This window comes from Ixodes scapularis, unplaced genomic scaffold (assembly GCF_016920785.2).
Source record: "Ixodes scapularis isolate PalLabHiFi unplaced genomic scaffold, ASM1692078v2 PGA_scaffold9__187_contigs__length_104089568, whole genome shotgun sequence".
Lineage (NCBI taxonomy): Eukaryota > Metazoa > Arthropoda > Arachnida > Ixodida > Ixodidae > Ixodes > Ixodes scapularis.
In genome coordinates, this window is record NW_024609884.1 from 506,265 (window position 1) to 650,443 (window position 144,179).

Sequence of the window (144,179 nt, forward strand, 5' to 3'; positions counted from 1 at the left end):
AGGCCAAACTGAGTATGGAAATAGAGGAGGTGGAGCGGGAACTGAGGGAGATGGAGGCTCGGTGGGCGCGGAAGGGAGCTGGCGAAGACGAACTGCAGAGGAAAGAGAGGGGGACAGCGGCAGACAAGAGTGGGCAGGCAGCCAGGGTAGAGGGATTCTCATACAGTGCGGCTCTGCAGCGACCGAGTACAGAAGGAGATGGGGTTCCAGGGAACGCTCGACCGGCAGAGAAAGGAAAGGCGGCTGGAGCGGGGGGCAGGTGATCGTGGTGGGCAGCTCCAATGTGGCCAGGTGCAGGGAGGGGATAGGGAGCAAGGTGGAGGACGACGAGAGGGTGGAAGTGGTGACCCGCCCGGGAAAGAGAATGAAGGAGGTAATAGAAAGTGCAGTGGCTATACTGCAAGAAAATAAGGCGGCAGAGAGCCTAGTCATGGTGCACGCGGGGCTAAACGATGTGCTGAACAGGAAAGGAGGGGATCTGGGCGCGCAGATTAGGGAGGGAGTCCGGCAACTCAGAAAGGTGAAAGAGAACGTGCACATCGTGCTGTGCACCATCCCAGAGGTTAGGGGGCAGACCGTACAGACAGAAAGGGAGGTAAGAGAAGCCAATAATGTGATTGAGGCACTAAGATTCCAACACAGATACGAGGTCATGGACATCAACAGGGAGGTCCGCCAAAGGAGTCCGGTCCCCACTTTCCAAAGGGACGGGATCCATTATGGCGAGCTCACAGGAAGACGGGTGGGACGAAGAATGGGCTGCAGGGCAAGGGCTTTTTTGGGAGCCTGCGAAGTCCGGGAGAAGAGAGGGATCCGGATTTAGAGCTGGGAGGTGGGGACAGGGAGGGCAGGAGGAGGCCTCGCAGGAATAGAAAAAAGAGGAAGAAACAGCTTAATATTGGTTTTATAAACATGCAGGGAGGTAGAAAGAGACTAAAATGGGAAGAGCTTGAGAAGCAGCTGGTGGCGGAAAATTTTCAGGTGTATGGATTGGCGGAGACCCACCTTAGGGATATGGAGGAGCCACCATACATAGCGGATTATTTTTGGTTGGGATGCAACAGGAGTAGCGGAGAACGAAAGGGAGGAGGGATAGGAGTATTGATCAAAGGCCAAGACTGGGAGAGGGTGAATGAGGGATGCAGGGAACACCTATGGTTGATAGGACGGATTACGGATTTGCACACACTACTGGGATTTGTCTACTTGAAAACGGGAAGGGATTCAAAAGAAGAAAATGCACAGCACTTGTCATGCATAGCGAGGGATGTCAGAGAAATTGGTTTAAATAGGGAAATAATTATCATGGGAGATATGAATGCCCATTTAGAAGATTTTGATGGGCACACTGACACAACAGGGAAAATGTTGCAAGAATTCTGCGATGCTCTGGATCTAGTACTAGTTAATGCTCAAGTAAAATGCGATGGAAAAATCACGTGGGAGAGAAACGCTTCTCACTCAACAATAGACTATTGCCTCATGTCCCCAAAGCTGTATAACAGGCTAGGGAGTATGGAAATAGACGAAGAAGGTATAAAAAGCTTAGGGAGTGACCACAGAAGAATCAAAATCAAATTTGGTGCATCGGTAACAGAGCTAAAAATTCAGGAACGGGAAGGTAAATCGACTCTAAACGAAGATCAGTTACAAGAAGTATCCAAAAATATTGAGAGCATAGTATCCAACCAACCGGAAAGAGAGTGGTCATATGAGGATTTAGTGGGCATTTTTAAGACTGAGTTGGAAAAGTACCGAGGTAAGCGAGGAGGAAAGAGAAGGAAAAATCACAAACCTAAAATCTGGTGGGATAAAGAGGTTAAGGCAGCCATATCACAACGTCAAGAGGCATCTCGAGAACATAGGTGGGCAAAGAAAAGGGGAGCAACCCCGGACGAAGTAGCAGCGAAATGGGAAAATTTTCTGAATAGAAAAAGGGAGGCATCAGCTCTCATAAAGACCAAAATTGGCAGCGCAGGGGTTCAGTGGATGATGGAGATAAATCAGAACGACAGAAATGCAGCAAAAAGATTTTGGGAGCACATTAAGGCACAGGGAAAAAAGACGGAGTCGTGCCAGCACTCACTCACCACGCAGGAGGGGATAAAGGTTGAAGGGAAAGAAGCTCGAGAATACATCAGGAGGACAATTGAAGAAGCTTTTTCGGAGTTGGAACCAAATGGAAAACTGGAGAACACCAATCACAGTAACGTGCAGGAGGAAGAGGGAGCCAAAACAATGGGAACTACTATAGGAGAATGGGACAGAGCGGAAAGTAAGATTCCAGCAGGAACAGCAACAGGTCCAGATGACATTCCAATCAGACTAATAAAGGCCCTAGGTAAAGCAAGCAAATTAAAGCTAAAACAGGTGATAGACCAAATAATTAAAGGGGGGGACGTACCCAATGATTGGAAACTAAGCAAGATGAGACTAATATATAAAGGTCAAGGTAATAAAGATAGTATTAAATCATATCGCCCAATAACAGTAACTTCGGTCATATACAGGCTAGCTATGCAGATAGTGAAGAGAAGAATGGAAGAGTGGGCAGAAAGCACGCAGATTCTGGGTGAGCTCCAAAATGGTTTCCGAAGGGATAGAAGGCTTGAAGATAATTTATTTATAGCCACCCAGTGCATAGAAATTGCAGCGACAAACCATAGACCATTATGGGCAGCATTTTTAGATATCAAAGGGGCATACGACAATGTGAGTCAGGAAAAACTCTGGGAACTGCTGAGGAGGTATGAGCTAGATGCACATTTGATTAGATTCTTGCAAGAAGTGTATACAAATAATGAGGTGGTTATAAAGTGGGAGGCAGAAACTACAAGACCAGCAGCAATAAAAAGAGGGCTTAGACAGGGTTGTCCCCTGTCACCACTGCTCTTCATGGTATACCTAAGCGAATTGGAAAACAGGTTAGAGCAGAGCAACTTGGGATTCGATCTGACGTATATGGAGGGAGGGAGCGAAGTAAACCAAGTCATACCTGGACTGATGTATGCAGACGACATTGTACTTATAGCAGATAGCCGGGAAATGTTGGACAAACTAATTGGGATATGTGGAGGAGAGGGCGACAAGCTTGGTCTAAATTTCAGTAGAGAAAAATCTGGAGTGATGGTTTTTAATGACGAAAAGGGGGAGCCGCTGAAAATTCAGAACTTTGAAATAGACTATGTAGATAAGTACAAATATCTGGGGGTCTGGGTGAAACAGCGAAAGAAATATTTAGAGGAACATGAGGAAAATGTAATAAAAAAGGGGAAAAGAAATTCGGCTATTATGAAGCATAGAGCACTGTGGAATTATAATAGATATGAAGTAGTTCGAGGCATTTGGAAAGGAGTCATGGTGCCAGGTTTGTCGTTTGGTAATGCAGTGCTGTGCATGCAATCAGAGGTTCAGACAGGATTGGAGGTCAGACAGAAGTGTAGGCAGGTTGGCACTGGGGGCGCATGAGAACACGCCAAATGAAGGGGTACAAGGGGACATGGGATGGTCGTCTTTTGAGAGTAGAGAGGCAATCAGCAAATTGAAATTTGATCAAAGATTAACAAAAATGGAGGACGTACGATGGGCGAGGAAGGTGTACAAGTATTTATACATGAAGAGTTTGAATACAAAATGGACGAACCGAACGAGAAAACTAAAATTTAAATATCTGTCATCTAGGGAGGAGACTGAGCGGAACACAACGATAAAAAAGGGCGTAAAAGAAGCCGAAAGGAAAATGTGGAGTGGTAGGATGCAAGGAAAATCAGCTTTAGCAATTTACAGGTCACATAAGCAGGAAATAAGAAAAGAACAGGTTTTTGATAATTCACGGGGTAGTTCCCTACTATTTGAGGCTAGAACGGGGGTTTTAAGAACCAAAACGTATAGGGCTAAATTCGAAAAAATGGATACATTATGTGCCATTTGCCAAAATGAGAACGAAACAATGGAACATCTTGTTTTAGAATGTACGAGGCTTCGCCCTGCTCTCCTGGAGGGGTCGGTGGATTTGGCGGGGGCGCTCGGTTTTGCGGACGAGGATGGAGGAATGGAGAAAAAAAGGGTTACCATCACAAAAAGGAGATTGGAAAACTGGTGGATACAGTCTAGGGAAAATGAAACAAGGACGAACAATTAGCACAGCTGGGGGTCAGGAGGGACAGAGGAATATTGGGACTCCCTCCCGCGTGGCTCCGGCCCAAAGTCCCACACCTGTCCCCCAGTGGGTGTGGTTTAAGGAGGAACACCGACGAGGTTGACCAGAGGAAAATTGGCGACTCCCTCGCCCGGGGGAGGAGGCGGGGGGCGGTGTTTAATTTTTTTTTGCCCGATCCCCCAAAGGTCTTCCTGGGAAGTACTCTACCCGCCCGGTGATAGTTGCAGAGAGGTAAAGGGAAAACAAATTTCTTAATTAAAAATTTTAAGGCTAGGTGGCGCAAGCTACCGCCCGATATAAAGGGAACAGCCAATATCCATCCATCCATCCATCCAAACCGCACGGTTCTGACTCGGAAAGCGTGCCGGAAACAGCAAAAACGTCAACGAAACAACAAAAACTTACGAAAATTTCGTTTCGTGAATACGAATTTGTTCTCAAGTTTTGTCTTACGCATATTTTTGGCGTAAGATCGTTTTGTGAACCTGGCCTCTGCACTTTCGGAAGTCGCGGGAAAGGTAAGACAGACGCAGACGACGTTGCAAAGGAGCAGACGACGCTCAGATAGGGGGTCGCCATCAGCCAATCGGGGCTCGGCGTTCTGACGTCACCGCTACCCCCTGCGCAAGAAGCAGACGAACTTGCCCTCCGCATAGGAAGTTGCACTATGGTGCCTGGGACGCGTCTCCGACTGGTGTGTTTACCGCGGCCAAAAAAGTGCCGCGACTTCCGCCTGATGACGTCATAAAAGTGTCATGCTGTCGCCGGTCGCGACCCTGGCGGCGTTCCAACAGTTGTGGTAAATGTAGCAGACGCCTGTTCTGCTACAGGTCGCTTTTCACTGTGACAGTTCACGGAAGCTGGAGCAGCCGGAAGTTGGGACGCCTAAAGCGACGCCGTGACGACAGCGACACTCGCGTTCGCCCGTGCTTTTCGCCAGCATTTCAACGGCCAACCGCCAGGATCGCGACAGGCAACAGCATGACACTCGCGTCATTTGTTGCCACCTTGGGACCACTTTTGATGCATGGGCGGGATAGGGCGCTAAACACACCAGTCGAAGACGCGATCGAGGCACCATAGTTGCACTCCTCTGGGCATACTGGGCGAGTTACAGAACGGGTTTCAGAAACAAAGAAGGTCGGAGGACAATATATTTTTTCTAACACAGTGTATCGAAATAGTGCAAAAAGAAAACAAACAGCTCTGGCTGGCATTTCTGAATATCAAGGGTGCCTATGGCAATGTGAACCAAAGGAACCTGTAGGAGATAGTGGAGAGCTTAAAGGGACCATGAAATGACCTTTTTACTTTTTCCAGATAACTTTTACATTAAACCGTCAATGTTCACTGAATGCCGAACAGGCATCCGTTTTCGTCTCGGTTTATTAACTTCTACACAAAAAAATATTGAAATATCGACTTTTTCATTCTCTCCAACTGACCGCAAAAGAAGCCGTGACGTACACCGTTTCCGGAACCGGAAGTTCTCTCGGCAGTAGGAGAATGGGAATGGGCGCGTTAAGTTAGTGAGCTCCGGACTCCGGACATCTGCGCTCGAGCGCGCGGGTTTGGAGCGTAGGTTAAGGTGTATCCACACGACGGACCAAATTGCTCTTTTGGTCCGCGGGCCGCGCATCACGTGATCTTACGTCACCGGTTTTTGAGGTCCGCCGGCGGTCCGCGGCCCACGCTTGTGAGAAATGCCAATCGACTTTTCTCGCCCGGACCTTGGCGGCGGACCGCGGCGTTTATAGTATAATTGAAGCGCTAAGTCTGGCAACAAGCTGACTTTTCTTGTTTGAATTGGAATCCAAATCCAAAGTCGTGTTCTTTTGGCGCCAATTGTGGAAGACGAAGTAGACGAACCATTTGTTTTGCGACGATGCAACGTTTTACTTCATCGCGCTCATGGATCAACTCCCCGCTCCGTGGGACAATAGTCACGACGACTACCCAAATAATCATCTAAAGATGTCCCCATGCCTTTTTCGGTTCACTTAAGTCGTCCTCGTCCTCAACATTCAACGCCAGGGCCGCCGCGGCCAAACGTCTCTTTCGTTCAACCTCCATCTTGGCTCCTTAGAAATAGCCTCAAAGCAGCTCGCTGCATGCGTTTGGCGGAGCTGTGAGGTCGAGGGTTAGACCGGCCCGTTCGCTCTGTCGTCTGCTCTTTTGGTCCGCCGTGTGGATGCTCATCGCAGCCGGGCGGCCCGCGGGCCGTGCATCACGTGATCAATCGGTCCGCGGCCCGGTCCGTCGTGTGGATACACCTTTAACGGCGCACTTTAGTACCGAGGCGCCATCTGACGCCTATTTTTTTAACGTTTCCGGTTCCGGCTTTCTGGCGCGCGTAAACACGGCTCCCGTCTCGTCGAAACTGCAATATATCGAAACGTCGAAGAAGTGTTTCTTCGACGACGAGTTCGATGGAATAAGTGCGCAGAGAGGGCGGCAATAGCAAGAGCTTGTATTTGTGCTGCACGCTGTTGGTGCGGCGATTAAAGGTACGCCGAACGCCCCCTGAATTACCAAAAGCCTTAAAGAATGACGGCTGAATGGCCGAATTCATTGGCTCGCCTGATCGTGAAATTGCGGTAAGGTACATGAAAAACTTCGACAAGCATTTGAAGGATGTATTTGGTTGGTTGGTTGGAAAATGTCTTTATTATATTTATAAAAAGGTGATTTACGCTCGCCGATCTTGACTTAAGTCATCTTCTTTGAGCGGATGAGTTTATGTTATGATTTTTTTTTTTAGATGAATTGTGTGAGTTTGGCTTCCTTCACGTATGTGAGGAGGGAATCGAGGGTTGCCTTGCGATGCTCAGGGGATCCAGTGGGCAGGACCCATTCTTCAAGGCTATTCGGTCGCATTTGGTGTGGCAATGCCTCTAGGGCTTTCCGTCTCATCTCTTCAGTGCGGGGACAGTCCCAGAAGACGTGGGTCTCCGAGGCGGTCTCCTCGCAGTATTCACAAAGGCTCTCGTTCCTGGGTTGGGTCGAGGGTCCTGCTTGTGAGTCCTGAAGTTCTGCATCGTGCTGTTTTGTTGATAATCTGCTTTTCTTGAAAAGGGCTGTGCGTTTAGGAACCATTGCTGTATGTGTGCGTAATCTTCTAATGCATATTTTCTCCCAACGGGTGTAGTTATCCGCTGGGAGGGGATGCGGGTCTTCTCGGAGCAGGCTCCCGAGCCGCTCGCGGCGTGCCTGGCGTTCGACAGCCTTGAGTGCCAAGGGGTCGACTTCTTCTTCTCCTTCCGGTTGGATTGGAGATCCAGTGTTAAATTTTTGTACGTCGTCGAAGTCAGTGCCAAGGCCGGGTAATTGATGAGGAGGGAAAGAGACCCGTGCGGCAGCGTCCGCGGCGTCGTTCCCGGGTATTTCCTGGTGTCCCGGGATCCACCTTATGGTTACGCGTTTTCCTTCGCTTCTGTATATGCGTGCAATTGCTTTGACGGTTTGCACCGTCTTACTTCTGCTCGAGGGGTTACGATACTCCTCGAAAGCTTTCTTGGCGTCTGTGTAAATGTAGATTTTCTTGCTTGGGCTAAAAGCTGCGGTTTCGATGGCCAGCTGGATGGCCATTAATTCCGCTTGTTTTACCCCCGTTCTTGGTTTTAGCGTTCTTGTGACCGTGAATTGGTCCCTGAATCTGTGTGCTGCAATGGCGACTTGAGATTGTACTTTTGATGCATCGGTATAGTATATATCTGTCTCAGGGTCTTCAAGTAATTTTTGGAGGTCACAGTTGTGTTTCTTAGCTGCTGTTTTTCTTCTCCCCATTTGCTCTTTGCTTAGGTTTTGTGGTAAAGGCTTCGTGTCCACGACTGTCTCATCCTCCCACGGTGGCGGGGGGATCGAGATAGGTGTGTCCGGGCACTCAATGTCTAATTTCATCAGGATGTTCCTGCCAGCTGTAGTCTTTTGCAGCCTAAGTACTTGGCTTATTTTATCTTCTTGAGCAATATCTCTGAGACAGTTCATTCCGGCGATTGTTTCCAGTTCTTCTATCTTGGTGCATTTCGGTAACCCGGTGACGACTCTCATCGCCATACGGTTAAGTACCTCTAGACCCTTTCGTTGCTCATTGTTGAGGCGAAGGTAATTAATTCCGTAGGTGGTTTTGGATATTAACAGGGCTCTGACAAGTTTTTTTAGTGTCTGTTCTTGCGCTCCCCATGACTTGCTCGTAACAAATTTGATTTTCCCCAGTGTAGCTTTCCAGTGGTTCTTAATTCCACGATACCATTTGCTTGCTCTGCCATCCTCTTGAAAGGTTACTCCCAGAATTTTGACAGAGTCGGTTCTTTGTATGGGGGTGCCGTTGACATTTAGATGAATTCTGTCGCAGGTTCCGTTCTCTTTCCTGCCTCTCTTATTTGCTACGGTAACACAGTTTGTCTTGTCTGGGGAGAGCCTCATTCCCACCCTTTGTAGGAAAGAGTGGATAGTGTCCAGGCCCTCTTGCAGTATCTCTTTTTGTTCTTCTACGTCTCGTTCATTCGACCAGATAGTAATGTCGTCTGCATATATTGAATGACCCAGTCCTTCAACCTTCTCTAGTGCGAAGGCTAAATCTGCCATTACCATGTTAAAAAGCATTGGTGATAAGACCGCTCCTTGTGGTACTCCGATTACGTTCTCCTTCTTTGGTCCATGTTCTTCCCCGACTACGACTTCGTACGTCCGGCCTTCTAAGAACGACTTTATAAAACCTAGACAGCGGCCTCTAAGGCCCCGGTTGATGGCGCCTTGGACCACTGCATCGTGAGGTACGGTATCGAATGCCTTTTTTATATCGACTGCAACTATTGTCCTTGGGTACATGTTCGGGGGTCTTGCCAGTATGTCCTTATGTATTAGGGCGATACTGTCGACGGTTGCAAGGCCAGGGCGGAACCCCGTTTGTACCGAGGAAAAGGCCGGTTCTTCGCCGTCTGCTTGTTTCTTGTATTCTAGCTGCCAGGTTATCCTAGCCAGGATCATACGTTCGGTTATCTTACACAAATTAGAAGTGAGGGATATCGGTCGCAGGTTCTGAATCGAATCGGTTGGCTTGCCTGGTTTGGGGATAGGTATCACGGTGGAGTGTTTCCACCCCGCCGGTATCCTCCCGGTCTCCCATACTTCGTTGATGTACCGAAGCAGTTGCTCTTTTCCCACTTCAGGTAAGTTGCGTAAGGCAGCAACCGTGATATGGTCAGGGCCAGGTGTAGAGTTCTTGGCTGTGTGCAATGCTTCTAGTAGTTCTCCCATGTTGAATGGAGCATCCATGTCCATCTTATCATGATACTCCGGTCTTTCTGCAGGGACGTCTTTGGGATTTTGCGGTTGTGGGAAGAAATAATCGCTCGCTATTTCAGCTAGCTTGCGATCGGATATGCCCAATTTGAGTGCGAGGTTTTGGGCGGTGCATTTGGCTTTTTTCTTGCCCGTAAAGGCGCGAAAAGTCCGCCACATCTTCGTTGCTCCCCCCTTGGTATTAAAGCCGTCACAGTGTTTGCGCCACCGAGATCTCTTGAGCTGGATGGTGTATCTCTTGGCTTTCGCCGTCGCCGCGTTGAATTTAATTCGGAATCTCCAGTCTTTTTTGTTCTTTCTGTAGCGTTGTTGGGCTTGAAGACGACTGGCCCAGAGGTTAAGCAGGTGAAGGTCTGGGTCAGGGTCGTCTGATTTAACTTGATAAATTTCGGTGGCACTTCGGAGGGCTTCCGTGATTCGGAGGCCTAGCTCGCTGTCGTTCGCGAGATCACAAAATGCTTTGCGGAACTTGTCCCATTTGATGAATTTTGACTGTCTCCTGGCGTCTGAGTGTCGTTCCGCCGTCAGTTCAATCTGGATGGGGAGATGGTCGCTGCCCATACTGTCGGGTAGGACGGTCCACCGCGCCCTGACGTTACTTGAAGCCCAAGTGAGGTCTGGTGAGGTGTCACTCTGTCTTGATGTTTGTCCGATGCGAGTGGGTATATGCGGGTTGTTGAGAAGTCTCAGAGTAGCGGTTTTTGCCTGTTCTGCTATGTTTTTCCTCTTAAGTTGTTATTTCGATAACCCCACATAGTGTTCTTGGCATTGAAATCACCTGCCACGATGATTTCCTCATCACATTTTCGTTCTTTGATTAAGGTTTGTAGCCAATTCATACTTTCGTCTTCCTTCTTCTGTGGTCTCATGTAGACCGAGGCTAGTATGAGTTTTCCCTTGGCAGTGTGTAACCGCGCTGCTACAATTTCTTGGTGTTCGTCACAAATATCCGTCGTGTCGATGTGCGAGTGTGGGATACTGTCCCTAACTAGAAGAGCAGTTGTCCCGTTAGGACTGTGTAGTCCGTTCTGTTGATTCAGGATTGTCGGTATCTGGTATGCTTTGTACCCAGTAATGTTGATGTTCTGAGTATTTACTTCTTGTAGTAATAGGGCCAGAGGAGCGTTCTTACCCGCTCCTTCGATTCTTAGTTTGAGTTCAGCTGTTTTGGAACGGATGCCGTTGCAGTTCCACTGAAGGATCCACGGAGGCCTTCGTTTCTTGTTGTAGCTGTTGCCTTTCGCATAGTTATGCTCTGGCATTGAAAGCCTTGATGAGTCCCGTCATACCTTTGAATAGGTCGGTAATCTTTGCGTTCATTTCTGTCATCTTGTCTTCAAGAGATCGTAGTTTTTCATCTATTCGTTCTCTTTCTGCCTTGATGATGTGTGAAAAAGGGTCGTTCCCTTTTATTGGAGGTAAACTTTTGCCTCCTGCCGAAGTACCGGCCACTAACATTGTCCACGGCTTGCCCGACGCCCCGGGCGTTATCGTGTCGGCATCACTAGTGTTTGGTAGCAGAGGCCAGGAGTATTCATCTTTGCTAAACTGTTCGATTCCGTGTTTTGTTTGTGACTTTTTCGTTCGCTGGAGGTTTTTGCCGGGAGGCGGAATTGCTCGTTTCGGGCATTTCTTGTCCATCGCAGTGTGAGGACCTTTGCAGTTGTAGCATTCCGGCGGCATTCCGCAGTTATCGCCTTCTTTGTGTGCCCTTCCACATTCTCCGCAGCGGCGGATTTTGCTGGGGCAAATGTCAGCTTTGTGCCCGATCGCGTGGCAATTTAGGCACACCATCGGTCTTGGTCTGTACTCGTAGACCTTGCAGGTTACTCCGCAGTATCTGATGTACTGCGGTCTTGTGTTACCTTCGAACGTGAGGATGGCTGTGGACCTCATGGGTCCCACAATATGTACTCCCAGAATGTTATGAGTTCTGCATTCGAGCTCCGGAAGAATAGTCTCGTTGGTGTCATCTTTTGCGTATCTAAAGTATGCGACCCCTTTACATTGGTTGGGGGGTTGTGCTTGCAGTGCCTGCACCTTCAGGGCTCCGTCTGGAGTGCCGATTTCGGTGATCTGTGTAAGTCGTTCTACCGCCTCTTTGTCTTTAGTGACGAGCGCGATAATGTTGGCTTTTTCATTGTATTTGATAGCTATGTTGTTCCACGATGTCACGCCCGTCGAGTGGGCTGCGGCTTTAATATGCTTCGGTAAGAAGTCTTTTACGTCACGTTTGCAGGTGGGTCTTATAAGGACTGCTTGTGACATCGTCTTTTGAGTCACGTTTGCAGGTGCGTCTTTGGAGCCCGCCGTAATGTCGGTTCTTTCTGTTTCCTGCTCTTCTTGAAGCAGGTCTTGAGAAAGCACACTGGTGGCTTTTCGCTTCTTTCTTTTCGACGCCAGCTGTGAGCTGCCTTCATCTCCTTGGGTATTCAAAGACGATTCAGAACTCTGTGTTGCCATCGCCACGTCATCAGTTTCTTTTAGTGTAGGCACACTCGCCATTTGCGTCGCTGTGTTAGGATCAATTAAAGACAGTTCTGCTGGTTGGTCTCCAGAAGATTTCTTTTGTAGAAAATGTTCTATTTCAGTCTTGTGTTCGGCGAATTTGCGCAGCGTTTCCAGGTCGATGGCTTGAAGTAGTTGCACAGCCATTGTGATGGTCGGGAGGTTGCTCATGCATTCCTTAATGCTCGCGGCGTGGTTGAGACATTCAATAAGGTATTGTGCGTTTTCGTGACTGACCTTAAGGAAGTCCACCTTGTCTCCGGGTATATGCCGATAGCAGTCGGTGCCTGTTGCGATCCTAGCGAGTTCGTCGTCGTCGCCATTCTCTTTGTCCATTTCCATTGAGTAAATGTGGTCCGGGAGTCTTGGGTCTCTCCTGGTGTTCCTTTCTCTATTTGAGTTCACGGGGTGGGCGGTGGTGTAGGTGGTGATGGCAGTATCATTTGTTTCCTGAAGCTTGTGGTCCGTTTCTGGTGGGCATGCCGTGACGGCCTTGCCGGCCGCCACAAAATTCTTCGTCAGGCTTAGCAGGTGGGAGCAGGAGCTTTGCGTGCACACGTCTGCTTACTCCGAGAGCTTCCTCCTCTTCTCAAGGATGTATGCATACCTTTCTACACCAGCACTATGCTTTTTTTATTTTCCACGATGACGGAACGATTGCACGAGCTGCCAAGCGATCGCCGTCGAAGTATCCACGCATCCAAGCAGGCGCGACTTGCGCGTCCGAGGGAGTCCCGAAAGGCTTCAGCGCAAGCACGAACGACGCCGAGAGCTCCGAGCACTGCATGGCAGCGCAGAACGAGCAGCTCCTACCCACGACCGGGCCTACCTCGGTGCCGTTCCTGGCTAGGCCGGAGCCTTTGGGCCGCGGGGTTCAGTTGGTGCGGTCGCGGTCCGCGAGGTTTGGCGAGGCGAGCGCGATGGCATCCTCGGAGCGTTCGGAAGCGAACTCGCTCGCCAAGGATTGCGCACACCCGACGCCTCTGGTCCAGAGTGTCCCGGCGGCCCGGCGGCGTATTTCCAAAACGCTTGGGGTTTCGATGTTTCTTCCGTCTCGTGCGAGACCACCGCGTGAAACCACCTCGAGTAACCGCGAGACTGGCCGCGAGAGCGGAAACGTCGTCATTACACCGGAAACCAACCTGTTCGAGCTCTCGCGCACCATCTCCGACTAGAGCACTATATAGCTCCTACGGAGCAGAGTACCGCAATCCTTTGAACTCCGTGTTTTGCCGACAACATGGCCGACAGAGCGGCTCGGCGCGAGTCACGTGGTACTCAGGGTTCCAGGAAGCGGCCCGCCCTATGGGAGAATACATGGAGATCGACATAACATGGCTGATTAAAAAACTAACGGCGAGTTCACATTTTTCAAAACTAGCGTGTCTTGAACTTAGTAAAGCGCTAAACACTTTATCAAAGTTTTAATAATATCGGATGCGTGTGCAAATTTTGAGAAGGCAATTTCCAAGGCAATGGCGTTTGAAGCAGACGATTTTTGCTCGCAGCGGAGATGGGCTTTTCGGGTTGGCCGGAGCGGGTCACGTGAATGGTGTGACGTCGCCGTGTCGTCTGCTGCATGATGCCGCTCAGGCAATTTTTTAAAAAAAGTTACGTCCTTGTATGGCACAAAACTTATCGCATATTATTCTAAAATGTTTCATTATTATGTCAAAAATGATTTACATTCCGCACATCCCCACAAAATTGAAGAAACGACGATTTTCTCACGTTCTCCATGCATTTCTGACCGCAGTTGGAACCTCCGGGCGTTCGCCGCTAGTCGCCGAGAGACGGCGTTCTAGATTGCGCTACTCTGCTCCGAAGGAGCTATATAGTGCTCTATCTCCGACGACGGAGCTCGCGGAGCGCGCTCCGCCACCGTGCACCGGAAGTGAGACGATGTCGTTTAGTTTAGCTCGAGCGCACTCTGACCGCTGGAGCGGCAACGAGTTGGCGAGTTAGCGAGTTAGCGGCAACGAGTTAGCGGCAACGAGTTGGGGTGCGCCGGTAGGTTTTACTGCGCTGATGTCACCGACGCATTTCCTGAATCGGCGCCTCTCATCGCCGCATCGCAGCTGAGCGAAATTCAATGAGATATGTTGCGCTACAGCGACAGCATGGGACTAGTCCCATACGGCGGTATGCCTGTTGGGAAGTGCAGCGAGTCTTCCGGTGAAGACTCCAGAAGTCAACCACCCCGTCATTGTTGGCAGAAGGGCCGGCCCGTGTCAGTCGTTTGCAAAGCGACGTAGATGGCGTTTTTCGCGGCCTCGGAGATGCAGGAGCGAGCCGACGTTAAAAAAGATACGTTTGAACATACGAGTGTCAGCAAGAGCCACGTAAATACCTGTTTACACTCGGAGCGGACGCGCGCGCTTGATGGAAGTCTTGTATTCGCGCTGTTGGTAAGCGCTTCGGGACCGTTCTTTTACGATTGCAACTCGATACTGACGCGACACTCGGCAAAGAAAGGTTGGACCGGGGTTGTACGTATACCTCCCACGAACTGTTATAGCTCGACAGTGACGTGCAGTCTGTCAGAATAAAAATGGCATACCAATAACAAAGTGTACATACCGTGTTACGAAGGTAATCCATACGGCGTTTATTTCAGCTCTATATCACACAAAACAAGAAGATAGAATCGACGAGAGTCCCTTTTCGACGAGTGTTCGTCAACACTGCCTCGGAAAACAAGGGGAAGAGATTGACCTCACCTCTTAATCTAGAATTGAGGTCAGTGATCAAACTATAATACGGGAAGGGTCCACAAGGGTCGCGCGGGCATATTCCATTTAGCACGCCAGCCGATCGTAGGCAGACGGTCTTGCGACGAAGCAACGCAGCGCCGAGTCGGAATGCCTGCTAGGCCTATACGCTTCGTCGGAGTCGGTGGATCCAGCGTTCTTGTTCGTCGTGGTCTGTTTTAAGTACTGTTTTCTTGCTGCTTGAAGTCGGCACGCGCGGGAAGAACACGTAGAAAAATAAACGTTCAGTCAGTCAGAGTTTTGAGAGGAAGGAAAACAAAGAAATAAATGTTCGTCAGGGTTGCCAGGTGTCTAAACTGCAACCCGCCAAACTTCTACGAGATATAGCCCAAAAATAGCCAAATGTCAATCCAAAAAAATAGCCCAAAAATAGCAAAAAAAAACAAAAAAAACTGATCATTTGAAACGTTTATTTTGAACACGAAAGACACATAATACATTTTTATCCTTCAAATAGAAATATTCACACATCACTATTTCGCAGAGCCAATAGCAGAGCATGGGTACATTACTGAAGTATTGAAACATGTGAGAAAAACCTCTGAGGGAACAAAGTCCTTACAGCACTGCTCTTGGCCGAGGGTTTCCTTAGACATCCTGTTTTTGCAAGTCCGTCTTTTTGAGGGTGACTTGGCTGAACACACGTTTTACTGCAGCGTTGGACAGTGGCAACGTAAGCAGAAATACAGCCAGTTTCGATAGCAATGGAAACATGCACGATCCAGCACTCTTTGTGGCTTCTTTCACATTCCTCCAGAATTTCGTGACAGAGTCGTCACGAAAGACACGAAGCCTACATTGTAGAAGGATATACTCTGACTCTATAGCGGAAATAATGAACACCGTGTTGTGAGATCTGCAATGGTGCCGAAATTCCCAAGAAATGGCGTCCTTTACCCGTTCGGCGAACTTCCTGAAATGCTCGTACAAGCGCATGACATCATACCTTCCACTGTATTAATGGGACGCTTATTATCGGGGCATGGTGACCAGAATGACGTCACGGGAAAACTATGCAGAATTAAACACAAAGTATAGGTGCACGCCAATAAAAAGACAACCTAAAGAACGCGGAGAACAGGTGCTGTTAAGGCCGCAAGGAATCGCGCCGTCACTTGTTGAGATGCAGGAATAACAGCATACGCTTGCATTCGGACAAGATTCGGAGGTAAACAATTGCACAAGGTGCAAAAAAAAAGCAGTCGAATTTGTTTGCTGTCACATACTTATCAGGGTTAAGAGAAGCGCCAAATGTTTTCGCAACTTACTCTAACAAATACATTTGAACCTAAAAATCCAAGTGCTTTCAGGCATTTTAGTTCCAGCACCGGTCAGAAATTGCCCAATGCACAGGTCAGAAATAGCCCAATACACAGGTTAGAAATAGCCCAATGCACAGGTCAGAAATAGCCCAATACTAGCCAAATAGCCAACTACCATTTTTTCCCGCCAACTGCAAATAAAACGAGCCCAATTTGGGTATTTATAGACCGTTTTACTGAAAGAGGGCGAGAGAGAAAAGGGGAAAGGGCTGTCGGCGCTTTCCCCCTTTCTGATTGTGTAGAAAGAGTGAAAGTCCCGGATGAGAGGCTTCGCCGGTGTTGGGTGTCTGCTGTGCCCCAACTTCGTTCGCGCTTTCTTTCCTGTTTTAGACTCGCAAACTTAATTAGAGCCAGAGGCTTCGATGGCAACAGTCCCCCGGTCATCGGGACACCATTGCTGGGTCATAGGGTGCAGGAATAAAAACAGAAAGCATAGAATACTGTCCGAGGACCTATGTAGCTTGCAAGGAATCCGGCAAGGCAAGAGCGGCTCCAGTGTCTTTGAGCTCCATCGCTTTCCACATGACCCCTGTCTCCGGCGGCAGTGGATTGCGTCCGTAAACCGAAAAGGCGCTTCCTCAACGCCACCCTCTCGACTTCGCTCGGAACATTTCGTGAATGGAGCGCGCACCAAACGCTGTACCGCCGATGAACATGGGGTACGCTCGCAATGTGCGTGCGAGTTTTCTCATGATAACTGATGTTTCAGCTCGTAAAATTTTGTAACTGAATTTATCTTAGTAGTGATAATTTGCAGTGGTGACTGACTCGATTTTATCATCTACAACACTTAGTTGAAGGCTCATTTCCGCCCCCGGGTGAGGCTGGAAATTGTTGAAAACGTATTTCTATTGTTTTTTGTTTTTGTCTTTTTTTTAATCGCGATCTTCTGCGCGATACCAGGGAGCCGGCAAAAGCGTCCTTGGAGTGCCGCTAATGGGTTGTTTCCGTTGACTAAGGCGCTTTGAGGCGCTTGATAGTCGCTGCAGGGAACGTCTCGTGCGTTGCGATCTGCGTTTTCGAGCCCAGTGTGCGCGTTTCTTTGTTTGAGTCATGGCATCCGCCAGTATGGCGACGAGGGGGAACAGCGGCAGCGAACGTGCCAGCTATAGACCTTTGCAAAAAGAGCACTCTGGCCGCCGCCATTTTGCGAATCGAGCGACCCCTATCAGCCAGAACCCGCCTGAGCTGTGGAAGCCCGGTCAGCGTGACTCCCCACCTGCATTTTGCATTCGGAGTTCGGCGGCTTTTCTTGGAAGTTTTTGCTTTATTCGCCTGTTTAGGATGCTTACCCTTTTTGTGTTATCTTCCACTGTGAGAACCAGGGAATACCAGGGCTCGTGGCCCGCTCGGCCTTCGCAGGAAACGAACCAAGAGAGCGAACGTCAAGCAGCCCGCGACGCAGGCAGGTCGACGTGCTTGGAGGATTATTTCCGTCGAGATAATCTCCCAAAAGCCTTCCAGGCTGTGTTCCGGGTCTTCGCAAAAAGTAGCTGATAGGGTCGGGTCCGGGGTGTGACGACGGAATAAGCACGTTCGTTCATTTGCTATGAAGCTGTGCAAAAAAAGGGGGCTCCCTTCCACATGTTCCCGAAAACACGCCGGATTCCGTCCGGTCGTCGTGAAGTGACTATCGTCGACACTGTATATTGGATATGCTGTGTTATTTGAGACCTTTCTCAAATCCTGTTCGGATAACGCGGCACCGTGGGGTACGTACAATATATTTTTTGCTCGATTGATGAGACTCATTGAATTTTATGTTGTGGGCCGAGAATATCCATGCAGTACGGATATCCTGTGTGGTCAAATATTTTGACCTTTATAGATTGACACGGCTGAGTGTACGGTGCCGTAAAACGACGAACATAAAATGAAACAAACATTCCAGTTGCATTTGTTCTGTCGCTCACGGACTCACCAAAACAGCTTTCATTTTTTTTATTTTGTTCCTAAAAATAGAGCGCTGCTTTCTTAAAGACCTCTATAAGTTATGTTCGCCACAGAACACAAGATAAAAAAGAAAACGCGGCAATTCAGCCCCATTAGCGTCCGGAATTGCGCCTACGCAGGCTGCCAGAGCCCACTGACGAGAAGCTCCACAGCTCAGCGCAGTCGGGCAACACTGACGTGCACTCTCAAAACCAGGGACACGCGCTGTAAATCGCTTCGTTCGAGACTGCCGCTGGAAAGGTCTATAGAAATTGGAGGTGAGTACCCAAAATATGGCATCAAATAGTAAGATAATTCGTGGCTGCTTCGAGGCTTTCTGCGGTTCGATAAACGTACATCTGGAGCGTCTTCGTCGTTCATTCACAAGGAAATATAAGAACAGGGACACGAAGATAAAAACAGCAGAGCAAGACGTTCTGTAGCAGCTCCGGGCGTTTACAAAGTTAATTGAGTTTCCCGTTTCGTGTATAACTTGTTGATTACAACTAAAAGCGGCTACGTTGAAATAGGCCCATTGCAAGCAAAAATGTATAAATGGTTCATCATTTCCAGTCATGCGGAAAGCAATGGAGCTTAAAAACATTCCAGCCGTACTTGCCTTGCCGGATTCCATGCAAGCTACATAGGTCCTCGGACAGTATTCGACGCTTTCTGTCGTTATTCATGCACCCTGTCACCCAGCAATGTTGTCCCGATGACGGGGGGACTGTCGCCATCGAAGACCACGGCTCTAATTAGGTTTGGGAGTTCGAAACGTAGAAAAAAGCGCGAACGAAGTTGGGGCACTGCAGACGCCCAACACCGGCTAGGCCTCTCATCCAGGACTTCCACTCTTTCTACACAATCAGAAAGGAGGAAAACGCCGGTAGCCCTTTCCCCTTTTCTCTCTCGCTCTCAAAATGGCGCTACCCACGATAAAACGGTCTATAGCCCAACCTGGCAACCCTGATGTTCGTCGGTCGCCGTCACCCAAGTAACTGTCGGCCCTGCCCTACTGCGCACGCGCAGTAGTTGCTTCGTTTACCACACGATAGATGGCGCTTGGCTCTCAGCATTATCAAATTTGGCAATTTTCGCCACACATCTCTAATTATGCTACAAAATGTGGATCTGAATATTATTTAACAAAACTTTTAGGAAACATTCGCCGGCTATTTATTGTTTACGATCGCGGTGCTGGTGAGGTAGGCTCTTACCCAATAGGCGACCTGGATTTGGCTGACGTGCTCCATTTCCGCGGATGCATCGTAGTGTACAGGCGAAGGAAGGAAGGCGCAAAAGAGTCCAGTTTTCTTTTAAAAGTTCTATAGCAAATAATTTTTTTTGGCTCCCTATTTTTGTGTTTTTGTGTTTCTTTTCACACCTTTTACGACGTGCGGTGGATGAAACTCGATTTTAAAATCATTTCATGGTCCCTTTAAACCTCGATAAAGGACTAACAGCAATATTAAGGAACATTTAATATGATAATAAGGTGATTATAACATGGGAAGGAAAGACAATGAGGAAAATAGAGATAAGACGAGGCCTTAGGCAGGGGTGCCCGTTATCACCTTTGCCGTTAGTGTTGTATCTGAGAGGATTGGAGGATAGTGCAAGTTTCACTTTTTTTTATTTGTGAAGCCTAAAAATTACAAAATTATTCCACTTTGCTGCAGTATCGCGATAGTATTTCAGAAATGCACTGTGTATCAATAGTTTTACATCGCGATACATTTCTTTTATGTATTCTTGGTATCGCGATATAATGTAGGGACCGTGTTTCATTCTTATCGTGGAGTAGTTAACCTCCTCACAGAAAGTCAAGTTTCACCTGGGATGTTTTGTCTCTGACCTTCCGGCCTTCCCCAGTTTCCTGACGAAGGCCGGGCTTTGGCCGAAACGTCGAAGAATAAATCGTCCGTTGTTGTTTTCACCAAGGGTTCTCTCTTCTCAGTTTATTTATATATATCTATATATCTATATATATATCTTTTTTTGTGTGTTGCATGTTCCGACTTCAGCTGGATCCAGCTGCAACTTGGACCAAGTGCAATAGACCCTTTTCGAAATTCAGTCTGGCCACGTTGATCACTATCATCATCTGTGGAACATCTGTGCCATACCAATGGCGGCCTTCTAGTGATTGATAAAGGAAGACGTTGAAGATGCTCCTAAGCGGATGATCCAAGGCCTGCACATTCGGGGGTCAGTACGACACGTGTAGGAATGGAACACAAGAGCTACGTAAGCGCTTATTTCTAATAACTTAGATTCAGTCAATCTGTGAGCGGCACACAATCGGCTTTAAAGCACTTTGGTGTATGGAGTTTTCTCGAGGCATCCGAGTGGGTTTGAGCTTTGTTCTGAATGCAGGTTCTTGGTCACCATCGAACTGAAAGTGATCGAGAAAAAACTCACACTGAACAATTCCTTGCGTGCCGTTGACTTGCGAAAGCGACGGTGCCGATACAACTTCATTTCCGCCACTGATATGGCAAAACCTAAACTGCTTTGCGAACCACTAGATGGCACTGAATTTCGGAAAGGGTCTATTGGTCCCTGTTGCAACTGGGATCCAACTGATTCCAGTTCAGCTGGTTTAGTGCCCACATTCCCAGTTGCAACTGGGAGTTGTCCAATAACCCACTTGAACGGGGACCATTTGGATCCCAGTTGAAACTTTTTACCTGGGATGACGAGGTTATTTTTAATCAAGTGGTTTGAGATCTATGTACAGGGTGTCACAAAAGAAAATTTACACAGTCTTTTTTACCGCAAAAATAAACTAGGCATCGCCGAACGCTTATTCTCCGCCCAAAGGTAGAGCTAGAGGTCACAACAAGATGCCAAAGTTTCAGTCCGATCCGATAACTTAATCAAAAGTTATAAGTGATTTTCTGAAAATTTCAGTGGGAAAATAGAGCCCATTTTCACCCGTTTTCGGTTTCTTGTGCCATAGAGCCCCATGTATTTGAAAACTCCGTCGGCCGCCATTTTCCCATTGAAATTTTTAGAAAATCACATAACTTTTGATTAAGTTATCGGATCGGGCTGAAACTTTGGCATCTGGTTGTGACCTTTAGCGCTATCTTTGGGCGAAGAATGAGCGTTCGGCGATGCCTAGTTTATTTTTGCGGTAAGAAAGACCGTGTAAATTGTCTTTTGTGACACCCAGTATATCACGGTGTTAGAGAATTACATGAATGACGAGGACGGGACGACAACTGGGATCCAACCGATTCGATGCACAGCGAAACCCGTTTAGAAAGAACCCACGTCCAGCGAATTGTTGTCAACATCGAACTCGCAGAAAATTTAAATAAAAATGCATGTAAAACATACTTTTTTAACGAACGATATATTGGTTATATCGAGCTTTTTCCCCCAGCGAAGGCTTGCGATTCCCACTAGTTGCAAACAAAAGCAAGCGAAGAGAAGAGACTCGGAAGGAGAGATCAGCTAAGAAAAAAAAACAAAAAAAAACTGCATGTATGCAAAAAAAAAAAAAAAGCTTTCCAGCGCGTTGTTACACGGCAGAAGTGAAGAGATGAGAAAGAAAGAGAAGGCTCTCGCCTTACAACGAATGCATCGTGGACGTTGGTTGTAAATTGTTTTTGCTATATCAAACTACTTGCTATATCGAACTGATTGTAGCGTTTCCTGCTGTTCGTTATTAACGGGTTTGACTGTACGTCATTTATGTAATTCTCTAACATTAACTTTACCAGCACGCTTCATCTCCACAAGTATGTACAGTTGTTTTCAAAATATTAGAGCCCACGTGGCCGGAACGGTTCAAGATTCAGTGCAGTTTCACGTGCATTTGATGATGAAACCCAGCGGATCCGCTTCGCGGTTGCGGTTCGAACGCCACGCTGCATGGGAGCAAGCCCGCTCCGGCCACGCGCGGTGGGCTCTAATCTTTTGAAAAAGACTGTACACATTTAGATTTCCTGTCTATTTTTTTTTTTAACTTTTAAGCGAGAGATGTATCGGCCATGAAGCTAGCCAATCATGCACGATCAGTAAGGAGATGACAAAATATTGGGTGTCAAGTCATAAGGCTCGATCTAAAATGGACCGTAAAAATCGACCCCTGCACGAAGCGATCTAAACTTTTCGTCAAAGTTGTATTTCACAGGTTCGTTTTTTTTTTTTCTTGTAAAATTAGAAAGCGTAGCTCCCTTCGTGTAAAAAAATAGGGCCAAAAAACTTGCGAGGGTCAATGGCGGGCGACGATGCAGACGACCTCAGTCGAGCGACAGGGTGCCTAATCTGGCTATTAATAGCATAATGTGGCAACACTGGCTACGAGCCACCGCAGCTTATCCAAGGCCGCTAGTGGGGTACATGGACTTGGAAAGGGTATGGTATGTTCACACAGCTGGAATGGCTGGGATAGCTTATAGCGTCCGCTACAGTCAAACTAGCGAGCAACACCGTACATTGTCAAAGTGCTACCAGTCAGTCATGTGATGTGATTGACTAGTAGCAGTAGACTACCTATCGGGATGGAATTTTAAGCAAAAGGCACTTTTCTAGACTAGCATCGACACGTTTGTGACAGCCCAATTTCTTTGGTTATTATTTGATGGTTGATCTCTGCCCTGATTGGCTGCTGCCACCTCAGATAGGAATACGTATTTCAAATACTTTGTGTATTTTTCATTTGTATTTAATTACAAATTGGGTAATGTATTTGACGTGTGTATTTAAATACTAAAACGTAGGTATTTCAAAACACAATTGTAATTAAATACAATTTTGTGGGCGAAAATACATCCCTCGAATTTATTGTCACTGTCCAGAGCAGGAAGAAAACCATGTTCTGCACCGAATGCAGTGTATCTCAATCAAGCACAAGTGTTTAGTGACTTTGTGATTACGGTGCTAGTCCAGGGCAAGAATAGTGACGAAATCGACGTTCACAGGCAGACTGACTAAATGAGTGCCTGTGACAACTTGTAAGGCTTTCCAGCCCGATTTCCATCCATATTTTTGCCTGGAACATTCTAAATGCGCGGGTTATCCAGATTTTCGTAACTGGAGCGAGTTGCAACAATAAAAAATTCTCCAGCTAGTGCTGTACGTCTTGGTCGTCTCGGTTCTTTGTTGGTCTATACCAAAATCTAATCGACAAAAAAAGCTGCGTGAAGCTCTGTACTTTTTTCACCTATTACGTTCAAGCTGATTGCATTCTTTTTTTGTGATTATATTCCTATTACGTAACTAGAGCCTCGCACACTAACTCCAGAGCGCGCGATGCAAAATTAAAATGAAATACCCAGAAACCTGTCGCAGTTGCCCTGAAGTCGCTGATGCAAATTTTGAGGAATGTATTTGGAAAAGTATTTGGAGGAGACCAAATACATTTGGTTGTATTTGTATCTTGCACTTAAATGCTTTTCTGGAAATGTAATTAGATTTGTAATTAAATACATTTTTGATGAAGTATTTTGTATTTGTATTTCGATACATATTTACATGTATTTTGCCCATCCCTGCCATTAGAAAGTGTGCCCCCAGTTCAAGCAACAATATCTGTGCATGTATGCTGGGATTGAGGTGGCTGACAATGAACACAAGGAGCCCAAATGAGGAACACTATGAGAAAAACCAGTTCTCTGAACTGCGCAATACTGCTAGGAAACAAGAACCAGTAAAAAGAGGTCTTTTTATTTTTACCACCTCCAACAGGAGGCTTTCTGCCATCTACAAGTCACTGTACCAAACAACCACAACTACAGCAGGCAGCAGATTCATATCTCTCTCCAGACAGAGAGAGACTTGCTTAGCGAAAGGAGCTTTCAAACTGCAGAAAGAGGCACACTTAAACTGAGAACACCATAGCATTGAACTGGGAATGTCTCGCCAAGAGTCAAATAGGTTCAAGAACTGATAAATATCGGACTTGCTCACGCCCTCAACTTTCAGAGCAAGTCAAAAATAAAAGGGCCACCTTCTCTCCATAAACATACAACACAAAACATATGCAATCCTACAAGACATACACAGTCAAGGTAGCCTAACCTCGACACCCCACCGAAAATGTGGCAATAAGTTAACACAAAAAGAGCCCTCTCTTACATGTTTTGGCGACTATCTGATGATGATGATGAGAACAGAATGACACACTGACAATTTGCCTGTAGGTACCAAGCAACCATTTCTTCAAGTTATGCCACAAAGATGTTGGCTTCTGTCTAGCCACCATTGCAATGACGAACCATGAGGGGCAATAGTCGGTACTGGCAAGGAGCTGTCCAGACAAGCTGGGCATAAAAAAAGGTAACCCTTCCGAGACATGCATGCACAAAGACAGTCATTCGAATCGGAAGCAATGTTGAGTCTAGGGCTTGGGCGAGAACTGGCACCAAGTGTAGCCGTACTCATTCGAACACAAGACATTTGGCCAGAAGCATACACCACACATCACTCCCACACGAATAAAAAAAAGACCCACTCCTCTCGCACATTACAGAGTATGGCATTCCGCTCCAAGCTGGATTCCAACTGGATCCAGCTGGATCCAGTTGGAATCCAGCTGGACCGCCTCATTTCCAGTTCCATAATCCAGCTGGAAGTGGACTGATTTTCGCCTGGAAGCCGGCAAGCCAATCAAGCGCTCCCGTTTTTTCCCCCCGACACACAAAGTTGACACAACAACCGAGAAGAAAACCAAATCCCTCTTTTAAATGGAATGATCCCGCATTCCTGCAAACACACAAAAGGGCAATCTTTGGATAGCACTCCCACAAGGAGAGGAGATGTCTTCGATCAACCAATGACTAGCAAGAAAAAGAGAGTGGTCGAGTGTGTTGTCCCACAAAAGAATTGCCCTCAGCGCCACCTTCAGGAGTTCCGCAGCCTTGCCTGGAGGTTGGCGTGCGGTCGATATGAAGGCGTCAAGGGATGCCACAATGCAGGATATGTCTGGTACGCTGAACATGCAAACAGAACCTGGCAAGTGCTCACCCCACGGGCGTCCAGACAAGAGGAGGCCACAAAGCCAGTGGTTTTTAGCGGCAGCAGAGTGAGAGATGAAGTTCGAGTGGCTGGCAGGCGACATGGCACTGTACAACAGCGAGGCCACACCAGCTGGTAACGGTGAGCTAGGCCCAAGGGACACTGGGGCAAACAAACACGGGGGGGGGGGGGGGGCTCAAGCTAGCTTTTAGCAAACAAATCAATACTAGATCTGCCTGCCAGCGATGTCTCTGTACAGGCTTTTACAAACATCCTCACCTCTGGAAGCAGATTATGCCAAATATCCGCACATTGTACTAACTAGCAACCTCGAGCAAAGCGACGTCTCTCTCGCAACCTCAGGAAGTGGTTGCAGAGTAGAGCAGGCATTGAAGGAGCTATTTGGTTACACTGACTCGACCTACACCGGGGCTAGACCTACGAAGACACCGAGAGGCGTAATACTAGGACCAGGAGACGGCGCAAGAAACCCCTCTTCCAATGAGCTCCCAACCCACCCTCGGCAACTGCTCGTGCCAAACACGGGCACCAATGTTGACTTTTGTGTGCACGAATGCTAAAAAGTCTCCCGTCAGCTGCATCCTATCTCTAATGCCAGTAGCTACCTTTAATTGCTAAGAGCGTTTTCAGGTGACCAATCAAGCTCAAAGATCCTTTTTACAAAAGCTAGAAAACAAACCCAATTTCCCTTCCAAGGCCCAACTGGTCAACATTTGCCCCCTCAGATGTGCCAGATGAAAACCACGAGGTAGCGTCACAGCAGGCGTGGCATCGAGCGGTCACTCTGCGACGCCACCCTCTTGAGGGCCGTGCCCCGTCGGATCTGGTCCAGCAGCGACTCGCGGCACGCAGTCAGGTCCACCGAACCACGGCCTGCCAGCCAGCTCTGCACCCTCGATGCACGGTCAGCATCCGTCGACTTGCGCCGGTTTCCAAGCTCCGTCTGCAGAGATCCACGACGTGGAGACTGGCCCGATGCCCCCCCGCCGCTGCGTTGCTCTGCCAGCCGCGCATTCAACGTGTTGAGGAACTGGCGCCGCTCCACGGAGGCGGTGCCCCTCTTCTCGGCACAGGGGCCCACCGAGCGGCTGCGGCGTGCCTCGGCAGGCTCAGGCCCCGCCCGCTGCTCCTTCTTGAGCAGCGTCTGCTCCAGGTCCGTGGCCCCCCGAGGCCCACGCTGGGCACCCTCCTGCAGCGATCGCCCGGCCACACCAGCCTGGGGATGCCCGGCTGCCCTCATCGACAACTTGGCATTCAGACTCTGGATCAGGGCGTCTCGTTCGCTGTAGCCAATCGTGTGGGCACGCAGCAGCTTCTTCTCCGCCTGCCGACCACCATCACCGTCATGTGGGTCACAATGTGCAAATGGCCTTGCCACCAGAGTTCAAACCCGGCCCAGATTACGGAACTGGAAATGAGGCAGTCCAGCTGGATTCCAGCTGGGTCCAGCTGGATCCACCTCGACTGCCTCATTTCCAGTTCCATAATCTAGCTGGAAGTGGACTGATTTTTGCCTGGGCCTGAAAGCTGCCAAGCAGTTCACGTTGGCTCCATGCGAGCAACAAAACAAGACCAAAAACAAAACCCGGCAGATGTGGCACCACCGATCATTGCACTCCCGAGAGATGACAATTCCGCTCGGAAAGCGGAAAAAAAGAGGAAAATGGCGCCGAGTACTTTACTTCCCAGAAGGTGGAAACTTGTTTTGTTTTTTATTTAGCTGACAGACCCTGTACAACCTTTCCATTTTTTCACGATAGTACTATAATCAAAATAGGTACTTTGGGATATCAATTTTTCTTCTTCAGGAAACTAATCCTTTTTGGTATCATCTAGGACAGGGGTTTCAAACTTATTTGAGTGTGGGGTCGAGGTAGCCCACCCCGGATAGGCTGAGGGCCAACATAAGTCTGAAGGAAGGAGAGGGGGTTGAAAAGATTTCAAAGAGAAGGGATGCACAGTTTTGCCGATGAGAGCTTTAGATTTGATTTGTTTCTATGACTACTTTGGGCCCTGACCTGATGTGACAACAAGAATTAAATAGACACCGCCCCACTAACGTACTGGCATTTTTAAAAGAGAGCAAGCACACTGTCCTTCAAGTTGCTCAATTCACTCAGGACTTAAGCAAGCTGACAACAAGCCTCCGAAAAAAAGCGGACGTTTCGGAAGATGGGAAAATTTAAGAATGTCGGATGTGCAACGTCTAGCGTGATAGTTCTGTTTTTAGTTTTTTTACAGATACATGAAAACCGCGAAATAACGCTAATTAAAAAGCAATATTATTTCGTTTTGGCACAAACTACCTGTGAGCCGAAAACAGGATTGTTGGAATTGCGAGGAGTGCTTTAAAGTAATTGTCAGTCAATGATTCAACTACCTCAATGCATCACTGGAAAGGTCAAATCAAAATCACATTATCCAGAATGTACCTCATCATTGGTCACTTGCGCAGTGAACTGAGGTAAATTACTCATTGACATTCTGTTCTTGAGGCAGAAATTATTGAAGAGAATCACACTCCCGAAGGCTCACAAACGCACAGTTTACCGTGTTGCCTATTTCACACCTCGCCGTAACCGCTGGTTGTACTTCACTGCACGACGGTAACCGTACGACCGCACGGCGTCCATTTGCAATCCATGGCCCCGTAACGTTCCTGCGCGTGCACAGGCATTTGCCGAATCTTTGCCAAACTTTCCTTTGAAAGTTCGGCATGGGCCGAACTTTGCCGAACCTGAAGTTCGACAGATTCGGACCATCGCTACTATTTTCTTACTGCTGCAGCACTAATACGCCCTAGAACGATGATCCTACTCTCATTGGAAAGAGCATTTCTTTACAGTTTCAGTACACTAACCACCTTTGTTCGAAAGTAAACACCATTTGGGTAAGAACACCAGAACCAAGCTTTCACGAGGAGGAAGCTGCTACGCACATGAATCGAAAAGCCCGCCCTGATCAAACAGAAAACTGAAACTAGAACCGACATTCGTTTATAGAAAGTAACGTGGGTTTGTCCGCTTTGTTTTTCGACAATGCTCGACCACCATTGCTGACGCCGGAATTTGAACTGCCGATCTGGTCCCGTCAAACGTATGTCAATGGCAGCAAACGCTCATTAATTCGGAGGGAACGCAGTGCACTACGGTTAATTCGGACGAATTCGGCAGGTGGCGCTAGCTACCGTCCGTTCCAAAGGGTATGACCGCCATCCATCCGAGGTGCACACGTGGTTTTTCCGGTTTTCCCATGGTTCTTCGCTCTTCCGGTTCTCCGTGTTTCGCACCGGTTTTGCTCTGGATTGCTGTGCTTCGGCGCGTTAATCTCCTGGCAGCGGCACAAGCATAGCTGCAACGGAAAAAGGGTGGCGCAAGCGACCGACAACCGGAATGGCAAAATCGCGACACGCTTGCCTATGTTCCCGAGCGTGCCGACAGCGAGAGTGACAGTCACCTTTTATGCCTCAACGCGGGGATCCGCCATTTTAACGGCTATCTTATCCCCCAATTTTTTGCCGGCCACCCAAGCGTTGAAAAATGCAACGTGACTGGCACTCTCGCTATCGGCGCACTCGGGAAAAAATAGCGCTGGGTGTCGCGATTCTGCCGCTCCGATTACTGGTCAGTTGTGCTACTCGTTTTCCGTTGCAGCTGTACTAGGCTAAGAATTCAGCGACGAAAGTGGAAATACTGAGGGCCTTGAAGGACGCCGTCTCTCGATGAGCGACGGAAAGTTACGACGTCGAGAGAAGCAGTTTGGCCCCGTAAGTGAAAATTGAGGCCGATATCCTATGGGCTTTCGAGAGCGAGAAGTTCAAAGCGAAAAGAAAGCGGCCTTGGAAGGTGGAACTAGAAGAGGCCTTGCTGCGCTATATTGTCAGCCCATGGGATGCGTCGCTCTGACAGTGCGAGCGCGATGGAGCGCTCGACCGCGCGGAGGAAAGTTGCTGTCTCCGCCCAAGTGTCGTGCAGAAAGCGGGCGATAAGAACAGATTTCTTCTCAAAATAAAGGTATGTCACAGGGAAACGTTTTCGCAGTTTTCTGTGTCCTTTGGATGTTTCGACTTTCGAACATTTTTGCCAATCCCATGAGATCCGAATCAACGAGGTTTTACTGTATTGCAAGCCTATCCGATCCCTCGCTCGTTTCACAATAAAAAATCTATCATTTCCATGAATTTCCAAATTTATTCTTTGTCAGGAATGTTTTTGAACTGAAATTTAATGGGAGGAACGTAGCTAGATTTTTATTTTTTCCATTTAAATGAAGTTCATATTGCCAAAAAAGTATGCTTTTGATGAGGAGAAAATGCACCATTATGGTGGAATGCTTTTCAAAATGATATTCTGCATAGAACAAGCAGAGATTTCAGGGTAAAAAATAGATAGTTGCGCCCCCATATATGTTCTAGTTAAGAATGAAGCTTAGGAATGCTCAATAATTTTGCAGCAATTTTATGTGACAGATTTCCCAAGTGAGGCGACTTCCATCAATAGCTCTATTCGCGACTCCAGCGACCTATAGGGGGCGCCACCACCAAACAAACATGGCGGCTGGGTCCAGGTTTGCGTCTTCTCGGCAGAGCCGCCTGAACGGGTGGCGCATTCAATTTAACAGATTTCCTTTTGTTTAATGCCCAACTTTATAGGTATTTGAACTGCGACTCTTAAGTGCAGCCGCTGCACACAAACTTGCAGAGCATAGTTTTGTTTTCCCGGTGTTTTTTTTCAGGGGTGAGACAGGTGAAACAGGTTTTGGAGCAATTTTCGGAGCAGAAAAAAAATCTGAATTTTGGAGCAGCTTAGAAGCACAAAATTCTCGTTTTGGAGCAGCGGTTTATGCAATTCGGAGCAATTTCGAAGCAGAAAAGTCTACAGTTTGCATCAGATTAGGAGCAGAAAATGTTAGAGCAGCCTATCAGCAATTTAAAATCATGAAAAATCTGATTTCATCACATGAATCTGATTTTTCTTTTTTAATCGTCATTTTTTCCCACCCTGGTTCTAATGTCATCAGCGCCCATACGCACCAAGATAAAAAGGCACACGCGAGTCCAAAGCGCAAAGCTGAGGACAAGTAACACAGGCTTGTTGCAAAGTCAGGAGGGCACCAGGTACCTCAAGCTTATACGAACTGGTGCCAAAGTGCAATTGTAGTGCAAAACTTTTTAAAGCGGCGATTCGAGAGCATGAAACAGGGAAGCAGGGTTTACTACGACCAGACGTTGATCAGACGCTCCTAGAAAGCACGGGCAGATAGAAAGAACTCCACACGAAAGGGAGTCGCAAGATTCTGAGCAGCACATGCACGCTAATTACGGGCGTGTGACCGATTCATTCGATTGTTCACGCACTGGAAGCACGAGTGGGGTAACCCAAAGTACTTACGGCGACGGCCATTTTGACAAGAAGATTACGGACACGAATGACACAATAGAGGCCTTCAATGGCACTTTTAAGAAAAGTTTTACTCTCAAAACGACAGAAATACTTAGGTTTCTTGATGGCCTGTGCGTCGTACCTCCCGCGGTCAGACAGCGAGACCGCATGACAACGCACCGGTAGCATGCAGTCACAAATGACACCGTAAAGTGCATCGAGTAGTAGGAAAATCGGAGAAAAGAGTATGTGTCATAGGTATAGAAGGGTACTACAGCTGAAATCTTCGAATCCGGAGGTTGCTTGCACCACCCTGTACCCATGCCATGTATTCTACTACGACAAGATTGAATGTTGCCAACCAAGCTCTCGTTTCCCGCTAAATCTAACGTCGCCGCAATCTTTTTTTTTTTCTTTAGTTATTTTTGGCGCAGTGTGGCGCAATTTCGACCGATTTCGCGTTTTTGGCGCAACTAGGCGCAGAACATTGGGTTTGTACCAAAACGGCGCAATTGGCACAGATGTCACACCCCTGTTTTTCGTTCTTTTCATGTCAAACTTTCGTTTCAGAGATTTCATTCAAAACAACGTAAAAACGGGTCCATATGCACAGCCTCTTCCTCATGAAAGCGTTCAAATTGTTGTACAGTCGCCGACCGATTTTTCGGACTTCGCAGGGACCGAAAAAATTTCTGAATAATAGAGGAGTCCGAAAAATCAGCAGATTTGCCTTCATTATGTCGAAGAGGGCTTAGAAAGGCCGCAACTAGTGCCTTGCTTCAGGTTATGCGCCCCAGGCGAAAGTCGGTCCACTTCCAGCTGGATTATGAAACTGGAAATGAGACACTCCAGTTGGATTCCAGTTGAATTCCAGCTGGATCCAGTTGGATTCCAGCTGGGTCCAGTTGGATTCCAGCTGGATCCAGCTGGATTCACGCTGGATCCAGCTGGATTCACGCTGGGTCCAGTTGGATTCCAGCTGGGTCCAGTTGGATTCCAGCTGGGTCCAGTTGGATTCCAGCTGGGTCCAGTTGGATTCCAGCTGGTTCCAGCTGAATTCAGCTGGACTGCCTAATTTCCAACTCCATAATCCAGCTGGAAGTGGACTGATTTTCGCCTGAGCGCCTGCGCGCCTTGTTTCAGGTTACGCCTCCGTTTGCGTTCGGCAACTTTCTGTTAGCTTGAAAATCGCTGCCTTCTTTTCTAGTGTTATGGTAGAGTGCTTTCTGCTCTTCTTAGGCCCGCTTCAGACGGAGCAATTTCACCCAGCAATTTGACGTCGCAACACCAGCAACACCGGCCGCCCGCGTTCACACGCAGCAACCGAATTGCTCCGACTTGCCATCATCATCATTAACTTTGATTCTTCTTTCACTATTTAGACGCCCAACTACGCGCTAAAAACACGTTCTTATGTCTTTGAATGGCGTCGAGAATACTAAGTCATTTTTCTGAAACTGTTTATTTCCGAAAACGATCCATTCCAAACCAGAACTAAGTCTTTAGCTGTCATCATCACCACCACAGGGGTGTCACGTGAAAATATTGCGTCTCCGATTGGCTGCAGCCGCTTCAACCATCTTCGAATTGCTCCGAGTTGCTCGCTTGTTCGAGCCGGACACGATCTCAGCAATTCGCGTCGATCTAGGGAAAGCTAGGGAACAACCCGCCAGCAACCTCAAAATTGCTGGAAAAGTTGCCCCGTCTGAAGCGGGCCTTAGCGACACATCGTGGCGGCAGAAGAACGAATGGGGCAATGGTGTCCAAGCTAGCATTGTCCGAAATCACGATTCAACGAGACGAGATCGAGAGGAGGGGCACAAGTCCACAACTGCAATGGCGAATGAACAAAGCAAAATGGCGACAACAATGATGATGATAATGACGCGCAGCTAGACAAAAAAAAAAAGACGTACATCGTCACCTAGCGGTAGGACTTGGCAGTACTCAAGTAGCGCCGCCAAACCGAGCCAATCCATGTGCAGCCAATACAAAATCTAAATTGGCCGCTTCGTGGTGGTGTTTGCCCCCGCTGATCGCTTGCGATTATTTTGTCCGAAAAATCCGACTTTTGGATTTCCAGCTGTCCGAAACAGCGGTCGTGAATACGCGCCGTTTCCCCCCCTATCGGGTAGGTCACGGTTCCTCCTTCAGGTAAGAAATATCGAACAAGTCCGAATTATCGGCGTCCCAAAACTCGGTCGGCGACTGTACAGGTGTTTAAAGGGATACTGAAGCGAAACTTGAAATTCACCTATTATGGTCAGAAATAGGTCTAATATGATCAATGATATCCGTAAATCATAATCGCGCATTTGTATTTTGAAGGGATGGCTATATTTTTCACCCTGGGGGGCCCGATTGGGCGCGCGCTCGAAAAGCAGCCATCGGAGAGCGCGATGCGTCTTGGGATATTGGGCGCATTCGTGACGTCACTTGTGCCAGACTGGAAAGGCTACGGAGTGGATGTTATGGTTAGGAGCGTTGCCACTTGGTGGCGCGTCGACGATTTATGACCTGTGACAACGTGGCCGTTTGAGATGTGCAAGGGCTGCGCGCACGCTGCACCACCGTGAGTCGGCAACCACGGCACCACTGACAAAACCAGCTCTGAGGCCGGATTCTCAAAGCGAACTTACGACGAAAAATGTGCGTACGACAAATGTGAGAGAAAACCCGTATCCTCTAAACGAAATTGTCGTAACTAGGACTCTCATTGATTCTATCTCCTTGTTTTGTGTGATATAGAGGTCAAATAAACGCCATACGGATTACCTTCGCAACACGGTATGTACATTTTGTTATTAGTATGCCATTTTTATTCTGACACGACGCTACGTCAGCTACGCGATGTCGGTCCAACCTTCTTTGCCGAGTGTCATGTCAGTATTGAGTTGCCATCGTAAAAGATCGGTCCAGAAGCGCTTACCGAAACCCGGTCTAACAGAGCGAATCCAGCACTTCGATCAAACGCGCGTGTCCGCTCCGAGTGTGAACAGGTATTTGCGTGGCTCTTGCTGACACTCTCGTAATTCAAACATATCTTTTTTAACGTCGGCTCGCAACTCGCAGCAACTAATACCGGCCGTGCCAGAAGCATGCTCGGGTCGTGTCGTGCAAAGAGCAGCAACGAGAATGAGCTCGCTGTGGCCAACTATGCTTTGGCTTTCTCCGCCAAGGCTTTGCAAACGCGTTCAGGCCTAGGCTAATTGTGCCGGCATGCCGTATTGCCGCAGAACGGCGCTGCTCCTATGCCACAAGTGATGTCACGAGAACTATCCCATCATCCACCAGATGTGAACATGAAATCGTTTAATTAGGTTTAAAATTAGTTCTCCTGTGTTTTACAGCGCGATATTGATATTTCCGAGGTGGTGCCTGTCCCTAGCCCATATTTATGCAGAAAGATCGGTGCTAAAATTTCGATTGATGAAAGCTGGGAAGCAAAAAATAAATCAAAACGAAAGGCAAATGAACTGAGACAAGTATAAACTGTGAATACGTTAAAAGAGCAGAGTTACTTTTCATGCGAAAATGTATCGCCAAGATGAGATCACTATCGCACATGTCATTTCTAGCGCCTGAGACATGGGGACCGGAACTTGTAGTCGGTTGCCTGCAGGTTGCATGAAATTAATTCCATCTAAATGTCAATTAAATTGATGAACAATGCTCAACAGGTATCGAATCAAGGAGGTCTGGAGGCTCGTTCACACACTTGCGAGTCCTTAGAACCGGGTGCCTTGAAACCCCTTAAATTCTCTTAGGACTAAAGAGAACACATTGGCACGCTGGCGCCATCTATGCAGTGACCCTGGAACTGCATTTCACTGGAGCGAAGGTTTTGCAGGATTTCTGAGGTCAAATGTGCGTAGTACCTACGAGAAATGGTCGTTTATATCGCTGGCAAAAGTTTTTCCAGCCTACAAAGTAAGGATGATGCGCGAGAGAAAGAAAATGTGTGGGACAGCCAAGTTTCCACTGCTACGCAGTAGATGGCGCCAGTGTGTCTTCTCTTAGTAAGAGATTTTAAGAGGTTCCAAGGTCTTAAGAAGTTGCAAGTGTGTGAATGGGCCTTAATTTACGGGGCAACAAACACGCGGCATGTCCTACCTACGTCGTGTCCATTGCAACTTTTTTGCTTATTTCACTTCTGGGTGAAGTCGCAACCAACGTCAGTGGCGCACACACCGCCGCTCCTTCCGTCAGACGCAACAGAGCCCGCGAGGCAGACACTTCCTCTACGCACATCGTGTGAGAGATGGTGCAACTGTTTGTACTAGACGCGCGTGCCACATAAGTGACAATGAGCAGCCATCATTGCCTGCAGCAGTCTCCGTTTTAGAGCGCAGCTCTTAGGGGCTCGTTCCCGGCTTGAGCGGCGTCGCCGTCGGCGTAACCAAGGTCACCCCAAGGTCACGTGGCCCCAAGGTCACGTGACCTTGGGGTGTCACGTGACCTTGGGGTCACGTGACACCCCCGCCGAGGTCACGTGACCTCCCCGATGACGTCATCGTCGCTGATGACGTAACCGGCATCCGCATCGTCACTGATGACCTCACCGGCATCCGCATCGTCATCATCACTGATGACGTCATCAGTGACGTCACTGATGACATCATCGGCATCGTCACGTGACCCCCTAAGGTCACGTGACCCCCCCAGGTCATTTCACCCCCCCAGTACCCTTCCCTCCTCAAGAGCTGCGCTCTAATTCGGTGTTACAGGGAGTTGTAAACGGCTTTCATTTTTTTGATCATGATGAAAGCAAGATTGGGCAAGAAGTATTTCGCCTCGGGCGAAACAAATTAAGACAAGCGAGCTTCGTTTTCTCATTTCGACGAACAATCCCTCACTTTTGTTTTCCCCAAGGTCCAAGATGCACTTGCACTCACCTGGCGGCCTGGCTGACCGGAGGGCTGCTCGGGCAGGGGCGGAGGGTCCGGGAAGTCCGGGGGCTCCCCCTCCGCTACGTCCGCCACCGGCGGGTCCGGAAGGAGCAGGTCCGGGCCCTCTTCCGGGCGGCAGGCCGGCAGCGAGAAGCGTAGCCCCGCCTGCTCCAGCGGCTTCGAGAAGCGGGCATTCAGTGCCTGGATCAGTTTGGCCCTGCTCGATGCGTCGTCCGCTGCCCGGTCGCCGCCGTTGTGGTCCACCCGATCCGGGGCGATCCGCGGATGCTGTGGCGAGGCCACTGACGGTCCCTGGTTGCTTGAGATGGACGGAGTGCGGCGGATCGGCGGAGGAGGTGGTGGCAGCTGCGAGCTCCGTCGGACGCTGGATTTGGCCGGCAGCGTTGACGAGCCGGACAAGCCTGCGCGGACGAGCGGTGGTTTAGACCACGGTATTCCAACTCTGATGTTGGTCCGTGACTAGAGTATCAGAAAGACATCCCCAGAGCAGGGAAACAAGACCCAAACACGGCTCAATCTTATTTTCATAGAAAAGTGCCGAAATGCCACAGAGAAGGAAAGCAATCGCCCCCTTTCCTCAACTATTACGGCTAGACGGAACACAAAAGAAGACTCTTTCCTCATCTATTACGGCTAGACGGAACACAAAAGAAGACTTCCTCCCAACCGGATCCACAGTGGATCCCTTGTGTTCCGAGTGAGCTAAGCAATCACCCTCTTTCCTCAACTATTACGGCTAGACGGAACACAAAAGAAGACTTCCTCCCAACCGGATCCACAGTGGATCCTTTGCATTCCGAGTGAGCTAAGCCATCACCCTCTTTCCTCAACTATTACGGCTAGACGGAACACAAAAGAAGACTCCCTCCCAACTGGATCCACAGTGGATCCTTTGTGTTTTGAGTGAACCTAAGCAATCACCCTCTTTCCTCAACTATTACGGCTAGACGGAACGCAAAAGAAGACTCCCTCCCAACTGGATCCACAGTGGATCCTTTTTGTTCCGAGTGAGCTAAGCAATCACCCTCTCTCCTCAACTATTACGGCTAGACGGAACACAAAAGAAGACTCCCTCCCAACTGGATCCACAGTGAATCCTTTGTGTTCCGAGTGAGCTAAGCCATCACCCTCTTTCCTCAACTATTACGGCTAGACGAAACACAAACGAAGACTTCCTCCCAACCGGATCCACAGTGGATCCTTTGTGTTCCGAGTGAGCTAAGCAATCACCCTCTTTCCTCAACTATTACGGCTAGACGGAACGCAAAAGAAGACTCCCTCCCAACTGGAACCACAGTGGATCCTTTGTGTTCCGAGCGAGCTAAGCAATCACCCTCTTTCCTCAACTATTACGGCTAGACGGAACACAAAAGAAGACTCCCTCCCAACTGGATCCACAGTGGATCCTTTGTGTTCCGAGTGAACCTAAGCAATCACCCTCTTTCCTCAACTATTACGGCTAGACGGAACACAAAAGAAGACTTCCTCCCAACCGGATCTACAGTGGAGGATGGCTTCTTCCTTTGTGTTCCGAGTGGGCTGCTGTTCAAGGACCGGCTCTACTGCGCATTCTCACATTGCCACGACCGGCCGTCCCCAACCCGTCCGTGGCCGTGCAAGCAGTGCTGCCAGGACGCGGGACTCCCGTCTTGTTCGGAAGCTCTTGAGAGCCACCGCCGCTAAACCCCTCCCACGAGCCCGAGCAGTAAAGAGGACCTTCGTATCGAGTAGATGCGCTGCTTGGAGAGTACGTCTTGTAGGACTCGTGCATCCGGAGTATGTCTGCATCCTCCGCTCGCGCTGCATTGCAGGCCTCCATGTTTCTCTGGCACAGACAAAAAAAAGATTGATCTCGTCAACATGGCCCCCAGAGATTCCACTTGAACAACTCTCACAGTACTGGGAGTTTGGTAAGAGTATGGTGGCTTAAAGGGGGTAGTGTGGTTATCGCGTAGCCTCCACCATGCATCGGGAACGGCCACTCCTTGGAAGTGGCCATTCCCAGGTGGCGCTTCGATCCGCAGCTCCGTTGGGTGCCTCCATCGGCCGGCATACAGAGGCACCCTAACACGCTTCATAACTAATATAAATACATAAAAAACAATTACTTGTTTTCAGTGAACTTCCAACGACATGATTTGTGTTCGAAGGGGAATAAAAAATGTGAAACTAGCAGACGACAGTGTAGTCGACAGCTGCGAATCGGCCGGAGCTGGCCGGAGCCAAGCTGACCAAGCGGCCAAGCCGGAACGACGGTGCTGCAAGCGCCAGTGCCACCCGCGGCCGTCTTCCAACGCTGTGCCGCTTCTCCGGTTTCGTACGTTACACTACCTCATGTAAACCACTGTAGTAAGAGTGAACACTGGAAGACCTTAAATAACCCCTTAACTCTATTTCTAAATGGGGTGCAGAAATACTTCTATCAACCAAAGCCACCCACAAGAAGCCCGAAATTACACGTACGTCCCGAGCCGAAAAGGGGCATGCCCGTCCCTCGGGCAGGGGGACACGCAGTGCAAGGAAGCCAAAGGAGAGGCACCTAGAGGCGTCCGACAAGAGACGCTGGGCCAATCAAATGCTTCGAAACGACGCGCACTTCAATGTACAGTGCCCACTTGTCTACGGAGTGCTCAACTGCTGGCATTCGCAGTAACTAATCTACAGGGTGAAACAAGGAGATGCCAGGCTCTTTAAATCGACCGGAAAATTTGGTTTCTTAACCTATTGCGCTACGACTTTGTGCAGCGTTGCCCACAGATGGTGCATTTTTCTTTTGTAAAATTTGCAAAGAGCAAACTTACCCGAGGAAAAAGTAAGAAAGAAAAAGCCTTAGCTCCTATGGAAATGCAGCGACGCCACCGGCCTGCAAACAACACGGCGCCGTTTCGCACGGGAGACAAGAGATGGCGCAACAAACGCCGCCAACGAATGAGCATACGGTGCCGAGAGCCGGCCTTTTTAGCAAAACAATCTTTTCGACTCAAAAGCGGCACGCAATCCGCAAGCGGCGACAGTCGCAGAAACAAAAAAGACAGGCGCGGTAACAGCAAGGAACTGCAGTTCCTTGTCTGATAAGGGCCGGCTGTCGGCGTCGTATGCTCGTTCGTTGGCGGCAGTTGGCGTTGCGACCGCTTGCGCCATCTCTTGTCTCCTGTGCGAAACAGCACCGTGCTGTTTGCAGACCGGTGGCGTCGCTGCGTTTCCATAGGAGCTAAGCCTTTTTCTTTCTTTACTTTTTCCTCAGGTAAGTTCGCTCTTTGCAAATTTTACAAAAAAAATGCACCATCTGTGGGCAACGCTGCACAAAGTCGTAGCGCGATAGGTTAAGAAACCGAATTTTCCAGTCGATTTAAAGAGCCTGCCATCTCCTTGAATCACCTTGTAGTCCCGTGGGGCAACGTCCCACGGGACTACAGAGCAGCAGGCAGGACACCCCGCCCGAAGGGTGTCCTGCCTGCTGCTCCAATCGGGGCGCCCAACGTGGGATATTGCTATCACGCTCTTCGTAAGTATCATAGAGGCCTATGAATAGAAAACAAAAATAAAGCAAAAAATTGCAATGCTGTGCTTTTGAAATTCGTCGTAACTCTTATCAAGCCGGCAGGACACCCCTCGAACGGACTGTTCCATGTTGCCGCACGTGACAACCGTAGAGTTCCAAAAGAATGCCCACCCAAAATGGTGAATGGTGAAGAACATGAGGTGGGCTACCTTTGGGGATGCGACAGCAAAACTTCATCAAAAATTGATGATAAACACCCTGGCACCGGCTACAAACCACGTGACGCGGGAACTGACACCGCAGGTCGCGGACACTGCAAATTCGCGTTTTACGACGCGATAAACACGTGGGAATCTGCCACGAACTCCCGTTTCACGGGAAAGAATACCGCAGGTTACAGACGCGGCAGATTCAAGTTTCATGGTGCAATAAACACGCGGGAACCCGCCACAGATCTGCGTGTTGCGGGAACCGACGTCGCGCGTGCACATCGCGGACAAAAACATGGGAATCCGCTACAAACTCCCATGTTACGGGAACAAATACTGCAGATTGCGGATGCAGCGAGATCGTATTTCACGAAGCAACATACAAGTGGGAAAAACTCGCATGTTACGGGAGCCGGCATCGCGCGCGAAAATCGCAGACGAAAACGCGGGAACCCTCTACGAACTTCCTTGTCAGACGTGCCGGTACAGCGAATTGCGAAGTTGATGCGATTCCAGTCGAAGGGAATCGGGTGGGCGATGTTTCGGAATTTTCATGCTACAGGTATTTAGCCAAAAAAAGTGAAAGCCGTTTACAACTCCCTGTAACGCCGAACTGGAGCGCAGCTCTTGAGGAGGAGAGGAGGGAAGAATACTGAGGGGAGGGTAGACCCCTCCTTCTCCTCCTCCTCATCCCCTCATTCTTGAATACGCTCCGGGGGGGTGGGGTGTTACGTGACTTTGGGAGGGTGGTCACGTGGCCTCGGGGTGAAATTGGGGGGTCACATGACCTTGGGCTTGGTTTACAATGCCAAGTTCTCTTTCTGCCACATCACAGGAAACAACTCAGATACAACTCAGATGACAGACCGCCGCCACAACCAATGCACAGGAAAGTGACCTTGCAGGAGGTCAGCTCACTGGAGAGTCAGGAATGGAGACATACCGTGCAGAATGACTCGCTAAAGGGGCTAGCGAAGGTCATGCGCTCGAGAAATGCAGGACGCGCATCACCAAACACAGAGTGGCCGAAGTGGCAACTGCCCGGAAGCCCGGCCACAACACATCAACGAGAACTGTCCCACAAGTGCACCAAACTGGAAATGCTGCTGCAGCTGATCCTCGACCACCTTGAGAGCACGATCACCTGGAGAGCACTATCACCCACACATGCAGTCTCCTCCCCCTGGGAATCTCGTCGAATTTCATACTCTGTCCAACTGGGCAAATCTTGACCCAATAGACCATTTGCGATGTCCCCCAGGTGCCCCGGCCCGCGCTAAAAGAATCATGGGAACGGTGTTCCTTCAGTCCCTTAGTGATCGGTAATTTTGATGCCATTCTTTGTTACACAGGTTTTGAGCGTAATTTGGAGTCACCCTGAACAAGCGCCTGATATACCCCGATGACCTGTCATGTCACTTTTAAAATTTCTCCTTAATGTAAGCGTTTTTGATACTGTGCATGCTGTCCACCCTTCAACCTGGATGGGCTGCAGAAATCTCTTACATTATTATCATGCTGATATTAAGTTAGAGACGTTAAAAATGCTATAAACAGCCCCGCGGACTCCGAGCTAAATCCTGGTTTTTGTTGTTGTGAATCATTGGCGTTTTAAGCGATTCCTGCTCAAACAACAATCACGAGAATGATAATATTAAGAGATTTCTGCGGCTCACCCAGGTTGAAAGGTGGATCGCATGCGCAGTATCAGAAATGCTGACGTTGACGAGCAACTTTAAAAGTGATATGACAGGTCCTTGGGGTATATCAGGTGCGTGTTCAGCGCGACCTCGAATTACGCTAAAAAAACTGTGTAACCCTGGAGTTGGTCAAAAATTAGCGATCACTAGGGAGCTGGAGGAACACCATTCCCATGATTCCTTGAGTGCAGGCCGGGGCGCTTGGGAATATTGCAAATGGTCTATTGTCTTGCCAGCTAAAGTCAAATTTGGGGGTTTTACGTGCCAAACCAACGACGGGCATCTGGCACGCCGGCCAGCGGAGGACTGAGGATTAATTTGGACCACCTGGGGATCTCTTGACGTGCAACCGAAAGCTCGGTTACACGGCGCCTCCTCCGCAATAAGCCTCCATCGGATTGCGGTGCACCTCGGCAGGGATTCGAACCCGCCACATGGGGATCCGTAGGCCAGTGCTCTCGCCTCGGAGCCACCGAGGCGGCTTCGTCTTTGTCTTGCCAGCTGGCTAGAGAGCTGGCTGGCAGGCCAGTCGGATGGGTCGAGCAAACAAGCAGTGCAAATGAGCTCATGCAGAAAAAAAAAAGTCTAAAATGTAGGAAAGAAAATACTGTAAACAACTTAAATTTCGCGGGCGGCTCAAATTTTCGCGAATCGAGTCAAAGCTGAAAATTTGAAATTATTCGCGGGTTCCAATTTTCGCGAATCGTGTAGTTTTCGTAGCGTTCACGTATCGCCCGAAATTGTTCGCGGGACGCATCTTTCGCCAATTTTTTGCAATTCGTGAAATTCACAAAAATTTAGTCGTTTACAGTACGTAGAATAGTGTTGCCAAATTTTAAAGGGACACAACAGCATTTCCAGTATTGGGAAGTACTTTTTTTTATGCATATTGTACTTAAAGTACTACTTCAAGTAGGTTTAGAAAGCATGTACTTTAGTTGAAGTACATTCCCCAAATTTGGTCTCGTTAAATTGGTATCACAAAATGATGCTCTGTGAACTCTGCAGAAATACTGGAAGTAAGCAGACGACGCATGGCAAAGCATTGGAGGGCTCAAGACTGATACAAATAAGCGCCCAATAAGCTTATTGTGCGAAACAGTTTGTCAGCGGGTGTAGAACAACCGTTTCTGCGAACATTTGACATTGTCCAATGTTCCCCTCCATTTCCAAAAATACCCGACGCACCCCCAGTACCGCCGGGGTCAAAGGGAGAATTAAAGATTGTGTCAAAAAAGTACTTGTACTTTACCTTGAAAGTACACTATATTTATAGCATTCTACTTTAAGGACATTGTGCCCGGTGTACTTACTCCTTCACATGATGTACATAACCTCTCATTTACTTTGAACTTGAAGTACTTTTTAGATGTACTCCTCTACTCAACACTGACCATTTTCAATATTTTGAAATCCACTTAAACACACAACAGTATCTTCTTTATAACTATTTACCTATAAAAAAACCAAAAACAGTCAAAGAAGTTCTAGAGTCTAAAATGTCTGTTTCTATAAAAAAAAAAGAAAAAAGTATGATCCTGTTGGAGTTGTTTAGGTACTTTGAGCTTTCCATCCCTTTGTAAAAGGAGCTTGGAGCAAACTTTCAGGGCACAGCCAAAGTGAGGGAGGGGGCAGTTCAGTCAAGGTTCAAGGTTCAGTCGAAGTGAGGGGCAGTTCAGTCAAGGGTCAAGTCAAGGTTCAAGGCCCCCAACTGAGCAGGGCGCTCAGCTAGAACCTTGGCACACTCACCGTCCGACTGTCCTGGCTGACTGGGCCAGAGTTTGGCCAGCCTGGGGGGGCCATGACATCTCCCACATTGGCGTAGATGGGCAGGACTGCACAATGAGATTGCATTAACGGACACAATGCATTTTCCTCGGAGCGTACGTCCACCACACTCGAGCAACGTCAGCGGTTTCAGAAGGGCCAAAGCATAAAGCTCCGTTCTACAGGGTGAAACAAGGAGATGCCAGGCTCTTTAAATCGACCGGAAAATTCGGTTTCCTAACCTATCACGCTACGACTTTGTGCAGCGTTGCCCACAGATGGTGCACTTTTTTTGTAAAATTTGCAAAGACCGAACTTACCTGAGGAAAAAGTAAAGAAAGAAAAGGGCTTAGCTCCTATGGAAACGCAGCGACGGCACCAGTCTTCAAACAACACGGCGCCGTTTCAAGAGATGGCGCAACAAACGCCGCCAACAAACGAGCATACGGCGCCGAGAGCAGGCCTTTTTAGCATTCTTTTCGACTCAAAAGCGGCGCGCGTTCCGCAGGCGGCGACAGTCGCAGAAACAAAAACAGGCGCGGTATCAACAAGGAACTGCAGTTGCTTGTCTGCTAAAGGCGCCGGCTCTCGGCGTCGTCTGCTCGTTCGTTGGCGGCAGTTGGCGTCGCGACCGCTTGCGCCATCTCTTGTCCCCCGTGCGAAACGGCGCCGTGTTGCTTGCAGACCGGTGGCGTCGCTGCGTTTCCATAGGAGCTAAGCCTCTTTCTTTCTTTACTTTTTCCTCAGCTAAGTTCGCTCTTTGCAAATTTTACAAAAAAAAAATGCACCATCTGTGGGCAACGCTGCACAAAGTCGTAGCGCGATAGGTTAAGAAACCGAATTTTCCGGTCGATTTAAAGAGCCTGCCGTCTCCTTGTTTCACCCTGCATAGCTGTTCCTAGAAGTTAGTCTCCCTCCAGAGGGCAAATTAACTTGAGAAAGAATCCCAAAACATTTAGTGAAAGAAAGATGTACAATCAATTACGGACCTCTACGCTCGATTTACTTCGCTCCTATGCATGAAGTGGTATACAAAGAATGTGTGCAGTATTTTGTGCAGTCGCTTATCTGCTTACCCACACTCCTGCAGCTCTTTCAAGCCTCCCAGTGATGTCTAATCACGCCACATGGTGCTGGAATATTGCATTTAAGGCCCGTTCACACTCTTGCGACCGAGTACGACTGAGAGAGACGAGATCTCTTAAAACTTCTTAAATGTATTTTGAATGAGGGAACACACTGGCATTCTGGCGCCATCTATGCGGTAGCCCTGGAACTACATTTCACAAGAGCGAAGGTTTTGCGGGATTTCCGAGGTCAAATGTGCGTAATACCCACAGAAAGGCTCGTTTATAACATTGACAAAAGTTTTTCGAGCCAAGAAAGAGAGGATAATGTGCGAGAAATAAAAAAAAAATATATGCCGGACCGCCGAGTTTACACTGCTTCCCAATAGATGGCGCCAGTGTGTTCTCTGGTTTAAGAAGTTTTAAGGAACCCAGGTTTAAGAGGTCGCAAGAGTGTGAACGGGCCTTTACGCGAATGTAGGTCGACCCTTTTTTAAAATTTTTGAAAATCTGAAGTGGGGGGGGGGGGGTCGACTTATGATCGAACCAAAGCATTCCACCGTCGGCAAAAACGAAACGATCGCAATGTCATCAACTAACTCGGCTTCAATGTTGCTCAGCTTCTTAATGCCCGCGTCCCACTAGAGCGACAGACAGAGACAAAAGACAGCGACAAGCCTCAAACCCATGCAGCATGCTCGTGATGGCACCTTTGGCAGGCGTTTAGTCATTCGGTGCTCGCGAAGTAAGCACGAGCGATTGCAAGCCTGCCAAAGATACCCTCGCGTGCATGATGCTCGTGTTTGAGCATAGCCTCCGTTACTCTACAAAGCGTCTCAAAACGCGAAGGACTCTGGTTTGAGGCTTGTCTTTGTCTTCTGTTTCTGTATGTCGCTCTAGTGGGACACGGGTATAAGAGTTCAGCAGGCTATACACTATTCTTTGCGCTCATTTTACAAATTAATGATTTTTTTTTATTTGCACAAACGGGTGCTATTGATAGCGATTCGCAAATTAACCGCGCACGGCGCACCCGACTCTCGAGGGGTGCCAGCACTTCTTGTAAGAGCCACTCCGGAGGCCGCTGGAACAGCCTCGCTACCCGCAGCTTCTCTTCGCAGTTTTTGCGCGATTCGCGGTCGCACGTCGTTTGATCGAGTGTCGAGATTGTGCTGGAGCGCTAACTATGTTTATTTTTTATTGAAACGCTTGATCCGGGCCATTTAGGTTTTCGGTGCTCGTTTATGGCCGTTCTTCGCTCGGAAGCAACCAACAAGTGCGCTGGTGGACGCAGGTTCGACCCGACGGAGCGGGCGATGCTCCAGTGGAGTGGAGTCTCCAATGGCGCGGGATCTTTATTTGTGCCGACAAGCAGCTTTCAGGCCAAAGTCTAGATAGGTGGGGGATGCCTTTCGGAGTTGGAGGTCAGGCTTGCAACGTACGCCACAGTCAGTGGCGTACCAAATTGTTTTTGATTGGGGGGGGGGGCAAACCACACCCCAGACCCCCCCCCCCCCTAGGGCCGGGGGTAGTGCCCTTGGTATCCCTTGGGCACCGCCAGCCAGTACTTGCCCTGCCCAGTGGCGGCCGTTTCAAGGGGGGGCAAAACACACGCCTTGCCCCCCCAATCTAAAAACTGTGGGGGGGGGGGGGCAAGCGCACCCCTTGCCCCCCCCCCCCCCCCCCCCCCCGGTTGGTACGCCCATGGCCGCAGTCCCTACCCGGGACGTCCAACGCGATCGCCGAGCAAGCAGGGAAGACGCGGTTGATCCTGTCGTTTGCGAAGTGCGAGATTTCGTTGGACGACTCCGACGACGTGCTTCGAGAACCTGGCAGCGATTACGACGGGACTGACATCACCAGTGCGGACGAGTCGTAGTCCAGTTGCGGACGGAGTGAGAAAGACAGTGAGCAGCTTCAGTTGTCCCGCCTGCGGCGTGAACTTCCTAGTTTCGACAACGCCTGAGCATCTCATGCACCTCGCGCCTGCATGCGCAGCAAAAGCATGCCAGAAGGCATCGATCGCGTGAAGCTTGGCTTTCGAAACAGATGCATTGCCGTTCTCCTCACGTGTTCGCAGTAAAATGCGCATCTAAAGATATTTTTCTTTTGCTGATGTGCAATGTGGGGAAGTCGACTCGTGTAAATATAGCTGCACTTGGTGTAGTACAGCAATTCCTTGGCCCAGCGGTCGAGTGTAGGGCTCGTTAAAGTGGTACTCCGGCCAGTTTTCGAGCTACCTCAACTGACTATATTTTCTGACTCCCCAGCCTTTACCCTTTCTGGTATGCTATTTAGTACCGCGAAATTCATAATAGTTATTGCGAAATCGGCAAATAAAAATGATGCAAAAGCTAACATTCAAATATACCTGCACTTTTCAGTGCCGTGACGTCAGTGGAGGGCAAGCTTGCCAGTCGAGCGAGCAGTCTAAAAAAAAGAATATGCCAATCATTTGTTCAGTGCTGGACCGCGGGGACCGGAGCGAGCCTCCAAAGCATTCATTTGACATCATGAAACTGCTTCGAATCAGTTGGGAACAAAATCTACAGTCCAAAGAGTGAACCCCTGCACTTCCACTGACGTCACTCTTTCGTTGTTGCCAGTAGAGACTTAGTTTGAAAAACACGGTGAGGACCAAAATTGTGAATTCAATAACTTTGTGAAAAAAAAAGTGAAAGCCGTTTACAAATCCCTGTAACGCCGAATTGGAGCGCAGCTCTTGAGGAGGAGTAGGGAAGGGTACTGAGGGGGGTCACGTCACCTGCGGGTAGTCACGTGACCCCCGGGGGTCACATGATCTCGGGGGAGGGGGGGGTCACGTGACCTCGGGGGGGGGGGGGGGGGGGGGGTCATTTGACCCCCCCCCCCGGTTACGCCGACGCCGCTCAGGCTGGAAACGGGCCCCTAAGAGCTGCGCTCTAAAAAACTATTTCGACCTAAGATTTGGGACACTATTTTCGGCCATGTTGTTTGGCGAGTTTAGCAAAATTTCAAGCAAATCGGGGACCATGAAGAAATGGGCGGAGTACCCGTTGATCCTTTCGTCTCCTCTTAGTTGGTCCGCTCCCAGCCGGCCGAGCCCTTCCAGATACGGAAAGCAGGAGCTGGAAAAGCCTCACCTTGGCACGCCAGGGGTTCGTGAAACTCGGGCAGCGTGGGCACCCTGGGAGGCTGCACGGGCTTGAGGGCTGCAGGCCTCTCGGGCAGGGAAGGCACGGCAGAAGTGGTCCTGATCCACCAACAAAGCCCTTCTCAGCACTCCAGACGAGCACACCGCACTCCAGGCGAAAATCAGTCCACTTCCAGCTGGATTATGGAACTGGAAAAAAGGCGGTCCAGCTGGATTCCAGCTGGACCCAGCTGGAATCCAGCTGGACCGCCTCATTTCCAGTTATAAGGCGGTCCAGCTGGACCCAGCTGAAATCCAGCTGGACCGCCTCATTTCCAGTTCCATAATCCAGCTGGAAGTGGACTGATTTTCTCCTGAGATGGCTCACCAAGGCCTGTCTTCAGGCCAGTTGCACAAAAGAAATGCCCTCGACAGCTTCTTCCATTGCAAGACACTGACGTAAAATACACCTCACCAAGTGGGTTGTGGGAGCATCGACTGTGAAACCTCGTTATTTATTTCCCCTTTAAGTTTATTATGCTCAAAGATGTTTGTTGCAACGTGTAGTAGGAGGGGAATCAAAATGAATACACTGGCAACACAAAAAAAACTAAGTTTGAATCACAAACTTAAAACAGACTATACTGTACAGAATCCAGCTCGAGGGGGACGGAGGTATAATTTCCCTACCCCACTCTGTGTGTATCCATGATGATGTGTAGACGGCAACATGCTCGTGGCTATAGTGCAGTGGCAATGCACCAACAGCCGATGGTAGACAGTGAAAATCACAAACGTTTAAAGAGCCGCATTTCTGGCACACACGTGACATTTACGAGGGGAGAGTACAAAATTTCTCCCCGGGGCCCGAGGTACGACCAACTATCGTAAAATCCCACAAGTACATACCCCCAAAATGAAGAGAGAAATGGTGAAAAATATCGGGTGCCCACCTTTGGGAATGCGACCGCAAAATTTAATCAAAAAATCAAGTTCATTTAAGCCATCGTGTAAAGTGTGTCAAAGCAACAGCAGCTAGGTGCTATTATTTTGATGTCGTCGTTTCCACCCAAGTAGCACACCAGAGGAATGCCTGACTTGGCCCAAGTTTGGCAATCCTAGGGGTCTACTACAGTTTTGCTCCAAGGAGCTATAGTGCCAAAGTAATTTGGCTTTTCTCTGGTTCACAACATCCAAGCCAAAGTGACATACTTCAGACGAATTAAGGGGGAAGGCTGGTCTTTAACTTTGTGTTTTTTATCTTTCATTTATCGTGCTGAAACTTAGTATACTCATGTATTTCTCAGTGGTGATTTCAAATACGCAATTAGTTTTCAGGTAGCTCTACTAGATCTTGAGTTATCAATAAATTAGTCATTTTAATTAGGTCCTCTTTGCGGGTCGTTAGCGTAAAATTGTACAGAATATATCGGTAATATTTATAGAATTGCACTCATCAGGACATGTTTTGTGCGGTGATGCTATTTTTGTTGCTTTATAGCTCATACAATAATTTTAATTTAGTCTCAAAAAGATGTAGCCTCCCCTTTTGTGCAACTTGATTGCAAATGTTTTTTACCAATGTAATATCATTATATCAGGCTTAAAATAGCATCACCGCACAAAACATGTCTTGGTGAATGCAATTCTATAAAAATTTGTTATATTCTGAAGAATTTTATGGTAACGGCCCGTAAGGAGGACCTAATTGAAATGAAAAATTTATTATTAATCAAGGATCTAGTAAAGCTATCTGAAACATAATCGTATATTTGAAATCACCACTGAGAAATACATCAGTATACTAATTTCAGCACGATAAATGAGAAATAAAAAACGAAATGTTAAGAACCAGCCTCACCCCATAAAGGCCCGTTCACACGTTTGCGTTTCACTACGACCGGTTTTAATATGAAAGCACTCCTGGAGCGGAGTTGGCGGCATAGAGGGGCCGTCGCAAAAGGCAATAAAAATGCCTGACGGGGCGTCAACCACCTACCCCACACACAAAGGCAGTGTAAGGAAAACTTGCAAACGCAAGCAACTATATGAAAAACATGAGCATAACAATGCATACGGGATAGCACTGCATAAAAGTCAAGAAAATAAGAAATAACATGCCATGATAAAAAAAAAGGCATAAAACATGACACAGCACACATAATGGCACTCCAAAGAGGAACAAAAACTGACAAAGGGGTCACTCCTGATATGACAGAAAGCACATATTTATTTTTAAAGCCTGAATTGATGTACTGTCTTCGATTATAGCCATCAGATCAGGATGGTCATTTAGAAGGATGGGTATTTGGTTAGATAGTTTCTGGTTGCCATAGTTTGTGCATACCTTTTCTCTTGTCTAGTTTGGGGATCTAAGATGGTAAGTATGTTCTCTCCAAAGGTACCGTTGAAAAAAGGCTGTTCGTTAGGACTTTATTTGATTATAAGTTTTTAATGGCCATTTCTCTCTTATAACGTTTTGAAATGTTAATTACTGGTGCTTTCTGAAAAGCGGAGCAGTACGACTTCTGTACGGTGCATTTTCTATTAAATGCAAGACTTGCTTTTGCACTGTGTATAGACGCTTTCAGCGAGTCAGTTACTCGAGCTGCCACCAGTCGGCGCGCCCTTCGCGCGCTTTCCGGGCCGCCATAGCCGACCTTCAGTTTCTCGCCGTTGCTCCGTGTTGTGTGCTGCACAGGCCACTACCAGAGCTTCGTTTTCGTCTTCTTTTACGTTCCGCGTTGAAATCTTGTATTTTCTTTAGGTCCTTTCGATATTTAGGACTCTCATTTAATCATTTGATATTCATATTTCGACATAGCTCTTGTATTTTCTTATTTATGGAATGGAATCGGACAGCGAATGGGTCGACGATACAAGATTATGACGCTTCAATGACCATGTAAGTTCATCCCATTCTTACGTTTTTGTCGCTTATCAAGGGCAGTCAACACTATTGCGACATATGCAAAGTGCAACTGATGCAGTAAGGCTATCACAGTCGTGCTTCTCGCTGCATGTGCGCGCTCGTTTCCGTAAAGCCGACTCGGATGTAAGCGATTTAGCGTGTGACGAAACGAGCGACGGAGATTTCTCACTGTCGCCCGTCGCATCGCTCGGTTTTGGGATTTCTAGAAAATGTCGCTCACCGTCTTGGTCGCTTGCTCCGTCACTTCCATGCGGTTTGCCTCGTCGCGGGAGTGACTGAGCGACAGCGAAGCGCGTCGCCGTCGCTTATCTGGTCGCTCGCCAAATCGCTTACATGCGGTTTATACTCAATTAATTTACAGGCACACAGCATTGAACCATTGGCGCCTCGATATTAAGTATAAACCGCATGCAAGCGATTCGGCGAGCAACGAGACAAGCGCCGGTGATCCGCTTCGCTGTCGCTCGGGCAGTCGCGCGACGAGATAAACCGCATGGAAGCGACGGGAGCAAGCGACCGAGACGGTGAGCGACGTTTTCTAGAAACTAAAAAAAACCGAGCGATGAAACAGGCGACAGTGAGAAATCTTCGTTGCTGACTCTCGTCGTTGTCGCCTCCGCTCGTCTCGTCGCACGCTAAATCGCTTACATGCGGGTCGGCTTTACGGAAACGAGCGCGCACATGCAGTGAGAAGCTCGACTGGATAGCCTTACTGCTTCTGTTGAAATTTGCCTATGTCGCAATGGTGTTGACTGCCCTTTATTAGCGACAAAAACGTTAGAATGGGATGAACTTCATGGTCTCTGAAGCCATAATCTTGTATTGTCGATAAATTCGCTGTCAGATTCCATTTCATAAATAAGAAAATACAAGAGTTATGTTGATATATAGATATCGAATGATTAAATGAGAGCCCGAAATATCGGAAAGACCTAAAGAAAACAAACGATTTCAATGCGGAACGTAAAAGAACGCGAAAACGAAGCTCCGCTAGTGGCCGGTGCAGCACGCAACGCGGAGGAACGGCGGGAAACCGAAGGGCGGCTATGGCGGCAGGGTCACGTGACGTCAAGATGGCGGCGCCCATGAAATGTTGCCTGAAAGCGTCTATAGGCTGTCTATATTTGTTTTTCTTGTTGTTCCCCAAACAAGTAGGCAGTAGTTAAAATGATAACGAACCAATGTGTAGTATAACCGTTTCTTTATTCGACGTGGTAATGAACGTCCAACTTTACGGATAATACCAAAGGAGCGCGAGATCTCGGATCTTAGTTTGTCTACACGAAAAACCCAACCTAATGTTCCGACGATGTCCCCCTCCCCGACAATTTCAGGTTGGCAGACACCCCCCAAACTTGCGCACAACAAGATCACCCCTTTCTCAAACACAGCCCATTTCCAAAGTGGTGCAAGCCCGAGTAAACATCAGTCCACTTCCAGCTGGATTATGGAACTGGAAATGAGGCAGTCCAGCTGGATACCAGCTGGGTCCAGCTGGATTCCAGCTGGGTCTAGCTGGACCCAGCTGGACCCAGCTGGACTGTGGTGCAAGGAAAGAAGAGAGACTCCTCTGAACCGCTCTACTCGACCCCGAACGACGTGCTTCAAACGCTGCCTTCAGACGCCGCGAGGTTTCAAGGGTGGCTCACCGGAGCGGGACCGGGGGGCGGGGCCCTCGGGTGGGCGGAGCCTCGTCGCCTTCCGAGGTTGAGGTGAGCGTGTCGGCGCTGCCGCTGTGGTTCGACCCGCTCTGCAGGTCCCCCTCGAGCGGCTGGAACGTCTCTGCTGTGAGCAGAGGTCTCGCCTGGTGGCCCGCCCGCTCGTACGCTGCACCCATTTAAAAGTAGCGCTAAAGACGAGGACAAGTAGAAGACACGGACAGGCGCTGACTCGCAACTGATATTTAGTGAAGAGTAAAAGGAAGATGAGGCAGAAGTGCCAGAACATATACGAAATAGGAAAGAAGACTAACCAAAACGAAAGAAAGCAACAATTATTTTTGACTTCAAAATTAGGAAATAAGAAAAAAAGTACGCTAAAAATTTAAAAAATTTTCACAAAAAAATCCAAATGAAAACCTAGTCCAATTAAATGAAAGAAAGAAAAAGAAACAGAAAGAAGAGGACTCTGAAAATTAATCTAGTTAAAATACGAAATAAGAAAGAAGACTAACCAAGACGAAAGAAAGCAACAGTTATTTTTGACTTCAAAATTAGGAAATAAGAAAAAAAGTACACTAAAAATTTAAAAAAAATTCACAAAAAAATTCAAATGGAAACCTAGTCCAATTAAATGAAAGAAAAAGAAAGAGAAAGAAGAGGACTCTGAAAATTAACCTAGTTAAAATACGAAATAAGAAAGAAGACTAACCAAAACGAAAGAAGGCAACAGTTATTTTTGACTTCAAAATTAGGAAATAAGAAGAAAAGTACGCTAAAAATTAAAAAAATTTTCACTAAAAAATCTAAATAAAAACCTAGTTCAATTAAATGAAAAAAAAAGAAAAAGAAAGAAGAGGACTGAAAATCAATCTAGTTAAACGAAGTTCTCACACAAAATATTGCAAGTACAGTAAAACCTCGTTACAACAAAGTTGAAGGAGCGGTTGTAATTATTTCGTTATAACCATTAGTTTGTTATAGCCCATGTCCATTTCTTCCCACTATTAGCAAGCAAGGGGAATTATGATTGCTTTGTTATATCCATTAGTTTGTTATATCCCGTTTTGTTATAACGAGGTTTTACTGTAGTGCAATTCCCTCGCCGATAAGGCTACCGACGGTGCACTGCTGCACGTGTCCCCTTTAGCTGCTATGACTTGCACCTCATACATTTCTCTTGTTCTTTGGTCACTGAACTTCCTTAGAATTTTTGTTCGATGCAATAGGGGAGTACACTTGCAATCTCGTACGTGTAGAGCAAGATGTCCCGCCAGTGAAGACTTAAGAGACAGTGCATGCTCTCGCAATCTCATGTTCACACACACGTACACCTTCCCACACGAGAACAAAATCTCGTATACTACGCCTCTAAGGCAGTTCACAAACTTATTAACATGCTTGACATCGCATTTGTCCTGTTTTTCGTGTTGAGAGTTGTGTGCACGCTTGTGCACGCAAGTGCTGGGACAACAGTCGGCACCAGGAGCCGCTCTGAGCTCAAACACGCAATGTAGCAAACCCATCCGCTTTCTGATGGGGACGCGCCAAAGATTATCACTGAACCCATTGGATGTTATTAGTGTGCACGCTTGAGCACACAAGTGCTGGGACAACAGTCGGCACGAGGAGCCGCTCGTAGCTCAAACACGCAATGTAGCAAACCCATCCGCTTTCTGATGGGGACACGCCAAAGATTATCACTGAACCCATTGGATGTTATTAGTGTGCACGCTTGTGCACACAAGTGCTGGGACAACAGTCGGCACGAGGAGCCGCTCGTAGCTCAAACACACAATGTAGCAAACCCATCCGCTTTCTAAAGGGGCCAGAGATTATCACTGAACCCATTGGATGTTATTAGATAAATTCAATTGAATCGTAAGAGATCCGTCTGTCTGGGAAGTCTGCCACGTTTGGAGGGTCTGTGCAGTCGGCACAACTCTACAGCCCACTGGCACCAACTCGCACTCTCTCTCGGCATCTCACTCTTTTTCATTTCCCTTCCACATTTGAACACGTGATCGAGAAAACGTCTAAGCTCGCTTCATCGGGGAGTTCCGATGCCTCTGACATCCACTGCAGCAGCTGAAACAGTCATTGTCATCCAGAGATGTTTTAGGTTGGTCCTTCTGGCCATTGGCAACCAGCTCCATAGACAATGAAGACATTGCCGTGGACCGACTCGCCATCGCCCGCGACGATCTCACCATTGACACATTAAAGGGCAACACCGGTCAGTATTTTAGGGGCGAAGCTCCTTAGGGTCTAGCCTTGTCCGTCCGGCGTCCGTGCTCACATCGATTGCACTGCCTCCGGGATCGGCCCACTTTTAAAAAAAAAGCGTACGCCCGCACGGGGGTTCGAACTCAGGACCACTTGCTTACGAGGCAGACGTTTTAAACACTACGCTACACTCCAATGCTGCATGTAGCTGCTCAACGTCTATACAGGAGAGGGCGCTGCGGTCAAATACGTATATAATCGCGTTAAACTTTGCATGCATTGGCTCAACGTTTATAGACGAGAGGGCGCTGCGGTCTAATGCTCAAATGCGTAGAAACCACGTTCCATACCACACATTCTCTTTCTGACATGGACCGTTGACTTAAGCGGCGGAGATGAGTTCCCACGGCTTCTAGCGGATCCAAGCTGATCTGCAAGAAGAACCACTGGTTCTGCATTTCACCGACCATAAAGCAGTAATAATGAAAGTCGAAACACAACCCGGAACTCAGCACTACCTTAAGCAATAAAAAAAATCACCACCATCAGCACTACCTATGAACAATAAATTCAGTATCATCCGCACCACCAGAGCTTCGCCCCAATCAACATCATTCACCACGTGGAGATGTGGCCTCTTTTTTAAATCTGGGATTAAGACTTTTTTCAGCTATATCGGTGTCCCTCCATTACAAAATTTTTTTTTTCAATATTGCACATAGTTTTATGAATATTGCGGCTCGAAGTTTGGTTTCGGGCACCTACGGCAAAACCCAAAACTATCTGCTAGAGAGGGATGGCAACACTGATCATGAGCTGTGCGGCCGCGACGTGACGTCACGACGGTGCCGCAATGCGCGGTACAACGTGCGGAATCAACCACAGCACCATCATGACCCGACGGTAATGCCGCAGTACGCGTCGCCCAGTGTTACTCGACTAAAAGCTAACCCACTCGCCATCTGCTAAAGAGCGCGTGGTCGCATCTTTAAGGGGGGACACTACCCAAAAAAGTGAATTTTTGAACCAGTTGTCTCATTTAAATATTTACAGGGCTTGTTTCTGTTGATGTTGAGAACATTTCTGCCAAATTTTGTTAACCTGGGTGAAGTAAAAAAAAATTGCAAATGTTTAAAGATGAAAGTGGGCGAGTCTGTGCAGGAAAGCTATCGTTTTGAAAATACCTATAAATATGTCGTTTTCATGTGATATATTGCTTTAGGACAGTTCAGAGCAGATAGCTATGGAGCTATATTTCTATATTATACCATCTTTCATGACAAAAATGCTGCATAAACTCAAACACTGTTTTTTTAGATTTCCATTCTTTGTCCAAAATTTTCATTCTTGAGCATGAAAAATGACAAAAATAAAAAATACAAGCTCATAGCTATCTTCCCCTTTAAATTTCACTCTAGAAGAACTCATAAAAATGAATCCAAGTTACGTAATAACAAAATGATAGTTTTGCTAAAGTGAAATTTATGCCAAAAAGTGGAACGGAGAAAAATGTGTTCAAAGTGTTCCAACCCCTGCCTTTTCTTTAGCATCGGAGGACCGAAAATAATTTATAAAAAATTAACTATCCAGTGTAAACTGATGAAACTTTCTGGGAATACTCCCTAGGTGTTGGTGGATGTAAATATGACATTTTTTAAAATCAACTTTTTTTGCCGAAATTGTTTTTTTCTGGATAGTGTCCCCCCTTAAAATCAGTTTTAGTGGAATATGCGGCTTCACTTTTACATAATATCTCGAGCCACTAAAGCGACACCAGTCGTTTATTTTGGTCTCGTTTTCAACCGGAGTTTCAATCGTTTCAACTGGCACTAGTGACGTTGCGCGACGCTTCCAACTGCTTTCGCGTTGGGAGCTACGCCAGCACTCTCACATTGACAGCCAACTTCTGCGACCGGAGAGGAAACCAACGTGTATGCACCCAACAAGAAAGTTGCATCATGGCGAATTCGGGTGGTCAATCACCGGCAAGACCGAGCTGGCAACACCAGAAACGCGCCGGCGGCACACCATCTGACCCTCAGCACCCAACAAGAAACAAACGCCAGACGGTGGCAGTTTACTTTCGCCACTTGCCCGCAAGACAACACTCCGGAGGCTGTCCTCCGTTTTCCTTGTGGTATTGTCCTAACGGCTTGGATTGACTCGAGTATTGGCTGCTGATCAGCGACTTCGAATCAGTTACGATCTTTCCCCAATTTTTTTTCTCGCCAACCTCCTCTCCCATTTCGGAGGTGACGACACCGGATAGTGTTTAACAACCGGCCGTTCGGAGCTCGGGCGGAAAAAAGCGGTGGAAAGTTGATGGTGCTTGCCCAAAAACTAGCGCACTATATAGTTCCTTCGGAGCAGAGTACCGCAATCTAGAACGCCATTTCTCGGCGACTAGCGGAGAACTTCTGGAGGTTCCAACTCCGGTCAGAAATGCACGGGGAATGTGGGAAAATCGCTGTTTCTTCAATATTGTGAAGGTGTACAGAACGACAATAGTTTTTGACATAATAATGGAACATTTTAGTATAATTTACGCTAAGTTCCGTGCCACGTAAGGACCTAACTTTTTTTTAGTTCAATAGTTTTTAGTTCAATATTTTTGTTTCCTACTACTGAAACCGAGGTATACAGCCTAATACACAAACTTAAGAATAACAGTGCTTGTGGTGAAGATGGTATAAAATCCCAGCCTATAAAATCAGTTGCTCACTTAATTAGTGGGCCAATCTCACATATATGTAATCTAATTCTGAGTACCGGCATATTTCCCGATAAATTAAAGATAGCAAGAGTGTCGGTGATTCACAAAGGAGGTGATAAAAATGACCTAAATAACTACAGACCAATCTCCGTTCTTCCCATTTTTTCCAAACTCATAGAAGGAGCCATTAATGCACGACTAATAAATTTTTTTAAACAAAATAATGTTATAGCTGAGCAACAGTACGGCTTTCAGAAGCAAAAATCGTCTGAATTGGCGCTGCTAAACATCAAAAATAAAATAATTGACAATTTCGAGCAGAAGTTATATACAGTAGGAGTGTTTCTTGACTTCAAAAAGGCGTTTGATTCAATCAAGCATCATATTCTTTTCGGAAAATTGTCCAAATATGGAATTAGGGGAATCTCACTTAGTTTAATAAAAAGCTATTTATCAAATCGTTCACAATATACAGACATAAATCACGCGAGGTCAAATATGGGTAAAATAGAATACGGTGTCCCACAAGGGTCCATTCTTGGCCCTCTCTTATTTTTAATCTACATAAATGACATTATAAGAATACCTCAAACACCAGATATAATTTTATATGCTGATGACACAAACATATTTTTTTCTGGAAGAAGCCTAGAAGTACTTGAGCACGAAACGAACGCATGGCTTGAAAATTTATCATCGTGGCTTAGAGCAAACCAAATTCAATTAAACACGAAAAAAACAAAGTATATTATATTTCGACCACGAAATAAATGTATTCAGCAGGAGATTCAAATTCTATTTCAAAGCGAAATCATTGAGCGTGTTATATCACATAGGTTCTTGGGTGTTATGTTTCATGAAACTCTAAATTGGTCTTTCCATGTGCAGAGAATAAGAACGGAAATCTCACGCTCTATCGGGATTATCTATAGACTTAAAAATGTGCTGCCTCACTGGGTAAAAAAACAACTATATTATACCTTAGTTCATTCACGTCTTCACTACTGTCTCCTTGTATGGGGGACCACGGTAAAAACAAATATAGAAACCCTGCACAAATTACAGAAAAAGGCCCTGCGCTTGGTCGAAAATGCCCCGTACCGGAGTCACTCTGCTCCGCTCTTTAGAAAGCACCGAATATTAACTATTCAAAATGTTATAAATAAAAAATTATCTTTATTAATCTATAATCAAATCAAATTAGAACCAACTGTCTTTTTCAGTACATATCTTTGGACAGATCATCCCTACAATTTTCGGCACACCAGCTACAGAGGGCAAAAAATACGCACAAACTATGGCATACAAAAATTAGATTATCAAATACCTGTACTTCTGAATGACCACCCTGATCTCATGACCATTATTTTGGGAGGTATGTCTATACAAGCTTTAAAGAAAAACATAAATGTCTATCTATTGTCCCTTCAAAAATAACATGTTTTTTTTTTTTTTGTGTGTGTGTGCGCGTATATTGTTTTTTGTGCAACATCTCTTTGTAGAGACGGCTGACTGGCTGCACTATGTTGCTGTTTGTGGCCCCTTTGTTTGTCATGTTTGTGCAGGCATAAAAATTTATGTGCCTCGTTGTTGTTTGTCTTACGTGGGGGAGAGTCTGGTTTTAGTTCATTGTTTTCTCTTTGTATACAGTGTTCTGTACCACTTATGGGATTTTATGTTTGATCTTTCATGATCAAGTAGTTTTCGTCATCTAAGTCTCATTTTGTCTGGCCGTGGAGATGGCGGGGGGCTGTCGCCTTGTCAGGCATGTCAATGCCTTTTGTGACGGCCCCCCAGACAGCTGTATTCCTCGACGGTTGTCTAAATAAACTTTGATTTGATTTGATTTAAAAAATTGCCTGAGCGGCATCATGCAGCAGACGATGCGGCGACGTCACACCGTTCACGTGACCTGCTCCGGCCAATCCATAAAGTCCATCTTCGTTACGCAAAACAATCGTCTGCTTCAAACGCCATTACATTGGAAATTGCCTTCTCACATTTTTCACACGCATCCGATATTATTAAACCTTTGATAAAGTGTTCATTGCTTTACCAGCTTCACGACAGACTAGTTTCGAAAAGTGTGAACTTGGCGTTTATTTTTTAATCAGCCGTGTTGAGTTCCAAGTGTTCATCGTGTGTAAGCGGTGTTCATCGTGCGTATGCAAGCAACAGACTTTGCAATAACAAAAAATTCTTTCATGAGCATTTCTTGCATAAACAATGGAACTAATTTTTGAGTTTAATGTATCTCTTGTACAGCCGCGCTAGATATACAAAAAAAAAAGGAGTTTTTCAGCTTTCTGTTTATTAAACTTTTTGTGCTTACCCATCCAGTCATGACAACCCCCCCCCCTTTTTTTCATGATTTTCAGATGACTCAAGACATTACAGTAGACAATAATGATCACACACTTTATGGACGCCGTGGTGCAAACTGTTTAGGCAGACTGCGTCACAATGTATGGATGGATGCTAACGACTGTGCCCTTTGTAACGGGCAGTAGCTTGCGCCACCTAGCCAGCACTTCCTGGTTGCCAGATGCAAATTATCAAAATTTGTAAATTATTCCAATTACTAAAGCTCTAAAAATAGTGAAACTTGAGATTTACAGGGCGTTTTTTTTTTAACCTCACCGATATGTTTTAATAAAAGGATTGAAGGCTACAATAATGTGGTCTGTGCAGCCGAGTTACACGGCCAAGGGTTCAACATAAATGCCGGATAATTAACTAAAATTTGTTAAAGCCCTTTTTAATTAGTAAAAACATACAGCTTCAATTACAAACTTGCTGAACACCATCAAAAACCACTAAATCAGTAAATTTTAGAAAGCGCCTGTGAAGCACAATTAGCCCCCTATATAAGGTACAGTAAAACCTCCTTATAACAAAATGGGATATAACAAACTAATGGATATAACAAAGCAATCATAATTCCCCTTGCTTGCTAGTAGTGGGAAGAAATGGACATTGGCTATAACAAACTAATAGTTATAACGAAATAATTACGACCGCTCCTTCAACTTTGTTATAACGAGGTTTTTACTGTATCTGCCCCTGCCTGTAAACTCACCTTCACAGATCACATTACTGTAGCTTTCGCGGCTTCTTTCCAAACAAAGCCTGAAAAAAATATGCCCCATATACTGAGTAACCTACGAGCCCTTCACTTGGAGAGCAATCCACCGATTCCGTGTCCCTTTACTGCGGACATATCAAACAACATCTTAGTTGTTAGCAAAGTCTGGGTAATAAATACTGTTGAGGGCGTGTTGAACCCCTACAACAGCGTAGTGACTGCCCCACATCGTGGCGTCCCAGGCGAAATTCAGTCCACTTCCACCTGGATTATGGAACTGGAAATGAGGCAGTCCAGCTGGACCCTGCTGGACCCTGCTGGACCCAGCTAGACACAGCTGGACCCAGCTGGACCCTGCTGGACTGCCTCATTTCCAGTTCCATAATCCAGCTGGAAGTGGACCGATTTTCGTCTGGGTCGTTACGTTGTTCTTGTACCGTGAAGCGGTGGCAGTGCCAAACGAAAGCAAGAACGGTCGGCAACGGAAGGTTGCCCCACGTCGCGCCACCCGGCGTCGTGCGTCCAACGCTTGCGCCGTCCAATGGTCTGCTAATGCCCAACCCCCCCATCCTGCGCTTTTACTTTCGCAGTTGCGACATCACATATGACAAATCAAAAATAAAATAATGCAAATCGGACGAGGAAGACTGGGGACGTTTCGCTTCTGCTGCTTGCCATTGTTGTTCCTGAGGGACCGTGTGGTTTACATTTGGTTCTTACCGAGCTCGATGAATGCAAATTTCAGTTGCCAGAGCAATTCCCTTCGGAGAGTCACGTAAGCTACGAGAACCGAACACTTTATGCTAACTTTAAGAAGGTAGCAAGGCGGATGACAGAGCGCTGTAGTGGAGATGTTAACTTGCACGCAAAAAGTGAATAATCTCAATGGATTGTTTGAAGGCAGTAAACAAAGAGGCGAGCTGGCTTAGATTAAGATTACACATAATTAAAAGCAGATACAGTAAAACCTCGTTATAACAAAATGGGATATAACAAACTAATGGATATAACAAAGCAATCATAATTCCCCTTGCTTGCTAATAGTGGAGAGATGGACATTGGCTATAACAAACTAATGGTTATAACGAAATAATTAGGACCGCTCCTTCAACTTTGTTATAACAAGATTTTACTGTATGAACGGACGACAAGAAGGGGGCATGCCGACGACAAGTATGATATCCAAAAAATTACGACACATAACTTACGGCACGAGTTATTCCTTCGGGAGAGAATTCGCACAAATTACGGGTCACAGAAATTGAGCTTTTTGATTCCGGAATATTTAAACAAATTTTCAGAAGTATTAGATTTTATAAATTGCTCTTCTTCTTTGTGGAGCTTTCAAAAAAGAAATAAAAGAGTACATTTTTACGCTCTCGGCTGCTTCATGCTCTCCAGATTCAGATGATTATTATTTTATGCATTCATTTATGAATTGATTAAAGACAAATCATCCCAGTTTGTGTCTGGTTTGTGTTTAGTTTGTGTTTAATGTATGTCAAAACAGTCTCTGTGAAAATATTTTTGGCTTGAATTTTATATGCATGACCTCCCACCCTGAGAAGACTCGAGAGGCCCCTTAATAGAAAAACAGAATTGCTCACGTGACGTCGCTTTCCCCGCTACATTCAGCAGGATAATTGCACGAACGTCACGTGATGCCAAGTCATGCGACATAAATTTCTGTCAGCCTGGAACTGCGCAGACGGACGGACGGATCGCATTAGAAACCATTCCGTGCTTCAGAAACTTGGGCTGCTGCACTCGTCGGAACCTAAACAAAAGCTTGGGGGTGACGTGACCTTAGGGTGACCTTAATTACGCCGACGGCGACGGCGCTCAAGCCGGAAACGGGCGCCTAAGAGCTGCGCTCTAAAAAGGAGAGAGCACTTCATGTACTGCCTCGGTGTTCTAACATTGTTGGGGGGGGGGGGGGGGCTCTAGCGCATGCCCCCCCCCCAAAGGAGAGAGCAACTGCGGGCGGGCGAAGGGACGCTAGAGAAAGCTCACCGGAGGAGATGGTGTGCGGCCGCTGGCACTTGAGGACCGAACTCATGGCCCGCTCAAACTGTAGGGTGTCCTGCAGGTTGGGCCAGGTCGAGGTCACCGAAGGGGGGAACGGGGAAGCCGGGGTGCTCGACGCGCAGGCCGTCCCACCGGGGTCACACACCTGCAGGAAAGCACCCTTCGCCAATGCTCCCCACTCTGGCCTCAAAACACCCCGCTCTCTAGCCTCGAAACACCCCGCTCGGTAGCACCATACGAGCACCTCACGCCCCACTCGCCTCGCCGAGAACGAAAAAGCCCGGGTCGACGTCGGTTCGGTTTTCTCGCGTGCTTCCCGCCACTCACCTATAAGCGTGGTCGGCTGCCGACAGATTTAAAAAAACAACGTCTAAACTGCTGTTGTCGCTACGCCGATTCTCGACGAAGTGCGTCGGCGTTTAGCACGGGGGTTCTAACTCGGCGAAGGATGGGAATGGCATCCTTGCAACGGTCCGCATACCGTTGTGTTCGGAAGAGCCAGTCTGTTCTCCCGGGCGGTTTCAGATGCGGCCACCACGGCTTCCTCAATCGCCGCCTATGGTCTGCATACCGTTGTGTTCAGAGAGCCAATCTTTCTTCCCGGGTGTCGGCGGCTTTGCGCAAACGGCGTCGTCACTGTGCCTTGGTTTTGCATTCTCGCGTACAACGTGCGTAGCGGGCAAACGAAACCACATGCCTACTCCCCGGTGCCGTCGTAAGAGTGCGCGTCGACAGCGGCATCGAAAATACTCTCTTACGTAAGGGGGGGAAGTGGACCTAACAGGCAAACAAAGCAAACGAGCACAGCGGGAACTGCACTGCAGTCTCCTCAAACCAGTCCAAACGAAATGCAAACGCATTTAATGATCGGTTCAAAACGTGCACACTGACCGCACTGCAATGAAGCGATAATTGTAAAAAAATAGAGTTCATACTAACCAGGGTTTACTGTCGATACGTGCCTTTCTGCCCAGTACAGCAGGCTCGCAATAATTTAAACGAATTTCAAAATTCTGGTTTTCCCGCTAACGTCTTTAATGTATTCGTAAGCCACTTAATTCGTACGGCATTTGTGTAATTCATCCTTTTTAGAGCGCAGCTCTTAGGCGGCCGTTTCCGGCTTGAGCGGCGTCGCCGTAACCGCGAGGTCACGTGACCCCCCAAGGTCACCCCAAGGTCACGTGACCCCCCAAGGTCACGTGATTCCCCTCCCCGAGGTCACGTGACCCCCCCCCCCCCCCCCCGAGGTCACGTGACCCCCTCGCCTCAAGGTCACGTGACCCCCTCGCCTCGAGATCAGGTGACCCCCGGAGCATATTAAAGAATGAGGGGAGGAGGAGGGGTGTACCCTCCCCTCAGTACCCTTCCCTCCTCCTTATCAAAAGCTGCGCTCCAATTCGGCCTTACAGGAAGTTCTAAACGGCTTTCACTTTTTCTTTTCGCGGCCCCGTTGAGTGCGCTTCTTTCCGAGCACCGGTGCACTGCAGAGAGGCAACAACTGCGGAGCTTACTACCGAGAGTGTTGCTTCTCCCCAGCGCACCGGTGCATGGTGAAAAGCGCACTCAACGGGGCTCGAGCAAGCACATTGCAGCTGGCACCTCGCCAAATTTTTGGTAGCGAGTTGCGCAGACGCTGCGACGCGATGGCGCGGCATAGGTTCACGTCCCGGCATTCGCACCAAGCGCTGTGCCCGTTTTCGTCGCTCCCGTGTCCCCCACTTAAATAGTCCGCATCAGACGACTTCTTGGCCCGATGAACAAATTTAATTTTGTTTCGAGTCGTTGCGTGCCGTGTAACAGTCCACGATAAACAACATTTTTGAGGGATGAGTAAACTTGCGTCACATTTCGTCGTTTACCCTGAGACTTGGGTTTTTTTTGAAGAGCAGAAGTAACAGGAAAAACAGACAGGTCTCAAACTCAGCTACAAGTTTATTTCAACAACTTCTTATATAGTTCGTTCTCGTCGTCATCAACCAATCACATACGATTTGGACAAGTCGTATGTGATTGGTTGATGACGACGAGAACGAACTATATAAGAAGTTGTTGAAATAAACTTGTAGCTGAGTTTGAGACCTGTCTGTTTTTCCTGTTACTTCTGCTCTTCAAAAAAACCCCAAGTCTCAGGGTAAACGACGAAATGGTTGACTTCCACCACGCGCCTGTACTTTGACTCTTTTCTCGTTTGTGTCACATGTTTCACAAATGTTTCACGCGAGGCATACCTGCTTCTGGTCAGTAGGCCTATGTAGAGCAGGGGTTCTCAAACTTTTTGGCCTCATGGAACCCCAGGAAGCCTCAAAAACTGCCGCGGAACCCCCCCCCCCCCCCCTCCATATTTGCTGACCGAGAAGCAACAGATCCACAATTGTAGGCAATTTCGCTTGTGTTGCTTCCCATATGTCCCCACCATATCGATCGCAATGTCAGTACAAAGCGAGATGAAGGTGCTTTAATTGCAATGTCCAGCCGCACAGCCTACGGCATTGGGGGGGGGGGGGGGGGGGGGGGTTGCAATCTGGGTGTTGGCGGACCCACGAGACCAGCTCGTGGAACCCGCGTTCCCCGGAACCCAGTTTGAAAACCCGATTGTAGAGGATATCATCGAACATCTGTTTTGTATGTGTAGCCATTCATATTTAGCTGAACAAGTCAAACGAAATTTGTGGCTTCCCGGAGTTTGAATTGACGAGAGTCTGTGCTTTGACGAGGGCCGACACCCACCTGTGCGGAGACGTCGGCAGCCGAGCGGGGCGAAGGCGGCCTCAGGAACAGGGTGTCTTGGGAAGTGAAGCCGGAGTCCTGGGAGGACACGCTTGACAGCCGCAGCGGAGGGCCCACGGCCGGCTGCTGGCAAACCAAGAAGCACACCAAGTGAGCCCTCTCGTCATTGTAGTGTGCCTTCAACAAGCTAGATGGCGCAACAAGTCATGGTTTGTGTTGTTACTACGAGATGGTGCCACGCGCTGTCTCCCAATTGATGTACAGAATGTCACAAAAAAAAAAATTTACACGGTCTCTTTTACCGCGAAAAAAAAAAACTAGGCATCGCCGAACGCTCATTTTTCGCCCAAAAGTAGCGCTAGAGGTCACAACCAGGTGCCAAAGTTTCAGCCCGATCCGATAACTTAATCCAAAGTTATGAGTGGATTTTCTGAAAATTTCAATGGGAAAATGGCGCCCGACGGAGTTTTCAAACACGTGGGGCTCTATGGCACCAGAAACCGAAAACGGGCAAAAAAGGGCTCCATTTTCCCATTGAAATTTTCAGAAAATCACTCATAACTTTTGATTAAGTTATCGGATCGGGCTGAAACTTTGGCATCTGGTTGTGACCTCTAGCTCTACCTTTGGGCGGAGAATGAGCGTTCGGCGATGCCTAGTTTATTTTTGCGGTAAAAAAGACCGTGTAAATTTTCTTTTGTGACACCCTGTACATATTGAAAATAGAACAGTCTTCACAAAAACTCCGAGCTGGTGCGACGTCTCTTTCTTTCGTCGGGGTTCCCGCCTTGAACCCCGCACCTGGGCAACCCGCGGCCCACGCGCCAGCAATGTAAGCCTTTTCAGTATCTTTACAGGCCTTTCGGGGCGCTGTCCTTATCGTAGCTTTTCCTGTCTCTTTCCACTCATTCATAGAGGCCCAACGCGACCATTACAGTCGTGACACCCTGCTTATAATACACCATTAGGCCCGCTTCGGACGGGGCAACTTTTCCAGCAATTTCGAGGTTGCTGGCGAGTTGTTCCCTAGCTTTTCCTAGATCGACTCCGGCTCGAACAAGCGAGCAACTCGGAGCTATTCGAAGACGGTTGAAGCGGCAGCAGCCAATCAGGGACGCGATGTTTTCACGTGACACCCCTGTGGTGGTGATGATGACAGCTAAAGACTTGGTTCTGGTTTGGAATGGATCGTTTTCGGAAATAAACATTTTCAGAAAAATGAGTTTGTATTCTCAACGCCGTTCAAAGATATAAGGACGCGTTTTTAGCACGTAGCTGGGTGTCTAAATAGTAAAAGAAGAATCGAATTTAAGGGGAGACACTGCCCAGAAAAAAAAATTTCTGCCAAAAAAGTTGATTTTGAAAAATGACATATTTACATCCACCAACATCTAGAGTATTCCTAAAAAGTTATTAATTTTCATTGCATAGTTAATTTTTTATAAATTATTTTCTGTCCACCAAAGCTAAAGAAAAGGTAGGGTTTGGAACACTTTGAACGCATTTTTCTCCATTCCACTTTTTGGTATAAATTCCATTTTAGTCAATCTATCGTTTGATAATGGCAAAACAAGGAAGGCTTATTCTTCCCTTTTCCTGACTGAAATTTAATAAGGAATGTGGCTATGGAACTTTTTTGTCACTTAACGAATGTCTTTTATAAAAAATGTTGACATTTTGTCAAAGAGACAGAAGACCAAAAAGTTGACCAATTTTGCAGAAGAGAAAATTTATAGAAATAAATTACTTCTTAGAAAAAACGTTCCATAGCCGCACCCTCTAGGCATTCTGCTACATATCTAGTGAATAAAAATCTTGAATATTGTGGTAGTTTTCTGACGATAGATTAACTAAACAATGTAGGCGTGTTGCTGATGGAAGCTACTCTAATTTCCTTCTCATTTAACCGACAGACCTGAAATTTTGTTATACACCCTCTAGCATGACAACCAGCCTACCCTGTGAATTTCAATAATTTTAAGACAAGGGTTCAAAAGTTGACCCCCCTAGGGGGTGTGTCCCCTTAATGATGATGATGGCAGGTCGGAACAATTCAGTTGCTGTGTGCGAACGCGGGCGGCCGGTGTTGCGACGTCAGGTTACTGGGTGAAATTGCTCAGCCTGAAGTGGGCCTTATTGAAAAAGACCACCAGTACCAAGTGCAGCAACGGGGCATTGCAAGTTTTTTGCGCTATTGCTCCGGATTTACGGAAATTTTGAAAGTGCAGGTTGATGTTCCGTTTGGAGCAAAGCCAGAGTACTCTCGCACCTCTAGCGTTTTCAAACGATACGTCATGAAGAAGCTAATCCAGACGAGAGCCGTCTGGATTAGCTTCTTCAAGTGAAGATGCGAGGGCACTTAAGGGATCAGCCATGTTGGCTCTCCACTTGGGAAGCCTCCTGTCCAGGCTCGGTTTCTTGGAACCAAAGCTGCTACCTTGGCTGTCAACCCTCCTGCAACAACTCCCTACCAAGGAGCAGGGGCAAAGTTACAAGGAGCGGCAAGCCGCTGCGAGAGTCCAGACCACGGAAATACTTCTGTGGGTGTGTATTAAGGGGGCACACCCCCTAGGGGGGTCAACTTTTGAACCCTTGTCTTAAGATTAATGAAATTTACAGTGTAGGCTGGTGGTCGTGCTAGAGGGTGGGTAACAATATTTCAGGTCTGTCGGTTAAATGAGAAGGAAATTAGAGTAGCTTCTATCAGCAACACGCCTACACTGTTTAGTTAATCCATCGTCAGAAAACTATATTGCGATATTCAAGATTTTTATTTGCTAGATATGTAGCAGAATGCCTAGAGGGTGTGGCTATGGAACGTTTTTTCTAAAAAGCAATTAATTTCTATAAATTTCCTCTTCTGCAAAATTGGTTAACTTTTTGGTCTTCTGTGTCTTCGACAAAATGTCAACATTTTTTTTATAAAAGACATCCGTAAAGTGACAAAAAGTTCCATAGCCGCACTCCTTATTAAACTTCAGTCAGGAAAAGTGAAGATAAGCTTTCCTTGTTTTGCCATTATTAAACGATAGATAGACTAAAATAGAATTTATAACAAAAAGTGGAACGGAGAAAAATGTGTTCAAAGTGCTCCAAACCCTACCTTTTCTTTAGCTTTGGTGGACAGAAAATATTTTATAAAAACTTAACTATACAGTGAAAATTAATTAAACTTTTTGGGAATACTCTCTAGATGTTGGTGGATGTAAATATGTCATTTTTCAAAATCAACTTTTTTTGCAGAAACTTTTTTTTCTCGGCCGTGTCTCCCCTTAAAAGGCGTTTATACGAGACACCTTCCCGAGTCCCCTGCCTGGAAAACTCCCCAGTTCAAAAGCGCTCCAATACATTTCATTTGACTGCACATACAGAAACAACCACCCCCCCCCCCTTCCAGTGCACCCTGCACATTTTGTACCAGTTTCGTGCACTGCAACATTATGCAGAGGGAGAACCAGACGCAGCATGCGCATGAGGCATTAGAGAAAGCACAAATGCAGCATTTTGCCACTACTCAGCACTAAGAAATAATGTCTATTCAGCCAGTTTCTGCTGAATGCTTTAAAAAAAAAAAATGCCCACTCTTGGCCAACACCAGACACGACAAATTCGAGATACGACCACCGCCTCTTTCCGACTCCTGTCCACTGTATTCCGTGGACAATCGCCCAATCTGGCGTTTCTCGTAAATATGTAGGGGTGAACGAATACTCGAATATACGAATTCGAATAGAAAGTTGCTGAATAATTCGATTCACGAATCGAATATCCTAGTATTCGATCACTCGAATATTCTATATATTCGGCCAAGACGCGCAATCGGCGCAGAGCTGACAAAAACCTTTTTTTCTCTCCCGATGTAAGCGCCGTGATGTTAGACAGACCAACAGCAACTGCTTTTTTTTTTTTTCACCAGAACTTTTTACATTTTTGCTATTGCTCCGTACAAGATGCATATTCTACACCAGGCACATACTCTGCACATATAATAGTCTCATTCGCAGCACACTTTGAAAAATTCCTACAAATAAAATCACTATTAGATATTCAATTTAATATTCGGCTTTTTTTTCTTGATTCGATTCGGTACTCGATTCGATTACTACTATTCGGTATTCGCACACCCCTATAAACGTGCGTTGCTCGGTCGGCAGTGCCGGCAGATGTGCAAGCAGTGTCGGATAGGGTTGTGCGAATAGTGGTTCGAATCGAATAGCGCTGTGTTCTATGCCTTGACAGTGCATAGAAAAGCCAAGGCGGCCGGTTCTTTCAACAGTGCAGAAGGTAGGGATGACGCTGCACTATTCAATTCGAACAACCATTCGCACACCCCTAGTGTCGGACAGTGAACGGGAAAAGTCCGAGACGGTTGCTCACCTGCGACAAGGAACGGTGTGAGGGCGAGTGTGACTTGGTGCTGCCGCTCGACGAGCTGTTGAAGCTGCTGATACTGCACATGCTCGACTTGCGCGACCCCAGGGAGCTGGGAGAACTGGGAGGCGTCTGCAAACCCGGCAACACAGAGAGCAGCTCAAGGGACCGCCCTTTGGACGTCACCGACTAGGGGTGTCGCGAACCGGCCGAGGTTCGAGTTCCACCAGGTTCGACTTTTTCGAACTTGTAGTGGAAAGCTCGACGAACCTTGTATTTAGGTTACGCCCAACGTTACTAAAACACTCAGTTGGGAAACTCCCATAGAGACAGCTTTGAAAAAGTGGCCCCAATCTGTCTCCGAGCACCGAGCTAATGACGAACACAACGCCACCATTTCTCCCGCAGCGGCCTCTCGAGGAACTGCACGTGACTTCTATTATGGCTCTAAGAACAGATACAGCGGTAGAGGTTACAGGGGTGCCACCCCCGTCTCCCCGGCGGACTCGCCGCGTTCAACTATCGACGTTAAAATGCACCTAGGTCAGGACGCGCTACCTGAAAGGCCCGCTGAGGCATGGTTGTATAAAAACAATATTAATTGTTCCGCAAAACCTTGCCAACTAAAGATGATAAAAACATCACCCGCCCATCATTTGGTACTAAACTCCAATAAATTTCATACAAAAAGAGTCTTTTCCGTTTGTTTTTACGCAAAAACATGCTTTCTAAAAGCTCAAGGTGACCACAGTACAGACAAATGATAAAGAGTGGCGCTGTTGTCGTATTTAGCTCGGTCTCGGTGGACGCCAGCGGTCCAAGTTTCGACGGCGAGTTTCCCAACTGAGTGTTCTAGTAACATTGGTTACGCCTAATGTGCGCATGCGCGACAGGCCGGCCAGTTGGCTTCGGATTGGATGGTGATGGCTAGGGGATGAAGTAAGGGCAGCGCTGACTGGTTATTTCAGTTAATGCAGTACAACGAATTAGGTTATTAACTTCTTCAGTTATTAGAACCAGTTTAATTGTAGCTGTTCACAAAATTAAAATAATCCTTTGCATAAAAAAAAAAAAATTCTCCAAACCTAGACATGCTTGTATCAGAATCTGGCCACACTGTCCACAAAGTCGAACCGGTCGAATCTGTTGGAAAAGTTCCAAGGTTCGTCGAACCGGTTCGACCTAAAAATCCGGTTCGACAAAAGTTTGCAACACCCCTATCACCGACCCTCCTTGCACGGAACATTTTTAAGGGGGAACACTACCCAAGAGGCTTAATATGAATAGCTTAATATGAATAAAATTTATGGCTTAATATGAATGAAATTTAGAGTATATACTGAAAGTTGCAAGGCAGAATGCAGTGCAAAGTTTCCTCAGTGTACACGAGTTGTAAAATAAATTATAGTCATTTTTATCAGGAACACACCGACTTCGTTTAGGAAAAACTATCGTTAGGAAACTAATGTAATGCCCAACATTTTTCTACTCTATATCCGCAGCAGAGTGCCTAATCTTAACATCTTTTATAAAAATCAAATAAATTTTTTTTCCTCTTATCGTCATCCACAAAATCTTAACATCTATTATAAAGGACATCCACAAAGTCAAAAAAAAAAACAATACCATAGTTGCACTGCCCATAAAATTCCACTTAGGAAAAACAATAAGCAAGTCTTTCCATTAACAAACGATAGTTTTCCTAAAATGAAATTTATGCCAAAATATGGAACGGTGAAAAACGTGTTCAAAGTGTTCCAACCCCTACCTTCTCTTTAGCTTCAATGGACCGAAAATTATTTATAAAAAATTAACCATGCAGTGTACACTAATGAAACTTCCTGGAAATACTCTCCAGGTGCTGGTGGATGTAAATATGACATTTTTCAAAAATCACCTTTTTTTGCAGAAATTTTTTTTTTGTTTTTGGGGTAGTGCCCCCCCTGAGGAACACTGGTCTTGAAGCTTTTTTTTCTTATTTTACGACCAAACTCAATGAAACTGCACAAGCTTGTTCAGCTTTTGGTAATTTCCTCAGTCATTAGAATTTTCCTGAAGATAATTAAAACTTGTCTGCCTTTGTTTGCAGGAATGATATGGAAAAAAAAACTGCTCAACAAAATATCCTTTTTAACACATGGCCAGATTCTACAAAGTGTAAAGAATACAATGTTGGAAGTACTTTTAAGATAAACTAATTATTAGTGATTTCACAACATCTTGAAGTTCAGTGCTCAATGCATGGCTAACAAGTAACAAAACAAAAGATCAAGTAAAAAATATTTTTAGACTTACATTAAAAACTTTGCTCTCAACATTGTATGCTTCACACATTTAGCAACACATTTCAAGAAAGCTTATATTTCTGACTGCTTCAAATGCTCAGATATCCTCTCTGTAAATTTTCAACCAGTCCAAAAAATTGTGTTACGCGAAAACAGTGTTTTAGAGTCAACTTTAATGCACATTCAGCCCGCATAGACGTTATAAATTGATTTATAGCTCAAATATTCATCCACAAAATTAGAAGCCTGGTGGATTCAGAAGAACAACAGCCATCGCCATTTTCAAAAGAATGCAGTTTTAGGAAGTTTTTGGCACCAAAGACTTAAGGCCCGTTCACACTCTTGCGACCAAGTACGACTGAGAGAGACGAGATCTCTTAAAACTTGTTAAATGTTTTTAGAATGAGGGAACACACTGGCATTGTGGCATCATCTATGCGGTGACCCTGGAACTGCATTTCACAAGAGCGAAGGTTTTGCGGGATTTCCGAGGTCAAATGTGCGTAATACCCATGGAAAGGCTCGTTTATAACATTGATAAAAGTTTTTCGAGCCAAGAAAGAAAGGATAATGCGCGATAAATAAAAAAATATGCCGGACCGGTCGAGTTTACACTGCTTCCCAATAGATGGCGCCAGTGTGTTCTCTGGTTTAAGAAGTTTTAAGGAACCCAGGTTTAAGAGGTCGCAAGAGTGTGAACGGGCCTTAATGTGCGGCAGAGAAAGATCTACCTAAAACGCAATTGGATGAGAATCATGCTAGAATCATCATTCTTGCGGATTAGAGTCTGCCTGCTGTAGAATATTCCGAGTTGGATCAAAGCACAAGCGTTATAATCGTACAAAGTTGCTGCCCAAAAAGTAGCAAAGCAACAAAATCTGCTAACCATGTTGAATTAACCCGAAACTGGGGTAGAGAAGAAACATCAAAACGTAGAAGGGACAGAAAATAGACGTTTCAATGTTTCTACGTTTTGATGTTTCCTCTCTACCCCAGTCTCAGGTTAATTCAACATGGTTAATATTCACTGCACCCTTAAGGCCCGTTCACACTCTTGCGACCTCTTAAACCTGGGTTCCTTAAAACTTCTTAAACCAGAGAACACACTGGCGCCATCTATTGGGAAGCAGTGTAAACTCGGCCGGTCCGGCATAATTTTTTATTTATCGCGCATTATGCTTTCTTTCTCGGCTCGAAAAACTTTTATCAATGTTATAATTGAGCCTTTCTAGGGGTATTACGCACATTTGACCTCGGAAATCCCGCAAAACCTTCGCTCTCGCGAAATGCAGTTCCAGAGTCACAGCGTAGATGGCGCCACAATGCCAGTGTGTTCCCTCATTCTAAAAAACATTTAAGAAGTTTTAAGAGATCTCGTCTCTCTCAGTCGTACTCGGTCGCAAGAGTGTGAACGGGCCTTTACGATTTTTTCTAAAAATCTGCGAGGGCTGCACTTTTCACCTGTCCTTACACCCCTGCAGCCCTTTCTGGAGATTTCGCAAAGTTCCCTGCCCTCCCGAGAAGGAGGCTCGGGCGCGACACCGACCTGGAACGCCCAGTCCGAGCCCTTGAGGTCGGCGATGACCTGCTCGCTGGCCGAGGGCAGCCGCTGGGGGTCGGCCGTGAGCCGGGACAGGGAGTCCAGGATCTCCTGGAGGTGCGCGATCTCGTGCAGCATGAGCAGCTCTTCCTGCACCACGGGGCGCAGGCAGGCCACCAGCAGGCAGAAGCGGCCACGTTCTTCCACCAGGGCCCGGCGCACCGCCTGCTTCTCGGTCTCCTCCAGCAGCAGGTACTTGTCGCTGACGTCCTGCAGCGCGCAGTCCAGCGACCGCTGCGTCTCGTACCGGGCTCCTGCGTGCGCAACCGAGTCCCGCTCGCTCGAGGACCCCCCGTTCGCTCGGCGTCCTTCTCACCCTTCTTGACTTTCTTCTGGAGTCGCAAGGTGTCCGTGGACATCTTCTTGATCTCCTGGCGGGCTCGCTTGAACTCTGCCAAAGAAGAGCGGATGCACTGACCCCACCCTCGACCGTACGGCCCTCCGAAAGACGCACACGCTTGCCTAAAGGGGGTCGGAACGGCAAGGAGTTGGCAGCGTCCGTGCAGGGCCGTAACCGGGGGGGGGGGGGGGGTTAGGGGGTTCTGACCCCCCCCGAAATTTTTTTCTGGGTACGGCCCTGGTCGGTTCACTGGCAGCCAGCCGATTTTAATCTCCACCTCTGCGCACGCGCAGTGGCGCCGGTCGGCTACCAGGTACCAAACCGGGACCGGTTCTCCGGTTTGCTGTAACTCTCCATTATATGCCACCGATGTACATGATTCATAGGCGAAAATAAGACAAGAGACACTTTCAAAATGGCCACCGTTGTCCCCGAAACCCTCCCCCCCCCCCCCCCCCCCGAAATTTTTTTCTGGGTACGGCCCTGCGTCCGTGTATGCTAATTTCTGTTGCTGGACCGTCACCCACTCTTGCTGGATTTCGAGGAGGTGCCAACCGCTTTCGTACCGCATCATTTTCACACCCAGATAACGGCTGTCGAAAATAACCAAGGACCGGCATTCTCTTCTGTCGAACGACGTCCGTACGCCGTGCATCGACGGTTACTTAAGAGACCCTTCCTCGGTAGAATGGTTAAACACCAACCTCACTACAGTGTAACCCACTTATAACGATACCAGAGATAATGATGCACAACTTATAATGATCACTTTCTAGAGTTTCTAGACTGGAAATTATCAATTTTCTAGTTCAGATACTACGATAACCGGTTACAACGATTGAAATTGTGGGTTTTCTCACTATCGTTATAAGTGGGTTGCACTGCAACACAAGATCATTTCAAAAATGATAGTCGTGTGCAAATGGTACATTTTGAGTTCCAAGCGAGTTCCAAGCCAATTCGAAGCAAATTTAAAGCAAATAGTGGTTCTGGCCCAATGATTTTTAATTGAATATCGAATAGTTTCTCCAAGCCTTTCACTACTGCTCAATGCTTAAACGAAAACCGAGATCAACTCGTGAAGGTCGTTCCTGAGCTTCCACTTGTCCGCTTCTAAGCCCAGTCATTTAATACAACTCTACTTATAAACTGTGGCATGTAAAAAATACTATACTCCGTTTCATGATAACTCAATGAGAGCGTCGGGGAGAGGAACGCCTCACCAAGTCACGGAAGCGCGCGTGTCACTGCGCCAAATGCGCGAGGCCCGGACGAACTGGCTGTTGTCTGCATGCGAAAACAACCAACTCTGGATGAACGTTCACCGCTGCAACATCGCCGTCTGCACCAATGCGAGGCCCGGACGAACCGGCTGTCGTCTGCATGCGAAACCAACCAACTCTGGATGAACGTTCACCGCCGCAACATTGCCGTCTGTACCAAATGCGAGGCCCGGACGAACCGGCTGTCGTCTGCATGTGAAACCAACCAACTCTGGATGAACGTTCACCGCCGCAACGTTGCCGTCTGCACCAAATGCGAGGCCCGGACGAACCGGCTGTCTTCTGCATGCGAAACCAACCAACTCTGGATGAACGTTCACCGCCGCAACGTTGCCGTCTGCACCAAATGCGAGGCCCGGAGGAACCCGCTGTCGTCTGCATGCGAAACCAACCAACTCTGGATGAACGTTCACCGCCGCAACGTTGCCGTCTGCACCAAATGCGAGGCCCGGACGAACCGGCTGTCGTCTGCATGCGAAACCAACCAACTCTGGATGAACGTTCACCGCCGCAACGTTGCCGTCTGCACCAAATGCGAGGCCCGGACGAACCGGCTGTCGTCTGCGTGCGAAACCGACTAACTCTGGATGAACGTTCACCACCGCAACGTTGCCGTCTGCACCAAATGCGAGGCCCGGACGAACCGGCTGTCGTCTGCATGCGAAACCAACCAACTCTGGATGAACGTTCACCGCCGCAACATTGCCGTCCGCTAGAGCTTTTCGGGAACAGTTTGTGATACAACCATACGCTCAATTTACTGGCGAGTCTGTGGCGGCTGCTAATATACCAGGGCGAAGTTTCGAGCAAAAGCGGTCGATTACAGGACTGCGATCGTTCAAACGTCGTTCAAAAACCACCTTCTCGAAAAAGGGTTGATCCGAATTAAGTATCGTTGAAAAGAAACGTGCCTTTTATTTATTTATTTATTTGATACGTGCCCACAAACAGCATGACGCCTTCAGCGTGGTGCACAAAAGGAAACGAAGCAAAGAAAGTATGTGAAAATAGGTAAAAAAGCGAAGAAGAAAAGAAATTGAAAGAAAAAAGAGAAATTAACAAATATTATACATAACTGTATTTTACACGACTCTACAACACAAAGAAGTACACTCAGGCTTTGGACAAATTTTCAAGTCTTTCTTTCCTGTCGTTTAGATAGATATGCAATCGCGCAAAATCAATTGCCATTAAAAGAAAAAAAAACTACTCTTTTGTCGCAGACGGCTCTGTTGCTGTGGCGGTACCGAGGCCTCCGTGGCTTCGACCACGGACTATTGTCACGTGCCTTGCTCCGACGCCCTTATTGGGTGGCTGGGGCCACAGCCTGCGCAGTTCGCCAAGTTGTCATGAAACTGAGTTTGAACTTGGAAGATCGAAAACATAAAAAAAAACCTAAAGAACACAGATAGAAGAGACGGAGATAGCCATACTGCTGGACTACCAACTACGTATTTAATGCTTGTTCCTCTCATTGCACCTTAAAGGGGCCCGCAAGCACTTTTTACTTTTTTTTACTTTGCACCGAACATGAGCGTACTGACCGTAGTAAGTTAATGAAACTTTTCTTTTCTCGAATTTCGCTTTATTTTAAAAGTTATAGGCAAATTAAAATTACAAAAACAAGCAAAAAATAACTTCCCTCATGACGTCCTTGGTTGCTTGAGTGGCTGTGAACTAGAGGAGGGATAGTGAGCACAGCGAGCGCTCACGGCCGCCGCACTCCGTGTCGACGGCGCGAGAGGGCGCCACTAAAGCGTGTTCTGGATAGGTTGTATACAGCGGGCAGCCAGAGCGGCTGTCATTGCATTTGCTGCGCAATTAAACACTAATTCGGCATGACACTTCATCGGCCACAAATGACAGCAAACACGGGGTAAAGATCAGTTCAGAATGGGAGCCACTTCGCGCTGCCATATCGCAAAACGACCAAACCACAAGACAAGGCTGCTCGCTGAAGGCCTTCGGAACGCTCGGAGCCGGTCGGATCCTCCAGTCCGTAAACGACCGCAGCGGCGCCGCGTACATCCGGGACCTTTCCGTGTCGGCGCCTGATCCCACTACCCCTTTCTAATATGCGCCGCCTTTTCCATCGCTTGGTGGCGGGTATGTCGACGGGCCATTTCTTGTTTCCGTACTTTATAAACTGCATTTGTTTCTTTTCTGATCTAAAATACTGAACGAAAACTACTTTTATGAATAATTGAAACGGTTCGCGCCACTTATATTTTGTATTTCGACTAAAAAGAAGCTTTTAGCGGTTCTGACCAGTAGTAAGCCCAGGACCAAAGACGTCACATTTTGCGCGCTTTCGGTACCGCGGGTCGCCCTCGTCGGTGGAGGAGGTTTCCGCGTCGTCCGGTTAAAATATGATGCAGTGATATTTAGTTACTCTCTCCGTGCCCGCTGGCTTGCCCGAACCCCAAGAGACGTGGAAACCGCTAAAAAGGTAGACGCTTAAATATGATTGCGGGGCCCCTTTAACTATCTGCTGCGGCTGCTTTTCTTTTCATTCTGAGAGCCCCACACAACCCCATACAATCCAAGGATGAACCAAAATGAAATGAGAGCCACACACATTCAACTCCAGCCCGTAATGAAACAACAAATTTGTCGCAGCTATCCTAATACCTGCAGCGCACGCAACCTCACCGGGTATTGCTTCCCCGCAGTGCACCGGTGATTGGTGAGAAGCACACTCAACGGGGCCATTTCGCTGCGATCAAAACTAAAAAAAAAAAAAAAAACACTGCGGTTCATCTCAAAGGAAATAGCATCGATAACGTATTATTCGGAAGTAGTATTGGAAAATTCGAATATTCGCACGAGCCTAAAAATCGGCGAAATTCCCCGCGTCGACATGGAATTACGAGGTGCGTCTTCTCCATTGATATGTCAAACTGGCGCCTAGACGAAAAAAAGTGTTCAGTAAACAGCCGCTTGTAAGCAAGATGGCCATTTTTTTTTGGTTATACTCCGAATGAAACGAGTTCAAACCATTGATTCTGGAAAGCTAACAATGGTTCCTTTTTAGTTGTCTTTGGGACGGATCGTCTTGCCGAGTGGTACCTTTCGGTCAATACCCATCCAGTTGCTCGTACGCAGGGTTTTCAAGCTCTTGGATCCCGGCAGCCAAGGAAATGGCAGACGCTGCTGGCGGGCCTCAATGGGCGGCATCGGCGGACGGCTCACCTTTCGAGTGGTCCTTGTCCAGTTGGAGACTCATCTTCTTCCAATCTTCCATCTTGTCTTGAAGAGGCAGCACCAAATGGTCCATGATGGATCTGCACGGAGACGGGCTTTCAGCTGGAAACAGCCTTCAGAGAGCGAGATCCCCCTCGGCCCAGCACAAAGGCCGTGGCAGCCGGGGAAGTGCCAACACGCAAGTCCGACGGTCGATTAACTCCGTTTTCCGTGGCACACCAGAGGGCAGGGAACACCCATCCCCCTCCATTCATAACCGAGGAACCCCTCCGCTTCGGCATTGGTACAACAGAGGCTGTGTTCCTAACCTAACCTAACCTAACCTAACCTAACCTAACCAAACCTAAAAGATAATTCTTTGTCAATGAGACATGCTGACGCACTTGTCTCCCGCTTTTTTGATAAAAAAACGCCTCTATAATTTCCCTCTCTGTCTTGTCCTTGGCTTTCTTTAGGAACTTTGTCATATTTAAAAGCGGTTTACACCCACATCGTTTGACGTGCTCAACAAAATGATATTGAAGACAAGTTACTTACACTCGGACTGTTTTTAGATTTGAGGAAAGCGTTCGACACCGTTCAGCATCCTATTTTACTCAACAAACTAGAATATTATGGCATCCGTGGGGTCGCGCTCGCATTACTAAATAGCTATTTAACAAATCAGCAACAATACGTAAAAATTGACGATCTAGAATCATATAAGGAAAAAACTCGTCATGGTGTCCCACAGGGTTCCATATTAGGCCCTTTACTTTTACTAGTCTATATAAACGATATCGTAAGCATTTCTGGTTCCCCGGAGTTAATAATGTATGCAGACGACACTAATATTTTTTTTAGTGAAGCAACTCTAGAATGCCTGGAGGAGAGGGCAAACGCCTATCTTGTAAAGCTTTCAAAATGGCTGAGTTCCAATGGGCTACAATTAAACACAAGCAAAACAAAATATGTGACTTTTAAACCATCAACAAAACGTCTTACAAGCTCCATTCAGATTACGTTTGAAGGTGATTTAATAGATCAAGTAACTGAGCAAAAATTTCTGGGTGTGTGGTTTAACCAAGAGCTAAAATGGAATACACATGTAAATAAACTAAAGTCAGAATTATCACGAGTCCTTGGCTGTATTTATAGAGTGGCAAGCCTTGTGCCGAGGTGGTTAGTAGAAACATTGTATTACTCTTTATATTTTTCCAAAATGTGTTACGGGATTCTTATATGGGGCACAACTACAGCATCTGATTACTATAAATTACTAATCCTACAAAAAAAAGTTCTACGTATATTCGAAAACTATGGGGGGAGAATAAGAGAATTTCGGACGAAACCACTTTTTAATAAATACAAAATCTTAAAGGCAAATCAAGTATATTACTTAAAATTATTTCAATTAATTTATCTAAAAAGATTATACACCACCCCAGTCGCCACAGAAGAACTGTACCCGTTCCGTCATGTTAAAAGACGGGAACTCTATACAAGAACAAATTACGGAAGGCAGAGTATACACTATCAAACAATTAGTCTGTTAAATGACATGCCCTCAATGAACTATGCAAATTCGTTCCCTTTATTTAAAAAAGAATGTAAAGCACTGCTGGTAGGCAGCGATATAAAATTTATATAAAATTTATCAAATTTATCTAAGCTTCATAATCACAATAAAGTGTTGTATTATATTTTATACCTTCAAAATTCATCCTTGTTTTATTTTATGTGCATGACTCGCCCTGTTGGGTGTACACTGTTCAGTTTCTTTAAAGTAAGCGATAATGATGTTTGTTATTTGTCTGTTCCTTAGATGACTTGTTTTTTTTTTCTCATGTAGATTATAGTCTGTATTATTGTTTTTTGCATTCAGTACGGATTTTTATCCTTATATACATGGCTTTTATGGTTGCATTTGTGTTATGTATGTGTGCCTCAGTTCTGTAAAAGTTTTTTATCCTGCTGTATTATTTTGTTAGGTGAAATGCATTTTCATGTTATTTTTGTATGTGTGGACTGTAAGGGACCAGTGCCACGTCAGGCTTTTTTAGCCTTTTGCACTGGCCCTTCTTTCGGGCTCTGCCCGAAGGAAAACAAATAAAGAAAGAAAAAAAGAAAGAAATATTTGTTGTGTTTTGGCATTTTTATGTTCGCTGACGATGGTATAGATTGCTTGGTCGATGATGAAATAAACTTAGTTGGAAGTAAGCGCCAGACCTGTTGTATGTGTGCCTTCTTTGTTGCGCATGTCAAGTTTGCGCTATTTTAATCATGTCTAACACTTCTTGAAATGTTAAAAAAAAAAAAAGAACAAAAATGTGTCCCATTCCAACCTCCCCACAGGGAGGAATAGGACACATGCAAGAGTGTGCTCAAAGTCAGCACTACTGCGTCTCACTTTAAGTGCGAGCACAGAAGAAGCTACAAGAGCGAGCTTTAAGTCTCCAGCGTCCCTGCCAAGCACACGTGCCTGTGCAGTGCCAGCACTGTCCAGAGCCACATGCTTCATCAGACGTGAAGTCTGACTGCAGTCGTCTTTTTTCCTCCGATTGTCTGTGGTTTTGGACCGGGGATAAAAAAACTACGGTAACATTTCACGCAAAGCAAGTGGCCTGATGCAATCTCAACTAAAATTAGATGTATTGAGGTATTTAGCACACAAGGTAGAGAGAAAAAGGACAGGACAGAAAAAAGTGCTACTCACAACTACGTTTAGTGATAAGGGAAGAGGTAGAAAACACCCCAATATGTTAGACTACCTACCAGTCAAAGCACCATTCCTCAGCAAGCTCCCCAACTGTGGCAACGGGCAAGAACTTAAAACAGCAGTGCTCAAAAGCAACCTATTAACGTATCCTTCAAGGTTAGTTTACTACAACCGCTGGCCACACCGTTTTGGTTCAAGAATAGAGCGAAACGAATGTGTGCTACCTAAGTTTGAGTGTCAAACTGCCAACCAGATTCAAATTGTGTACCATTAGAGTCAACGTTACTAAAACACTCAGTTGGGAAACTCCCATAGAGACAGCTTTGAAAAAGTCGCTCCAAACTGTCTCCGAGCACCGAGCTAATGACGAACACAACGCCACCATTTCTCCCGCAGCGGCCACTCGACAAACTGCACGTGACTTCTACTTTGGCTTTCAGAACAGGTACAGCGGTAGAGGTTACAGGGGTGCCACCCCCGTCTCCCCTGCGGACGCGCCGCGTTGAGCTACCGAAGTTAAAACGCACCTAGGTCGGGACGTGCTACCTGAAAGGCCCGCTGAGGCATGGTTGTATAAAAACAATATTAATTGTGCCGCAAAACCCCGCAAACTAAAGATTTTAAAAACATAACGCGCCCCTCTTTTGGTGCTAAACTCCAATAAATTTCACACAAAAAGAGTCTTTTTCGTTTGTTTTTACGCAAAAACAGGCTTTCGAAAAGCTCAAGGTGACCACAGTACAGACAAACGATAAAGAGAGGCGCTGTTGTCGCATTTAGCTCGGTCTCGGTGGACGCCAGCGCCCCAGGTTTCGACGGCGAGTTTCCCAACTGAGTGTTTTAGTAACGTTGATTAGAGTTGAAAACAAATGATAAAGAGTCATCGATCTCGCAGTTCGTCAACTCTTTGGAACTATTCACTGAAGAAGTAAGAAAGCAATAGAACCAATTTTGAGGTTTTCAAAAATGTTCCGCGGCACTATTGTTCCATTTCTCATATGCCGGCATAATGGTAGTGCTTGTAAAAATTAAATATAACATTTAAGCGCTCCGTTCACCTGCAAGCTGACAATGCAGCAAAAACTGCAACCAGGGCATCGAACCGTAACCATAACTGAACCCTAACCGGAACTGAACCGCTTGTTTTGCCCGAACCGGAACAGAACTCGAACCGAAATGTTCGGTGCCATTTTGGAGCTGAACCTGAACCGAAGCAAAACACGAGAACCGGTCCGAGCCGATCCGCCAAACGGTTCGGGCGCTCTGCACCGGAAATGTTTAGAGGCTCAGTTAACGCTGCGGGGCAAGGCGTGTCCACTTATGCAAAGATTTTTGTAAGCAGACTTTACAAAGACGAAGGTCAATAACCGCTGTTACCAACTGTCACACCGCCTGAGCTCCTCAGAAACAGAAACATGCTCTCTACAGTCAAACCCGTTTATAACAAACAGCAGGAAACGCTACGATGAGTTCGATACGGCAAGTAATTCGATATAGAAAGAACTATTCATAACGAACTTCTGCGATGCGTTCGTTGTAAGGCGAGAGCCTTCTCTTTCTTTCTCATCTCTTCCCGTCCGCCTTGTAACAACGCGCTGAAAAGTTTTTTTGTGTTTTTTTTTTCGCATGCGTTCAGAGTCTGTTTTTAGCTTACCTCCAATCCTGAATTTCTTCTCTTCGTGGGCAATAATTTTGGAATTAAAAGTTTTTTTTTTTTATGCGTGCGTGCGGAGTATATTTTTTTTAGCTTTCTCCCCTTCTGAATCGCCCCTCTTCGCTCAATTTTGTTCGCAACTTGAGCATTAGGAATTTTCTCACTTTTTTGTGGAAAAGGGACAGGCTAGAAGACGATTGTCTGTGCGTTTTTGGAAGCCTTCCCGTGGGAAAAGTTCGACATAGCCAATATGTTGTTCGTTATAAAACATACTTTTTACATCCATTTTTAGTTAAATTTTCCGTGAGTTCGATGCCGACAGTAATTCGCTGTAAGTGGGTGGGTTCGTTCTAACTGGGTTTCACTGTATTCCTCTTCCTAGTGCCTCTAAATAAGCTACGCTTCAGAGTAACGACACTTCGCCATATTGCGTCTTAAAATCATGGTCGCCAGTTATCTGAAGCTTTATCTGAAATCACGGGAAACACTTTTCCGCCCTCCACAAACGTTTAAACTGCTTGCGACAAAGCAAAGCAACATTACATGACCTTCCTAACACCGAATCCAATGCTGAGGAAGACGCACTTTCGAATCGTGACGATCGGCAGTTGCGTCTGCTCTGCATACGAGCCAAAATGGCGGCGACCACGACACTGTCGGGGAAAGGGAGTGCCGATACTCTAAGCGCAGCTCATTTAGTGACTCTACCTTTTCCCAAGCTTCAAATCCCTCCAATGGTTGCACGGCCCCTTTGAAGAGGGGTCGGTCCGATACTTCAACGAAATTTGAAATATTCCCGTCGTGTTCAAAAATAGGTTGAATATGATCCACAATATCCGTAAATGACAATCGCACGTTTGTATTTTGATCCTGGTGGCTGTATTTTTCGTTATAAACGGCCCACTCTGGCAAGCGCTCGGAGAAGGCCTAGCTTAGAGCACGTGACATCCAACGCAATCGTGACGTAGGTCGTCTCAAGACGAGCAAAGCTACGGCGAGGCTGACGTCGAGAGAATGGCCTAGTCGTTCCAGCCACCGAAGCGGCTGCTTTTGTACGAATTTTGAGTGACAGGTTAATCTTCTGTAATCCTGTAGGTGGACAATAGCGACTTCTGCGACACACAAAAGGGATTCTCGGGAAGAGGGGAGTTCCTCCTTCCCCCCTTCTCTCGTCGTGGCCGGAGACGAGACAACCTCCGTCACTAGCTGTCAATGTTGCTAGACGGGCATTACAAGCGAGGCGTTAGCGACATCCACCAGGTGCTCTTTGCTAATCGTTTAATTCGTTTTAAAATTCCTTTTCGAGACTTTTTTAACAAGATATTGGTAGGTTCCATGCGATACTGCTCTTTTGAACACATATAGACCAAAAAATGAGCGCCGAAATTTCGTTGTAGTATCCCTTTAAAACCCCTCCTGCCATTGGGCGCCAAGGGTTTCGACACCGAGCGACCGCAAAGAAACCACAAGGGTACGTACGAGGTGAAGGACTTGAGCTTGGCTTCCACGCTGCGCTGTCGTAGACAAAGCCTGGTCAGTGCTTTGCCCACTTCCTTGGTTGCACCTGCGCCACAACGTGTGCATGGGTCACACTTTCATAAAACCACCACCAATATCTAAAAATTGGACCAGCCTTCTGCAGAGAGCTTTCTGCGGTGCCAAAAATATTTCGAAGCTAGCAAACAAAGAACTCTGCTGGCTTCCAAACAGCACGTGTACTTGCGTTCAAACACCCTCAGACAACATTTCCAATCAACTTGCAGTGAGGAGGCACTTTTCAAGAGTTACCAAACACATGCCAGGTAGAAATGTAGCAATTTGAGAGGGCTGTGCTCTCGTTTGATGATCTATGCCACTCATTACGACAGGATGTGGTCAACGTTTGCCTTCCTCTCATGCGTGGGCCTTGCCTTGGAAAGCGCTAGTGTTTCAATGACCCTCTCGCATTGTTCAGCCAAGCGTTAAGGAAGTTTGTTTAAAAAATGAAAGCCGTTTACAATTCCCTGTAACGCCGTTTAGAGCGCAGCTCTTGAGGAGGAAGATGGAAGCATACTGAGGGATAGTTGACTCTTTGAGGTCACGTGACTTCAGGGGGTCACGTGACTTCAGGGGGTCACGTGACCTCAGGGGGTCACGTGACCCCCCTAGGTCACGTGACCCCCTTAAGGTCACGTTACCTTAAAGGGACACTGACACCCCCCAAAAAAAAAATTTTATTTTTTGCCAGGCGCTTCATTATGGTGTCGGAGGACTACCCAATTAATATTTTGCAACAGAGTAGCGTATTTTTTTAATAAAGCCAAAAGACGCAACTCCTCGAAACCGAAACCGAAACCCGACGGAGGTCGGAGAAGTGGAGAGAAGAGAGTGAGTGGCGGAAGTCACGTGGCTACACCCTACCGTGCGTTTTTTTTGTTTTTTTTTTTCTCCTCTTCGGTAGCAGACGACAGGACATGCGGCGTGCGATGGGGCGTGCGGGAACTGCTCGCCGTGCGATTTTTTTGCAGTTATGTTTGTTCCGCTCGTTGTTCTGTACTCCAAAATGAGTTGTTTTGTACATTGAGGAGTTGGACATGAGTAGTAAGTACCCGTGGTGAATTTCCATGATCGGCTTCGAAAAGAATACACCCAAGATGTTGCGTGAAGAGCTGGCTCACATTTCCTGAATTCGAAAAAAAAGTGGCATTGTGCGACAGAGTTTCCGAAAGATCAACGGGATCGGGACCAACGGCTGGCTGCAATTCCTGTAGAACATATACGGGCACCTCGGAAAGCGGACGTTACCTGATTTATATGCTCCTTGCATTTTGTGGAAAGTGATTACATTGAGCTCGCAGGTGTCAAAACGGAAATCCCATACCATTTAAATCAGCGAAGTATCGTCCACAACATTAGTTTGTTATTTTTTTGTTTGTTTCTTCAGTGATGATTGTAAAAATATATATATATATATGTAAACATCGAAAAATGTTTGAAGAAAAAAAAATTAAGTTCCACGGGGGATCGAACCCGGTGCTACCGCGTGTAAACCGGACGTCTTTCCCACTGAGCTACTGGCGCATCGCTTTTCTGGAGGATCTCTTTCCCTAGTAACAATTCAGCCGGTAAACTGTAAGTTGGAAAGTTTGCTGTCGATTTTTCTCTAGCAAAAACACTCCTGGGTCGAAGTCGGGAAGCACCACGCTTTGGGGACATTCGCACCTAGTAAAGAAATCGTACGCGTGCATATTGAACTCGAAGTAGACACGTCGTGCTTGACGTTTGCGCGAGCGATGTCTTCAGCCACGAGAAGGGATCAACGGCTCGGCGACGTCTTCGTGCAAATCGGCTTGGTGGCCGGGCGTGTCGTACGGGATGAATACCAATTCTTTTGATCACTCCCAAATTTCTCTTTTAACGGTAGACAGAATTCGCCGGTACCGCGAACGACAGTTCTGAAATAGAGGTCCCACGCCCGTCGTCCGCTGCCATCGCCGTCCCCGCGAGTCCCACGATGCGCGAAATGACGAACGCACAGAATGCTTCCGGTTGTCTGTGGAACTTTTTTTTTCAATCAACGTATTTACAGCTTTTTAGAAGCCACAAAAAATGGGTTTCATATTTTTTTTTTCTATTTTTAATAATGAGTGTGTGCCTTCAGTGACCCACGACTTTGATTAAATTTGGTGGTCGCATCGATACCTTAGAAAACGGCCCGTGACCGCGAAAAAGAGAGTGAGCGAGACTCGAACCGGCCAGTTCTTGATCGGCGGTTTTCGGGCGGAAAGAAACCGAATTTCGAGCCGCAAATTCTGTTCTGGGTAGTTGAGCTCTCATATGTCACGTAAAACTAAAAACCTCAGCGAGCATAAATACCCTGTCAGTGTCCCTTTAAGGGGTCACGTGACCTAAGGGGGTCACGTGACCTCGGGGGGTCACGTAACCTGGGGGGGTCACGTGACCTGGGGGGTCACGTGACCTCGCGGTTACGCCGACGCCGCTCAAGCCGGGAACGGGCCCCTAAGAGCTGCACTCTAAAACATGTTGTGAAGAACGTGAGCAGGCGACGTTTGCTTCAGAAATCTTTCCAAGTGGGCTCATCAGGGAACTTACCTTTGGTGTTGGTGGCCATGTCAGCAACCTTCTGGAAGGAGTCCAGGAACGCTGCTGACACCGACGCAGTCATCCTGCAAGGACACCAGCCAATGTTGTAACCCTACCACTAGGTAGTCCTCCACGCAAATGGGGACACAGCCCTATGCCGAGAGGGATCGCAGGGTCCACTTGCAACCCACATATGCAAACTTTATCCCCTGTATCCACAAGCAAACTCCAATCCACTACTTTTTGTTTTACATTTGAGGCTTCGAAAGCATGTTTCTTCCCCAAAAAAACGAACTCCCAATGCCATCCAACTCGCGTGTTTGCCCTTCAAAACACTGCACAAAAACACGCGCAGCCGGAAGCTTCATGCAAGCTCGGCATATTTGTCGTCTAATGAAGGAAACAGACCAGAGAAAAACCGAATTCTGTGATTACAACTGCATCTCATGCTAGAAATCTCCATGGTGTTGAGGACTTGCAACCGATTTGGACAGTATAGACCGACACGCTGTTTACAAACAAACTCACGTTTGCCCACACCAGGTGTGGGCACTGCGCGCGCGCAGAAACCGAATTCGTGTGAAGCGTCGCGTCTGCGCCTGCGCAGTGCTGTCGACAGCGCCACCGCAGCCGCGTGACGTCAGGACCGCGTGTTGGTCTATAACTGAATCGAAAATACCCCTTGCTTCCAAAGCCAGTGATTGGCCGGTCTCTGGAAAAACAGTTGTTTTTAAAAGTTTCAGAGAGATGGCTCATACTACGGGTTGTTTTTCTGTTTCTTTAGTCTTCTTCACACCAGATGGATCTCAGTTCGGACTTTGGAGCAATTTTTGTATCAGAAAAAAAAAAAGTCTTGTTTCGGAGCACATTTGTATCAGGAAAAATTGCATTTCGGAGACATTTTGGAGCAACTCTGATGCAGCACATGCGCAAGTTTGGAGCGATTCGGTGCAGTAGTTCCCCATTAGTGATAGCCCACCTAACATCAAGAGCAAATCGAGTAAAAATATGGAGTGGGCTAACTTTCGGTGTGCAATCGAGAAAAGTTAAAGAATTGCTATTTTTAGGTTGTGTCCCTTCCAAGCTTGTTATGGTGGCGAGGAGCAACAAAGCAAAGATAACTGCACTTCCCAGTGAGCAACGTTTTCTTATATCCCCTAACTAGCTGCATTTACGCCGAGGCTAACATTTGTCCCAACACTACTATTACTAGGACTGGGGCTGTCTTTCGGTGTTTAAAACAAGTACAGTAAAACCTCGTTATAACAAAATGGGATATAACAAACTAATGGATATAACAAAGCAATCATAATTCCCCTTGCTTGCTACTAGTGGGAAGAAATGGACATTGGCTATAACAAACTAATGGTTATAACGAAATAATTACAACCGCTCCTTCAACTCTGTTATAACGAGGTTTTACTGTATAGCAAATCGAGCCACGAAATAAGGGTGGGCTATTTTTCGGAGGTGGGGCATCTCCCGGGATTTCACGGTAATCAGTTGCGTGATGCCCAATAAATGCCCAAAGTTGGCAGTTTTGCTGTACTAGCCAAATTACCCTTGGACTGCAGTGAAGCTGTGCTATACACGTTTGCAAGTCCGGCTTCAGGGCGCTGCCATCTTGCTTGGCTGGGGTGCGCTTGGGCCAGTCATAATCCGATTACGAAGCCTTGCTAAGGCGTCGTAATCGGATTATGGCCGCGCCCAAGAGCGCACCCGACTGGGGAAGATGGCGGCGCCCTCAGACCGGACTTGCAAACCTGTATAAGCTTAGTCAAATTCGTGTTTTGTTTCCATTAGCGCTAGTAGACAGAGGTTAGCAGGATATTGATGCAAGTGTGCCAACTATCACCAATGAGAAGTCCATGTAAAAGTACCACTTTAACCCTCTATTCGCAACTCCAGCGCGCCGCTCGCCCTCCTGCGGACGAACGGAGAACCAGAGGAGCGGGGACGGCAGCGGCGGCGGCGGCGCGGAAACGGTGGCAGGGACTGTCCACCTTGATGCGTGAAGCCGTTTTAACGAAAAAAGTGAGCGGGTTGAAAAAGGAATTCTTGTGCTCCGCCTTGCAACAGCCTTGCACGAAGGACAGGGATGTCTAAATCCGTTAGGGACTCCTGGTATATTGCGTACGCTGCGGATTTCTGGTCTTGTGCATGGCCGCCAGCTCAATCTGTGCTCAACCTGACGGAAAACGCTCCCGCTAATTATGTAGAACTCTATAGTGCGGTCTACGGAAAGTCTATTCTTTGCCATAAGTAGGAGACAACTCGTCGCGCAACGGTATGTCGAGCAATACAAATTGGGAATGGGTTCGCGTTTTAAGCCCGTTACAAGGTACATGACCATTTATTCCAAGCACTTTAAAAAGACAGAATACCCGTACTTGCTTTCGGGTAATTACAAAGCGAATCAAGAAATGCTCGAAGCATTTCGAGCGCGTCTGCGTTAGCCAGCCGTTCGTGACGAGAGCTTAGAACGCGCAGGTTTTGGCCAGAGGGACCGCAATGTTGCAAATAACACGGTACAAAATGTACGGTATATTAAAATATTTCTTTTTGATAGAGCAATAAATAAAACCCCTAAACACGCCGATTATGTTAATAGGCAGTTTTTGCATAGCGTACGACACCCCTAAACCTCAGTTGGAGGTACAGCGCACTATCGTTGAACCGGCGCTACCAACTTTCACGAGCGGCTTGATAGCCGAGTTGTGCAACTTATTAAAACAGCTTAAATAAATGTAAATGACTGTAAAAAAAAAAAACAGTAATTGTTTTTTTTTTGGCTTTTCTGCCAAACCTCCGTGGTTTTGTTTCTGTATTTTTTTTTCGTTACTGTTTGATGCATACTTTAGCTGTTTAATAGCTTATATTGCGCCGTCATCAAGCCTCTCGTAAAAGCTGGGGCCGTCAGTTTGACGTCAGTGGGCCGCACGGCGAACTGAAGTTTTGGAGTGTCGTATATGTGACAAGCAAGGACTGTAAGGACTACAACACCTTTTTTTAGAGTGATGAGCACTGCTACGCTCCTGGCGCGCACTGAAAATTGTGCTTCAGAGGCGCAGCGCGAGCTTGCGGTTGTAATGCTACACCACACGGTAGCCTGCGGTAACAAACTTTCTTTCAATAACCATAGAGCAGTTTGATCACGTGTTGCAATACACTAAAACCAAGACGGTGAGCAGCGAGTTGTGAGGCTGTGACGCGAAGACACCAATACTGTGAACGCTGCTCTTCCGAAGCTTGACGGTCACCGTTCGCGGCTCTCTTTCTAGAGGACTAATGGCCAGGCAAAGCGGAAACATATCTTCATCACCCTCAATAACATTCTGCCACAAACAGTAACGTGGCCGGTGCCTAAAACGCGCTCGCTCAGAACAAAGCTTGGCACTTTGAGGTTTCTGCAACTTTTAACTATCAGCATGCTCGTTTCCCTAACGTGATTCAGCATCTCCGTCACCTGTCCCTCCCTAACCGCTTCGCATTTGTAGACAAATAAATAATTTTTAGCGCGCTGAACAGCGTCAGCGAGCAGGCGCACGGGATATCCTGGAGAATCTATCCCCGTCACTTCCGCCATCTTGGAACTACCGCCCCGCCACCTATAGGGCGTTGGAGTTGCGAATAGATAATAAAGAGAGATTGGCACTATTGGTGACGAGACGTCTCGGTGGCGCATTTCGCGGGCGCCCTCCTGTGACGGAGGGGGTAGGACGCGAGCATACGACGTGCTACGTCAAAGCACCGAGTGGCTGCGACACTTAGCATCTATGCCGATTAAAAACAGTTTATTTGTTAAAGAAACACGCATGACATTTTTGTGAGTGATCGAATGCATAACAGGACCTCGAAATTGCTTTTTATATTAAAAAAAAATTTAAAATATTGAAAAACAAGCCTGGAGCTTCACATTACAGCTTGTGCGGCACATGTCAGGGCTATTCACAGCCTCTCCTGATTCTCGTTTTTTCAAATTTTTCACTCTGGTGAATGCAAAACCTTTTTTTCTTTTTTTTTAACAGAAAAAGGTTTTGCACTCGCCAGAGTAAATGACGTGCTGTCGTCTTGGTTGTGCACGTAGTTGTGTTGCAAAGTGCCGCACACTTGTTTTAGCTACAGTGAGCTTGCCGATACCGATGCTTCTATCCAATATGACTCGAAAGTTGCCGACTCTAATGTGTGGCAAAAAAGTCTGTCACATCACGACTTCTGCTTGAAAGAAAAGCAGAAATTTTCATAACTTCTTAGATTGTCGGCCATGGCCCGGCAATTCCAAGAATTTTTACTAGGAATTGTTTACAGGTTTAATGTCGCCCGCTGAAAAGCGGATCACGCAATGCGCAATTCTTCGGGTTCGCAAAATTAAACATGCAATCAATCAATCAATCAATCTTTATTTTTGGCCTTTTAGCCAACGGTGCCCCATACAGGCCCCAGACAGGGTCTGAGGCCAGTTTGGAGATTGGCAGCAGGACTAACTTTCCAAAAAAAATAAATAAAACACGCTAAAATATTTTTATACAAAATACCCAAATCAAAATACCAATATTTAACAAAAATACTAAGGTCGCACACAAACCAGAAAAATATACGCACAGCTTCTGTTCATAATATCTACAAAATATAACACTTTCTAAAAGAGAAATGCGGTTAGCAATATATCAACAACAAAAAAGCGTATGCAGCCATTTTTTCACATTACACAGAAAAAAAAAAACTTTTTAACAAGAATGGATATACCACACAATAAAATTACTTCACATTTATTTAAACACAATGTCCGACAGGACTATAAGAAGTACACCAATAATAATTGTCGAACGACTACTCAATAGAAGTAAGAGAAAAGCGCCGCCATCTTTGGACATACGCAAAAGCTAGAAGGGAAGAAGGTATCAGCAAAGTAAATCTAACGAACGATAAGCTTGTAATTAATGGGAAAATGTTTACTTGGAACAGTGAAAGAGAGGAGGTTGTACCTGTGCAACGTAACTGACGTCAAACGAATTCAAAGAAAGCGGTGCAAAAGGATATCACTGTGATGGTCGTGAATTGCAGAAGCGTAAAAAATAAAGTAGAAGAATTATCGGGTTTAATCCTATCTGTTCAAGCCGATATCATTCTCGGCACTGAATCATGGCTTGACGACTCTATCTTAGATCATGAAGTACTCCCTAGATGCTTTAACGTCTACAGAAAGGATAGGTCGTTACACGGGGGAGGGGTTTTTCTGTTGGTTAACAATAATTTGCAAAGCCACCAACTCGATCTAGCTGAAAACATAGAATCCGTATGGTGTCGGGTCAGGCTGCCCAATAACCTATGTTTTACCGTAGGAGTTTTCTACAGGCCTCCAAATTCTGATTCTACTTGTATAGACACCCTAAACGAAATAGTTTCTAGTGTTACCAATGAATGTGTGGTACTTGGTGGAGATTTTAATCTGCCAGACTTGACATGGAGCGATTGCGGGTATGCCTGTAAAACAATGACTCGACTTAATATTGATATGAAGTGCATGGTTGATAGTCTAGGTTTTACCCAGCATGTACTTGTACCTACGCGCGGACACAACATACTCGACTTGTTGTTGTGCAATCATCCCGACATTGTTAAACGAATCGATGTCATACCGAGCATAAGCGACCATGACGCTGTAGTCGCGACGCTTCGTTTTCAATCTGCACGTGTAAAGTTGAGTTCAGATCGAAAGGTGTTTTTGTATGAAAAGGGAAATTATGAAGGCATTAGCTCTGAGCTTTCTAGTGGCTTTCTTTCGTTTGAATGCGTTGCCGAAGAAACAGATGTGCACAACACGTGGTTACTGTTCAGGCAGAGAGTGATAAAGCTAACAGAGAAATACATACCATGTATTGATGCATCCAAATTAAAAAATAGAGCCAAACCATGGATCAACGGAAGTGTTCTACGATTAACAAAAAAACGAAAGCGTGCTTACGCACGGTACAAAAAGAAAAAGTCAGCAGTAAACCATGGGAAACTGAAAGAACTGACGACAAAGTACAAAGTCACCGTGAGGAAAGCAAAAGGCGATTACCTACAGCGGCTCGAAGACGGAATGAAAAATAACAATAAACAGTTCTGGAAGTTTATGAAACGTTGCGGAAATGACCAGATGGGAATACCTGACCTATTAGTAAATAACGAACTAATTACAGATGCCCGTCAAAAAGCTTGCATCTTTAATGAATATTTTCAATCGGTATTTTTGCCTGCGAACAATATAACGCCAGTAACGCTTACAAACAGATACGATGATATGCCTCCAGTTGAGGTTGGTGTCGAGGGAGTCCTAAAGCTACTAAAAAATTTAGACGAAACTAAAGCGATTGGCCCTGATCAAATTTCGCCTAGGGTTCTGAAGCGCTGTGCTCACGCCATTGCCCCATATCTTTTTATAATCTTCAACCAGTCTTTGCTTGAGGGGTCATTACCGAATGATTGGAAAGTAGCTCATGTAATACCAATACACAAGAAGGGACCCAAAAAAGATGTTACAAATTACAGGCCGATTTCTTTAACATCAATTTGTTGCAAACTACTTGAGCACATTTTGTACAGCCAGATAATGCAACATCTTAGTTACCATAATTTTTTCATAGATTCACAACATGGATTTAGGAGAGGTTATTCTTGTGTCACGCAACTAACCGAGCTCTATCATGATCTTGTCATGTCCGTAGATAAGGGTGAACAGACTGATTGTGTTTTTCTTGATTATAGGAAAGCGTTTGACACAGTGTCGCACTCGTTCTTACTTCACAAATTGAATTGTTTGAGCATAGATATTACCACACTAAAATGGATTCAGTCATACCTGAGTTCGCGTCAGCAATGTGTAATTTTAAACGGCGAGGCGTCTCATTTTGTTGAAGTTACGTCTGGTGTACCACAGGGGTCGGTTCTGGGGCCATTGTTATTCTTAATATTTATCAATGATATTCATGTCAATGTAACTTCCCAGCTGAGATTATTTGCTGATGATTGCGCTGTGTATACGCGTATAAAGAACGGGGAGGGTTCCGGACAACTGCAGGCTGACCTAGATTGAATAGAACAATGGTGCGGTGAATGGGGGATGCAACTTAACGTAAAGAAATGTGTTCATGTTAGCTTCACACGTAAAAAAAATAAATTTGACACACAGTATTATTTAAGCAATGACCTAGTAACGAATGAGAATAAAGTAAAATACCTCGGAGTCATTTTGTCATCCGACTGCACATGGGATTCGCAAATTGATGATGTCATTATGAGGGCGGGTCACGCACTGGGCTTTGTCCAAAGAAACCTAAAAAACGCTACACAAAAAATAAAAGAACTAGCATATCTTGCCTATGTAAGGCCACTTCTAGATTACGCATGCACTGTGTGGGACCCTTCCAAAAAAAATCGCATTGATGGCTTGGAAAAAATACAAAATCGTGCCGCACGCTTCGTCCTGGGCCAGTACGACCGTTTTTCTAGTGTAACTAACATGAAACAATCACTAGGATGGGCGTCATTGGATCTTCGGCGAAAAAATTTACGGTTGAAATTTTTATACAACATTTATCATGAAGCTACTGGTATTAATAGCTCATCATACCTCTTAAAACCAAATTATTTTTCCAAACGTAATGATCATGTGCACAAGATACGCGAATACTGTACTAGGACGGAGCTCTGCAAAAATTCGTTTTTTGTGAGGACGGTCAAGGACTGGAACGCTTTACAGGAATGTATAGTTTGTGCTGCAAATGTTGATATGTTCTTTTCGTTATTATTCGCCCCCTGCAATAATGCCTTCTAGGCGCTGCAGGAGTTCCCTGAATAAAGAATAAATAAAGAATTTCCTTCTCACGTTATATATATCAATATTGTTGGTAAGTAAACGGTTAAGTAATGAAGGTAGACGACAAGTGATTGACTGATAAGTATAATTAGTACGAGCTCGAGGTACGATCCATCTTTCCGAGAGGCGCGTGTTGATGCAACGAGGATGTTCGGAGAGGTTCGCCATTTCACATAAAAACAAAATTTGGTCAGAAGTTGAAAAGCAGAAACTATGCAGCATCTATAGTCGTACACCTTTTCAATGGTAATTACTTTATATTGGGCAAATAGGGGCTTTGTATGAGCCATGTAGTGTTCACTGGCAATGTAACGGAGCATTTTCTTTGGAAGTAACGTAAGCTTTTTAATATTTATTTGAGTAGTCTTCCCCCAAATAAGATGACAGTAATTCATGTAGGACTGAAATAGTGAATAGTAAATTTGTAGTTTAACATTAACTGGAAAAACAGAGCGACAGTGTGACATGATTCCAACCACTTTGGAGAGCTTCTTGACGAGATAATCGACATGGTCATTCCACAAAAGATGCTCGGAAAAAATTATGCCGAGCGCTTTACGACTTTTTACTAACTCAATTGGTGTAAAACCAATTGTAATGTTGTTGTTAATAGCTACAGCTTTGTTCTTCGGTCGAAAAACAATAGCCTTTGTTTTCTGGATGTTGACCTTAAGGCCATTGGTGTTGGACCATATAAAAAACCGGCTAAAGACATTATTTGCATCGGCTATTAATTTTTCAACATTCGTTTCGGCAAGAAATAGGCTCGTGTCGTCAGCATATATTATACGTTTTATTTGTTTATTGATGTTGACAATGTCATTAATATATATATATTAAATAACATTGGCCCAAGAATACTGCCCTGGGGGACACCACATCGCACTTTAAGAAAAGGTGATGTACGACCATCGATCACAACACATTGGGCACGAGATAAGAGTAAAAAAGAGAAAGGGGCACGCCACGGACACCGTAGCAGTATAGTTTATCCAATATAATTTCGTGGTTGATGAAATCGAATGCCTTACTAAAATCTATGAATATACCTAGGGTAAATAATCGCTTTTCTACATTTTTCAAAATAATTTCCTTTTGTGCAGATTCTGTAGATGCAGATTCAGATTGCAGATTGCAGATTGTAGAATGCAGATTCTGTAGACTTTCCTTTACGGAAATCAAATCGACAATCCGTTAACACAGAATGCTTATTAAAGAAAGAGTTTAGGCGTTTTAAAATAATTGTTTCAAGTTCTTTGGAAAATACTGGAAATATAGAGATAGGTCTGTAGTTCGTTAGGAGATTTCTGTCTCGTCCTTTAAATATAACAGACAGATACTTTAGCTAATTTAATTTTACGGGGAAATGTTCCTGATGACAAGGCAAGGTTTAAAAATGTGCACCAAGCAGGGTGCGATGTTATTAAGAACAAATTTCACAGGCCTAACTTGTAAGTCATTTGTATCGCAGCTTCTACCGTTGCTGAGACCCGCAAACGCGTTATATACTTCGTGTTCATCGGTCGGCATTAGAAAAAGTGTCTCGCGCACTGTGTGTTCACTAAAGTTTGAAGCATCGACATTATGTGGTGGTGGATTTAAATTTACAAAAGCTGTGTTAAGGCCCGTTCACACTCTTGCGACCGAGTACGACTGAGAGAGACGAGATCTCTTAAAACTTCTTAAATGTTTTCAGAATGAGGGAACACATTGTCATTGTGGCGCCATCTATGCGGTGACCTTGGAACTGCATTTCACAAGAGCGAAGGTTTTGCGGGATTTCCGAGGTCAAATGTGCGTAATAGCCGTAGAAAGGCTCGTTTATAACATTGACAAAAGTTTTTCGAGCCGAGAAAGAAAAGATAATGCGCGAGAAATAAAAAAATATGCCGGACCGGCCGAGTTTACACTGCTTCCCAATAGATGGCGCCAGTGTGTTCTCTGGTTTAAGAAGTTTTAAGGAACCCAGGTTTAAGAGGTCGCAAGAGTGTGAACGGGCCTTTAAAGTGTTCTGCTAACAACAATCCCGATATATTTTTGCCATTGATTGAAAGTTTGCCTACATCATTACACTGTCCACTGCGGCGTACAACTTCATTTATGGTTTTCCAAACTATTTCTGGGCGTTTTTTTAGAATTTTCGGTAGTCATTAACAGCAAATGTATACCACATTTCTTAGGGTGCTGAATTGTCACAGCCAGGGCCGTACACAGAAAAAAATTTTGGGGGGGGGGGGGGGGGGGGGGTCAGAACCCTTTCCCCCCCCCCCCCTGGTTTTTAGGGTGCTGAATTGTCACAGCCTTAGTAGATTTACAGACTTGAATCGCGAGGGGGCCTCGAACATTTCGCGTCGACCGGGTAAATACGCAGGGATTTAGTTGAAACGACTCCGGAAGCCAGTCAGTTAAGGAAATGTTTGTTTACTAGGTTAGAAAATTCAAAAAGGAATCAACTTGGAACCGCAGTAAAACCTCGTTAAAGTCAAAAGTCAAAGTCAAAATGTGTTTTTATTTGTACACAAGATGTTAGATAATTACACTTATTCAGACGGGGGTCCCAAAGTTTTCAAAAGAAAACAGTTGAAGGGACCCCTTGGTAATAAAGGGTTAGTCAGCGATCAAGTTAACACCATTATATATAAAATAAAAAAATAAAAAAAAAATATGAAACACAATTGTGGTATCTACATAATCAAAATATTAAACCAAGGGGAAAGGGAGAGAAGAAAAGCTAGAAAGTCGAGAAAAAAGGACAATATCAGTGTGTTTGTGTGTGTGTGTGTGTGATTGTGTGAAAGGCACGGCCGTAACCAGGGGGGGGGGGGGGGTTAGGGGGTTGTGACCCCCCCCCCGAAATTTTTTTCTGGGTACGGCCCTGGTCGGTGCACTGGCAGCCAGCCGATTTTTATCTCCACCTCTGCGCACGCGCAGTGGCACCGGTCGGCTACCGGGTACCAAACCGGGACCGGTTCTCCGGTTTGCTGTAGCTCTCCATTATATGCCACCGATGCACATGATTCATAGGCGAAAATAAGGCAATAGACACTTTCAAAATGGCCGCCGTTGTCCCCGAAAACCCCCCCCGAAATTTTTTTCTGGGTACGGCCCTGGTCGGTGCACTGGCAGCCAGCCGATTTTAATCTCCACCTCTGCGCACGCGCAGTGGCACCGGTCGGCTACCGGGTACCAAAGCGGGACCGGTTCTCCGGTTTGCTGTAGCTCTCCATTATATGCCACCGATGCACATGATTCATAGGCGAAAATAAGGCAATAGACACTTTCAAAATGGCCGCCGTTGTCCCCAAAAACCCCCCCCCCCCCCCCCCCGAAATTTTTTTCTGGGTACGGCCCTGGTGAAAGGTGTGCCTAGGAGAGAAGAATAAATCGGGGGGGGGGGGGGGGGGGCAATCATGATTCCCCTAGTTTGCTAAAAGTGGAAAGAAATGGACAGTGGCTACGACAAACTAATGGTTCTAACGAAATAAAATTACGACCGCTCCTTCAACTTTGTTATAACGAGGTTTTAATGTAATAAGAGACCACTACTCACAGAACACATTGAAACCAATGGAATACACGAAGTCGTATTCACCGAATCGTTGACTACACGCGCGAGAGTTTTTCCAATTTCGCTGTCCTTTTTACAATTTGACGAGACATTCCTTTCTCGGTTTTCTTTTGTCCGAATCCTAATAAAAAATACACCCTATTCGACGTGGTAGATACGGTAGTGAGGTAAAGCGCCGGATATCCTATTTTCATCTTCCAGCTTTCTGTAACGGGGCAGAGAGCAGCATCCCACTAAAGTGAAACCCGTTTAGAATGAACCCACGTACCGCGAATTATTGTCGATGCCGAACTCACGGAAAATTTAAATAAAAATGCATGTAAAAGTATGCTTTATAACAAACAACATATTGTCTATATCAAACTTTTCCTCCCTGGGGAAGCCTTCCAAAAACGCGCAGACAATCGTCTTCTAGCCTGTCCCTTCCCCGAAAAAGAAGTATGAAAGAAAGAAAATTCCAAAAGCTCAAGTTGCAAACAAAATTGAGCAAATCAGTGATTCAGAAGAGCAGAAAGCTAAAAAAAATATACTCCGCACACACGCACAGAAAAAAAAAAAATCTTTTCATCGCAAAGCCTACAAACTCTCCACCCATACCCAAAAAAAAAAAAAACATCTTTCTAGCGTTGTGTTACAAGGCGGAACTGAAGAGATGAGAAAGAAAGAGAAGGCTCTTCGCCTTACAACAAACTCGTCGCGGAAGTTCGATGTAAATGTTTTTCGCTATATCGAACTACTTGCTATATCGAACTGATCGCAAACGTTTCCTGTTGTTCGTTATATACGGGTTTGACCGTATCCCAGTTGTTCGACAGCTCGGCGCCAAAACCGTTAGCGCGACTATGCGTGCCTCGGCTTCAAGCTTTGGTATATTGTCCTGCTACAAATGACACTTCGCCAGATAAACGCTATGAGAGAAACAGGCCTCGCAGCGCGTTACCCAAACAGTGCACGGGCGAGCTGTTGAGCGGGAGATCTGCGCAACCTTCCCTGCTCGCGATGTCACAAACGATGATGACGATGATAGCCAGAGAAGTGCCCCCTGTAGTTCATGCATGCCAAATACAAAGTCTTGTCACGTGACCTAAAAAGAACATTGCCTGGACCTCACAACTTCTAAAGACAACGATTTTGCAGGCAATCAAGGTCGTGATAGCGATCTAGTTGCCCCAAAATCAAGGATAGTAGACAAAAGCTTAATCAATAAAAATATTCTGGGTTCTATAATGTCCAGTTTCAATTAGGGGTGTCGCGAACCGGCCGCGGTTCGAGTTCGACCAGGTTCGACTTTTTCAAACTTTTAGTGGAAATTTCGACGAACCTTCTATTGAGGTTCGACTCGCGTGCGCATGTGCGGCAGGCTGGCCAGTTGGCTTCGGATTGGATGATAATGGCTAAAAGATGAATTAAGTGCAGCGCGGATTGGCTATTTCAGTTAATAAAGTACTAAAATTAAGTTATTAACTTCTTTATTGGTTAGAGTTGGTTTCTTTTAATTGCAGCTGTTCACAATATAAAGTAACCCTTTGCATAAACACAAATATTCCAAACCTAGACATGCTGGTATCAAGGTCTGGCCACACTGTCCACAAAGTCGAACCGGTCGAATCTGGTGAAAAGTTCGAAGGTTCGTCGAACCGGTCCGACTTAGTCGAACCCGGTTCTATAATGTCCAGTTTCAATGAGTAGTGTGATCAAGGATTCACATCCTGACATGAAAAAGGCGACAATTTGTAATCAAGCAGTTCAACGAAATGGGAACCATGTGCCAGCACATTTCTACAAAACAGTGTCACGCTTCCGAATATGGGTACGTAGAAAAAAAAAAAAAAGAATTGTCCTTCGGAACGCAAATAAAAATATTAACCCTACACTGCATTAGGAATGCAGGTAACATTGGTGTGAAACAATGCTGCGGAGCCAGAAACCTGGATTGGATTGTGATGGCCAAAGGACGGATGGATGCTGGATAGATCCTTACTAGGGGTGTGGCGACCTTTTGTCGAACCAGATTTTTTGGTCGAACTTTCGGGGTTCGACTGGGTCGAACCGGTCCGACGAACCTTCAAACTTTTCACCAGTTTCGACCGGTTCGACTTTGTGGACAGTGTGGCCAGCCCTTGATACAAGCATGTCTAGGTTTGGAGAATTTCTTTTCTTATGCAAAGGGTTATTTTATTTTGTGAACAGCTGCGAATGAAGGAAACTAATTCTATTCACTGAAGAAGTTAATAACTTAAATTTTAGTACTGTATTGACTGAAATAGCCGATCAGCGCTGCACTTAATTCATCTCTTAGCCATTACCATCCAATCCGAAGCCAACTGGCCAGGCTGTCGCGTATGCGCACACGAGTCGAACCTCAATACAAGGTTCGACGAACTTTCCACTAAAAGTTAGAAAAAGTCGAACCTGGTCGAACTCGAACCGCGGCCGGTTCGCGACACCCCTAATCCTAACGGCTGTACCCTTTATTCGCGACTCCAGCGACCTATAGGGGGCGCCACCATTAAAGAAACATGGCGGCTGGGTCCAGGTCAAGGAGCCTCCTTGGTTTAGGTCGCGTTGGAAACATGGCGCATTAAATTTAACAGATTTTCTTTTGTTTAATGCCCAATTTTAGAGGTATTTGAACTGAGACTGTTAAGTGCAGCCAGTGCGCATAAACTTGCAGAGCATAGTTGTTTTCCCGGTGTCTCGTTATTTTCGTATCAAACTTCTGTTTCGGAGATTTCCTTCGAAACCGAAACTGTGCATGCTTTGGAGAGGGGGTAATAGACTCCAATGAGTTTTGATCATCTAAGGAAAGCGGCGATGACTACAGACTTGTTCCACCGAGAGTAATTTTCAGCTAACTCGCATGCCTCGACCATGCGACTTGCCTCTCCGCGAAATCGAGCTTTTGTGTGTATCCACGTTTAAGAAACAGCTCCGGTCTGCTCGGTCAACGACACAGGCTGCAGGAAAATTGGGAAAATTAGGAAAATTAAGCGAACGCTTCTTGAGCCAAGGAGCATGTTAAACCCGCTGGCGTCCCACCAAGCAGATGATGCTCATATTTCAATTCAGGTTTCAGTAGCAATCGAGAAGTCATTTTGACCAGCGGGTTGTGTATTATATTACGTACTATGTCCCATTAGAGCGATATTAGTGTATTCTTCGGGTTCAATATGAGCTTAGTTGACTAGCTATCAGGTGAACTGCTGAATAAAAGTATATTTGACAAACAGAGAGATACTACTTAAACTCGGACAAATGGTTCTTGCCGGTAGCACGGAGATTCACGCAGAACCTCTCTGCATTGAACTTGACTTCGAATCCTGAACAGAGAAAATGAGCTTTTTTTGTGGCTGGTCAACCTAAAAGTCAAAGTCAAATTCGGGGGTTTTACATGCCAAACCAACGACCGGCATCTGGCACGCCCCAGCGGAGGACTGGGGATTAATTTCGACCACCAGGGGATCTTTTGACGTGCAACCGAAAGCTCCGTTACACGGCGCCTTCTCCGCAATAAGCCTCCGTCATATTGCGGGCACCTCGGTCGGGATTCGAACCCGCCACCTGGGACCGGTCAACCTGAGCAATGTAGACGTATATTGCTGCTGGCTTCGACGGGGGTATAATAGAAATATTGGAGGCGCGATAGATCATAATGCTGTGACAGCTTCTAACTTGGCGAGATGCGTCCCTCACCTTTTGAAAGCAGATAATTCTCCATCGTTAATCATATGCAGCGAGCAGGTTTTCCTGAATCAAGGGATTGCGAAATCAGCCCAGTGCGGTCCAGAGGCTTTTTCGGCGAAAAGCAGCCAAGATGAATAGCCAACGCACCGGCCGGCGTGGGTGGCTCAAACTTGAAGCTAATCGAGCACAACCAAACTCAAGAAAAGCAGCTATCGAACCTTCCCATTCACTTGATTGCAACATTGATGTTCCCTCCAGTGAAACACCTCGTCTGTCGCTACATCCTTATAAAGAAACCATTTATCGGTTACCAAGTAGTCGTCACTTTGAATGTGATTCAAGACAGACAAGAAATCAAAACGCTTTTCCGCGATTCCTCCCCATCCAAGAAATCGAAAGCATGCAACCGCGTGTTGTGGCGTAAACGGGCTTTCAAACACGGGATGGAAGGATCTACTGAGGCTTCACCACACTAATAAACACTCGGGCAAACTTGAGAAATTTTCGGACCTTCGTCAAATTACATCGTTCGCCATCGCGCCGACAACACGTGTCCGCGAAAGCCACCAGAGACGCGGAGGGGCTCGGAGCGACCTGGTCCGGCTGGTTCCCGGTTTTCCCGCTTGGTGGCGTCCGTTTTGCCGGAGTCGCGAATAACAGACAGCAGCTTGCGCCACCTGGCCTAGAAACTAAAGAATGATTCTCACTCTTCTAAGCCAATTTGCTTCCATCCCCCAGGCAAAAATCAGTCCACTCCCAGCTGGACTAACTCTCTATCTTACACCCTGATGGTGACTCCCCTCACCAAACACCTACTAAAGGCCTGTCCAAACAGGATACTACAAAACTCACGACTCCGGCAAATCGTGCCGAGCTCCGCTTCCGGCCGTCGGAGGGAAATTTCCCTCCGTCAATTCTTCCCGCGGGGAAACTTCCCCCCGTCAAATATCCCCCTCGCTTCCTCCACGGCGGCCTTGCTCTGCTCATCACGTGGGTCCGGAGAGCCACTCACACGCTCTGTTGGCTGTCGATCAATCGCTCAAGGCCTCCGCTCACAATACGGAACCGCGTCGGACGCCATCACCACGAAAGTGAATCTCGACAAAGAAAGCAGATTCGAGGCGGGCGAAACGCACCCTTCGACGCAGGAATGTCCCAAATCCACCCGAAGCCGGACCCCCTTGGCCTTCGAGCCGAGGCGACGGCGGTACGCGAGGGCGTTGGCAAGGTGAGCCAGACGCAGGTGGCGTGTGACGTCGGAGAAAAGTGGAGGAGGCGAGGAGAGAAGTCGTGATCGTGGAAATTTTCACGACTCCTGCAAAAACTTCTACGACTCCGACAAATCGTAAAAATGGAAGTGTCTGCTTCGATTTTCACGATTTGTCGGAGTCGTGTGTTTTGTAGTGTTCTGTTTGGACACCCCTTAAAGGGGTACTCCGCCGTTTTCTTTATAGTCCCCGATTTGCCTAAAAGCTGGCTAGGCACACCAACAAACATCGCTGAACTAGTGACCCAAATATTTGGACAATATAACTTTTTTTCGTGCAGTTACAGAATTTACAATTTTGGACCTCATCGTGTTTTTCAATGTGAAAAGCTCTACGGGCAACATTGAAAAAGTGACATCATGGTTGGGTAGGAGTTCACTCTTTGGGCTGTAGACTTTGTTCACATCTGATTACAAACAGTTTCATGGTGTCAAATGAATGCTTTGGAAGGTCGCTCCAGCTCCCGCGCAGCAGCACGATACAAATGCTCGGCATAGTTCATATTTAGACTGCCCGCTCGAACCGCAATCCATCCCAACCGTGACGTCAGGGCAATGAAAAGCGCGGGCATATTCGAATCTTCCGTTTTGGCGTCGTTTTCATTTGCCGATTTCACAATAACTATTCTGAATTTCGCGATACTAAATAGCACACCGAAAAGAGTAACGGACAGCGATTTCGAATATATGGTTAGTTGGGGTTGCTCAAAATATCGCCAGAGTGCCCCCTACAGGGAACCCCTGCCCCAATTGCTGCTTTGATCACGCCGATCGCATTAATACCGATCGGCAGATATGAAAATAAAGTGGAGCAGCTCGGTCGAGCTCTCCTCGACGTGGTTGACGAACGCCATTCTGCATCAATGCCGTCGTGTACGGAGCATCGATTCGTCTGGGACGATGAAGCAATGCAAGGGGCTTTGCTGATGATGCCATGACCAACTGTTTACGTCCTCGGCGGCCATAAACCTCGGCCGATCGGCTAGCCGCTCCAACCCTCTTAATCAATTCATTTCTCCCCTAATGTGCCACAAAGCAAACCATTTTTGCCCATTTTTGCAATTTTAATTCGCTTATACCTCCCCAAATAATGCCAATTTCCTGAAAAAAAATTTTCTTTTCCGTGTTCTTATGTTCTATGAGCTCCGTCCTCACCGCAATTATCAAACACGTAAAAAAAATCGCTAGAGGGCCCCTTGAAAATAAAAGTATTTTCTGAGAATGCCGATAGAAAATCGTCGGAAAAGCAAAAACTGTCGACGAAGAGATCATTTTGTTAGTTTCGAGACACGTCGAGCTTGATTAATACCCCGAGTGAATTGAGCAATGGGGACGACAATCTGCTCGATCTGTTGTTCTGTTAAGGGGACACACCCCCTAGGGGGGTCAACTTTTGAACCCTTGTCTTAAAATTAATGAAATTTACAGGGTAGGCTGGTGGTCATGCTAGAGGGTGCACAAAAAAATTCCAGGTCTGTCGGTTAAATGAGAAGGAAATAAGAGTAGCTTCTATCTGCAACACGCCTACGTTGTTTAGTTAATCTATCGTCAGAAAACTATTGCGATATTAAAGATTTTTATTTGCTAGATATGTAGCAAAATGCCTAGAGGGTGCGGCTATGAAACATTTTTTCTAAAAAGTAATTCATTTCTATAAATTTTTTTTCTGCAAAATTGGTCAACGTTTTGGTCTTCTGTGCCTTCGACAAAATGTCAACATTTTTTACAAAAGACATCCGTAACGTGACAAAAAAGTTCCATAGCCGCACTCCTTATTAAATTTCAGTCAAGAAAAGGGAAGAATGAGCTTTCCCTGTTTTGCCATTATCAAACGATAGATTGACTAAAATGGAATTTATACCAAAAAGTGGAACGGAGAAATATGTGTTCAAAGTGCTCCAAACCCTACATTTTCTATAGCTTTGATGGACAGAAAATAATTTATAAAACATTAACTATACAGTGAAAATTAATGAAACTTTTAGAGAATACTCTCTAGATGTTGGTGGATGTAAAGATGTCATTTTTCAAAATCAACGTTTTTTGCAAAAATTTTTTTTTTCTGGGCAGTGTCTTCCCTTAAAAAAATGCCAGCACGTGGGCGGGGAGGTGCCGTCTTAATCTTTGTCCTCGCATCAGGTAGGGGCCAGGCAATCCTAGAAACAAACCGAAAACTAAAGACATCGTGGCAAAACCGAGAGTTAAGCTGAGAGCTTGAGGATTCTTTATGAAATTTCTCGAACCCCACCTTACGCTGGCCCTTTTAAGGGTGGTCCGTCTGGCTCCCACACTCAAACAAGTTTGAGACTCCTGCCACAGGCAATCTAGTTTCAGCCGAATTGGTCCGTGTAAAAAATACAAAATCAGTTCAAACCTAGACCCCCCCAAATTTTGGAAATTTCTGCTACAGCTAGGACTGCTTTTGTCTTAACTCCACTTAGAGGAACTTAGCTTTTCGCGAGATTTTTTTCATCAGTTTTTGGTAACCGTTCGAAACAGATAATCGAAATACACCTTTACTTCGCGAAATAAATAACCACCGGAGAACACCCGCCGATATCTCATAATTTCGACATAAAAATCGACATAAATATGTCGATTTTCATGTTCCTTGTCGCGTTACCAGAAATTTTACTGACTTTTATACTAAATTCATGTCTAAACTTTCACCACTGTCCCGTATGCAAATTTCATTTAATACAATCGCATCGTCTAGCTTGGACATCTTCACAGATCTCGTAGTTTTTCGCCGGAACTTGGGAAGTCTAGTTAAAAGTTGATACTACAGTAAAACCTCGTTATAAAGAAGTTGAAGGAGCGGTCGTAATTATTTCGTTATAACCATTAGTTTGTTATAGCCAATGTCCATTTCTTCCAACTATTCAAGCAAGGGGAATTATGATTGCTTTATTATATCCATTACTTTGTTATATCCCATTTTGTTATAACAAGGTTTTACTGTATTACATTTTGTGTGAAGTGTGCGACGTATTTGTTGTCATGCTAATTCGTACATTTTAAGCTGTGCGTGTGCTATGTTTCTTCTTTTGTTTTGTGTGCGCCAATATGAAGACCCGCGTGGTTGTTTTTGGGCACATTAAATAAACAAATTATTATTATTATTATTATTATTATTATTATAAACAAATGCCAGGAAATGGAAGGGTTAAATATACAGCATAGATTTAACTATTTTGTAATGAAACCTGACATGCTTCTTTCAAAGACGGACACTTTCCGGCAGCTGTGCACGGCCATCACTGGCCTTCACATTGTTTCCTTTCATCACCTCAGTCGATCAGGGCTTTGCGTGAATTCTCTGTGACCCATTTCAGTGGCATCTCGGTGAAGCAACAGAAGGTCACTTATGGTGGCTCGAATTTGGCGCAAGAGAGTTCTATACTTTCCCAAAAAAGGATTACACGTTTGTAGTCTATAATTTCTAACGAGCCTTCCTAGTAGCTAGAGAGACAAGTGGCAGTTTTGTGAAGAATTAACAAGTCCCTCGTATCTGGGGTAATTTGGCGCCAGAGAGTTCCATACTTTCCCGAAAAGGATTACATGTTTGTAGTCTATAATTTCTAACGAGCCTTCCTAGTAGATAGAGAGACATATCGCAGTTTCGTGAAGAATTAACAAGTCCCTCGTATCTGGGGTAATTTGGCGCCAGAGAGTTCCATACTTTCCCGAAAAGGATTACATGTTTGTAGTCTATAATTTCTAACGAGCCTTCCTAGTAGATAGAGAGACATATCGCAGTTTCGTGAAGAATTAACAAGTCCCTCGTATCTGGGGTAATTTGGCGCCAGAGAGTTCCATACTTTCCCGAAAAGGATTGTAGTCTATAATTGCTCAAATTTGGCGCAAGAGAGTTCTATACTTTCCCAAAAAAGGATTACACGTTTGTAGTCTATAATTTCGAACGAGCCTTCCTAGTAGATAGAGAGACATATCGCAGTTTCGTGAAGAATTAACAAGTCCCTCGTATCTGGGGTAATTTGGCGCCAGAGAGTTCCATACTTTCCCGAAAAGGATTGTAGTCTATAATTGCTCAAATTTGGCACAAAAGAGGAAGGGTCTATACTTTCCCAAAAAAGGATTACACGTTTGTAGTGTATAATTTCTAACGAGCCTTCCTAGTAGCTAGAGAGACACATGGCAGTTTCGTGAAGAATTAACGAGTCCCTCGTAATGGCTTCTGGGTGTTTCCAGGTGGGTGCCAGTGCGTGCTCTCACCCAGTGGCGTACCAACTTGTTTTTTAATGGGGGGGGGGGGGGGGGGGGGGGGGCAAACCAGACCCCCCCCAGGGCCAGGCAGCGGTGCACTTGGTATCCCTCGAGCGCTACCGGCCAGTGTTCGCCCTGCCCAGGGGCGGTTGTTTCAGGGGGGGCAAAACACATACCTTGCCCCACCACTTTGAGAGCTGGGGGGGCAAGTGCCCCCCTTGCTCCCCCCCCGGTTGGTACGCCCATGCTCTCACCTGAGCTGCGAGTGGAGCTTGGTTGCCTTGGCCAGGAAGTCCTCCCAGATGGGGGTGCCTCCCTGGGAGATAGACAAGGGCCCCTTAAGCCACCACACTTGCCCCACACACTCAGCCCATCCAAATCAAGCGGCCTTTCCTTTCAAAGACAAATTCCTCTACCAACATCCTTCAATGGCACACAAAGACATTATGGATATACAAAATTACAAATTCACTTTTCCATATTTTCTCACCTGACCGGTACAGGCAAACTCATACAGGTGATACTAAAGTGAGAAAGATTAAACTTGAAGAAAAAAAGAACACCGCTTCCAACATGTACACTCCAGAAGCAGGGCAAACTTCTACAATTTCATATCACTCCCGCAAACGTACGAGAAAAAGAAAAATGGTGCTTTCATTGGGGTTCAGACAAACTTGACAGGCTTAGGTATAAGCGAAAAAAAAAAAAAAAAATCCGATAGTCTAGTCCTTCATGTGAATGAAACTGCCCATAGAAACAAGTAAAAACAAGCACCAAATTCAGCATTTCATTTTTCTCTCTCAGTTTTGTCATTATTCCACAGTGATAAACCCTAGGTTAGGAACAAATTAAATAAAAAAGGACAACCATACGCGGGGGGAGGGGGGAGGGGGGGGGGGCGCAATTGTATAAATGTGACAATGAGAAATAAAATTAGCAGACATGTTTTTTAGACTGAGTGTACGGCTGTCTTGCTTGTTATTTGTTCCCAGTCTCCTATTTATCATGGTGTAGTTAGTTCACCAGTTTGCCTTCGTTTTTTCACTTTCATCTTGTCAAGATGTAATTTTTTTTGCTCCTTTGATCATTTTGTGATTATACGTCAGTGATTACGAATCAGTGTCGTACAAATGATGGTCATCTTTGTGTGGCATTATCATGCTAGGTTTGGAATTTTAAAACGTTTTTGCAAATTGTTATCTATTTATTTTGCTCTTTTAATCATTTTTTTGCTGCTTTGATCATTTTGTGATTATACGTCAGTGATTACGAATCAATGTCGTACAAATGATGGTCATCTTTGTGTGGCATTATTTAGCTGGGTTTGGAATTTTAAAACGTTTTTGCAAATTGTTATCTATTTATTTTGCTCCTTTAATCATTTTTTTGCTGCTTTGATCATTTTGTGATTATACGTCAGTGATTACGAATCAATGTCGTACAAATGACGGTCATCTTTGTGTGGCGTTATCTAGCCAGGTTTGGAATTTTAAAATGTTTTTGCGAATTGTTTTCTATTTATTTTGCTCCTTTATCATTTTTTGCTGCTTTGATCATTTTGTGATTATACGTCAGTGATTATGAATCAATGTCGTACAAATGATGGTCATCTTTGTGTGGCATTATCTAGCTAGGTTTGGAATTTTAAAACGTTTTTGCGAATTGTTTTCTACTTATTTTGCTCCTTTAATCATTTTTTTGCTGCTTTGATTATTTTGCGATTATATGTCAGTGATTACGAATCAATGTCATACAAATGACGGTCATCTTTGTGTGGCATTATCTAGCTGGGTTTAGAATTTTAAAACGTTTTGCGAATTGTTTTCTATTTATTTTGCTCCTTTAATCATTTTTTTGCTGCTTTGATCATTTTGTGATTATACGTCAGTGATTACGAATCAATGTCGTACAAATGACGGTCATCTTTGTGTGGCATTATCTAGCTGGGTTTAGAATTTCAAAACGTTTTGTGAATTGTTTTCTTATTTCTTGTAATATTGCATTCGTCTGAGGACAGATTAATCCTTGTTTATATTTGTAAAATAATTTCTACGAATTTGTGCGACAAGTGTGCATGTTTGTAGCTATGTAGATATATGCATTTTTGTTTACTTTCTTTACGTATATGGCAACTAATGCAAGTTGTGCTGTTGGAATGACGTGTTCAAAAGGTTCCAACGTGTTCGAAAGGTTCGAACGCTGGCGAGGACAGACAAAGGCAGCTAGCTTTGCCTCTACCCTTCCAACCTGAGTATTAGCAACTATTTTCACAAGCAAATCATATTTTTCTACCACACGGTTTACAAAATAGGGAAAATTACTCCTATTGGCGGTGTGTGCGAGCTATTCGGTGCACTTCTCTAGCCATCAACATCACTGTTTATGATGTAGCAGGTACGAGAGTCCGGTCAAACGACGCAGATCTCTCGGCTTGTCAGGGTAACGGGGGAGAACCGGTTTCGCAAACTGCATTTATTAACGGGCTGTCTAGCAAATTACTATTTTGAAATTCCCCGACTTTTCCAGGTTTTCCCTAGAAATTTTAGGTGAGGTTCCCTGACCACTGTAGGGGTGGTTAAATATATAAGACCATAACAACACAAAGCATTGAGCATTGCGCACCGTGAGGATAATTTTTCACGGGCTTAATTCAACTTGCATATTCCGAAATATTTGGGTTCGTCCAGTCCGGATTAAACGAGCACTTTCTCGCCACCGACATCGTCAGTGAAGAGGCCTGAATCCAATCCAATTCAATCCAAAGCTTGGACTGGATTTGTCGGCTGTTCCCTTTGCATCGGTTAGCACACTCTACATCCGGTGAGCAAAGCCTGAGCTCCGCTCTAAGCAGAATTTATTCCCTATTTTTCTGCCCCCGAGTCCTCAAGCCTTTGCTTGGGCACTCAATGGCGTTTCCGGCTCATTTTCCCTGAATGGGCCAACTTTTTGACAATATCCCTGAAAATTCCACAATTTTTCCCGGTAATCAAAATTTCCCTGGCAATTCCCGGTAGCTAGACATTCTGATTTGGTGGAGTGATATTTCAAGATGCGTAGTGGTGCTCAGCAAGCACCTTTGGTGCTCAAGTATCCAAGCTTCAGGACGGTGCTGTACCCTTGTCTACCCAAGCACAAAGGTGCTACATAATGAAAATAGAATTTAATAATAATAATAATAGCTTTATTTACCATGTATAAGCATGGTGGGGGCTGAGGAAAAAAGCTGTCCAAGCAGCTTGACTGGTCCTCAGCCCCCTTCAGGTACATACACTGGCGAGAAAGACATTTAAAAAGTACACAAGAAATGATATAATAATAATACAAGGTACTTTCATCATAACAATGAACAACAGACAACTATCAGCAATACATCAAACAAGATTAACACTTGCCGATAAAAGAAATCGGGAAGTTGTAGACAACAAAGGGAAAACTATCCAAAATATTCCAAGATGCTTCAACACAATATATATATATATATGTACACATATATACACATACATATATATATATATATACATGCACATACACATCCAGTGCTTTACTCCAGTGCCTACAGCAGGGAACAAGCTCAAACTTCTATGATTACCCCAACGCAAAATTGAAAAATGGGCACACCGAATTCGAGAACATCTCCCGTGTAACACTTGAATGAAAGTGAGTTGGCATATCCTGTCAGTTTTACCTAGAGTCACTAAATGAGCTGCGCTTAGAGTATTGGCATTCCGTTCCCCGACATTGTTGTGGGCGCCGCCATTTTGGGTCGCATGCAGAGCGGACGCAACTGCCGATCGTCATGATTCAAAAGTGCGACTTCCTCAGCATTAGATCCGGTGTTAGGAAGGTCATGTAATATTGCTTTGCTCTGTCCTGAACTGTTTAAACATTTGTGGAGGACAGAACAGCATTTCCTGTGATTTCAGATAACGCTGCAGATAACTGGCAACCATGATTTTAAGACACAAAATGGCCAAGTGTCGCTACTCTGAAGCGTAGCTCATTTAGTGGCACTAGTACACACCTGCTACGCACTAGGGCCGCTGCTATGTGTTTGTTGACTCAAAGAATCAACCTTTTTCACATATAGACGACACCAAGCGGCTCCAACTGCGGCTAGTCCGAGTCGCGGAAGAGGCGGCGGAGGTACCGTTTTTCCGGAGGATGCCAACCGAAGCTTTCACCACTGCAAGAAGAAGGCCTGCACACATGCAGAACCCTTCTTGAGAAAGGTCTTATTTTGACAAAATGTGCCGCAAGACAAGGACACAGTAAGTAAGACAACACAAAGCGCTTCGTGTTGTCCTCTTGCAGCACATTTTGTCAAAATAAGTCACGTACCAACTGGCCCATCTGTCACTATTGATGAAAAAGGTCCATTGTGCGAAACCTGAATGGCAGCCAACAACCGTCGAACCACATTGGGACGAAAGTGTTGGCAGCTTTCATTAGCAAGAGTGTTAAGCATCCCATCCAACGCGGTCCCCCATGTCAAGTGCCATGCTGTCGGAATCCTGTCGGTTGGGCATACCCTTGGCTTCCCATGGACTGTCAAGCCGGAGAGCAACCTAAAGCAGAACACGCGTCTGCCGCTGGGGTCACACCGCCAGAAGTGTCGGGCGGAGAGACCACCGTCTAGGACGCAGCACCAGTCAAACACTCTGCCGACTGCAAAAACCCAACAAGGTCGTCTCTACCTTGTTGGATCCATGCGATTACTCAGCATGTCCTTTGCTCAGAACCCTACCTGCTACGTCGTAAGAAAGCACCTACCAGATGGCGCCACCGAAACATCTAGTCTTCGATAAAAGACGCACCGGTAGGAGCTATGACACATAGCTATTAGTGTAAACTATTAGGTGGGGTATTATTATTTTAATACTTATATCAAGCTATGCTTTTCCCACCTTCATAAAAAGGGATATATTTGAGCAAGATGCAAATTTACCAGAGGCAAGGAAAACACAGAGCAAACCAAGGGAGCAGACATGCAAGCTCCTATCTGTCCTTTCTACTAGTCTGCTAGTTCTCTAAGTGTGAAGTCGTTGCTGGATTGCACTTGCCTTCAAGCAGATATAGAACATGTTTCGAATTGGTGCGTCAAAAACTGCTTGGCACTTAATCCCGCGAAATCTAAATACACTGTGCTATCAAAAAAGCGTGAGTTCATTCATTTTTGCTACAACCTACAAGGCGCCTCGATGCCTCGCATATCCGTTAGCAGGATCGGTGTGTTCATGTTGATAGTGCACAGGTTTTCAATGAACATGCGTCGGTAACCATTAATGCTGCGTTCGGAGTGCTAGGCGTAATTTCTAGAGCTGACGTAAGCAGACGGTAAAGCGCCAAGCGACCGATTGATGTTTTGCGGTGTGGTTTGGATGTGCCATGACTCGACGAAGAGCCTTTGCCAGGAATTGGTCTTTACCGTCTGCTTACGTCAGCGGGCTCAGCCACATTAGGATCGCGAAAACATCACGTCCACCGCCGTAAAAGAAGACCACTTGCTCCTCGCGCACACAGTCGCCCCTGAAGAAGAAACCAAGCAGGTTTCGAAACGTTGGGCTCCTTTTTATTTTTGGTTGGCGTTCCTTCCTCCTTTTCTAGTTGTTCTTACCCAACCAGGCAGATTTCTGCCAAATGTTTACTTTCAAGTCATTAGATATTAATGTTCGCTGAAAGACCATTTTTGTGCCGACTTTTAGGGGCGAAGTTCCTTAGGTGCTAGCCATGTCCGTATGTCCGTCCGCCGTTGGGTGCACGTGCTCCTGCTCGTGAGCTCACGTGCTCACGAGCACGTGCTCGTGTAGGTAAAAAAAAAAGAACCGCATCTCCACGTGGTGAATGATGTTGATTGGGGCAAAGCTCTGGTGGTGCTTGTCTGCATAGACGCTGAGCCCCAGCATGCCGAGCCTTTCGTTTGTTTTCATTCATGTCAGAAAGAGAATGTGTGGTATGGAACGTGGTTATATACGCATTTGAGCATTTGACCGCAACGCGACTTGGATGAAAACGAACGAAAGGCTCGGGTGCTGCGGCTCAGCGTCTACGCAGACAAGCACCACCAGAGCTTTGCCCCAATCAACATCATTCACCACGTGGAAATGCGGTTGTTTTTTTCCTCTACCCTGACGAAAAGAATGCCGGGCGACAGGAGGGAAAACAGGCAAAATCTTCCAAAGTGGAAAAACATGGCTGCCATTCTTCCTCCCCTTATGCACCAGGAGTGTTGTACTCAAGGCAACTTTCTGTGGCAATGCAGTCGAAGTTACGATCATTGGTGGGCAGCCATCAAAGCTGTGCCTGCCCACTGCTCACTTCTGAAATGCCACGGTCGTACATACACCTTTCCAAGAAATACTCAGGCTGAGTGGTGGTGGTGGTGTTTGCCTGACGTGAGGTTTTGCTCACTGGCTGTGGAAAAGTATAACCCAAGCCCGTGAAACTTTTCCACAGCCAGTGAGAAAAACCTCACGTCAGGCAAACACCACCACCACCACTCAGCCTGAGGGACAAGAGCAGGCACATAGCCAGGGGGGGGGCCCATGGGGCCCGCCCCCCCCCCCCCCCCCCTCCCCCGAAATCTTCCATTTTGCTGGGGCCCCCCTCTCTCCCCTCCCCCTCCTCTCTTCCGCCCGCCCGCCCGCCCGCCCGCCCCCCCCCCCCCCCCCCCCCCAAAACAAAATCTTGGCTACGTGCCTAGACAAGAGAACCCTTTTTGGAGCCCACTCACTGGATTGGAGGCTAGTCTCTCACTGGCATCCCTGCTAACCCTAACCGAGTGGACTGTTCATCTACGAAGGATCAGAGGCGGATCCAGAACACCGTTTTTTTTGGGGGGGGGGGAATTTGTAAGGATATTATTCTCCCATTCTTTCTTTTGCACGAGGGGTCCACCCATGTCAAATTGCCCTTCGAGAAGGGAGGAGGGAGGGGGGGTCGACTTTGTTTTGGGGAAGGGGGGGGGGGGGTACAACCGCCCCCCGTCGCCTCCCCCTTGGATCTGCCCCTGCGAAGGATGGGCATTTGGCTTTATATCTCGTTTTGGGTTGTTTCGAATGAATTGCATCAGTGGCGTTGGAAGTGCTCAGGAGACCGGGCAGGAGCTGCTTACTATACCCCAGCTTACAATGGACTGCAACATACCCAAGGGCGGATTTAGAGAGGGGGTCCGGATGTCCTGACCCCCCCCCCCCCCCCCCCCTTGATTTCTACAATGGACTGCAACATACCTACAAGCATTGGAGCCAACCCACACCTCAGAGCGTGTTTTGTGACTTGGCAATGCTCCCCGCGTCGCTACACCCAACCGGCATGCGATATCCTCCGAGCTATGGATTGGCTCTGGTCGCCCGTCTGTTCATCGTAAGGTTAAGAAGCGGTGTATCCAAGTGTCTGAAATGCCTGCCCCTCTCGCTGTTCTGATGCCACTGAATTGTACGGTGAAAGGTGAAGCTGGTGTCCCAAATACAAGCCAATAGACCCTTTCCGGAACTCAGTGCCATCTGGTGACTCAAATGGCAGTTTATCTTTTACTATACTAATGGCGGCAATGAGCCTGTGGTCTGCAGTATTTAATGGGGCACCGTCACTTAAAGGTCAACGGTAAACGAGAATGTTCACTTCACTACAATTATTTTTCAATCTCTTTTAGTGTCGACGGCGAAACAAATGCAGCCAGTCGGAACGAAGCGCCAACCCACATAGACGCATTGATAGAGTCCTATACATCAAGAGGCTTTGAAGCCGATTGAGTGCTACTAACAGATTGACTGGGACTGAGTTAGAAATGAACGCTTACGCAGCTCTTGCTTCCAGTTCCTGCTTCACGCCTCGCTAACATCTAGAATCTATAGGGCCTCGAATCATCTGCTCAGGAGCATCTTCAACTTCTTCCTTCATCAGTAAACAGAAGGCCGCCATCAGTATAGCACATATGCCGTTTTCAGATGATGATGATAGTGGTCAAAGTGGCCAGACTGAATTCCGGAAAGGGTCTATTGTGCTCGGCTCATGTTTACCAGAGGCAACCATTTTACCCAAGTTCATTTTGGCCAACACGACTCTGTGAATCATGCACTAGCCTTCAGTGGCTTCCAGATTTGATTACGGCAGCCGAACAGATTCGCCAAACTAAACAGAGTTCAATACACGGCGCTCCACTAAACTGAGGCTTAACTTTCTCTAAACCGAGCTTCGATGAATTACACCTGGTCTTTAAAATGAGTTTCGATAAAATGGGAGGAGCGAAAATGAAGGGCTGCATTTTTTTCTCTTCTTTTTTTTACTTTTTAGAGCGAAAATAAAGGGGTATTCACACGAGGGAGAAATCCCGGGGATTTCTCCCCGGCATGCGCGCATCACGAGATGAAAACGCGAGGCTTTTGCACATCGCAACGCCTGACATTTTCGTCGTGGGAAGCACGTGCCGGGGAGAAATCCCCGGGATCTCTCCCTCGTGTGAATGCCCCTTACAGGTTATGTTATTTTTAAGCAACAAAGCCCAGGTACGGAGGAGCACAGGTTCTGCAAAGGCACAAACAAGCCGTGGACAGCTCTCAAGCTGTGAAGTTAACTCTGGTTGCTGCGCAAAACGTCCTTAAAGGGGCCCTGCAATCATATTTAAGCGTCTACCTTTTTTGCGGTTTCCACGTCTTTTGGTGTTGTGACAAGCCAGCGGGCACGGAGAGAGTAACTAAATATCAGTGCATCATATTTTAACCGGACGACGCGGAAACCTCCTCCACCGACGAGGGCGACCCGCGGTACCGAAAGCGCGCAAAATGTGACGTCTTAGGTCCTGGGCTTACTACTGGTCAAAGCCGCTAAGAGCTTTTTTTTAGTCGAGATACAAAATATAAGTGTCGCGAACCATTTCAATTATGTATGAAAGTAGTTTTTGTTCACTGTTTTAGATCAGAAAAAAAACAAATGCAGTTTAGAAAGTACGGAAACGAGAAATGACCCGTCGACATACCCGCCACCAAGCGACGGAAAAAAACGGCGCATACTAGAAAAGGATAGTGGGACGAGGCTGAGACAAACGAGGAGCGTAGAAAGGTCCCGGATGTACGCGGCGGCGCTGTGGTCCTATACCGGCTCAAGAATCCAACCGGTTCCGAGCGTTCCGAAGGCCTTCGGCGCGGGCCCTGCTGGCTATTTGGCCATTTGGCGGTGGGTCAGCGCGAAGTGGCTCCCGTTCTGAACTGATATTTACCCCGTGTTTGCTGTCGTTTGTGGCCAATGAAATGTTATGCCAAATTAGTGTTTAGTCGCGCTGCAAATGCAATGCGAGCTGCCCAGGCCGCCCGCTTCATACAGCCTATCCAACACGTGCTTGAGTGGCGCCCTCTCGAGCCGTCGACACGGAGTGCGGCAGCCGTGTACGCTCGATGAGCTCACTACTCCTCCTCTAGTTCAAGGCCACTCAAGCCAGGACCTACGACGTCATGAGGGAGGTTATTTTTTGCTTGTTTTTGTAATTCTAATTTGCCTATAACTTTTAAAATAAAGCGAAATTTGAGAAAAGAAAAGTTGGATTAAGTTACTACGTTCAGTACGCTCAGGTTCAGTGCAAATTAAAAACCAGTAAAAAGTCATTGCAGGGCCCCTTTAAGCTCCAATCCTATAGTCCATTTCACCTTATGTTGTACCGCAACGAAGGCTACAGACGTGAGCTCAAAGCGTTGGCAGCTGCCCTTAAAGGGATACTACAACGGAAATTTCGGCGCTCATTTTTTGGTCTATATGTGTTCAAAGGAGCAGCATCACATCGAACATACCAAGATCTCGTTAAAAAAGTCACGAAAAGGAATTTTAAAACGAATTAAACGATTAGCAAAGAGCACCTGGTGGATGTCGCTAATGCCTCGCTTGTAATGCCCGTCTAGGAACCTTGACAGCTAGTGACTGAGGTTGTCTCGTCTCCGGCCACGACGAGAGAAGAGGGGCAGGAGGAACTCCCCTCTTCCCGAGAATGCCTTCTGTGTGTCGCAGAGGTCGCTATTGTCCCCCTACAAGATTACAGAAGATTAACCCGTCACTCAAAATTCGTACAAAAGCAGCCGCTTCGGTGGCTGGAACGACTAGGCCATCCTCTCGACGTCAGCCTTGCCGTAGCTTTGCTCGTCTTGAGACGACCTACGTCACTATTGCGTTAGATGTCACGTGGTCGCCGCTGGGCCTTCTCCGAGCGCTTGCCAGAGTGGGCCGTTTATAACGAAAAATACAGCCACCAGGCTCAAAATACAAACGTGCGATTGTCATTTACGGATATTGTGGATCATATTCAACCTATTTTTGAACACGACGGGAATATTTAACATTTCGTTGAAGTATCCCTTTAATGCACGAGAGCTTGTGCCGCCGAGATCTGCTCCAGAGCAAGAAGCTCGCGCTTGTAGCCTTTCCTGGGGTAGATAAGGTGAAATACACCGGCGCAGAGATGCACTCCACTGGCTCCTCGAAGCTTTTCCACTTTCAGATCGAGTATGAAGCGACTGTCAACGCAGGAAACGATCTGTTCGCCCTCTCTCATCGCAGGGTTACGTGCCGCCAGGAGAGCTTCCTAGAGGTTGCACCACTGTGGTTGCGCCAGGCGCGATACAAGCACGGAACTGCTTCCGAATGTCAGGCAAGAGCCGACGACCCCGACACGCGCTCGTCATCGTGGCAATGCCAGTGGCGCGAGCGTTCCCGTGGCGGTTTATTTGCACGGGAGCGCGTGCAAATCAAGCGCTATATCAAGGCGCAGGCTCACGCCACCAGCTTTCATGGCCCTCTGTGTTGTATGTATACACCAGGGTGGCCCCGCCCACCCGGGTCCTGACGCGCGCGCGCCAGGCCCACTGAGGTTTCGGCAACGAGTTCGAGCCAGTGGAACGAAATGCACGCCTCAGAAGCCTCCCTGCTGCTGCCCGACCACGGTCCACACAAAAACGACGTCGGAAGCACATGAGTGCGGCACTTAGGCACTTAAGCACTTAAGCAAGGCACAGGAGCCAGGGTTCCGAGGAATTCGTGTCACTAATTAACCGGCTCAGTGGCGTGAGAAGTAATCGGGCAACCGTCTCTACGACGGAAGTAAGCGTGCACAACCGTCCAGCAATAGGAAGCAAAACAAAGCAGAAAACGTGGGGGAGCGTTCTTTGCTTTATGAGGCCAGGGGAATGTCGGCCAAGTTCGAAGTGCACCCCGAGCAGCGCGGCTTTGAGACCAGATAGCCAACTTTAAGAGCAGAAATCAAGTCGAACGTCTGCAGAGATCTGCTCGGTGGCCGAGCACAGCTCACGCGTTCAGGGCAAGCTCCGATCGAAAAGTCCGCTTTTGGCAGCCGAGAGGCCAACCCGTCCATCTTCCACGGGACTCACTTTGAGGTCATTGATGATGTACTGGAAGAGGCCTCCCAGAGCGCTGCAGTCTTTCTCGGGATGACTCTCCACCTCCATGACCGAAGTTGCGTCGAGGGCCGACACTACTTCAACGCATGACAGTCGGGCCCCGGTCGACGCCAGGATCCAATGGCGGCGTTCAAACTCAGAGGACGCCCGCCGACGTGCTTGGGAGACGGCGTCCCGCAGACCATGTCCCGCTGCGGGAAGTCATTCACGCTATGGACGCCTTTTCTCGCCTTTGGTAGAGTGGGGGACTTCGTTAGATGCACGAATCCTTACCTAGTTACGACATGAACCGCGAGAACGCTCGACTAATCCCTGCACCATTTCGTTTCGCTCAATGGCGATGACGTGGGTCATGTGACAGCTCATAGCTACATTATTGGCGGAAATTGTCAGAGGAAAAAAAGCTAGGAGGAAGAGTGGGAGATGGGACGGGGCAACGTTATTTTAAAGGCCCTCGCATTACGTCATCGAGTGCGTACGTAGGTATGTCCGAGGAGTGTAACTTCCTGTACCGCCCATGGGAAGCGAACTGGTAAACTGGGTAAACTCGGGCAACTTGGGCTCCTCTGGCTTTAAACGCTTTAAACTCTGGGAGTAGGCAGCGCCAATTGAATCCCCTGGTTTCTGGAGGCTGTACTACAGTCAACAAAGCGGAGCACCGAAACCGAAACCTAAGGCGCGCCATTATACAGTATTATAATTATTTATAACTCATAAGCACTGCAAAATTGTGCCACTTCGTCAACACTGTAGATATAACCAAAATCACACACAAAAAAAGCGCGCCAAGATGTCGTCTGCTACTTATTGTTGTTGAATTGCTAATGCCCAAACCCGCATCTTCCAGCGATAATACGAAATCGGCACACACATATTATGCATCAAATCGGCACTCCCATTCGCAGTGGCATGCATTAATACAAACATCTGTGAGGTTAACCCCCTTGACAACGGTGCACATTTCAAAACTGCACTGTGGTGGAAGCACCTTGCAGGCACACATGTCGGATTAGATTGCTAATGAGAATGGAAGTGCCGATTTGATGCTTGATATGTGTATGCCGATTTCGTATTATCGCTGGAAGATGTGAGTTTGCGCATTTCATGCAATTCAACAGCAGCAGCCAGGGCAAGCACTAAGTAGCAGACGACATTTTTGGCGCGCTTTTCTTTAACTGCAGTGTTGATGAAGTGACAAACTTTTGCAGTGCTTATAATCAACGCAACAATGTAATCTGCAACATTGACTACAATTAAGCTTCGCTTGATTTTGCGATCGAGAGATAGCGGACGACTGCCCATATTCATGTGGTTCAGATGTTGTGCAGCTCGTCGTGGTCGAATCCTTTGCAATTTAAATTTATTTCTAACGCGAGTTGAACTCTAAAACAATATGCTGCATTCGTGCGCGGCTCCTGACTGTACTAAGAGTACAAGAACAACTCGGCGATAACGTACCACGGGTAAGCTTTATATACGTACTCCCAACTTTTTGCCGCCAACTGTTTCCAGCTGCATTGCGATCTTTACGAACCTTAGCTCGCATTTTCGAGCGGCATTATCAAGTCGCATCTTTATAATACACTTAAATATGCGATAGGCAAGCAAGCACAATCTGAACCAGCAGTTTTGGGCACATCTATTTAGGACAACCGCGCGTATTTGAGAGTTGCTCTGTGGTGGAAGCAACTTAACGAGTCCAAATTAAGTTTGAAATATTATAAATTACATGCTCGTCATACTTGTAAAAAAGTTTCAGAAAGTTCAATAATTAGTGCCTTATAAATGAGGCGAAAGGGGTAGTTTAAAATAAGCACGTCTCTAGAATAAAATGCACACAAACAAGAATTAGAAATGCACAAATATGCATATGTTTTATTGAAATAGAGTTGTTTCGGTGTTTTGAAAGTCAGACTTCGTTGTCTGCCGCAGATTTCCACTGAGACACCCAGAACTACTCCAGCCATGGCCGCAGAAAATGAAATGCATACACTGGACTCCCACCAAGTTCTCCAAGCTGTGTTCAGAGCACTTCGAAAATGACTGCTTCCACAGGCTTGGTGGCAAGACTAACCTCAAACAAGGTGCAGTGCCCACACTGTTTACCTTTCGAGCGGTCAGACCTCAATCAACACCCCCGAACTGACCTTCCATCCACCTCCCAAGTGGTCCAATCTCAACGGTACCCTCAGACTGATTTTCCCTCTCCACAAGCCCCATCAACAGTGCAACTTCAAGCAGCATCAAGCAGCCCTGAAGCTCCATCTTCGCGACAGGCCAGTTGCCCTTGCGACCACAGCTACACAGTTGTGCTTCCACGACGGGACAGGATACTCTAGCGGCCAGCAAGCGCAAGCTGAAAAAAGCCAAGATGATCTTGAGACAAGCAAAAAGAAAAGGCAAACCTAAGGGGCATAGATAAAAAAGCTCAATGCCTTGCTGAAGAAACTCTGGGCACGGCTACCTCAACCAGCGGTAGCCATCCTGGTAAACATCTTCAGTGGCATTGTGCTGAAAGAAACTGGAAGGACAAACAACAGCTACTCGGAGTTGCAGTCAACCGCAACTGGAAGCTACCTCTCGGATATGCCCCGACTGATGGACTCGCAATACTGTTCGGTCCAAATTGGTCCAGCAGTACCTGATCAAATTGAAGGAGGTTGGTGCCAACTGCATCTCTGTGACGTGCGACGGCACAAGCTGCAACGTATCTATGCTCACAACACTCGGGGTAAACCTGGCGGAACCAACAATGAAGAGCTGGTTTCCTCACTCCTCCGACCCGTCAAAAAGGGCTTATGCAATCTTAGATGCATGCCACATGTTCAAGCTCGTGCGAAACCTGCTGGCTGAAAAGGAGCTGATCAGGGATGATGCAGGTGTGACTGTTGCCTGGCAGTATATTATGTGTTTGGATCGCCTACAGCAAAAGGAAGGTCTCCATGCCAAAACCAAACTTCAGAGGTGGCACATTGATTTCCACCAACAGAAGACTATGGTGTCGTTGACGACACAGATGTTAAGCCGCTCCGTCAGCTGTGCCTTGTTGTTCTGCAAGGAAAAGCAGATCCCGCTTTCAGGGTGTGCAAGCCACTGCTGAGTTTGCAGCAGTAGCAGATGACAGCTTTTCCCTCACCAACTCTTGTCACCCCCTCGCTCTTGGCAGCAAGGCCCCCATTCGCGTCAACAAGGAGACCACCTTGACAAGAATCGACAAAGCCTCGCACTACCTCAACGGCCTCAACGATGCCACTGGCAGACCCCTGATCCAAGGTCCAAGAAAGACCGCCATTCTTGGATTTCTGGTGGCACCTCCAGTCCATCAAGGGTCCGACTGAAGACCTCGCACGGAGCGGCAGTCCTTTGCTCCACTGCCTGCTGACAGGCCAGCCGAGTCAAGACCACCTCAAATTGTTCTTTGCAAACATCAGGAACAGAAAGGGCAACGACAACAACAACCCTACGACCCTCAAGTTTCACTTGGCGTACAAAAAGTGCCTCTCGTGAGTGTTCTGCCTTCGAACCGTGGCAACCGTCAGGTCAATGGCACGGAGACCCTTCTGTTGAGCTCCTCGAACAAGCGCTAGCAAGGCCCAAAAGCTGACACAAGCCACAACGACGACGATGCCACTTGGGTTGTAGGATAAAAGCCTCTCTGGAAGTTTGCCAAGAGCATTGTACAATACATTGCGAGCCATGCGGCCGTTCACTTTGCAAAAGAGGCAAAATGCTCGGACTGTACAAGGATTGCACGTCTTACCACTGACAAATGTGACCTGGTGCGTGTCAAGGACAAGGGCACTCTCCACAGTCCATCCCCAGATATCCTGCATCTCAGCACCACTGCCGAGAAGGTGCTTCGCAGAAACTTTGACACAGTGGCCAAGGGAGGGCAGAACTGGCTCCTTAGGCTGCAAACCGAGACATTGACTACTGTTTCCTAGTCATTACCCTTGAAGAGGTTCGACCACCTGCTTGTCGCACAAACAATAAACAATCAGTCCCATTTCTCTGTCGTGCTCAAAAAGACGCTGGCACACTACTTTCAGCTGAGGATTCACCACATGTGCCGGCAGCAAAGTGCCGAGGAAAGGGGAGTGCCCGTCCGGCAATAGTACTTCAACAAGCTCGTGCTCTTTTGTGGACAATAACAAAACCTGCGCTATATTTGCCAGCTGAGCCTGGCCTCCGTTTGCAAGAAGCCATTTATGGAGACGTGGTGCCACATATCAAAAGACTTGGCTTCTCACGACAAGAATCGTAGAGTTTCTTTCCAAGTCCCGACTTTTTTTATTTGGTTTATTTATTTTAAGTATCCTGGGGTTAGAGTGCTGCATAAGGGAGTGATTTAATAAAATATTGAGGTTGTCATGGAAACAGTCAATGTCTTGGAGGGAAACGGTGGCTTCAGACAGGCCATTACAGCGGCCTGTTGAGATCAATGCAAGGGAATATCAGATGCAGTAGCAAGATGAATGAATCGTGCAGGTGGTCATTGAATTAAAACCTACAAAGGAGACAAAGTTTACTAATATGCCTACATGAACACAGGGGTGTTTGTACAAACCTGCATTGAAGTTCAGTGATGCTAACAAACTTAAAATAGAGAATGAAGTGAGTAGCCCGATTCTGAATCAATCCCGGATTGGGTGCGAGCTTGTGTTGGTTTCAGGCCGAGGATGAATATCCTAGTTTTGGTCCCACTGTTTTAACATAAGCAAGGCACTTGACAGATGAAGAAACCAGACGGAGGTAACAGCATAAGAAACCAAGGACAAACTTTGAATCAGAAAAAAGGGCATTCCAAAGAAGGTAGCGAGAGAAATGTACAACAAGACATTTGCAGTGCGAGACAGATTCAGCATCAAGGTTACCAATACTAAGGTGCCTGGAACGTGTCTCCGACTGGTGTGTTTAGCGTCCTACCTCGCACAAACATCAAAACCGGTCCCGAAGTAGCAACAAATGACGTCACAGAAGCCGGTGTGTGATGCTGTTGCATGTCGCGATTCTGGCAGTTGGTCGTAGAAATGTTGGCAAAAAGCCCGAGCGTTGCTGTCGTCGCGGTGTCCCAACTTCTAACTGCCGTAGCTTCTGTGGACCGTCGCACTGAAGGACAACCTGCCGCAGAACAGGCGTCCACCACGTCCACCACCGCCCGGATTGCAGCCAGCGACAGCATGACAGTTGCACAACGTCACCGGGAGGAAATCAAGGGACCACTTTTTTCGACGCAGTAAAGACAGCAATGGGGGACGCGTTGCAGGCAGCATGCCAATGGAGTAAGCAGTGTACAAATGTCGGCAGGTTTAAAACAAAAATATGTATATTTTGATGTGGAACCAACCATAACTTAAGTCTAAAATAACTTTCAAAGTTAAATTTTGCGTGGTTGATATGACTGCGCAAATGACACAGACATAAGCAAAGAAAAAGACAGCAATGGACCGACTAGGTATCTTCCTGGTATGCCAGGAGCTATATGGGAGTGCCTCTGGAGTGACATAGATGCAAGGATGCTTTGGATCCATGCGAGTACGAAAGAATAAACAGAAAGTGCGGAAACTTTTGTAAGTAGTCGCTTCTGAAAGATGTCGCCAAAAGCTGAAGGCACATATTTTCTCACGCGATCCAATTGACCGCTCGAGCAAGAGTCAGAGAAGATGCTGACAGAGCCCCGAGAAAAAGTCATGAAAAGAGAAACAGTAGCGCAGGCATGCCTTGCCCAGAAGTGCTTTGCTGCAAGGGCACCAGACCTAAGTGAGCACAACGATGCCTTCAGCATACCCAGGAGGCTGCTCCATAGCCACCAAAGATGGGTCACCCTTGAGAAGGTTGGCGGTCAGCCCGCATCACTTCGGTGGCCAGCCGTCCGTGTAATGCCACGACCTGCATCCACCTTATCGACCGTAGCAGACAGGCAAAAAGACAGCGTGTGCCCATCCTTGGAACAGCTGTGCTTGGTGAAAGACACTGTAACAAGAGTTACAACCCAGCATTATGCTGTCTCGGCTGCTCTGTACCAGAGAACAAAAAACTGCCGGCCCCTTGTTCTTTGCCTGCACCCGACACCAGCAGTGGCTGAAGGACTCCACTTGTGTCTGCGGATGTTCAGTCCTTCTTTAACAGCAAGACGGCGCAGCTGTAGCACTTGCTGGTAACCCCAAAAAAGCTGTAACCGGGGAAGAATTATAAAGTGGTTTACCATTTACTAGCTTCGACGTGAGCGAGCGAGCACAGTCTTGAAAACTTTGATCAACGAAATTGGTTTCTATCAAATATTCTCAGCCGTGTTAACACACAAACATCTACCAACTCCTTGCAAGCAGACAGCGCCGTGCCTAAAGTTAGTTTGACGTACCCAGACAAATTTCTTAGATATGTTGGACATAGCTGATTTTTTTCGAAGGTGTGTCAGTTGTATGCGCGGTATAGATCTTATATATGATGACAGTGCCTGGTGTGTGCTGAGGACTCGAGACCCTAAGGACCATGCTTCCAAGTCACAGAGCAAACTTCCGGTACCAGTGCCGCTCTTATAGTCACACTAGCTGTATGCATTCATCCATCCGTCAGCTGAGTCAAGTAGACTTAGAACACCATAAATACGATAAAGACAATGCAAAGACAGCAGTGCAGTGCAGAAAATTGTAAGCTTTGACATTGGCGGCCCCTAGGAAAAGAACGAAAAAGAGAGGGACAGAAAAACGGGGGAAAAGCAAAAAGCACACATTCTATTCGACGTCCGGCGCCCCTGTTTTCTTGCAAAATAACTGCTGCTTCGCGTTTATTAAAGTCTACAAGTGATTTGGGGAGGCCAGGGAGCCTGGGATCTTATGTCTGCCTCTATGCCCCGTGGGGGCCTGAGGCGGCCACAATGAACGTTGTGAACTTGGAAGATGGTTTCCTCTTCACCTCATATTGAGCTCTGTGCCGCACACGACCGGCGTACCTATCGACCGGGTACGTTCGATGTAATGCCTACAAACTGGGGCGGTTACGTCCCACGAAACTACAAGAATATGGGCCGGGTACGTCCGACGCTGGTCCAACGTAGCTACAAGAAAATGGGCCGGGTACGCCTACCTACAAGAAAATCGGCCGGATACGTCCGACAGTGCAGCGAGAATGCAAAACTTGCATGCGAGATATCCACGAGATGTTTGACATATACGACCGATTCTGTCAGATCGGTTAGGTATGGGCACCGATCTTGTAAGAAACATGCGCACCCGGTCCTATTTGTTTATCGTCTGCCTAGACCAACATGGCACGCATGGAGATTAACCATTTTCCTTCAGCGCGATCATAGCAGTTCAATCCAATTCGCACCGCCATTGTATGGTAGCCATTGCACTGCAGCCGTCGCCGCGCCACCGAGCTCGGCCGGCTCAGCCAACTCGCACCCGCTTACCCGGCTAGGCTGGCTAGGCTCTGGCCGCTAGGCCCCTATCCAGGCTGGCTCTCTTCTTGCCCTCTTCGACGCAAAGTTGGCAACGTCAACAACGCTTACAACAACAACCTTCTATGTGGCGTGGTGGCTAAAGCCCCCGATGTGTTTGCAAAGTCTGTCTAACGAGGCCCTAAGGCACGGCTCCGAGGCCCGTGTCTCGTGAGCGACCCTCAGGTACCTTGGAAGCGCGGCTGGGCACTTCATAACCACGGTGTAGGCGGTGTAGGCCCATAACACGTGTCTTGCGCGTTTCCACAACAATGGTTGGCGTCTGGTTGGCGGTAGTGAACTTGACGGGCAGAGCTGGTTGGCGGTACTTGAAAAAAAAACGCCTGTGGCCAAATGAAGCCAATGAAGCTCTCGGCTACAGCCTTCTCGGCTACTTCTCTCCGGCCGCGTATATTTATGACGTACGTCTGGTCCGGCGAACTGCTTCCGATTGCCGCGCTCTCAGCGGGCGTAGCCGGACGTTATTTTGTTTTAAATAAGGGAGTGTCTGCTCCGACGGCCGTCGCTCGAGCCATGTCCACACAGAGACGGCTCCTTCGACACCGGAAGTAGTAAAACGTCACTTCCGGTGTCGAAGTAGCTTGCCCTGTCTGGGCACGGCTCCTTCGACACCGGTAGTTGAGGGTGACATCACTTCTGGTGTCGCAGCCTCGTTGGCCTCGTGTGATTGTCACCGCTGTCACTGCCCTTCCCGAGTCTGCGACTGGTCAAGTTCTGGGTTGGTTTCACGCAAGCTTTTTGCACTCATTTGAAGCGTTCCACTTGTCATTTGCCCGATTACTTCTTTGTTTGTTTAACCATATTCATTAGTATTTACTGCCATTGTCTGTATTTTGCGCTTCGAACGCGTTAATTTGGATTTTTTATCGGGTTGTAAACGAGCGTGGTCGCACTCCCAACGTGCCTCGTGTTTTGGTAGCCGGTGATCCTTACTCGAACCCACCGTGCTCGAACCAGTACTTCTCGTCGATTGACCGGAGGGCTATTGAGGTCGTTGCATCTAGTGGGATTAGGATTGGGAACTTGTTTTCACGGCCTGACAGGCTTGCCGATTTTGACGTTGCCATCGTGCACCTCGGCACTAACACACTAACACCACCAGCGTTAGTGCTAGCGTGTGCATCAACAAATCTGGTCATTGGAACGACAGCGTAGTCACGCTGCCGAGATGCAGGTTATGAATGACTACTACCGGCAGGTAAACTCCCTGCAGCGCGAGTTTTGTCGCAAGGAGGGGTTCGAGTTTCTCGGCGGCTTGGCCAACGAGTAGCAGCAGTGGATCGCTCGCGACTGCTCGGAACGGACGACAGCCAAGTGACAGCAGCCCCAGCTCGTGACCACAACCAAAAAAAAAGAAAGCCCTTTTTATTTCTACGCGCCGCTCCTTATATAAGCGCTCTATAAATGATGGTGTCCTCTGGCGAGCAATAAGATAAACACCATCACCTTAGTTGTGCCCACTACATCTCCCCTTAAAAGATCTATAAGTCAGTCGCCTTGGCGGTCCAATCACACGACCGCAACCTGTGCGTGTCAGCCGAAGCCCTTCTTGCCGAGGCTTTGGCAATGATGCTGGTTGACCCTCACCAGGCGTAGACTGCTGTAAACTTGGTCCTTGATTTTGTTCACTGGCTGGCAGTTCCTCTGTTGACTGGCCTTTTGAGAAGGGGATTAGATGCCGACGGTTTCACTGCAGAGTTCCCCTGGGCGTTTCCACCACATATGACTGTGGTCACTGAGCAGGGCTGAGGATACTGCCTCGGCAATCCCAACTTCAAGGGGGTCGGAGGACTTGAAGTATGCCGGCAATTGTGGTTCTTTGCCTGTTGTGAAGTGTTTGCGGCATCTCTTGCCTTGAAGTTCTGATGGCTTGGCAGTGATGGCTGAAGTCGTTCTGGTAGACCAGGAAGTTGAGTTAGTTTTCTTCACATTAACAACTGGGCAGGAGAAACACCATTGACACCGGGTGTGTCTCTTTACGATAGGAGAGCCAGGTATTTATCGGTGCTCTTTGCAAACAAGTTCTTCACGATACGCACCATGCGTTCTACTTTGCCGTTATTCTAGGGGTATCACTGGCTCCTAGTCTCATGGCAAAATCTGTGTGCCTGAGCAAAGTCTGCAAACTTGTGAGATGCAAACTGCGGTTAAATATCTGTCCGCACGACGTTCGGGATTCCATAGCAAGCCATGCAACTCTTGACAGCCGAGATGGCTGCTTGTGCAGATGTAGATTTGAGAGAGATGACCTCAGGAAACCTTGAGTAGTAGTCTACAATCAGAACATAGTCACATCCTTTTAGCTGGAACATTCGGAATGGACGATGGCGAAGAGACAGCAGCCCGTGATACCCCCAGAGTAACGGTGCAGTAGAGTGCATGGTGCATACCGTGAAAGACTTCTTTGAAAAGAACTGATCCATACCTGACTGTCCTCGTTGCAATCCAAGTCGGCCATTTCGCCGGGCTGGTGAAAGTGAATGGTGCGGATGAAGTTCCGACGCAAACGACTTGGATACGGAGGTCACCTTCCGCCATAGTGACGGTGTTAGCCAGCTTCTGACACCATGTTCGGAACGGACGACGACCAAGTAACAGCATCCCAGCTCGTGACCACAACCAAAACGAAAAAAAAGCCCTTTTATTTCCATGCGCCCCACCGGTTCTTATATAAGCACTTTATAAATGATAGCGTCCTCTGGCGAGCAACAAGAAAAACACCATCACCCTAGTAGTGCCCACTATTGCGACGGCATCCACCCAAGCCAGATGGGCAACGAGGTATGGCGTCTGTGCCGACGAGCAGAAATATAGAGACATTGATCTCAAAGATGGCTACAGTAGTAGCCGCACAAGTACGCGTCTGTGCATATTCAGTTGCAATGTACTTAAGAAAAAATATTGACTGAGGTGTTTACAATGTGAAAGAGGCTTATTGCAGAAAAGGCGCCGTGGTAATGTGATCTTTCGGTTGCTCAACAAAAAATCCCCCTGGTGGTCTAAATATTCCTGTGCCCTCCGTTGTGCTTAGCACGTAAATCTAAAAAAAAAAATTTGTTTCAAAAATTTTACTTTTGAGGGTGTATGAAAATTACAATCACCCTTATACTCGGTGTTCACAAGAACTTGAAGTATTTGTTTTTAGTACTTTGCAAGGAAACTACAACTCCCTACTGCAAGTACATTTTCCAAACCTGGTCTTACTAAATTTGCGAGGTATATTCTTACCTAGCGAGGTGCGTAAGCAGACAATGCATTGCTTCATATTGTCTTTGAGAACAATGTCTTTTTCATCGTTCTTAGAAGACAACAGAGTTTTAGAGAACCATTTTTCAACTCTGATTTTGATATCATTGGTTCCGCTGGTATTCACTGCGCATGGAATGTGTGCACCTGCATGTCATATTGTTACTGGAGCTGGAAAATGGTTCCTTTGAACTCTCTTAACCATACTTCGTCTCGGATGTTTCATACAGCTCTGGGAAACACACAGGGACAAATGCATTGATCCGAGCACTGGTTTGTTTCGTGAGGGCTCAGGAAAATCTAAGCTCTTTCAAAACCCATGTGCCGATGTCCTTGGCTTTCCAAATAGTACCTACAACTTCTGAGGTAGAGTATAATTTTGCACCAACCTAACAACAAAGTGATAGACTGTAATTATGCAAAAGTGTTGATTTCTTTCGAAACCTCTTCTGGCCATTCCTCTCAGAGGACTGGCAGTTATAGACCGACACGCTGTTTACAAACAAGCCCGCGTTTGCCCACACCAGGTGTGGGCGCTGCGCGTGCGCAGAAACCAAATTCGTGTGAGGGGAAGCTACTGCGCATGCGCCGTGGCGACAACAGCGCCACCGCAGAGGCGTGACGTCAGAGCCGCGTGTTGGTCTATAAGTGGCTTATAACTTTATGTTAATACATGCTTTGCACGCAATGTCATTCCTACTTGTTCTGGCCAAGAAGTACAAGTTTGAAGGTGTGAAATTTATGCTGCAGAAGGTACGAGCACAGGAGCATGGTACGGAGTAATGACTGCTGATGTAACGAAAATGCAAGCCGCTCATCGGGGAGAGAAAAAAAGTACTGGGTGGCCTCTTGGCCATGTCTGATATTTGCCGCTAGTACCGCAAATAATTCCCATATTACACACTTGAGTACCTATGCATACCATGATTTGAAAAACACTCAGAGTGGGAATGAAGAGGACCATCAGTTTACTTTATTTTAAAAAAAAGACTGCATTTATTGTACTTTACTTCAACTGCATCACGCCCTGTATACTTACTACTCAACTTGATGTACATGATTACTCTAACTTTACTTCAAGTAGTTTTTAGATATGCTTTACTTTATGAAACACTGCTTAAAATTTTAAATGGACACTAACTCAGACAATTAAGTTGGGCTGATAGTCAGGTTTGGTGCTGTAGTATAGAGGTTAAAGGGAAGCTACGGAGCTTCTTGGGAAAAATGAGTTGGAAGTGAATTCTAGTGTATTTTTACCCCGTGAACCCGAATACCCAAACCATTTGCTGCATAAGTATTGTTAAACGCGAGAAAAACGCGAAAAACTGTCGCTGTCCGTGACGTCATCGACGGCTCTTTTGGCTGCCCAAGGCTAGGGGGGCGGGGCTTCAGCCCTATTTTGAAATTGCTCTTGTGGCTCTCCGGCGCGTCGCATTGAAATATAATTTTGATATCTGTTATTCTAAAGGCCAAATGAACGCAATTCAAGCGTTTTTTCTCAAATGTAGAAGTGCCCCATCTTCCCTTTAATAGTTGGGCACTCTCAGCTATCTGGGCAGGTTCTTGCCAAGTTCATGAACCAGCAGGCGCAGAACATCGTGCAGAAGATGGCCGGGGCCAGAATTCAGCGGGAGTACTAGGGGACAACAATGAAGGCTTCTTCAAGCGCTGGCTGGACCATCAAAAGTTCCACCAGCCATGCTCTGTGAGGTTGAGTTTCCTCCACTTTGCTCTCCCGCTGCTTCCGCACCACCTCTGCCACTTGCTTCTGCTGCTTCCTCCCCTGAGAGTACCTGTGCACCTTGTGAAGCAGCTGCTGATGAGGTGCAGAGATGTCAGAGCAGGGCAGAGATGTCAAAATCTGCAGGCTCTCCTGAAACAGGTGCTTGCATGGCCTCTGAGCTCGTTTTGGACAGAAGCCAACCAGTTGTCACATATGGAAAGGCTGAGCGGAGGCACAGACGGGGCAAGCCTTCTGATGTGCCAGTGGAGTAGAGCCATGGTGCTGGGTTAGGCTGGTTGGTGGTGTTTGAGTCCACAGCAAGGATAGTCGGGTAGGGCAAACCTGGGAGAGCATGCCTCTTGCTAGTGCAGAGGAGTGCCTGAAAGCCACATCTTCAAGGAGCACAGCTTCTTTGAGTGGAAAAGCTGTACTCCGTTCCACCTTCGGTCTCAGCGCAGTGGACGCCACAAGCCATTCCAGCCGATCCAGCACCAGGAGAAAATCGCGTGACCTGCCTGTTGGGCAGAGCGACACCCGTAGCTCAAGGTCACATGCCACCCTCTCAACGCTGGATTGGCTGGGATGGCTCCTATAGCGTCCACTGCGCTCGGACTGAAGGTGAAACGGAGTATAGTGTAGGGGAGTGCCCGAAAACCACTTCCTTTGGAAGCACAGATTTTGGAGGGAACGGTGAGTGTGAAGCTAGTGCAGAGGAGTGCCCAAAAGCCACTTCCTTAAGAAGCACAGCTTCTGTAAAGGCCTGCGAGCAAGCAGCCCTTGTCACTGCCGATGCTTCGGGTAGAAAAGCTAGTGCAGAATGCCTAAAACCACTTTCTTGGAAGTTGCAGCTTGTGCAGAGAATGGTGAGCATGAAGCTAGTGTAGAGGAGTGCCCAAAAGCCTCTTCCTCGGGGAGCACAGCTCCTGTAAAGGCATGGGAGCAAGCAGCCCGTGCCACTGGCAATGCTTCAGGTGGGAAAGCTAGTGCAGAGAAGTGCTTAAAAGTCGCTTCTCGGGGAGCACAGCTGTAGAGGCTGGTAAGTGGGTGGCCTTTGAAGTGACTGAAACCAAGGTAGCGTGCCCTTTCCAAAGCACGGTGCGAGGAGGGAAGCAGCGTGGGTGAAGTACAAGAGCACGAAGCGACAGTCTCGCAGGCTGTGTAAGGCACTAAACCATACTGCCACTATTGCATCTCCCCACAATTGCTTGGGATGGAGTAGACCTTGCATAGGGTACCTCTGTTCTTTGTATGCGTCCGATAATCCATTGTCTGGCTTGGGGGAGGACAGCCCAGCATGTGCGACAAAGAGCAGGGCCACTGGAGGCAAGCATCCCGTCACAGCCCTGCTGCAGAACCATTTTCCTGCAGGCCTAGTTTAGCAACTATCCAACCTATCTAGCAGCATTTGAAGACTGGACCAAAAAAGGGTTGCATGTATTTTCAAAAAAAAAAAAAAAAAGGTCAAAGACATGTTCACGAGTTCAATCTGATGAATTTAAGTACTCCATGGTTGAGCAACCGGAAAGAATAAACACAAATTCTGGACGCAAACAGACGATACAACTCTTTCCGGTTGCTTAAGTATTTACCAACACGCTCGTTTTTTAATGTTAATCATGGTTGAGTTCATCTAGTCAAACCAACAGCTAACTCCTTGGCCCAATGCGGTGAACGAGGGCTAAATGAAAAATTGATTGATATTAAGGCATTTCTTAGCAGCCTTGCAACCTTCCCTAGCAACCAGGTGCAGCTCTTGCCATAGTCTGTTGCACCCTGTGCAGCTTGAGAGGATGTATCTCAGCAGCAGCTAATAGACAACAATCGGTGGGGCAACCTTTTCCGAAAAACTGTGCATTAGTTTGATCAAACGCAGGAGGCAGACCACGAAATGTGACAGTTATAAGCATGCACTTTCTGGAATGCTCCACAACAAGGCACTTCGCCTTAGTATGATATAGGGCAGAGTTAATTCCTCTCTACAGAAGTTATTTACTTACTGAAAAAGAACTGGCATGTGTAAGATCCAAAAGTTCTCTGTCTGATAGTGTTATGAATATTGTGCGTAAATGTTTTACGTAACACATAAAACATTTCCACATTGGGGTGGTTTTCAAGCTGTTCTGTTAGCTGAGGGACTAAAATTCAAACAGGTGAGAGATGCTTTCATTCAGCTATTGCATACAAGAGTTCCAGACCATTGGCAGTGATGTGATACTTGTGCCAAAGTACTACATCTTGCTACATTTGACCAAAATCTGAGGAACTCGAGCCAACATTGCGCCAAAACTTAATTTTAACAACTTGCAATTTGGCCGGAACGATAGGATTGTGTGAGTTTGCAGATCTTTAGAATATTACGTCATATAACATACTAACTCTGTCTGATTTCGCATCAAACACAGACATTACTCGTGTAAGCAAGTGCCATTGTGTTTTGCCTTTTTTCTTGTATTTTGCCGGGCGCATCCCAGAAGTCGCCTACGAAGGTCAGAGGGCACGAATGTTGTGTTCTTAAAGGCTTGTGTTAACACTGACTCCTTGGCATCAGGGGTCTCAAACGTGGATTCCAGCGCCATGAAGATACAACTGGCTGGCGTCGGACCAGATGCGGCATGTGCCAGCCAGGAGAGACCAAGCACCGCGAGAGAACTATACAGCAGTCTACCTGTGGGACTCTGAGCAAGAGCATTGTGCGATGGTGGTATGCAACCACCATAGTTCCCAAATTTGTAAATTTGGAAACTATGGCCTAAATTTGTACTTTCGACTACTATATTAAACCCAGTGTTTTTTTTAATTGCCAAAAGCTTAGTTGTCAAGACCTCATTTATTTTCTAGAATATATCTTATTTGAGACTATTTCTAACACTCGGAAGTTCCGCAATAATTTTCGTGTTCTGTTCTGGCGGGTTAGTTTCGCTGAGTGCGCTTCTCACCGCTCACTGGTGTACTGCAGTGAAGCGACAACCGCGGTGTCGCTTGTGTCTTGCTTCGCTGCAGCGCACCTGTGTGCTAAGGGGAAAGCATACCTCCAAAGCTATACTGGACGATTTTTGAATAAAATTTGGCTTGTATGTATGATAGACTGACTGCAGTATCGTGGAGGTATCTTTTTCCAATTCTAGATTTAGCAAGGATACTTCAGTATTGCAAATATATTTATGTGGACTCTTCTTTAAGTTAATGTATTATGCCAACTTTTTTGTTTAGTGGTCACTCTTATCTAAGTGTGAGTGAATTAGCAGCTAAATTACCAGAAGTAGAGAATGCAAGCCTGAGAAGAACCTTAACGAGTTCGGCGAAGTTGTTTATAAGAAGGCATATTTATCATTTACAGGCCAATTTTAGGGGCGAAGCTCCTTAGGGTCTAGCCATGTCCGGCATCCATGCTCACATCGATTGCCATCCCATCTGTCTTCTTAAAAAAAAGAAAAAATGTTTGTGCAGTCAACAGGATTCAAACCTGTGCGGGGAGACCCCAATGGATTTCTAGTCCATCGCCTTAACCACTCGGCCACGACTGCGGGATGAGTAGGGGCTCTGAGGTGTGGTAGTAACTCAAGAGCTGGGGATGACATGGATGAAACGTTGCATGTAGCCGCTCAACGTCTATACAGGAGAGGGTGCTGCGGTCAAATGCGTATATAATCGCGTTAAACTTTGCATGCATTGGCTCAACGTTTATAGACAAGAGGGCGGCTGTCAAATGCTCAAATGCGTATATAACCACGTTCCATACCACACATTCCATACCAACGCAACCCAGAGCTCAGCACTACCTATGAGCAATAAAAAAAAATCAGCACCATCAGCACTACCTATGAACAAGATCAGTATCATCAGCACCACCGAGAGTTTCGCCCCAATCAACATATGAACAAGATCAGTATCATCAGCACCACCGAGAGCTTCGTCCCAATCAACATCATTCAACATGTGGAGATACGGTCATTTTTTTTTTTGTTATGGAGTTCTAGGTATAAAATATAACTTATGTTTCATAATCAAATGACGAGTGATTTTTTTTCTGTATTAAGAACTGCAGTTTTATTACAACCTCTAGAACTTGAAGGAAACAAATTTAGGCACTCAAAATTATTGTATTCTAGCATTATTTCACTGGGATTCCATATCTAAATTTACAATTCACCACAATTCATGCTGTCCTTCATCTGTCATCTTCTTGTCACCGTGTCTGGTGCGTCTGCGTGCAAGTAAACTGCTAGTTTTGTGCTTGAGGAAATCAATCCTGCTGTGCAATCGATGATAACGAAAGGTTGCACATAAGTGAGAAGGCAAAGTAGACTCTGCCTAGTTGGACAGGTCAACACATGAATCTTAATGTAATATTTGCAGTGCTATGAATGAAAATGGAATGTGCGCTTGTGCTCCAAAAGTTCTTTTGGCTGCTCCAAGAGCTGCTCCAAAACGACTGAGCGATCACGTCACTGCATTGGCTCTCAGTATCAAACATTGGGTCACCTCCAAACTCTGTTTTTGCGTATGGTTATATTGACAATGTTCCTCCTGATTTTGTCAAGCAACTGTGCAGCATTCTGAAGTTACAATTGGCCACTATAAATGTTTTTATAAAACCTGCACAAAGTCGAGGCCAAGTCAAAGTCAAATTTGGGGGTTTTACATACCAAACCAACGACGGGCATCTGGCACACCCCAGCGGAGGACTGAGGATTAATTTGGACCACCTGGGGATCTTTTGACGTGCAACCGAAAGCTCGGTTACACGGCGCCTCTTCCGCAATAAGCCTCCGTCGGATTGTGGGCACCTCGGCCGGGATTTGAACCCGCCACATGGGGATCCGTAGGCCAGCGGTCTCGCCTCAGAGCCACCGAGATGGCTCACAAAGTCAAGGCGGCACTCTGGAGTGTGGCTTATTCACAATAGCTAACATGCAATACATAGCATTCGGCAAAGATCTTACCTCTGTAAGCTTCTGACAACAGTCAATGAGGACCCATTTACTAAACTGCATTCTAAAGGGAATGACAAAAGACTTTCCCATAATAAATTTTATTGTTTCTCAAGTGCGACCAAAAGACTTCGCTTACGCTGTTCATTGCTTGTGCAGGCAGCCTCTGCTTTGTGCCGGTGCTGTTGGCATTATTCAATGTTTAGGTTGTCCATCCCTCTTTCACGAGGAGTGTCCAGGCAGAAAACCTAATTGTGGCATACAGTTTGCATGCAGTCGAGGGTGTATTGTCACTGGAATGCAGAAGGATAGGCAGAGGTTATCCTAAATGACTGTTTCAAGACCTTGAACTTTATTTACCATACCCGCCAAGTTCGGAAAAACCAAATCCGGGAGAATTTTCTAAGCGGGGGGGGGGGGGGGGGGGGGGGGGGGGGGGGGGGGGGAGGGGAGGGGAGGGGAGGGGGGGGGGGGGTAAATGTTTTTTAAAAAGAGACATTGATAACAAATGTAAATGAAGACAACTTCATTATATTTATATTGCACTGCTCATGCTAGCGAAAAACTGCTGCGCCTCGCTATCGTAGCAGCCGTTTGTTACGACGGCAAAAACCACTTATTTAAGTGCGAGGAGGGAAGGGGGGGGATTTGAGTTTTTTGGGAGATTTTTCTGGCAATTGTACTAATTGGTCAAAATTCGGGAGTCTCCCGGGTAATACGGGTAACTTGGCAGGTATGATTTACCCTTGTTATGTTTATTCTTGTTATTCTTTACCTTTGTTATGTCTCCACCTGCATATTTCTTACTTTTCATCATTAGAGTTTGATATGACAAAAACTGACTGATATATTTGAAAAGGCATGTGACCCTGTAATAAGTTGCAAATTATTATTACAATTGTGTTCAGACACTCATCGTGGCCAACAATTTCAATAACAATTGTTGTAAAAAAAAAAAAAAAAACTTGCTCTCGAGACTAATAGATGGATAATAACAGCTGTATCCTTTATAATGGGTGGCAGCTTCCACCACCTAGCCTAAAACATTAACAAAAACCAGAAACATCATCCACTGCCTCCTTCCCCCGGCGAGGGAGTCGCCAATTTTCCTCTGGTCAAACCTTGTCAGCATCAGCAGATTCCTCACGAAACCGCAGTAAATGTTGGGGCTTAAGTTTAATGAAATAATTCGCAACTGGTTATCAGGTCACACCTTATCATCTGCAACAGAGTGCCCTCTCCATTTCAAATACCATCTTTTTTCCCTTATATTTAGCATAAAAAAGTACTATGTACAGCTGCTGATTCCTATGGGGGACAAGACAAAAACAGCTTAGTAATTTGAATTTTTATGCTTTGGTGCATGGTGCTTTTAATCTTTTTCTTTTCTTTAATTTAGGTCTTTTGGAGGAGCCCGACTGCTAGAGAGCGTGCTCTAAGGTGTTGGATAGAGAAACGGCTTCTGTCAGGAAGTTGTGAAAACAACTTCCAACTACAAGATAAGCATTCATGCCCACGGACCAACAAGCTTCTTTTTTTTTTTGTTGTTGTTGTTAATGTTCCTTTTTCTTTTTGGTTGCATTTAGTTCATTTCTTTTTTTGTGCTTGTGTTAGGTCTTATTTTGTTGAAATAAACTTTTTGCATCCATTTCATTCATGCTATTCTTGTTGCAAAAACACCGGCAGCAACATTCGTTCAAGATAATGCTGCAGAACAGGTTACATTGAAGCAAAGCAAATGTGTCAAAGGGACTGACAATTGAAACAGTTAGCATATTAAACTTCATACTTCTTGGAAGGCTCGCTGATGTGACTGCTGCACCAAAGGCCTTAACCTGCTATATGCTGCTAAAATTAACCAAAATACTACTATCATGAATTTGTGCCAACGCTGCACGAAAAGCTAGACTTTTGCTCGCTATTTGAGATTTACTCGGAGCTTGGTACCTTGCTGGATCATTATGGTAGAGGATGGTGCTCGTTCTCAAAAATACAGGCTATTGATTGGACTAACACACTATTTGATTTTACCTTTGTATCGAACAGGGACAGTACACTTAATTTCCCTAATAGTCCTCATTATTTTAAGTTTGTTGAGGTGGCCACACTAGCTTTGGTGAGTGCACTTCTCGATAGGCTTTGGTGCACTGTGGAGAAGACACTCGTACTGTAAACAGCAGTTTTGTCAGGTTTGCTTCCCTGCAACACACTTTCGTACTAGGGGAAGACTTACCTAATGAGCAGGGTATTAAGAAATTAAACATCTGGGATATGGTACATGTTGATCTGACAATAAAACCTTGCAGAAAAATTGCAAAAATTAACTGCAGCTATTATGTAGGCGTGCATGTGACAGCAAAACGGCGAAAAAGTATTCCGGAATGCAGATACTTGTAGAAATACATTTGTTCCCGAATGGTGCTACGTGAGGAGGGTATAATTCGTGGTGAATACGAATGGTAATTTATGCTTGTGCTCCTCTTTTTGTGCCATTTTAAGCACTACCCCTTTGCTCAAACTCTTTATTTATCATTATGCCGCTAGAAAAACATGACACCCCCCTTGAACCACATAGTTATAGAACGGTAAAGACTGCGTATCATGCCTGACAAAACGCGTCTGCCCAAAATGAACATTGTTTTGCCATGAGGGCGCAGAACCAGTGCAGCCGCCGCGTTGGGATCGTCATCGTCATCAATGTATCGGGATCGTCAGTCTGCATCCAAGAGCTACTCAAGGTGGGGGCTATCAAGAGTGTGATACTTTTCCTGTGTCTTTTAAGAAAAATATGAACATAGCACCACGTAGCATCAAAAAGAAACAGTTTACACAAGTCAATCTTTCAACGCTTACCACAGGGAGCCAAACCTGTGCAAGCAGGTGCGTAAAACGCTCTCAGAATATCATAATTGAGCACATTCCTACCCTAGGTTAGGATCTTGATTCTATGTCCACCATGGGTGCATTATTTTCTGAAGTGAAAGGAAATGTAACCTCTCACTGGGCGTTATTGTTAAACATTGCAGACATTTGAGCAAGAGCTCCGAGAAATGGCACCACAAGCAGAGATGGGCGAGGAGTGTCATCTGCTCTTGTTGTCTGCTTCTGCACAGACGCTGAACTGACTCCGGAGCTGGTGCAAGCTTTTGAGGAACTGGGTCTGAACTCGTTTAGAACTGGGATGAATCGAATGTGCCAGTGCAGCGGCTGTGCAACTTCAGGGTGAATCGAATGTGCCAGTTCCTGCACTGCTGAACTAGTTCAGCCACTTCAGGCAAATCAAACAGACCTCTTATGATGTTGTACACCCTCACTATAATAGTACCCTTAAATGTCAGTAGCAGACTCTCATCAGGCAACCACCGAAACGGTACCTTGTGTCAGATGCTGGGACGACCGGCGTGTCGCAGAAGAGCACGAGAACACACATGCCAGTGAGCACAACAAGAATGTCTAAACCACGGTCTGGAAACAAAAGGTAGCAACCTGAAATTACATGTACCACCCATCTCGATGCATGGCACGCCTGGCAAGAAAGCCGGTTTGGGCACGACGTCGCATAGATAAGAAGTGCAAGACATCCTCTCATGGAGTTTTAAGCTAAGACACTGTGAAAAACTTGTCTAACTCTATGCATTTTTTATTAAAGGAATTTCTTGCTTTGAAACTCACATTGGCACATTTAAAATCTTATATTGTGACCCATACAAAAGTACTTAATATTACTAGTGCGACACTTTTTCTAAGCCTCAGAACTGTCTACTTAAGTAAAGGTGTCAAATGCTGTCCAGCTTCACCTCATTTATTCACGCAAGACAACTAAAGAGCTTGAACAAACATTCACCATATCAAAGCAGAAAAAATATGTAACTTCACATGTAAAAAAAAAGAATGTGTTTCCCCTGTGAATTGCAGTTTGATACTAATCAATGTTGCAGGCCTTATCAGCAAAAAGTGGCTAAAGTGCTTAGCGAAGAAAAAGAAAAAAGAAACTTTTTGTGTTGGGATTTGCCCTTACAAGGTGCTTCATTTGCATTGCACACCCTAGTTAAGTGTCTGAGCATTACATGCCCCAGGCACTCAAACGATAAATACCTCGTTGCCTGAAAAGCACGTTCTAGCTTCGATCCGCAATTACAGTTTTGCGAATTCGCCAAGCTTAGTAAATTCTAAATAGTTTTCTTCTGCACTTGAATGCTTTAGGGAGAAGGAAGAGTTCGATTTATACAGTTAAATTTTTGTAGGGATCGTTGGCTTTGCCAAGTGCTAGCTACAAAATAATGCATTCGCCAAAAAGCATAACATTTCAAATGTAACTATTTCGCGAATCGAAAACAGCAGCCCAGGTTCGACACATACGAGCGGTCAAAAATACACGGCATGAGAACGACGCAGCAACCGGCAACATCACAGGAATTTCGTAACAGCACAGAAAAAAAATTAAATTACACCCATTCGCTCGGCACAACTATGATTTTATTATGTATAAAGCAACACGAGTTTCAACTCACCAACGCAGGTTCGATGTAACGTTCAGCGTGCTTGGGCCGCTGGGTAAGAGCAAGGAAGTTTTGTCTAGTAGAGTATAGTTATGACATTTATTCCATTCCTGATGCGCTTATCGATCTTTCAACGAACCAATTCGAATGTCACCACTGAAAATGTTTGCAGAAAAGCCAAAAAAGTAAAATATTTCAAACCTCCTGCACCTTGTGCACAGGACTGGTGAGCGCCATGACACAACAGATCCGCAGAAATTGAAACACGTTTGAATGTAAACATAACAAATTTGTTTTGAATTTTCAAAGTTAATAGATCTTGTTTAATTAACAACATTATTTTTTATTTTATTTTATATTTCTATAAGCATGCGGTAAGAAACAAAGATTGGAAAATCAATCTGTGCGGTGGTATCGGGCTATTCTCTATGCCGCGAAACACAAACAACATGGCGGTAGTGTGATGGTGGCCCGTTGTCTTTTTTGAGGATGTACTGGGTGTGCGCCACTGCAGAAATACAGTGGGTGCGATTTTCGGACTTAAGGAAACGGTGGTGGTGGTGATGGTGGTGGTGAGGGGGGAGGGGGGAGGGAAGGGAAGGGGAGCAAGGGCACAAACAACGGGCCGGCATTTTAAGTGTTTTTTAATGAACAGTTGGGGGCGGTCGTTTGTTTGCTGAAACGTTCGACCAACTGAGTGCCATCCCGTTGTGTTCTGCTCTTTCAGAAGAGAATAATACTATTTCTGCTATTGACTGGACACAGAACGGAGGAGGTTGATACGACTATTTATTATTGTAAAAAATAGACATAGCACAATAAAAATGCAGACTGAGAGGCACGTAGAACGAGCGCTGTGTTTACATGGTCGGACAGAACGGTGTGTGTAATGTCATTCATGTGATGCATCACAAAAGGTGCATAGGATCCTAGAACAGATACTACATACTACTGAAAGCCAGAGCCGAACTTCAACTGAAGACACTCTTGAAGAACACGGAACATACCGTGGTGTTTGTAATCAATGTATCTGATGGAACGTTGGGCTATTCTGAAGTTCTCTCGGTGCGTGAATCTTGTGTATTAAACTGACTGCACTGTGCACTTGTCCCTTTTTTCTTCTTCTCGGACCCTTATAAATTATTTTCCTAACCACCGTCTTTTTTCTCCTCCCCTAGCTGTCATGAAATCTTCATGTCGTGCCATATTCCTTGGGGCCATACTGACATCTCACTGTATAAACATGCACAACATCCGACTTGCTTTGCTTTTGGGGAATCTGTGTGCTAGCGCACACCAGCTCGGAGCGCGTGGAGCGAAAGTTCGCGCTGCAGAACCCAGGGCTTGGGTTCAATCCCTGCCCGCTTCGATCTGGATGAGCATCGTACCGGTGTGCGGATGTGTATCACTACTCCGTGGTGCACGTTAAAGACCCCAGGCTAGCGGTTGTACTGTACTGGCTAAATTGCTCATCTACAGCGAGTGACTCGTCGCAGCTCTAAAATGGCTGACCAAATACACGTTGTATAAATATTCACACAACCATTTATTTTAGATGTTGATGACCTGTGCAACACGCGTTCGTTTTTCACCACACGCAAAAAAAAAAAAAAAAAAAATAGCAGAAAAAAAATTAGCTGCGTTTATTTTCTCAACTTAACAGACAGAACAAGCGGCCACCTGATCTGGAGCCGAAGCACATGACACGCGCTGAGTTCCAGATATTGTGATGGTTCGGCTACTGTCGTCATTGCAGCGATTGGACGCGGGCCACTACCCGATTGCTTCTCGAGCTAGTAATTATCACGAGCCCAAATCGAGTGTTCACGCAATGCTCGGGTCCAATCTATGAACCGCATTCAAATATCGTCACTTGGGTGTACTGCGATCCCCCAGCTACGTCATCAAAGTTTTGCGAAGGGGAGACTGAAAGAAAACGCTCGCTTTTGCCCTTGAAATGACATCGCAACAAAGGAGTTTCTTGGTCAGTGGCGTTGCGTGCGAGTATCCTTCAGTCCCACTAGTGCCAGTAAACTCGTGTAAAGCGAAAAACATTCCAAGTGAATATATGCGATATTCAATTGGAATGTTGGTCGTTTTTATTTAATTTTTTCTGCGACTTCGACTGCGTGGGGTGAAAACGGAACGCGTGTTTTATAGGTCATTAACGTCAGGGATCCGTTCTTAACGATATTTGCGCGAAGTACAGAAATTGTTGCATCGCCTCTTTAAAGGGATGCTGAACCAAACATTTCAGTGTCTATAATAAGTGGCGCACGATCTTTCCACGAGCCAGCAGCCGCCGGTGTGCGTGAGCACACGCAACGAAATGAACGAGTTTTAGAAAAGGGGGCCCCAAAGCTTTGGGTGCCCCAAACAGCTCGGGGCATCGCAGTGGGCATGCGCAGAAGTTCTGCGCATGCGCAGTGGGACGCCCCAAGCTGTTTGGGGCACCCAATGCTTTGGGGCCCCCTATTCTAAAACTCGTCAGGCACGTAGCCAAGGGGTGGGGCCATGGGGCCCGAGCTCCCCTCCCTGGCTTTTGGGGAAGGGGGGGGGGGGCTGGTATGCCCCCCCCCCCCCCTTGAAATCTTCCATCTTGCTGGGGCCTTCTATCCCCGCCCCCTCATACAGCAGATTGTCATGGCGCTGGGTGTGCGCTCACTCGGCCACCGATCCCCCCAGCTCGACGCGCGTGAAGCGAAAGCTCGCGCTGCAGAACCCAGGGCGAGCTTTCGCTACACGTGTTCCGAGCTGGTGTGCCCTAACCCACTCGGCCACGGATCCCCCTGTTTCCCCGATCCCAAAGGAGCGGAGATGAGTGACCTCCAGGGCCGGAGGTAAAGGTGACCTCTCCCCGAAGGCCCCTAAGATGACAGTGCGGTGGGAGCAACGCTCTCGCGAGACCAATCGACCGCTTCCTTTTCATCACCTGACCCCTCTCTCGATCACGTGGCCAAGGAAAGACGTACAACTGCTCAAAGTGAGCATGCAACTCGCACTGTCAGCTTATGAGTGAACGAAGTTGCTAGAGAAAGTGAAAAGTTTCTTTGAAAAGAAAGTGAAAAGCAAAGACGTCCGACTCCTGATGAAAAGCAAAGCGTTTGCCCTGGCCAGTGGCGGCTGTTTCAGGGGGGAGGGGGGGCAAAACACATGCTTTGCCCCCCACTCTGAAAACTGGGGGAGGGGGGGGGGGGGGGGGGGGGCTTGCAACTCTCTGGGACAAGTCCTTTAAAGTGAAGGGAGCGAAACTATGATATGGACCAAGGTATGCAAACACACTCCGTAGCTTCGACCACGGGCTTCGACCCAAATTGCTTAGGCAAAATAATAATAATAATAAATAATCAGAAAACATCGTCCCAGCGAAAGCTTATATTCGAAACAAGCTTACACTTAATTGACAGAAAAGGTGTTTGTAAATGTATGTTATGAGAGTCATACTTAACCATAAATTGGTCGCTGCTTATTAAAGAACAATACCAATTTGCTACATCTTTCGAGATTTCCTTCGAGCTTTTCGGCATGTTCAGCGCTTCCTTGTACACGAGACAAGAACTATACCACCATAAACCACTAAATCAGTGACAGATGTATGATCGCAGAAGTATACCACGGGTGCGGCACTTCTATGCACCGAATGTGGTTAAGGAATAAGATAATATAAATTAATTTACTTATACATTAATGCTGTCTCATCCACAGGCAACTCAGTGTCTAATACAATATGCATGATGGGTGCGACTTATACCGTGAATTATTTATTATGAAGGTAACAACCAGGGCATACATGCCGAGGGCAGAAAAATTGTCCGGAGCAGTGGTTCTCAAGCATTGATGATTCGCGGACCTCTTGGGAATCGGCGGATATGATGGAGGACCCTGTTCGTGGTGAGGGAAAGGAAAAGTTATGGTTTAATTACAAAAATGATTTAATAAATGGATATAACTAAGGGCTAATGTGGAGTAGACTTCTTTTTGTGACATATACACGAGAAAACTCACTCGAAAATTGTAACCTTTCTTCTGAATCTCAGACAAGACAACTTTTATTGCTGGGCTTGACTGATGAGGCTCGGCTTCGCGGACCCCTATAATACCTCCGCGGACCCCCATTGGAGAACCACTGGTCTGTAATAAAGGATAAATTCAGCGCAAAATCCTGCTGGTAAGCATCTGTGATCGGTCGAAAAGAGCTTCACACTGTCGCACATGACGCCATTCCGCGCTTGCACGCGTTAAACGATACCAAGAGAAGCGCGTTCCGACATCGTTTTATATCGGATGAATTGGGGTGAAAAAGCGACCAGAGCTATAAAATGTACAACAAACTAACTATGGCACAAAAGGACGACGGAGGCATACTGGGATAAAGGGAAATTCAATGACGATGGCCCGTGGTCTGCAACATGATTATCAAGTGCGCTCTTACGTTGTAACAGCTAATCTAAAGGTTGTAGCAAGATCAGTGGCATAGACAGGAATAGTTTTCGGGGCGGGGGGGGGGGGGGGGGGGGGGGGGGGGGGGAGGGGGAGAAAGAGAGAGAGGGATGAAATGCTTTTGCGAAGGGGGGAGGGGGGGGGCTGAAGCACAGGGGTGAAGTGAAGCCCCATAAGCCTCCCCCTGTCCCATACCAATTTAGCTTTGTCCTAGTATACACCTTTCCAATGTTCACAAGTCCACAGCCCAGCGCACAACTCCAAAGCCTAGCAGGCGCCATACGTACAAACAATGAAAACGGCGCCTGCCAGGGGCTCTTAGAAGGGGGGAAGGAACGAGAAATTAAAAGAAAG

At 46.5% G+C, this 144,179-nt stretch overlaps 2 protein-coding genes and 3 long non-coding RNA genes across 7 annotated transcripts; 2 read left to right on the top strand and 3 right to left on the bottom strand.

The window, feature by feature from the left end:
• Window positions 1-6,916: 6,916 nt before the first annotated feature.
• Window positions 6,917-8,584, bottom strand: LOC121833708. Its single transcript, XM_042287216.1, has one exon. The coding sequence runs from the start codon at window positions 8,582-8,584 to the stop codon at window positions 6,917-6,919; it is 1,668 nt and encodes a 555-aa protein (XP_042143150.1).
• A 15,069-nt stretch (window positions 8,585-23,653) lies between these two features.
• Window positions 23,654-118,092, bottom strand: LOC8023963 (protein MTSS 1). Of its 3 annotated transcripts, none has more exons than XM_029977130.4 (17): window positions 117,798-118,092; window positions 117,495-117,715; window positions 106,383-106,444; window positions 85,531-85,604; window positions 82,918-83,002; window positions 77,075-77,166; window positions 72,576-72,650; window positions 72,206-72,513; window positions 68,381-68,506; window positions 64,004-64,126; window positions 61,262-61,421; window positions 51,216-51,393; window positions 46,645-46,754; window positions 42,438-42,523; window positions 36,994-37,102; window positions 35,263-35,678; window positions 23,654-26,310 (listed from the first exon to the last, which is right to left on the bottom strand). In XM_029977130.4, the coding sequence occupies exons 2-17, from the start codon at window positions 117,570-117,572 to the stop codon at window positions 25,741-25,743; spliced, it is 2,652 nt and encodes an 883-aa protein (XP_029832990.3). In that variant the 5' UTR covers window positions 117,573-117,715; window positions 117,798-118,092; the 3' UTR covers window positions 23,654-25,740. The 3 variants fall into 3 exon arrangements, with proteins under 3 accessions (XP_029832990.3, XP_029832989.3, XP_042143312.1); XM_029977129.3 differs by having other exon boundaries at window positions 64,004-64,129; window positions 117,798-118,069; XM_042287378.1 differs by having other exon boundaries at window positions 64,004-64,129; window positions 117,495-118,069.
• A 350-nt stretch (window positions 118,093-118,442) lies between these two features.
• On the top strand, window positions 118,443-119,875 carry LOC121833769. Its single transcript, XR_006076857.1, has 2 exons — window positions 118,443-118,611; window positions 119,457-119,875. It is a non-coding gene; the product is annotated as an uncharacterized LOC121833769 (long non-coding RNA).
• Window positions 119,876-125,603: 5,728 nt separating this feature from the next.
• Window positions 125,604-131,396, top strand: LOC121046690. Its single transcript, XR_005798255.2, has 2 exons — window positions 125,604-125,704; window positions 129,780-131,396. It is a non-coding gene; the product is annotated as an uncharacterized LOC121046690 (long non-coding RNA).
• A 3,491-nt stretch (window positions 131,397-134,887) lies between these two features.
• On the bottom strand, window positions 134,888-139,638 carry LOC115315087. The gene is made up of 3 exons (XR_003917671.4): window positions 139,398-139,638; window positions 138,261-138,351; window positions 134,888-135,179 (listed from the first exon to the last, which is right to left on the bottom strand). It is a non-coding gene; the product is annotated as an uncharacterized LOC115315087 (long non-coding RNA).
• Window positions 139,639-144,179: the final 4,541 nt, after the last annotated feature.

Excerpts from the sequence above, each read along its gene's own strand:
- LOC8023963 (XM_029977129.3), bottom strand. The coding sequence starts at position 117,572 with ATGGAGGTGGAGAGTCATCCCGAGAAAGACTGCAGCGCTCTGGGAGGC. Across the intron at positions 64,130-68,380 it reads CACACCGTTCCTTGTCGCAG|CAGCCGGCCGTGGGCCCTCC; the intron begins GTGAGCAACCGT and ends TTGGTTTGCCAG. Across the intron at positions 35,679-36,993 it reads CGCATCTACTCGATACGAAG|GCTTGTCCGGCTCGTCAACG; the intron begins GTCCTCTTTACT and ends TCGTCCGCGCAG.
- LOC121833708 (XM_042287216.1), bottom strand. The coding sequence starts at position 8,584 with ATGAGGCTCTCCCCAGACAAGACAAACTGTGTTACCGTAGCAAATAAG.